General features: G+C 35.0%; 5 protein-coding genes, 4 non-coding genes and 1 pseudogene across 19 annotated transcripts in view; 8 read left to right on the top strand and 2 right to left on the bottom strand.

Annotated features, from left to right (window-relative positions):
* The window catches only part of LOC109093804 (tumor suppressor candidate 3-like), a 73679-nt gene extending 59970 nt beyond the window's left edge, over positions 1-13709 (top strand). Inside the window, exons 8-10 of the mRNA XM_042720015.1 lie at positions 757-831; positions 12609-12699; positions 13568-13709. Of these exons, the coding sequence (XP_042575949.1) occupies positions 757-831; positions 12609-12699; positions 13568-13583 (182 nt within the window). The 3' untranslated portion in view covers positions 13584-13709. The remainder of the gene's footprint in view (positions 1-756; positions 832-12608; positions 12700-13567) is intronic.
* Positions 13710-87457: 73748 nt separating this feature from the next.
* On the bottom strand, positions 87458-90228 carry LOC109093850 (fibroblast growth factor 20-like). The gene is made up of 3 exons (XM_019107516.2): positions 89348-90228; positions 88763-88866; positions 87458-88545 (listed from the first exon to the last, which is right to left on the bottom strand). The coding sequence occupies exons 1-3, from the start codon at positions 89622-89624 to the stop codon at positions 88300-88302; spliced, it is 627 nt and encodes a 208-aa protein (XP_018963061.2). The 5' UTR covers positions 89625-90228; the 3' UTR covers positions 87458-88299.
* A 1779-nt stretch (positions 90229-92007) lies between these two features.
* LOC109094291 (calcium uptake protein 3, mitochondrial-like) lies at positions 92008-115452 on the top strand. Of its 10 annotated transcripts, none has more exons than XM_042719375.1 (17): positions 92008-92305; positions 93805-93952; positions 95211-95242; positions 95399-95477; positions 96167-96214; positions 99705-99752; positions 101647-101729; positions 101822-101893; positions 104616-104657; positions 105943-106038; positions 107660-107674; positions 108631-108725; positions 109566-109737; positions 112846-112954; positions 113398-113555; positions 113972-114036; positions 114588-115452. In XM_042719375.1, exons 1-17 carry the CDS (start codon positions 92039-92041, stop codon positions 114592-114594), a joined length of 1536 nt encoding a protein of 511 aa, XP_042575309.1. In that variant the 5' UTR covers positions 92008-92038; the 3' UTR covers positions 114595-115452. The 10 variants fall into 10 exon arrangements, 8 of the variants coding, with proteins under 8 accessions (XP_042575309.1, XP_042575271.1, XP_042575438.1 ...); XM_042719337.1 differs by having other exon boundaries at positions 96164-96214; XM_042719504.1 differs by lacking the exon at positions 104616-104657 and having other exon boundaries at positions 96164-96214.
* Positions 115453-116710: 1258 nt separating this feature from the next.
* LOC122146730 lies at positions 116711-116926 on the top strand. Its single transcript, XR_006161257.1, has one exon. It is a non-coding gene; the product is annotated as a small nucleolar RNA U3 (small nucleolar RNA).
* Positions 116927-117547: 621 nt separating this feature from the next.
* LOC122146763 lies at positions 117548-117763 on the top strand. The gene has a single exon (XR_006161273.1). It is a non-coding gene; the product is annotated as a small nucleolar RNA U3 (small nucleolar RNA).
* A 613-nt stretch (positions 117764-118376) lies between these two features.
* LOC122146752 lies at positions 118377-118593 on the top strand. Its single transcript, XR_006161272.1, has one exon. It is a non-coding gene; the product is annotated as a small nucleolar RNA U3 (small nucleolar RNA).
* Positions 118594-119165: 572 nt separating this feature from the next.
* LOC122146741 lies at positions 119166-119381 on the top strand. Its single transcript, XR_006161268.1, has one exon. It is a non-coding gene; the product is annotated as a small nucleolar RNA U3 (small nucleolar RNA).
* Positions 119382-119648: 267 nt separating this feature from the next.
* LOC122146774 lies at positions 119649-119738 on the top strand (annotated as a pseudogene).
* A 2658-nt stretch (positions 119739-122396) lies between these two features.
* Positions 122397-130596, top strand: LOC109092888 (VPS37A subunit of ESCRT-I). The gene is made up of 12 exons (XM_019106604.2): positions 122397-122819; positions 123596-123670; positions 123754-123871; positions 125303-125400; positions 125506-125716; positions 127387-127457; positions 127585-127712; positions 127921-127979; positions 128161-128229; positions 128982-129125; positions 129917-130000; positions 130107-130596. Exons 1-11 carry the CDS (start codon positions 122710-122712, stop codon positions 129989-129991), a joined length of 1158 nt encoding a protein of 385 aa, XP_018962149.1. The 5' UTR covers positions 122397-122709; the 3' UTR covers positions 129992-130000; positions 130107-130596.
* A 2757-nt stretch (positions 130597-133353) lies between these two features.
* On the bottom strand, positions 133354-142843 carry LOC109092878 (myotubularin-related protein 7-like). Of its 2 annotated transcripts, none has more exons than XM_042719158.1 (14): positions 142569-142842; positions 142003-142122; positions 141160-141322; positions 140487-140644; positions 139741-139869; positions 139111-139245; positions 138404-138536; positions 138216-138325; positions 137937-138062; positions 137772-137821; positions 136921-137121; positions 135869-136003; positions 134916-135042; positions 133354-134340 (listed from the first exon to the last, which is right to left on the bottom strand). In XM_042719158.1, the coding sequence occupies exons 1-14, from the start codon at positions 142590-142592 to the stop codon at positions 134014-134016; spliced, it is 1938 nt and encodes a 645-aa protein (XP_042575092.1). In that variant the 5' UTR covers positions 142593-142842; the 3' UTR covers positions 133354-134013. The 2 variants fall into 2 exon arrangements, with proteins under 2 accessions (XP_042575092.1, XP_042575121.1); XM_042719187.1 differs by having other exon boundaries at positions 134130-134340; positions 134888-135042; positions 142569-142843.
* Between the last annotated feature and the right edge of the window lie 1336 nt (positions 142844-144179).

Raw genomic sequence — 144179 nt, 5'->3', positions numbered from 1 at the left:
TAATACATTAAATTTAAAATGTATTAAAATAGAAAACAGTTTAAATTTTAATAATGTGTCAGAATATTACTGTTTTACTATATTTTTTAAATAAATGCAGCCTTAGAATTTGACACACAGAATTTGTTTAATATATTTTTTTTGCGACAAATCAGATTTTTTTTTTGGGTTATGTCTACTCATCTATGGTTGTCAGAATCCATCAGGGTGCCCCTGTATGAAATGTTCTTACACATTTCTATGTTCATCCTTATAGAAACTCAAAAATTCTCTCTCAAAAATTCTGTACACACACTCTCTCTCCTGTCCGTGTTGGGAATGTCCTCCAGAGTCTCGTTCTCTGTGTGAACTTCCCCTGTAATTACACGGGTTTGTTGACTGTGCCTGACGGGTACAGACTGAGCAGACAGACAGGGACCCTCTGCTACCGTCTGGCTCGGCTACTGGAGGAGAGGGGAGCTTCTGGCTGCTGGCAGCAGAACACCTCGTGTTTGTCTCTCTTCCTCTCATCGACACCTAGCTTCCCCCCAGGCTAGAGGAGACCTCCCAGCTGGTTGAGTTTTGTTAGGGTTTGAAGAGTGTCTTGTTTCCATTGTGTTCACAGTAATTGAAATGTCCAGGTGTGCTACAACTATGTTTTGCCAGCCCGATCAGTAAATTTACAGGTACTCTGTAAGCATTGTATCAGGTCCTGGGTGTTTATTGTGCAAACCATCCACATCTATGGCCGTAGTCATTCCTTGACTCCCATCTCAGATGCTGCCATCACCATGGGAATGGTCCTTCTGAATGAAGCCGCCACTTCTAAGGGAGACGTGGGAAAACGAAGGAGTAAGTTTCTCTAAATGTTGTATTTCTTTCTCTCATATTATTTGTATTGTTCATACAGTATGTTACGGTTTTTACAAAAATCTTATAGAATGAAGCTCAGAATACATGTATATCTGAAGGATCGCCATAACTAGGTACTAGTGTTTTAGAGACTACTGTAATCTATTTGTACTTCACTTTTTGTCCCAAATGTAATTATTATTTATTTAACTTCAAGCACTCTTACACTACTGGTAAAAAGTTAGTTAATAAAGTTAAATAATAAAAATATTTTTTTATTTAGCAAGGATGCATATTACAAAAGATTGCTATTTTTTAAATAAATTCTATTCTTTAGAACTTTCTATTCATCATAGAATATTGAAATATATCAGTTTCCACAAAAAAAAAAAAAAAAAAAATATATATATATATATATATATAAATATGGCCAATATATAAGAATATATCTGCACAATATGCAAAAAAACAAAATATATATATAAATCCAGTTTAAATGTTATTAATGTGAAAAGAAAATCATTCATGCATGCATATCCCATATTATTATATATATATCTCCCACAAGCGTTTGACAGACAGTGCAGCATAAAAACTAGGGCTATTAGCTAAGTTTCCCCATGGATAATATCGAAAGTGATTTCGAACCCTTAACCTTATTAATAATTGAGCACCAATAAGAATAAGCATGATTGATCAAAAAAAGTCTTGGCGAAAACTGTTTCGATAGTGGATATTAAGATGTATTATTATTAATTGAGGGTAAATATTATTTTTTTTAAATCGATAAGAGAAAATGACATGAATATGACAGTTGGCAAATGCATAAAGCGCAGCATAATTTAAAATCACGAGTTTAAAGTTTAAAGCATTCAATTCACACGGACTGACCGTCACGCAGAGAACACGCAATCATGCAGGATACAAATACACACTTCACAAGATCTCACAGCTGGATTCGACTGAGTTTGCAAGGTTTGTGAAAATAAATGTTCATTAGTCATTCAAAGATTTGTTTAAATCATATAAGTGCATATTTGCTTCATGCTGATGGCAAGCAACTAATACTAATAATAAATACTAATAATATAAAAGCAATCGTTATAATACTTTTTGTATACATTAATTCCTTTGTTTAACCATTCTATCTGATTATTAGACAGACTTCTGTCCGTATTAGACAGAACAAGAGGGAGAATGTGAGCACTATGTGCTCAGGCACTGCCGTCAAAATAAAAGTCCCACCTCGAACACATCAGCCTTGGTGATATATCGGTCGACCACTACTTTTTAGAAAGAGTTGAAAAAAAGTCCATTAGAAGTACTCTTTTGTTTCAGTATTCCTTAAGCGGCATAAAAGTAGCAAAAGCAGCATGCTTTTCCTTTGCATATTGATATTGTTTGTGTTTTTTATTGTGTTGTGCTTAAGGCGAGACACTGCAGGTGAATAGGGTAAAAAATCGGTTGCCTGCTGATAACTGAGGATGAGTGTGCATCTTGCATACAGCATGTGTGTGTGGCCTGGTGTCACCTCCAGCTTGAGTCTCTGTCCCACTTACAAGTTTGCGTTACATGACCGTCTTTTTTTCCTCTGAGCTTTTCACATCAAACTCGTTTTCATCCCCATCTCGAAGTGCTTCTCACGGGTTCCCATAAAGACAAGCATCACGTCCAGTCTCTGATTGACGAATAGCTTTCCATGTATTATCACTGCATTAGCTGTGGAGACCACTTAATGTGATGGCCTCCAACCCACCTCCAAAGAGTCATCCCCAGCTTTGATATGCTAATGGAATGAGTTATGGGTAATATGGAAATGCTGAGTTATGTAAATGATGAGTTATTTTTGGCTTGGTTTCAAACATATCTCCATGACAAATAAGGGAAGAGCTTTTTGTTTCTGATTTTAGACAGCTCAGAAAAAGACGCAAGCTCTTTATGCAGTACGCTGGGAGACAAATACTTGTAATTACTGTATATGTGTGTCAGCATAAGTGTATAATTGTGGTCATTGCGATTTGTGTTTGTGTGGGTGATTGTGTGTAAGGCAGGAATTTCAGCATTCATGAATATAGCTCCATTTAAATGTGGTGCACATGTCGTTTTTAACCCTACTTGTGCTATAAACTCCTGCTAAATACCACTCAAATACATAAACCAGTTTTAATTGAGGTGAACATAGGTGTAATGCTGATTTTTAATTATTGTGTTTGGTGAAAAGAATTACCTATTTGAACCTATGCAAATAGTAAAATTAATTAAATCTTTGTGTGTATTCTTCTTATGAAACAATACTAATCACATGGGTTTTAGCTTGCCACCATACAAATGTAATTTACTGAAGGTTTGTATATTTGAAAAACAGTGTAGGATCGCTGGTAAATTTCACAAATTATTGCAACAAAACCAAAAGAAACATTGACTTAAAGAAAATGTAATTTAAATTTTAAAGTAGAAAGACTAAAATAGTATTTTCTTGTAAAACATACTCCAATAGTCTTTTTTATTTCCAAAAAATTTATATATTTTATTTATTTGTATTTATTTTTAATTTTATTAACCATTCGTTAATTTAATATTTGATATTTTGTTATTTCATAATTTAATATTTTGATGTTTATATTTATGCTGTATTGCGATTAGTCTTTTTTGGCATTTATCTGAATTTTATTAATTGTGACCTTTTATTTTGAATATAAATCCTGCTGATTCATATGTGTCAACTTTGAAATATGTTGAATTATATTTTGATTGAGTTACTTATACTGAAACAAATAGTTCTGAATCAAATCATTCTGAATAGGGAAAAAAATAAAAACTTTTTAATCATATCCAAACCCGGCGAATTGTTACATTTTATTTTAATTTATTATTTAATTTCATTTTAATTTCATTTTAGAACCACCTGACCACAGCTCTTAGTATTAAAAAAACTGTATTACATGTGCTATTTAATTTTAATATACTGATTTTATGCTTTTTGAAAGAGCATAAATTTGAAAATCTTTTTTGAAAGAGCATACACTTGAAAACAGTGTTCATGCCATTGTAATATTTGAATATCAAAGTAATATTTTAATATGATTAGCCTTTTTATTGCATTTAATTGCATAATGAATTGTGATTTGGTCTTTGCTTTCAATTATAAATCTTGTTGATCCTTATCTGTCAATCTTGAAATATAATGTTTAAATCATTATGTTGACATAAATTAAAATAAATCTAACTAATTGCAGTTTGATACATTAGTGTGTAATATTTAAAACATATACATATGAATCGTGAATCAATTTGATTGGCAACCCAAAAATTTGCAACCCTAATAATCTATAGCCATCTTTATACCTCAAAGATGGTGTCGCATTATGTGTTTCTCATGCATTAGCAGTGCTTAAAGCAGATCTGATGCGGCATTCCATTTACACAAAACCAAAGCCTATATCCTGCAGTAAGCTCTGGTATTTCCTCCATGAAATGCAAATCTAGGGTTTCACAGTGAAATATTTTTATATAAGATTAGACTTAATCTAGACAGGTGAATGTTTTAAAATGATTCATATCCTTCATAAAGCTCACATTAGCAGGTGGTTTAGCGACACGTACCTTCTTGACTTCCTCTCTTCGGAGGTTCTGTCTCACATTTCCCCCTATGCATTATTTTTTTGGCTTACTTTATTAGGTGGTTTTGTGTCACGTTTCTTCTTGTGCCACCCAAATTTACCGCAGAAATATGGATGGCACTCTCACTAGGAACTGGGGTTTTCCACAAACCTGTCACTGTTAATTGGCCATATGCAGAAATCAATATTTTCTATACCAATAAATTTATTGAACTATCACTCAGGTCAGTTCCTCAGTAAAATGTTTTGGTGGGCCAAGAGGTCATTTATGGAGTAAGGGACTGAACTTGGTGTCATGAATACATGATTATCGTAGAGAACGAGCAGGGGGACAAAGAGGGAGAGGGTTGCACGATGCCCATCTCGAAGTCATGTCACTTTCCCTGAGATTGTGAGGTGAAGGCAGAGGGACAGACCTGCACGCTGAGGACAGAGGTTTGCTCTTTAAGCATCTTGGTGGGTGGCCTCTGTCAGCTTTGCCTGGAGGTACATGCGATGCTGGTAGTCACAAAGAGGAATTTATTTCTTTAAAGATATAAGTCGTCGGAAATTCACCTGTATTTGTGCTTCTGTAATTTGTTTTGTGTGCTTGTATGTTGGTGTGAGTTTTTTATTTATGCGCAGATAACTATGGCCGCCACATCTTATTCAAATAAGTGCAGAAAAAAAAAATGACAAATTTGTAATTTTTTTTTTAAATGTAATGGAGTTGGCCTTACCTTTTGTGCTCTATTTTTTAAACAAGTCAATTAACTGCTAGGCCATTAGTATTTTTTGACAGCGCAAAAAAAATATAAATACAAAAATATGTTTTTTAAGCTATTTAAATCTCTTTACTTAGGCCCATTACCATGGTTATTGACCATTATGGTGATACACAATGTTGAGTCAATTAGATTTATTGTATAATGCATTAAGGAGTCTGATGCAACACCTGGTGATCCACACTGAGATCTGATCTCACCATCATCCAGTCTGTCTGGAATGACACCAAACTGAGACTAAATCTAGAAGAACTGCGGCAATGTCTCCAAGATTCTTGAATAAACCTACTTGCAAAGCTATACTTGTGAAAAGTTTTAGGCACTTGTGTAAAAAGTGAGGATGCTTTGAAAAATTAATGTCAATAATAGATTATGTATACAATTAACATGACTGTACTATGTAGAACTAAATCAAACCAACATTTGGTGTGAACACCCCTTGTGTTTCAAACAACTTTTGTTGTAGGTACACTTGTGCATAGTTTTTCTGGTTGCATTGCTATTATAGATTATTGTAGAGACCGAACTGAAGTTATTTGGTCACAGGCTTCACTCTGAAGGGTTCAACTTCTGAGCCATCCAGACAAAAACCCTGAAGCCTAAGGCAATTAACCAGAAATTTTATAAGCAACAGTTACATAATTCCATGCGGTAGTAATACAATACTAGTGACAATGAGCCAGTGTAGGATGATGATTATCTCGGTGAAACAAGCAAGTAATCGATCACGTGCCTGCTTTAGGAGGAGTTGGGGATGGATGATGGGTGAGCGCATGTCTCTGTGATAGATGTCTAGTGACGGACAAGAAGGCTGTCTATAAAGTGAGTGTCTGTGCAATAGACTAGTCCCTGAAAAGCTGTCTTAGCATGCATCTTTGCGACAGACTTAGGCAAGAGAGTGTACCATAGATGAGCTTTTATGTCTTGCTTAAATGGTAATAAGAGGAGTTACAGATCAGCTGAGCTTCAGATAATGGCTGGCTGTCACACCATGGTCTGCCAGAACTACACTTAAGCTTGATTCAGTCACTCGTGTTATATTTATGGCATTAAATTGACTTTTTTTGTAACTTTTCTAAAGAAACATCAAAGTTGGCTTTGGTATAACAACCTCATATAAGACTGCATTTATTTGATCAAAAGTAATGTAAAAACAGAACTACTGTGAAATATTATCACAATTACAATTACTGTTTTCTATTTGAATATATTTTAAAGTGAAATGTATTCCTGTGATGCAAAGCTGATTTCCAGTATCATTACTCCAGTCTTCAGTGTCACATGATTCCTTCAGAAATCATTTCGAATATGATGATGTGTTGCCGCAAGAAAGATTCTTCTATCAACTGGAAAACGAAAAAAAAAAGTTGTGCTGCTTAATATTTTGTACAAATCATGATACACATATCTTTCAGGATTCTTTGATAAAAGAAAGTTCAAAAGAGCAGCATTTCTTTGAAATGGAAAGCTTTTGTAATGTTATAAATGTCTTTACTGGCACTTTTGATCAGTGTAATGTGCTAAAGAAAAGTAATGATTTCTTTAAAAAAAAAAAGAAAGAAAACTACCCAAACCTTTGTAGAGTAAAGTATATATATATGGAATTTGGTTTGCTGCAAAGCTCATTTGCATGTGAAAATATGAACACACTGTGTGTTCACTAGAAGTTTTCCACAGGGGTTTGCCTGAACTTTTTTTTTTTTTTCAGTTCAATTTTAGAAAGTCAATATTTATACCAATAAATTTCCATTGAAAATAAAGCTAGATAAAGAATCTCCCATTTCTGAAGTCAACTCAAGCTTAAAGCTAACTGTTTAACTGCTAAAACTGGGTTTCATGCGTTACTCACTTTGAATCAAATAAAGCTAGATAAAGAATCTCCCATTTATTAGTTTAGTTAAAGTTTTATGGTAACTTCATCGGTCTCTTTCAGAACAGACTCTGTGTCAGGCTCATCCAGAAGATATTATGTGACAGTATATGTTTTAATGCAGAAGAGTAGATGTTTTAATAATCTTACTGTTTATGCCTCTACAAAAGCATTTGCTGATGATAAATGATGAGGCTGGAGATAATTTTAATTTAAAAATTTAATTTAATTTAATTAAAGATAATTTTGGAGAAAATTCATAGAACTATGTATTTTCACTTATAAGCAGAAAACATTCCAGCATGTTGCTTGATCACATCAAGGCAGTCAGCTTGTACGCAGGTCCTTAACTAACAGAAAAAGAAAGAAAGAAAAAAAAACTTGCTGTTTGTGTGCACCAGTCATAACAATATACTGTAAAATTTTTAAATAATGCAACACTGTGTGAGACTATAATAGATATTGACTTTTTCCAAAAGGGTTAGAGAGGTCGACTTACGTGCAAAAAAAAATCTATCCACAGCCCTCCAACAACTAAATTGAGTGTCTGTTTTTTGTTGTTTTGCTCAGTACATACAATATGCTCAATAATCATTGAAAGGGCTCCTATAATTAAACTAATATTCTGGGTTAAATACAAGTTAAATTGTGTAATTGCAGAAATAATGATTGTTTCCAAACAACTCCCCTTATCTATCATTGCTCAGATAAACAAATAGCTCCAGAAGTCCTATAATGTTTGCTTCTTTTAAGCACATTTCTGTCAACAACTTACTGTTTACAGCAGGGTTCCTCAAACCTTGCCCTGGAGGGCTAATGCACTGCAGAGTTTAGCCACAACCCTAAACAAACTCGCCTACCTGTGATTTTCTAATGATCCTGAAGACATTGACTAGCATGCTCAGGTGGGTTTGATTAGGATAAGAGCTAAACTTTGCAGGAAAGTGGATTTCGTGGGCCAGATTTGAGCATCCCTGGTTTACATTTTAAGGGGCCAATATTATTGAGCCAAATTTATTTTCTTTCATGCTACTCTTTCACAATATAATTTAACTCTGAATATTCCCTAACATACTGAGAATACTTATAAAGCATATAAATTAGGGATGCACCGATACTGATACTGGTATGCATTTCGGGCCCGATACTGCGCTCCTGCGCTCGTACAGAGAGTAGAATGGAATTACATGTAACACAGTCGTGTTTATTGTCTTCATGTTTCATCAGTTTAAACGTTTCTGTTTTTTATTCGGCTTAGCTACAACCATAGCTGAATGTTTTATTAAAAGTGGGGTGGACATCTCCCCCGCATATTCTACGCCCATGGGTTAAACGTGTTTCTCTCTCATCCTGCACCAATACAAATGTGTGCACGCATTGCACTTGTTTTGCTCACGTTAATTGCATTAGACCTACAGTCAAACCAATAATTATTCAGACACCTTCAACATTTCACACATTATCACAGTTTATTTGCTATAGTTTGGAAAATGGTAATAAAATGTGACAAGAACTCAGTTAAACTGTGTCAGAACAAATTCCTCTTGATGTCAGATAATACTTAAGCAAAACATGGTCAGGTCAAAGTGTCTGAATAATTTTTGGTCCCAAATGTTTATAAATTTTACTAGTAGTCCACTGTATGAAGAATTTTTGGGTATAATATGTCACAGTTTACTTTATTTTGCTATCCTCACTTACATAAAAAACGAAAGAAAATGCAACATATTTCACAAAATATGTTCATCGCTGTTACAGTATTTATGTATTTATGTTCCCTGAATTATCACGGAAAATGTCTTGCAGTGAAGCAGCTCTAATGTGCCATTTAAATTAAAGATGAAATACCATACAGAAATAAAATGAACAGTGAAAGGAACAAAAGCTTTTCTTTTTCTTTTCCTTTTTTTTTTTTTTTTTTTTCTGTACCCAATATTTAAAACAATTACAAATACTATGTAAATCTATGTGTATCATTATTGGAAAGTTGGTATTGGTGGATTCCTATTGTTTTTGGTTTTTTCTGGTAAAAGTTGTATTGGTGAGTATCTGATTTTTTCTGGATGTACATTAATATGTATTTCCTATACAGTATATATATATATATATATATATATATATATATATATATATATATATATATATATATATATATATATATATATATATATATATATATATATTCCATCCTGGCAATTATTGTTTGTTTGTTTGTTTTTTTTTTTTTTTTTTTTTTTTTTTTTTTTATGATTTTTTTTTTTTTTTTTTTTTTTAATATTCATTCATTAGTAGATCGAAACTATCACTTGGCCAAGTAGGCTATTTGGCGATTGCTAACTGCAAGTCTATTTTGAAACATGCCGTGCTTGTGTTTAATTAATAAAATCGTAACATAAAGACAGCTCTCATGCTAGGCTTCTTTACTAGCGCATTGTGCATTCCGCTCACAGTATATCGGTTGAACATACCAACTATGCCCATTATACAGCATTAACACATTTGTAAAGAAAGCAGATGGAGTATCGTATTAGGCTCATCATCATAAAAATTATATTTAATGCATAGCCAAAGGCAAACTATTGTATGCTGCACCATTAGAAAGAAAATAAAACACTCACTAGTAAAAAACTAGTGCAAACGCTAGCGAAGAGTAACAGTCTCAATGTTCTGCAACACAAATGCTCTGAATGATTAGTCCAGGAAGCAGTGTGTACTTAGAGTGTAAAAAACAAGGTAATTGGATGTGCTTTAAAACTGTTCACTACAGGAGGCTAGTGGATTGCAGCAGATAGGTGGTCCAGATGTTTGGTATGTAAACCAAAAAGCAGATATTTTGGGGTCTAAAGCAATGTTGGATCCCTTTGACTTTCACTGTATGACAAAAAAAAAATTGGGGGGTGAACAATTCCTTTAATATCATTTTGGATAGTTTTTACTTTAAGTACACTTGCACAGGCAGCAAAACAAACCTCTGGTGACTTAAAATGTTAATTACTACTATGCAGAAGAAGAATACTTGCACAGCGAGTGGTTGATCAAACCCAGCGGTTGTCATGGAAACACCGACTCAGAGCATTTAAAATAGGAAGATGCTAAATGAAGATTGTCAGAGTAGCGACACTTTAGTTTCAAACACCACTCCCCCCGCGGAAACATTTACGGCAAGCTGCTCCATCCAGCCAAATGTGATTGCACCAGTGCGCCGTTATTCCGCAACAATGCATTAGTTACCCTGTGACACAGACGACCCTGAAAGTAAATGTTTAGCAGCTTTTAAATGTCACATCTCAGTTAGTCATGTTCGTCATTTTTGTATAATGCAGAGTCCTTATGCAGCTTCTGCCGCATGTCTTCTGGGAAGGCTTCTGTAACGTGTCAGGGAAATGATAATAGGCTCAAGAACATCAAGGTCTCAGAGTAAACGTTGTCGCATGAAGCCTTGAAAACAAGTCTTCGGGGAAGTTTATTAGATACTGAAACTTTAAATTAAAAGCTCAGTGTGTGTGTATTCTGAGGGTGTGATCCCAGGATAAGAGGGTGTTTCTGGATGACTAATCTGGAGAGGAACAGTGCTGGCGGTGTGGTGTAATTGGAGGTGCCCCTCTTTTGAAGAGGTTAACACATTTTGATTAAGCTTTGATTAGCTTCTCATTCAGCTAAACAGCAGCTGCCACTGCCTCACTCTTTAATATGTTTACTACTTACACACTGACTCTCTCGCGCACACACACAGGCTTTTAGAAACCATATTGTGCTTTCCAAGAACTCAGGATTTTCTTCTCTGTACCCAGAACAAAAGATCTACAAGGGCTGGACAAAATAATGTAAACATCTGGGAAATAATTGTAATATTTTATTTCTTTATTAAGGTGTTTTATCACCGTTTGCCTCTAATACAGTTTCCAACTTTCTTAGAATAGATTACACAACTTCTAAATGGTCTCCAGTTGAATGTTGTCTGCCAGAACATCTGCCAGTTGCTTTAGAGAATTTGAAGGAGGGAATCTGGGAATTTTTGGAGGAGGAGAAGACTGTTGATCTTAAAACGCCCAAAAAAAAAATTGTGACTCTGAAAGTTTTCCAGGTTCCAAGTTAACATAAAAGATATTACATGCTTCCTGTAGGTAGAATCATCTCCAATCAAAAAGAATTTAACTCTTCTCCAGTTCATTTCTTCTGTTCAGTCTATTGAGGTCAGATGTGAGTAAAACATGAACACACTGGAGAACTGCTTTTATAGTAGAAATTGAAGTAGTAATTGTAATTGAAAGCAACACTGACACTGTTCATTCATGTTTAATATTGTAAAGCTGCTTGCTTTAAAGCCATCTGTTGTATAAGGTGCTAAATAAATAAACATGACTTGACTTGACTTGACTTGACTTGACTTGACTTGACTTGACTTGACTGGAGAACAGAATTGTAGAGCTTGTGCAATATCCACATCACTATGATCAGATGCTTTCTTAACTGCTGTTTTCTCAATGCTGCCATATTTCTTTTATGTTTATTTTGTTATTGACAGTAAAGTGTGCAGCACTTATTCATTTAAATGTTGCTTCCAGTATCGTGGGAAGTGGCGGAACTTTCGCTAACCAAAGAATAAAAAAGAATTTTACTATGAGTATATCGGGGCCTTAAGCGTGAAGGATCAATACGTTTTCCACTTGCAGTGTTATTTGACACTATTTGAAATCTTGTAAATACATGCTTTAAAATTTTCTTCTCACGAGCAGCTCACGAAATTCTAGATTTGATTTTTGAAAATAGATTTGTTGAGATTCCGTGGAATAAGAAAAAAATATATATACAACTGTCAATCCAATTCCATAGACTTTTTAAATGTTAAGCATAGGTTATCATTTTACAACCAGATGTTAGTTTAAGAATGTGACTTAGCCTTCAATAAGTAATGGTTGCATCGTCCAATCAGAGTTCTTCACCACAATCTAAAGGCGGCTGAAATTTAATTTCCTGACTCTCTTGGATGCAATAGAGATTGCATTTGTCAGCAGTGCATAAGTGGGTGTGATTTTACATATGCATGCTAAATTCAGCAAATTCTCTGGGAGTACTGGGTAAAGGATATTGACGAGCTGCAGTATTTATGCAGATGGCTTATTTTATTTCCCTTCATAAAATCAGCTGTTTTTTTCCCCCAGTAGCACAATATTTATGGCTTCATTGATTAATCTTTAAAATAACCTTATAACGTGATTCAGCAGGTTATCAAATTTTGTGTACTGTGTTATCTAAGGGACAAAGCTGCTGATTCAGCATGTTTTAGAAGCATTTAAGTAGCGATTATTATTTCATTCATTAGTAATGGCTTAATTTAATATGGCTGTTTGGGATTAGCTCTTAGATCAGAGTTCATGAAAAGCGATTTTTCACCAATGGCTTAATCCCATTATAGAATACCTTTGCAGCATACTAATTAAGTTTAATCAATGTAAACATTATTCAGCTCATTAAGAGAGTGTCACTCACTGTGCTTTTTGTTTTGTTTTGTTTTGTTTACAGTTATCTGTCTTGTTGGACTTGGTTTAGTGGTGTTCTTCTTTAGCTTCCTTCTGTCCATCTTCAGATCAAAATATCATGGATATCCTTACAGGTGAGATCTATCACTGTTAAAACTCACTCTCATTGCACTTAAGTATTTGTCCTTGTAATATAACTTTAGCTTAGATTTCAATGTATCACTCTGCTGCTTTGACTTTTACATATATATTCTAAGTTCAATTGAAGTTCCGCTCAGTGAACAGCATCTGTTGATTATACCTTTGTTGTCCTATAAAAAAAAAAAAAAATTAAAAATGGGTTTACACTTATGGTAATGTTTTGAGCACTGAATTAAACATTTTGATTAAACGATTTGCATCATTTGATTCCATTGGCAAAAAAAATTAATTCACTCACTGAGTCATTCATTGACTGCTCATCGATTCATTTAGTGACTCAAATTTCGATCATAAAAACAACCTATTTCTTTAAAAAAAAAAAAAAAGCTCACTTTTCTTTAGCAGTCAACTTTTGGGGGTTACTTTGCTTGTTACTGTAAGTAAGTTGAACTAAGGATATGCTGCTATATAGTCAGTGTTTGGAGAAAAGAAAAGCCATCAAAGTCTTCACAAGCTTCACTGAATGGAAAATGAGTCAGTGAATGGAAGTTAACAAGATTGTTTTGTTTACATAACAGATTCTTTTAAAAGCACTGAAATGTATTCTGACTGGAACATTCCTTTTACTTGCTGTAGTGTTCTTGTACATCAGCCTAGGCAGAAAAGCTAGCTAATGAATCAAATAAAATGCATTAAATTTACAGTAACTGTGGTTGTTGTTGGTAATTGTAGAGACTCCGGCGAATGACCTTTTTCAGTCTTTAGAGGTCTACTCATAATTATTAGATGGTGACGTCACTTCCAGTCAGCGACCATTTCATCATTCACATTTTTCTCTTTTTCCTTCTCACTCTTTTTCAGCTTCCTGATTAAATAAGATCATGCCGTGGAAGACAAAGCTGTTGTTCCACTGGGGTTTCAAGGATGAATTCAACTACAGTTTGACTGTAAAGCACTGCATGTGTGACCTAAAATAAATAAACTAAACTATTAACCACTGCCATGCACTGCGTGCTCTGTCCATTGAAGTCAAATGAATCGTTTCCTTGCTTATATGACTAGTTTTCATTTTTAATTGCAAATTGAGTATTGTATCCTGAAGGTTTTGTGGGGAGTATGTGAGTGTGTCCGTGCATCCTTCTGTGTGTGTGTGTGTGTGTGTGTGTGTGTGTGTGTGTGTGTGTGTGTGAGAGGCTGTTATTTGTTATTGCCATTTATGATACCTCTCTTGAGGCCATCGTGCACGCCTCAGCAGATTGTGTCCTTTTTTTGTCCCCTTCAGTCACTTTTTTTCCTCCTTATCACTCGCTTTCTCCCCCTCTCTCTCTCTCTCTCTCTTGAAATCTGTGAAGGAATATTCAAATATTAGATTTTTCCCCCTTTTATTTAAGCTGGGTTGTGAAAGAGGTTTGTAATCTTCTTTATTAAAACCCCCTACACTAATACTGATCCAATTAAATTTGTTCCAATATCAGAACTAACATATTTATTGAACTTCAAACAAGAGAACTGGGTGATCACGTCCATGACATTTTTCCTGGAAGCCACATATTTCCTTAAAGGATGTAATCTAAATTAGCTGTCATCATAGACAATAATGTCAATCCATGCCTGCAAGCTTCTAATACACATTTATTGGCACATCTACTTCATTAAAACGTTTTTTTTTTTTTTCTTCTTTTTTTAATGGTTGTCAAAGAGCATTTAATTAGTGATTGTAAGCTCGAATAACTCATCTCGCCATTCGAGATCTGTAACGCAGCCTAATTTAGGCACCTATTTAGTGTTAAGAGCAAAAATCTGTTTACTTCAAATGTGCTAATGCTAGACTTAAATCTCAATGAATAAAATAAATTTGTTGAGTGTAGCCATCAAAACATTAAAAATGTTAGCTAATGCACATGGTGTGTGGTTTATATTTTTGGAAAAACGATTTAATAGAGAAATTATTATTTGCATATTTTTATAATGATTTATAATCCGCACTAAATCCATTTTTCATGTGCCACACAAACGTAAGCACGTGGTGCTGCACAGCTAGACATTATAGTGATGATACAGTAGCAGTGCTGTTGTTGTTGACGCTCAGTTGAATTAGTAGCTTCGAGCAAATATGAAAAGAGGGTATTTGGCATCAAATCAGAAACCACGGCAACATTACAACTGAGAAAATTCAGGCTGGCAGTAATTCCTCTTTAGCTGTCGAAGGACATTAGCAGCCACCACTTCATCCTTTGTTTGTGCAGAGAAGAGATGGCAATTCAATTTGTACTTTTCTCCCCCTTTTCTTTTTCTTCGCCGTTCAGAAATGGTCTATAAGCAACTCCCGCTCCTCGTTCCCTCAGTGTCTCTATTTGTTGGCCCAGCATACTGTACTTCAAAGGATGGATTTTGCAGGTTGTTAAACAGACAGAAGACAAAGGTATTTAAGACAGAGCTTGTCTACAGAGTCATAGCAACACATGAAGATCAAGCTGATGTTTCCACTGATGATGATAAGCTTTAACGAGACTTATAAAGTTTACAAGTGTACAATTTCCAGTAAAAATATCTAACATTTGAGAAACAACACTGTGTAAGATATTAAGAATGTTTCTTTTAAAAAAAAATGTTTTGTCATTTATTTCCTGTCATGTCATTCTAAAGCCAGAGACACACCGCACAATTTTCAGCTGTCCCAGACAAAAGATTGGCATCGTGAATCGGTGGTCCTTTGTCGTACAGTGAGAGAGGTTCAAAGATAGCCTATGATAATTTTCTGGCAGTGTCAGAGTTTCACAAAGTCTGGAGTTTTACATCAATCCATGACAATTTCTGTGATAGTGAGCTGCGTTCACACACAATTAAAATGGTGGCTAGCAAACTCTAGCGTTAATTTTGATCATGGCTTACGTATTGAAAAGAAAAAAATGAAGATGATGGGTGTGGAGAAAGTGTTAGTTTGCTGTCGCACTAGTTATGTCATAAAGTTCTGTGCTCCTAATGGTTCGTGATTTGTCATAGGGGAAGCCACACTGCACTGCAGGTTACTTCTAATCACAATGGTTATTATTCTGCTGTTCAGAAACACATTAAACTAGCGATCAAAGACTACAGATTTTGGCCTAGGATCAGAGGAATTTTCTGAATCACATTTGCAAAATGTCTCAGATGGCCAAATCATGGCCAAAATCATGTACCTGATGAGCAGCAATTCTTTGTGGTGCCTACCAATGGAAGCAGAGGGTGGAGCTCATGTGATACCACAGTCGAACAGCTGAACCCAGAACAGTGACTGTCAGTGTGAACGGCCCCTAAAGTAAAGAGGTTTCAAGAGGATTTATCTCTAAATCAAGTTGCAGATGTGGATGTTGCATCACATGAGCATTACAATGCAACTCATAACCTCAATAAAAGCCAAGAGGATATTAACTCACCAGGTTTAATTCTGTCACAGTAGGTGGTGTCACATAGCAGATAAAACTCTAATAGCTGCCAGCACACTGTCATCTTATTTTCAGTTTTAAGGGGATAACTGGATTTAAAATATATATATATATATACTGTATATATATACAATTGAGGGATATATACAATTGAGGGACTCATAAACACAATTTGCATTTTCCCTCTCATGTCCTCCAAAAATAACCTGAGGAAGTAACATTTAATTGTTGTTATTTTTTTTTATTTTTATATTTAAATAACAGGATGTATAACATTTTGAGTTTCAAAGAGTGTAATTACATAGGTGCACACGCCCGCACACACTCCCCCAAATCAAAGGGGACTTTAGACGCTGAGACCCTTGGCTAACTGATGTTTTGCTGGACTTCCAAGTTATAATAAACCTGGCTCTGAGCAACACTGCATGTGTTCAGTTTGTAGTACTAAAACCAACATGAAATTGGCAGTTTTGAGCCATGGTTTCCCTCGGGAACTTCCTAATGATGTTTCTGGTAAAAAAATGTTTGTTGTTAACATTACTTGAACAGACTTTCACATTTTTGTTTCATGCATTTCATACTTCAAACATGAATTCAGCTAAATAAGGACTAAAACTACTGCAAGTTAACAAATTGGAAAACTGTTGTAGCCTAGTTCGTATTTGCCAACCTGTTAGCAAATTAGCAAAGTGCACAGCAAATTAGAAACCCCACTGTGTAATTTATGTTGCAAGACAAAATATGTGTTAACGTTCCAGGATGGTCTACAAATTGGCATGACTGAACAGCTCAATATTGCATTTTGAATGTAATATTGTTAAGCTGTTATATTAAAGCTGAAGCGTGTAGATTGTTGTTTTGTTGTTATGTTATATTAAAGCTGAAAGATATGAATGGCTTACTTACAGTAGTTTTCACTGGAAGTTTAGTCAAAAATTACTATTTAAAAAAAAAAAAAATCCTCTAGTTTAAATTAAGCATTTATCAACTGTGTGGTCATTTTAGACCAAAATTTTTGTTCGAACATTATTTTGTTTGGGTTCAAATCTTATTTTTTCACTTCACTGGAATGGTATGAAACGGTGAATTGTGTGGCACTTTTTTTGTGAACACACACACAATATGTGGAATGGATTTGAAAAGGCAAAATGTACACTAATTGATCCAAAATGCAGAAATGACATAAAACATTCAAAATACAAAACCTAATAAAACAAGTAAATATGTATGGAAACACTATTCTCCTGCATAGTGGAAATACACAGCTCTGTTGATATAGGCATCTAGTGGTTACACCATAGCATTACCCATTATGTATTTATATTCCACCAGATGGATATATGTATGAAAAAAATTGAAATATAGTACATTTCATAAAAAATAAAATGATTATGAGTTTATGGTCTGTTTTGACCACAAGCAATACAAGTGTGGCCCCTAAATGAATGCTAGGTTTAGTATATATATGTTACACCATAGCATTACCCATTATGTATTTATATTCCACCAGATGGATATATGTTTGAAAAAAATCATAAACTGATTATCGGCATTATATTTATCAACTATATTGTGTTAAATGACACAATATTGGGAGTTTTAACAAACCAAATAAACGCTTCTGTTTTGTCTCTCTCCCTCACTGACACACATACTGACAGCCAAGAGTTATAAAAATCAATGAGAGGGCCTCACTTCCAAATCTGGATTCAATTTAGTGTTAAATCAACACTAATTAATCATTAATTAATTAAAGTGCTTAGCTGGAACAAACTACTTTCATCATCCATGAAGTCTCTGGGGAGAATATTTTTCCTCTGCTTCACTTAAAATGTGTCACATTAAAGCACTCCATTGGTCTACTCAATGTTTTCCCTGCCGAAAGCCCCAGATATGTGTAAAAAATGACATTTTAAATAGCTTGGTTTGATACCAAAAATGGCCCAAGTCAATATGAGTTAGCCGTGTTTGATTGATTCAATCCACCCACGCTATTTCAGTACACAACATGAGATAGATAGATTGCTAATTGTTTAAAATTAGTATTTGTTCTTTGTAAAAGTCTTCGGCAGCCCAACTCATTGAAGACTAATGCTAACAGCAGCTGAATGTGAGGGTGAAGCTGAGGGACCCCATCACACAGTCTTAGCGTGGATATGCTTCAGTAATAACCAAAGAGACAGGATGCTTTGGTGCTGATATTGTGATGACATGTTTAATCGGCAGTCCTAATGACACACACACATCATGGGAGCTGTTGGGAAGGCAAGAAGTCACCACAGTGACAGAATGCATGAAAAACTTCAATGATTCAGGACTGTTATTTGCATCTTTTCCCCGTAGCTGTCGCATCTGAGCCTAGTTTTCGACCTGATCGAATGGAATTGCATACAGAAGAGAAACAATAGGAGATTACTTTCTCAGATCTAAGAAAACAACATGACCTCACTGGGAGGAACCCAAGCCTTGAGTGCCAGGATAAATTGTACCCGTGAGAATGAGCCACCCACCTGCATGCCAAGAAACAAACACAGACCTCCTCCGAGCCAGTCATTATAATAAATGGTGGTATGAAGAGAAATGGAGTTAGACTGGTGCAAGCAAGCAGAAGAGAAAGTAGTGGCGTTTCAGTCGTGACCTCCTTTACACTTGGTATTACTCTAGCTTCTGCTGTTTTCACTCTGTGATTCATAAACCTTTAATCATATGTATGAAAGCGTGTCTTTGTGAACAATAATAAAAGAAATGGAAATGTAATAATAGACACACTGGATCACTCGTTCATTGTTTCCATCTTTATGTAAAAGCAACAATATTTTAAATGCATCCGCTTAATTCTGCTTGTGAAAATTGCTGGTCCTCAATAAAATGTGTGTACATTTAAGAAAGATTTTTGCCTTTTCAAAAGAGCCTAAAGAGAATGTTCATCATGCAAATAAAACTATTTAAAAAATACTTACTGAAACAAAGTTGAAATGAAAGCAAATTTTAGATGAAAATCCTGAACTTAAAAAAAAATAATTAAAATTAAAGATTAAAAATTAGAAATGTTTAAATCTGTGAAAAAGCAACAGTATTTCATATGCAATGGCAAACAAATAATGTTTACTTAATGTTTCCTTTTACTAAAGTAACAACTTAAAAAAAAATTTTGGTAACTGAAACAAAACTGAAATAAAATACATATTTTAGATGAAAAAAGCTTAAAGGAACATTAGTTGCCCTGATAACTATTTAAATTAGTTTAATTTAGTAAGTTCTAAAATTTCTAAAATTGAAATGAAAATAAAGCTTAATAGAAATATTTGGAGGGGGATTAAAACTGATAAATATTACAATAGTATAATATGAATAATATTAATATAACACTGATTATGATGTAACATTTACAAACATTTACTGAATGAATCAGTGAATGAATCTGAAGTTGTCAGTGATAGAAAAGAATTATGAAATAACTTTCTATTAGCTCCCTAATGAAAACACTTGGAGGTTGGTTATGTGACCACAATCCCATTTTATATTAAGTGGCCTTAACTACTATGTAATTACATTTAAATGAATCATTTGGTACAATGCACTTATTGTGTATATACTGTACTGTACATGTTTTTGCATTGTGGTCAAGAGGCATTTATTTGTCATTTGCATAGTTAACACTGGGAGAAAACTGGGCATTGAAATGCTTGTGACGAGGCTCAGACATACAGTGACAATAACAAGACATAAAAGACATAGACATACATGTAGGGCACTGAGATTTTTGAGTGACTTCAGTGCCCATAGGCAGAAAAGACATGGATAGAGCATTATATACAAATAAGTGGCAGTAACAGATACAAAAAAGGTAGACGGTGTTAAGAGTTATAAGTAGTCCTGAGGTACTAATATGATTATTTGGGTAGAGCGGTGTCTAAAATGTCATTGTAGAGTGTCACAGAGCTACATGAAGGAATATTAAAAAGTGGAAGTGCAGGTACAATAAAAGTAAACATAAGAGCAGCTTGTATTCCGGTTTTAGATGAAGGATAGCTGGTTGTTAAGCAGTCTGATGGCTTGAAGATAGAAGCTGTTCTTCAGTCTGGTTGTTCGTGATCGGATGGATCGTAAGCGTCTACCTGATGGCAGTGTGGCAAACAGGTGATGAGCAGGGTGAGTGCAGTCCTTGATGATGCTGCGAGCCTTCCTCAAGCAGCGAGTCTGATAGATGTCCTGTAAGGCTGGGAGTTTATGTCCAATGATGAGCTCTGCAGTTCTCACCACTCGCTGAAGAGCTTTGCGGTCAGAAGAAGAGCAGTTGCCGTACCATACAGTGATGCAGCCAGTCAGGATGCTTTCTATAGTGCAGCGGTAGAAAGTCTCCGCAGGAAGTAGCTGACAGGCTGTTCTCACTATGGTCTCTGAGTGTAGGCTCCAGGAAAGATCCTCAGAGATTTAAATGCCAAGGAACTTGTAGCTCTTAACTGTCTCTACTATCTCTCAATTGATGTGAATTGGAACGTGACCCTCTCTTTTACTTATATTATAAAAAATATACCAGCATGTAACATTTATAATTACACTGTTGACCCCTTCACTTACACCTTAACCCACCCTTAAACCTACCCATACCACCAAACCTGTCCCTAACCTTACCCATATCCCACCACAAAAGTGTTTTGCAATACAATATGAACAAAATATGTACATTGTACTTATTTTTTGATGTAAGTACATAGTATTTAATGCCACTTAATATAAAGTGGGACTGGTAGTGGTCTATCAAGTATGAAGTGATTCATATCATAATATAGAAAAAGAGCCTTTTCAGTTGCTTAAATGATGTGTATTGTGAAAAGCGGGATACCATTAAACCTAAACCTGACTGAGTTGAGTGTACAGCATTCACTCTGTCAGACAGTGACATTTAGATCTACCAGGTCATGTTATAAAGGCCAGATATCACTGAAGGCTTCCATGATGGTACCATTTTGTGCACCCAGAAAATAAGTCTTTACCCTCTGCTGTCAGAAATGCCTACATTGATGCTGGTTCAGATCTGGTCTGCATTATATCCCAAACTCATACTCCTTTGCTTGCAAATCAATTTTACTGTCTCTTCACTATCCGATAAAGGCAAAAAACTCATAAATAATGTAAAAAAATATATTTTATGAGTTTCCCCGGAGGGCTTGAAAGCTGAATAGAAGCGTAGCCTTATACGCTATTCACTACTGTATTAAATCCACTGTAAATCCACAAGGCAGACGTTAGCATCTAACAGCTTGTGAAAAGTAGAGTTGTTTGTCATTCATGCATGAAATGAATTTCCCACAGGTTCAAACCTTGCTAAATTTGCAGATGTGCATAATTGAGAATTTAACGTGCTAATTGACACCTACTATAATTCATGAGTTCATTTCAGAGAGACTTCTCCTAGCAGATGGGAAAGTTTGTTAGCTGTACTGACTCAGACTGATTGATCTCCACTGCCACTGCCTTCATCCGCTGTGTCTGATTCAATAGGAAGGTACGAGAAGTTCTGCGAGAACATTGATTCTGACCCCATCTCAAAGAAACAAAGGAAAAGGCTCATGTCTTGGGTTGTTTTCCCATGATGGATGCCACATGAGCTGCCCGAAACCACTGTAACATTAATTTGCTGTAACTGTAATAACTGTAAGCTGTAATAAAAACATTATTTGTGCATGCAGTGCATGCAGCACGGTTGGATTTTGTAGGATTTTACATGAGCTGCCCGAAACCACTGTAACAAACATGTATTTATAGGAATGATTTTTTATGTAATTTGCATTTTTTAATGTTGCACCGACTACCTGCAAATCTTTTTTTTATTTTAATTTTACTTTTTTTATTTATTTTTTAATGACTTTCCAACTACATACCGGTTTGATACTGCAGCCAAACTTGGAATTTAAAAAAAAAAGAATATTTGTGAAATAGCATCTTCTTTTTTTTCTTTCTTTGCATGACTTTCCAACTACAGAACCAAGTTTGAGATCTGAAACAATGGCAAACAATTTGTCTTTACATTCCAATTGTGTGGTAAAATTGCTGTCAAAGACAAAAAAAAAAAATACTTAAGAGTAATTAGCTGGTGAAGTGGATTTACTTATTGTAGAGATAAACAAATGTCAGTAGACCTGGAAGAATTTAAAACCAGCGGTTCATTCATAAATTCATAAGATCTTACCTTCATGCTGTAGGAAATACAAAACCGGAAGACAGAAGACAACGAGTGCAGTGCTGAAAGGGGGCGGAGCTCCATAATGCCTATAATTAAGTTTTAGTCTTAAAACTTGTTGTATATGTCCTTTGACTTTCCCAATTCTTTTAACTATTTACAATAATTGAAATCTTTCTGGGGGCTTTTCTGTTCTCATTCAAGCATTATTAATAGCCTGCATATTATTTTCTCTTTCTTGGTTCACTCTTTGTCTCTGTACATTTACTCACATACTTTCCTACTATATAGTAGGCAAAAAAAACAGTATGTGAAAAATCTTTCACAGTTTTCATAAAACAGTAGTCAAAATGTACCCAGATGACCTACTTACTTGTGCAGAGATTCTTTTATCCCATTTTATGGGATAACTGATGCTGGTATAAGTAACATGACATTTACAATGCACATACATATGTTCTGATTTCATTCATGCTACACACATTCATACTATATAGAATGTACTTTTTTAATGGTTATGAAGTAATTGCATATTCTCTCAGCCATGTATAATTTATTGTCCATGCCGAGATAAAGAAAGAAGTATTTGTAGTAACAAGATTTTAAAATAGCAGCTTCAATGAGCTTCAATCTTCCATTCATTCATTCATTCATTCATTCATTCATTCATTCATTCATTCATTCATTCATTCATTCATTCATGCATTTATTTATTTTTATTTTTACCTAAGAGTGCCATTAGTTTATTTGTGTTTCAAACTTTTTAATATGGGGGAAAATTTTTAGTTAATTTCTTAAGCTTAATAAATACACAATCATTGAATTTATCTTTGCATATAAGCAATGCATTACACACAAATTCAAACATTTATCTTTTCTTTCACTTTTGTGGTAATTGAAAGGTTTTTTAGTTGTTTTGTGTGTTTTTCTACCTTGAATAAACCAAATATGTCTAATCTGAGTGTCGTGTTTCCTATGCAACAACAACGAATACAGCTTGCATATTTTCATTAACTTCTTTCACATACCAGCAGGATGAAAAATGTGCCAATGACAGCTGCTCTGGAATGCAGACTTTTTATTTTTAAGGAAGTAAGGAAAACAGTAAACCAATGGACAGTTCCGGCAGAAATTAGAACTCCACTTAGAATCAGGCTAAAATAAATCAAACACCAGAGAGGTTTTGCCAGTTGTGATTATTTCGGGTAATTCTAGCTTTAATTGAATTTGAATAGGCAGGCTGCAAGGAGCTTCACTGCAGAATGAGTTAATTAGTTTTGAGTTGCCAGTAAAACGGAGGAAATGCACATCCAAAACACACCTTGTTTATTGTCTTGGCTCATCGTCTGTGAAACATTAGCATAAATGTTATTTTCTATTCCTTTCTTAAACCAATGTGTGCCTAACAGCCTGTCTTATTGTGTTTTAGGTTCTCAAAAGGGAACCCACTTTGATTTGAATCATGTATAAATAAATTACAAATCTTCAGATAGAGTATAACTTATTGACTTATTGTTTATGTTTAATGTTTTGATTTGTTATTATTTGGGGATTTTGATTTAATCATAATTTTAAGTTTAAAGTTTAGCACATATCATAAATTGTGCAGTTGCACAAACAAATACTATTCCAATAAACACTACAACAATGTTCATGAGAATGTGTGCTATTACTTTTTTAAAAGGGTTGGAAGGGAAATGTACATGTAAGGAGGGACCCAAGCCCTATAGAGACTTAAAATTAACTGGATTGCAATTTTTTAGACCTGTTGCTCAAACTGTTTTAAGTTAAATATGGCGGGATCCGATGTTTCCTGTTCAGCCTACAGTATACGGGAACATCAGACACTTGCCTTGCAAGGCAGTGGTTGTCATAGAAATACACAAATTGATTTTTTTTTCTGCTAAGACTACATAAAACTAAATGGATTTGAGTCAAACAGGCAAAAATCATAATAATGTGTAGCATGTCTGAACAAGGATTTGAAGGGCTCTTTTGACTTGGACTAGCAAGAAATCACATAGCAACATGTTCAAATGCTGTGAACACTGCCTTTGTAGCAGTGAGTAAAAATATACAAATAAAATTAAAAACACTTAAAAACCACTTAACTTAAACCATAGATCCACTCTGACCTCTGCCATCCTGTCATCCTTGACAGAAAGACTTGTGTTTTGGAAAAGATCACTTTGTTTCTTTTATCTCCGGTTTTCAGTCTTATTGAATCCATCAGGCAGGAAGGAGTATTAATAATGCATTTAGCTTTGAGGAGCCTACGGGCCTGTCACTCTATGACAAATGAGGACTGTTCACCCATGACACGTGAAGATGCGGATAATATAATGCAAGTTACTGCTAAAAGCATGTTGATCTCCTTTTACTATTCATCTCCTGTCATCAGGCTCATTCTGTGGAAAGAAAATCACGTCATAGCCGAAGGAATCCAATTGATGTGGAATTTGTAAAAAAAGAAAAATAATAATAATAAAAAAAATGTAATAATGTGACTGATGTACCCATAATAACCATAAAAGAGGAATATAATATGAAAGTATGATACTCTGTGACTTTTCATGCATAAATGCTTACTTGAGTGTGACCAATGGCTTCATAAACATCCTCCTCCGAGGAAGATTTGAGGCACTTTTTTATAAATTTCTTGTGGGTTTGACATCAAGTGACCAAAGCAAAATGAAGATCACTTCCACACAGTGAAAGCGCTTGCTTTGCACTGTCATCTTTCATGAAAATTGATGAAACAGCGCTAAATTAAGTTTTTTTTTTAAAGCATAGATCGGTTCTTTCAATAGCTAAAGTCTATTGCTCTTTTGCCCTGAGACTGAATGGGGTATTTTAAAATGGGGAACTGAGGGGAGGGCGCTTTTAAGATCACAGACCTCTTGCTCGCTCTCATGGGCAGCACGCTGTACGTTGGTTGTATTTAAAGATGGCTCATAAAGTGTTGAAACTGTTATCATGGAAACTGCCTCTGGGTGGCATTTTGAAGAAATGGTTTTATCAATGTGTTTACCACGTACAGTCCTCAGCCTCATAACTGCACATTGAGGTGACTCAAGTGCTAAATGTGTTTGCTTTCTTCTCCTCCTCTCTCCTTATTTTTCTTCTTACAGACTGGATATGAAAGGGTCATCCTCGACCATTTCAAATAAAAAATAAAAAAAATACTTTTTCAGCCTCTATTCTTAGATAACAGGCTCTTATTTTGAACTTCGGAGGAAAACGTTTCTAGTCCATTGGACCATGATTAACAGGCAGGACTCGGAATACCCTCATGTATAAAGCTCTTTTTATTTTTTTTTTATTTTTTTTTTAAGGAACAGTTCACTCAGAAATGAAAATTCTGTCATTACTCACCATTCCAGACCCATAAGACTGTTTTCCATGCTCTTGTCAAAGTATTTATAATGACCCAAATCTTTGAAGCAAAAAAAAAAAAAATGCAAAAGCAGCATAAATAAAAGTAGTAGGCCTATTACATTTCTTCTGAAACCATGCTGTAGCTTTAAATACGAAACACTCTAGTGATGGGAAGATCAGGGCCCGGTTCCCCAAAACGTTCTTATCGCTAAGTAGTTCTTAACCTATTCCTAAACCTCTCTCTTAATGTTATGGCACGATTCCCGACACGTTCTTACTCTAAGTATATCTTCTGTAAGTCACACTTTCGTAAGGTTGGTCTGGACCATTCGTAAGCTCTCTCTTAGTGTTGTTTGAGCTCAAAACACTAGTCGCCGCCACTGTGCAGCAGTCTTTAGAAATCAGCGCAGCGCAGTACAAGTCAAACTATGGTATGTTGACAATGTTGTGGCTCAACAATGATTTTATGTTATGGACATTTTAAGACTTATAATAAAATATGTTCGCAATGGATACAGGCCTATTTATGAAGTTGACTTTATTTGATATCAGAACTAATGTGGTGGTAATTAGCCTAGGCTATTTCGTAATGTCATTAAAGCGTTTAAATTGGCAATCACTTTTGATAATTAAAATCTGGTAAACAATTTGGCTCTACATGGCTAAGATGTATAAATGGATAAGCATGGTGGTGTCCAGTAAGTGACCAACTATGGCAGCGATCCAACGTGTCCTTGTATTGAATCAAAGACGGCGCCGGCTGCGGAGCCGTTTAGTCCATGTCAATTTTTTTATTCGGCAAAACTTAAGCCCTTTTGACATTTTGCCTGACATGTATATATTAAAAAAAGTTCGCCTCCCAAGACAACTCATTATGGAGCTGCTGGACCTTCTCAGACCTGCCCTTGCCAGGCTAACGTGGCGGAATTTTGCTTTAAGCCCTGAAGTCCAGCTGCTGCAGCGCTATGGTTTTTTGCTACAGGGAGCTTCATCGAGGTCATGGGAGTGGGCTACGGCCTAAGCAAGACCTATGTGTGGAGGAGCGTCCACACTGTCACTAATGCCCTTCTGCGCCATGCCGTGGATTACATCCGGGGAATTCTGATTGTAAAGTACCTTACCATTAATATAAAAGTGTATTGCATAATTTTTAGAAGTCGTTAAACCCATGTCAAGAAGCGGCACAAGTGGCACAACGGGATAAGGAGGGTGGATGATTAGCGAGGGATACCCGGTTCGTCTACCCGTCACAACATATCGTGTGAACATATTACAGATAATTTGATAATTTAATTAATAGTCTATATTTTACGGATAACGTAAACTATGTTAAAATGTTACTGGAATAATTTGAGGAATGTTTTATTTGCATAGAACGTGTTGTCTTTCTTAACGCCGTAATGCACCTTCGCGTGAAGTGGAAAATCGATTCCTGAGCAATCGATGCCAACTTATTCAGCACCTTCACTTGGGACAGCGCCATTGTAACGTTGAACGTAAGAGGCAGCATGTTAAGAAGCTTCCTAAGGGACACTTCGGGGAACACACTTAGGAACATAAACAACTTTGGTAATATATAACCTAAGAGTGAGTGTTATCGGGAAACCGGGCCCAGATCATTTTACTGACTCGGATCTCATTCAGCAAAATGAATGTAGCCTATCCTTTTTCAAGTCATTTCATTTCGTTCATTTCAGCAGAATATAATTAAAATGTTTACCTGTTAATATCCGAGTGAAATTAGACAAACTTTCTGTTTCCTGTACAGAACCTATTTGATGCTGCACATGCGCGATATTAAAGTGCCCCTATTATGCCATTCTATAGGTTGCTAATATTGTTTTATGAGTCTCCTAAAACAGGTTTACATGCATGCAAGGTCAAAAAACATGTTAGTTTTCTCAGAAAATAGATTACATTTTTACCTCATATCTAAATGATTCATAAACGACTCGTAAAGAGATCTCATACGGCTCTGGATTGGTCTACCATGTACAGCGCATGTCGGAAACGCCAATTGCATTGACAGAATGACAGCCCTGGAGACTTGTCAATACATAGAAAAGATTGTATGGATTGTAGCTTACCAGCTTGAGCTGGATTCTGATGATGAAACGGTTGAAGTGGTTGATTGACAAAAGACTGATTCGCAAGCACGACTGGAGCAGGACATTTCTCAGTGGTAAGTGTTAAGTCTTAACAAGTTTGTGGTAATTATGAGATGTGATCAAACAAATTTACTCTCACAGCGTAGGATACAGCTTCTTCTCGAAATGATGTTAACCACATAGAAATTTTACTTTGTTTGTGGGCAGGCAAGTTGGTGACCTAAAACATGGGTGGACGTTATGCAAATGTGTTACTCGTTTCGGAAATAGGGGGTCGACTCTTTTTTTTTTTTGACAGATAATAACTTTATCTATCGTGCACTGTCGGCTTCACAACTTTGCAGATAGTTTATGTTCACATACAGCTACATGACACACTGCATGAAAGGTAATAGTCAAAATGGCATAATGGGCACTTTAAAGATTCGTTCGAAATGAACGAATCGTTCAAGAATGACCCATCACTAAAACAGTCAAGTTCGCTTAAAATATTTCTCTCCAGTGAGCTGCGACTGGATCTTTCAACCAGTGAGCTGAACCAGATCACTTCTATTCATGAATGAATTGCCCAGGCTGGTTATTGTACTATCAGACCAACAACTGATTCACTAAAAAAGACTTAAACGAATGATTTGTTCAAAAATATGTAATAGTGGAGTGACTAAAGTCTCGAGACTGTATATCTGGTTGAGTGATTCAATGAATCATTTACTGAGCAGATTTGTGCAAAAACACATCGATGACATCAGGAGTGAGTTGTTCCGACTACTTTTGTCAAGGAGAGCAGCTGGGTATCACGAATTTTTGTTTTATTTCAGTCTGTACAAAAACTACAATTTAAAATATTGAAAGCTTCAGTTTCTTTATAATTGGGCAGAAAAGATCAAGGAAACCAATCTTCACATTTCTACATTTGCGTTTTGCAGGAGACTTAAAGTCATTAAAACAACATGAGGTGAGTACAAGATGACAAAATTATCCTTTGTGAACTCGAGAACCAGATCTATCCAATTTGTGAACAAATATCTGAGTGATTGAATGAATCATTTACTAAATAGATTTTTTTTTCAAGAACGGGTGTTGATCACCTCATGACGCCAGTTGTTTATCTCTGCTTTTGTTAAGGAGAGCTTAACTATTTTATGTTTTATTTCTCTGTTTCTCACACAATGACTTCAGAAGACTTGGAATGTATATACCCTATATTATTATTTTTTTTAACCTTGAAAACTTAAGTTAATTGTAATTGGGCAGAAAACAGCATGCAAAATATCTTATATCATTTCGCCTTTTGTGTTCTACAAAAAGCTAAAAGTCATACAGGTTTGAAACGACATAAATGTGAGTAAATCATGACGGAATTGTATAATTGTATACAGTACATGAATATAGTTATTTGCGTGTTGCCCATTTTCATTGCTTGTTTTTGTTTGGTTTATTTATATAGCATTACTAAAAGAACCACAAGGGTTACCCACAGTGCTTTACATAACAGCAAACAACCAAAACACCATCACACACATACTGACCAAACTAACAATCACAAATAAACTCCTATATACTTTAACACACATAAGCTGCCACCTCAAAGTAAGCTTTCAGCAGTTTCTTAAACACTGACAGAGATTTACCAGATCTGATATGTAACGGTAACTCATTCCACAATCTCGGCTGCATTACTGCAAAGGCCCTATCGCCTTTTTGATGACGAGTTGTCCTAGGCACTACCAGAAGTTTAAAGTTTTCTGAGCACAAGGCTCTAGGGGGGTTATAAGGTATCAAGAGGTTTGTGAGGTAGAAGGGTGCCTGGTTGTTTAATGAATTATATACAAAAATTAAAATCTAAGCAAACAGAGAGCCAGCACAAGTTTGCAATTTGCAAAACATGGCTTTGCTGCAATGTGAGGCCTGATCATTAGCTGTTTTGATATGACAGGAAGGCTCTGTTGAGATTTGTGCATTCGGGTCTCTGATGGCTTCCTTGCTACCAGTGTGTCTTGTCAGTGCAGTGAGTGACAGTTTGTTTTGACATGTCTCCTGTGAAAGGGCCATGGCATATCGATATGTCGCATTTCAGCCTTGACCTGATGGAATGACACCCTTGCTATTTCAGTGCATGTGTGTGTGAGAAAGATGGTTCTGATGTGGATGGGGTGATGGTTGCTCAGTCAATAGTGACTGACAGATTCACTGCCCCCAAGGAGAAGAGTGATCTCACGGTGTTTGACCTTACCTGCTGCTAGTTAGTCCAAAAAATAGACTGTCCTTTTTCAGCAGAGGTTAAGAACCAGTGGTTAAAAGCACAGGGCAGAGCTGATACCCAGTATGCATTACAATGGGTCTTGTTCACTATGTGTGTGGGTGTGTGTGTGTTTGCAAACAATTTACATGTACATCGCATATGTACATGCATTTGACGGAAACAAACTCATGACCTTGGTGTTGGTATCCTCTACAGTTTGATTTACCAGAGCATTTTAATACAAAATTCATGATATAATTGCAAACATAAATTGTATTTATATCTTGGAATATGTTTCACAGCTGCATGCCATCTTAAGAGTGATATAGGCATTGGAACGAAGTTATACAAATATATTTTGTGCATGTATTATGATAAATAATGGCACACTTCCTTATTTAGAATTGCTGAAAGTGTACTCGCACTCAAACCATTCAAGATGTAGATGAGTTTGTTTGTTCATCGGAAGAGATTTGGAGAAATATAGCATTGCTTATTCTCTAATGGGTTCTCTGCAGTGAATGGGTGCCATCAGAATGAGAGTTCAAACAGCTGATAAAAACATCAAAATAATCCACAAGACTCCGTCAGTTAACGTCTTGTGAAGCAAAAAACTGTGTGTTTGCTTTCTCAAGTAAAAAAAAATAAATAAATAAAAATAAAAATAAATAGTCTCTTCTGAATCAGGAGAGAAATATGCACAGATTAAGCACTGTTTACAAGTAAAAACAGTTCAAAACATTTTAATGATGTTGATATGAGAGTGCAAAGTATTAAAGATCTAAATGTGTAAATAAATCTTAAAAAAAAAAACTTTACTTAGAATATTACAACACTATGTTGCAAGTGTGTCCCGTCAGGTCTTCACACCCATGTGAACACTCAGTGAACAATATAGGAAATACATTATGTGAAAAATGACTTCAGATACTGCAACTAAGATACTGTATGATGTCACGCTCTCTGGCGCCTCTTTTAAAAACATAAATTTCACTTTCATTCCATGCTGCAAACCTGCAGCTTTAAAGTTTGTGCTCTTATAATTCAGCTAAGAGTCCACTGCACATTGTGTCATGTCATTGTTGGTCTGACTTCTTCAAACCCTACACAGCAGTTAGGAATCCAGTTAAAAGTAAGAACCTCTTCTGTGCAAACAAGTGTGCAATTTATAAAAATAAGGCAACTGCAATATTTTGCATGATGAAATCAGCCCTGATGCAAGAGAACCATTCCAAAATGTTTATTAGATGATAAGAAACAAAATTTAGTCTAAAAGACAAAAGCCATTCCAGGTGAAATTCAACCCATCTATATAAGTCCATACACTTCATTTATCACCTGACAGGTTGTAATAAACCAATAAAAAATGCCAGCCTCTTCTTCGCTTCCAGTCATCCCACTCTATTGCCCCATTTGTTGTAGCTTTAAAGAAAAACACAAACCCCATTATCTGATTACAGTATTACATCAGCCTCATGCATGCTAATGAGAGAGAGAATTAGTGGAGCTGTGAAGTCTATTACAGTGGAGTGACACTGTTCTCTGTTCCAGTTAGCTCGTTAGCACAAATTCAGAGAGTTTCGATGTACAAAATAATGACTAAATCTATAGCAGATGAAACTTGTTTTAAAGCCCACATACGTACACACTTGTGTTGCTGCTTTAAAGGATGAAGTGACTGTTGAAAATCCACCCTCGTGTGTGTGTGTGTGTGTGTGTGTGTGTGTGTGTGTGTGTGTGTGTGTGTGTGTGTGTGTGTGTGTGTGTGTGTGTGTGTGTGTGTGTGTGTGTGTGTGTGTGTGTGTGTGTGTGTGTGTGTGTGTGTGTGTTTGAGGTGAGAGACTATGGGATGGTGATACATCTCTGTCAATGATTTCAAACTATGGGAAGCAGAGGTGAACACCCTGTGACTGGATGTGGCCTTTACTCCTCCAACAGACTGAACATAGCGTGACAACATTTTTTTTTTCATCAACATTACAGCTGTGTAAGATTGAATTGCCTGAAGCTTTGTTTATTTTTGAAGCAGACTACAACTTTTGCAATTAGATATTTCTAATGACCCCCTCACCCACATGAGCAAAATAATTATGCAACCAAATTTTCTTTAAATAGTACTGCATTTGCCTGTGTGTGTTCTCAAGATCCATCTTTTCCTCCAGCTTTGTTCAGAATGGAATATGGAATAGACTGTAAGTGGTTATTTTTAAGTATGTGAAACTGTACAAATTATGCTAATGATTTCAGATAGCAGTATGATGTGGTTATATTATATAATTACAGTCTGTATACTGCCTTGTAGTTTAAAAAAATATTATGTAAAAGATAATGAATTATGCAATGCTAATCATTACAAACTACAATTTAGGCACACTACCTCACTGCATTATTTAAGAGGAGGTTTTTAACAAATAAAATGTTAATGCTTGTAATAAGTAAGGAAAAACTAAACATGCTATATGCTAAAATATGCTATGCTAATAAATCTAAATAATGCTTGTAAATTATGTTGGCTGTTATTTTGAATGTTTTTGAAAGTTAAGAAGTTTTTTTTTTTTTTTAATCTGAAGTCATTTTGCTCATAAAGTTAAAAAACAACATTTATGCCTGCATTACCTTCCTGTAATTCAATGAGTGGTATCCAGTTATTATTATTATTTTATTATTAGTAGTATTATAATTTTATTTATTATTCTTTATTTTTTACAAAAGATATTTTTATATAATTTTAAATATGTCTTAAACCATGGCAGACTGATTAAAAAATTAAATAAATTAAAATAAAATAAAAAACTTAAAAAAAAAAACGGCTCAGCTGACATCACTGGATATGGAAGTCAGGTGTATTGCACTTCGGGTGCTTATTATACAGAATATATATATATGTATACATATATTTTTTTCCAAAAAACGATAACTCAGAAGGTCTTTTAAAGGGTTAAGGAGACACATTACATATACTGTACATTTGAAATGTGGGATATATCTTGTAGTATTGGGAAAGAAAGACTTCATAAAACTCTATTCGTATAGTGCAAGTCATCATCCACATACACAAAACATCAGTAAGAGAAGATCATAATGAACTCTTAGTCAAACCTTTTAAACCTACTAAAGCCTGATTTATAAAGTGTTTACCACAGGTCTTTAGTATGCTGCCTAATATCAGAGAGAACATAAAAAACAAGGTGCACTGATGAAAGTAGGATCTATTTCAGAATCATGCTTCTCATTAGCTGCTCTGGGACGTTATTACCGTCCTGATCTTTCCATAATTCTTCAATTAGCATAATTGTACAATACATCAGTGAATATGTGGCAGTGTGAATTGATTTCCTCCTAATTGCATATTGTGTGAGGAAGTTGTTTGGTTTTCATTGCTCTTCATTTGAAGGAAGCAGCAGCTACTACGAGGAAGCAGGGATGAATTATAGATTATAGCTCTTTTCATATGGTGTGCATGCTGGTTATTATATGGCTGTTGAAGATGCAAGGGAGTTGCCAGTCATGTCTAGTGATGCTGTGAATCTCTCTAATGGCAAAAGACTAGCTTCTCTAAAACCACTCAGCAACACAATGTATCAGCATTTAATGTCAAAGACTGAATTTTCTGCTGACAGAGTGTGAAAAAGGCCTGCCATCCAACGAAATCTCACAGGAGGTGTCACATGCTCAAATTTAATGCACCTTTAGTTTGCATTTCTCAAACGTTCTGTTTGCAAATATGCTGTCACAACAGAAAGTGTCCCACTGAAAACATTTGTCCCCACATTATCCGCTTTTTCCATTTCCAATAATTCTGTTGCCTCGGCTGGAATCAGTTTAGCTCTGCTCTTATGAAATTTCCAAACCTCTGAGGTGAGGAGGTTTTCTCAGATCTAGAGCCATTTCCTCAGATCTGGAGGCATTCTCTAATGTCAGATGGCATGCCAGTGATGGCTGCAAGAAAACAGATTTGTCACATAGGAAGGAGCCACTACATGGCATCACACATGTACATTCACTTTAACTCACGATTTGAATTGATTCGATTCATGATTTTGATTTCACGATTCAATTTTCTCACAATTTTTTTTTAACAAAATAAGATTGGAGACATTACACAGTTAATTAAAAGGTGTTGTTTTATTAGGCTATTGCTGCAAGTTTCTTTGTGAAATTAAAATATAACTAAATTGACATTTTAAAACAAACCCCAAATCAAACAAGTTACATTTTTTCTAAATTTGAAGCAAAAACAGAATGTTCTGACTTTAGTTTTGTCAAACTATACTACATAAAATATATCTGAACGAAACAGCAGACGAGCTGAATGAGATGCAGATTCACTTTCCGACACCCGGTGGTGCTTATGAACAGCAATGAGACAGTGTTTCCTGGGTTACCACTGTAAACAAAGTAGCACATTAATATGCATTATACAGAGACAAGATGAAAAGAAAATATGATGTAAACTTTTCTAAATGAAAGTTAGTTCCCGTCAGAGATACATTCATATGAACTCCTACTCCAATTGTATCATGATTCATTTGGCATCTCAACCAATTTGAATCGTCACATATTTGAATCGATTTTCGACTGGCTCGCGATTAATGTACATCCCTAACAGAAACATAAAGAATTGGTTTTGAAGGTCGAGAGCTACTTTTTATTTTATGTTGTACTAAAACAAAGGATGCCATTCCTACTATTAACAGAAAGAGAAATAGGCTGACACAAAAGAATATGGACAATGCAGTAGCCTTGTATCAAATGCTGTATCAAACATACATGATCTATATCAGACATCCATAGGAACTAGAAATCAATACTTTTAAAGAGTTTGTTTTTGATTGGCCAGAGTTTCATGAAAGTTGTAGCCAGTAATGTAGAATGACAATGATGAATTCTATTATTTTTATTAACATTAACATTAATAGTAATAATAATAATAATAATAATTTTATTATTATTATTATTATTATTATTATTATTATTATTATAAATAATTATTTTTGTTATTGTTATTATTATTATTTTTTTTATTATTTTGGGTAATTACTCTTAATAGTAAAAATAAAAATAATTATTGTTATAATTTTCGATTTTTCTTTTATGCCAAAAAATCATTAGGATATTAAGTAAAGATCATGTTCCATGAAAACATTTTGTAAATTTCCTACTGTAAATTTATCAAAACTTAATTTTTGATTACTAATATGCATTGCTAAGAATTCATTTGTACAACTTTAAAGGCGATTTTCTCAGTATTTTGATTTTTTTGCACCCTCAGATTCCAGATTTTCAAATAGTTGTATCTCGGCCAAATATTATCCTATCATAACAAACCATACACCAGTGGAAAGCTTATTTATTCAGTGTAAATCTCAATTTCGAAAAATTGACACTTAAGACTGGTTTTGTGGTCCAGTGTCACATATTATCAGCTATAATACCGTATTACAATTATTATTATCTTAAATGATATTATCATTACAAAAATAATTAATTTTATTTATATTTATTATCAGCACCAAAATTCTGTTTAATCTCTGCAGTGTAATTTGCCAGAAATTATTTGAAGAAATATTCGAAGAAAGGAAGAGGAACCATTCCTGTAATGTCAAGTAATTTCTTTATCTAGGATGGAGGGAACCTTTTCTGTGTTAGTGTCTGTCCATTTTTCCTCCCACAATGCAAATTCATGATTTTGGTCTCCCACATCAAAGGTGTTCAACTAAATTTAGAATAATTGTATTAACCTTATGGCTTTGGTAAACACACAGCATCAATACATGAACTTTTCTGGCAATGTCCAGCAAATTACCACTTTGAGCAGGTGTATGAAAGTGACTTTGTGACCTTATTTGTGCTGAGAAATTTTGCCTACATTTTGCCTGATCATGGTTTTGATCTTTTATTTGTTTCTTTACCAACACAGTATCTTAAGTCTGCCTAAGGTCCATTAAATCTCCATTTATTCCAGTGTTTTTTTTTTTTTTTTAAGCTTTGAAGCCACTTCAGAGAGTTCTTATCTAATATCGTCCTAGTGTAGACTCCTCTAGCCACCCTCCCGGTCTGAAACAGCAGTTCTTTCTCATGTTTCGGCAGACTGCGATTTGTCTTTTCATGTTTCTTTTTTCTAGTTTCCACCTAAAGCTGCACCTTTCACTTGCTATATCTTTCCAGGTCAGGAGGCATTCAAACTTAAAGTGTGCAAATGCTTTCTTTTTTTATCAATGGTTATTAGTCACCAACTGTTAGCCTACATCCTCTTCTGCCAAATGATTCAAGCAGGCAATAGTTTCCTTAACTCTGGGAAAACAGTAGCATGGCTCATGAAGATGGAACCCTCTAAGAGTAATTGAAACAAACCAGGAAAGGTAAACACAGAAGTTAAAGTGATTAATGATACTGCCGGAGTGGAGCATTCTCCATTTTTCTCACCAGCTTGGGAGACCTTCGCCCCAGGAGAGAGCCATTGCAACGTTAAGGTATGGCTGAACACTGTTAGAGAGTTTTAGCTCATTGCTCAGTTTCATTCACACTGATATCACCTCAAGAGTGTCCACAGTAGGTTAAACTCTAGGTGTTTTTCTACTTTTACTGATATGACCTCTGAACTTAGCAGGCCAAATAAACATATTTTTATATTGACAAACAATATGGTGTCGCTAATGCTATCTGTAGTCTGTGAAAAATAATATAAGATATTGAAGCCCTGAAGCAATGCTAGTGTAGTGCTGCACTTACAGACTTTATTTACTAATAGTATATGTTTTTGAAAAACGTCTTGAATTTGAGCAAACCTTTATTTGACTGTACCTTGTGCAGAAAATTCATACTGTGTTTTCATTTGTGATGAGGACAGGCATCTATTATCTTTAACTGTGAGGTTACCTCTGGCTCTAAAACTTATTGAGATATTTTGAATACAACAGTCAAAGAATAATAAATGAAAATGTAAGTAAAGGTAATAACTTTTCTTACTTCTTCAATATTTTTGTAAACGATTTGTACCTATTGTGAAGAATATGAATGTGTGTTCAGTCGATACTAAAAAAAAAGTAATATTCCATTCTAGCATTATAATAGCTGCCAGATTACACTAATATTATATTATCGATTGAGATCATCAGAAGAGGGTTCATCTTCCAGAAATTTAATAAAGCAATCTCTCAAAGCTTGTCTTAGAGAGAAATGAAGATGTCTTGATTAAAGAGAGCTTTCAGTGTGGTTCTGAGTTACTTTTCTTACACCAAGGCACGTAATACACTTACTGGGAAGGAAGTAATACCTTCATTTTCAGGGTCCCATGCACACATTTTCTTGAGGAAATGATATACGCTTGAGAAAGGTTTGTTCCAGATCCTGGAGGCTGATGTATCTACCAAGCATATCACCAAGCTGATTTAATCTCTGCCAAGAGCTAGCATTTCATTTATATCTCAATGAGAATCTCTTGAGAACAATGGCAATGCTAAACCAATAAGGTGCATTCTGTGGGGTCCAATGTTGTATTTCTTCGAAAATTTCTTCTTTTTTGTTCTACAGAAGATTTATTCAGGTTTTAAATGATTTGAGAGTAATTGATGATAGAATTTTCAATGGTTGAATTATCTTTTTATATATTGATCTCTGCATATCATGGGTATAATGTTTGAAATAAGTGATTACACACAATGTTCCCTTTATTTATTTTTTTCCTTGCTGAGCAAAACTTTTTTTCTCTATTGGGCACACATTTCGGCCACCTGAGCAAAAATATTCTTTAAACAAGTACAGTGCACACACAAAAAAAGTGTGTAACTTTTAACTTTAATGTGCTATTTACATTGATTTGACCCTAGATGTAAGCAAAAGTTTAGCAAAACTTTGAAATAAAACCTTGGAGATTTGTGTCCTTGCGTTGAAAAATCAGACATGTTTTATCATGCACTTCATTAGATTAGTCACTTGTACAAAGTGAAAGTGCTAAATGCTCTTATATTGATTTAAGCCTAGAATAAGCTTTAAAAATTGTTTTTGATTACTCTTTTGATTACTCTCATCAGGCTGGAAAAGGTTACAAAACCATACATGTATCCAAAGAGCTTGGACTCCAGAGATCCACAGTCAGATGGACTGTGTACAAATGGAGGAAATTCAAGACCACTGATACCCTCCCCAGGAGTGGTCGACCAACAAAGAGAAGAAACAAAGAAAGCGTGTAATAGTCTGCGAAGTTGCAAAGAAATCCAGGGTAACTTCTAAGCAACTAAAAGTCTTTCTCACACTGGATAATGTTAATGTTCATGAGTCCGTCAGCACTGATCAACCATGGTGTGCATGATGAAGTTACAAGACGAAAGCCACTGCTCTCCAAAAAGAACATTGCCCATCTGCAGTTTGCTTAATATCATGTGGACAAGCCAGGCTATTAGAGAAATGTTTTGTGGACAAATGAGGCCAAAATAGATCTTTTTGGTTTAAATGAAAAGCATTTTGTTTGGAGAAAGAAAAACACTGCATGCCGGCTTAAGAACCTTATCCCATATGTGAAACATGGTGGTGGTAGTATCATGGTTTGGGCATGTTTTGCTGCATCTGAGACAGGACAGATTGCCATCATTGTTATGGAGCAATGAATTATTTTATTTTACCTTTAGAATTATAAATATACACAGTACACACACATATACTATGTAAAAAAAACCTTTTATATACAATTAATCTTGTTTAATCATTGCCCAGCACTAGTATCAAATGGCTGCATATTTCTACTACTTGTGGGAAAACCTATGTATGCTATGTTATTTGCAATTAATCTTGATGTCTCAGGTTTTGATTGCATATTAAACAACTTTGTGTGTGTTTGTGTTTCATGCCAACGAAAGAAACATGGCAAGAATGTGTTAGGCAAGTCTTTTGTATGCAGGCTTTTTCCATGACCGACCTTCTGGCTGACCTGAAAACAGCTTCGCTGTGTCTGTTGTAATGTTGAAGGTTATGACTTGTGGGACCCGGTCGATGATCGGTGCCAACAAGCAATATCTACTCAGGGGATCTGTTGTTAGAGAGATGCCCATATGCTGAGCCATATGGGAGCTGGAAGAGAGCTCTGTAATTCAGAGTAAACACGTCTAGGCTCTCCCCTATGAAAACATCTATTTTTAAACCACATGTCTAACTGATTCTAATTCCGACTGCCAGAAACAAAAGAGAGGTTTGCTATTAGCCAATAAACTGAGGAGTTTAAGCTTGGTTTTCCTGGTTATGAGCAGGCTGGTCTACGTCTGGGGAATGTGAGATATTATTCATGAAGGTCAAAATGGGGTTTTTGGGAATGTATGTCATGTATGCGAAGGAAGGCCAGAGCATATATACTATATATAGTCAAAGGATCATTTAAGAAATAATAATTCATGATAAATGCAACTAGAATTGCCTGTGACAGACTTTTACAGTGTCTTTTGTAACTGGTAGTGAGTTAAATCCTATAATAGGACAGTCATTAACAAAAAGCCACATTTGTGTCGCGGTGTCTTTTTTTTATGGTTGATTTATTAATGAAGAGTAGTGATGTGTTGTAGTGGTGGGTATTTTCTTTATTCAACTGGTGGTGTTATGTTATATCGTGTGCTGTTAACATTTAAGCTTGCTGGTGAGAGAAAATGGCACTATCAAAGAGTCTAAAGAGGAAAGTTGACAGCGAAAATAGGTCATACAAAGAAGAATGGAAAGACAAGTCTGCGTTCATCCTACCTAGTTTTGTGAATGCAAAGCTGGTGTGTCTTATATGCAATGAAGTTGTCTTCTTCTTTTAATTTAAATTTTACAATGAAGTTGTCGCTGTTTTCAAAGAATATAATAGACTCTTTTGAACTTTTCAAAATAAAACATTACTGCAAAAACATTGTCATACTTTTATTTTGAAGGCAAATCACTAAAGACGAAGTGACTGTGAGTAACTGTCGCTGTCTTGACAGATCTATTTCAGAACCAGCCACTATCAAAATAATCTGACCGAGGGCCAGATAGTATTGCTGGCATGCCTGTTACCGACCACTGCTCCAGTGGAATCTCATGTGCACATCCATTAAGCTTCCACTCAGCAAAGAGCTTTAGGAAGGTATGCTCTCTCTACCCAAAGGATCCTTCTGGAAAGAGCAAACATTTGTGACACTTTAAAAAGCCAGCAAACCCTTCCTTTAGGATTGCATGACAGCTTTGCTCAGAGGCGCCAGTTTGGATATAACATGTGTGAGGGAGATAAGTAGCCCACAGAGCTGGAATATATGAAAGACATTCTCTAACATATCACTACTTACCAGATTACTTTTTAAAAATAGTTTTCAGAATACCCTTCAGTGCCTTGAAATGCATCCAAGGTTTTTTGGCAAAAGATATGCCACCCACATTAGGTTTCAAAGCGCTCTCAGTCTCTGTAAACTGTGAATTCCAATTTTGACCATGCTTGATCATTACTAGCCTAAACAGTTATGCTCTTTCTCTCTTTGATTAGAACCATACAGTCATCAGATATAGCCGCACTACTTGTGTGGATTCTGTGGAATCCAGAATTGGAACCCTCTACAGTAGATTGGACATCTGTGAGTCTTCCCAGTGACCATCTGTTCTGAAAGACTGCCACCGCACACACTTGAGCACATAGTCCAGCATGGTTTTGTATTTCCTGATGATCCAACACAATCTTATGGCTTTTCGTAACTATTTTATGTTTCAGCACACTAGTGGCTAATCAGCATGAATTTATACAATCCCATTCATACGATCTGATTGCACCCCATTGATTGTTATGTTTATGGGTGGACCTTCATTCTTCAAGAAATCCTAAGTTTTCATATGATTCACATCATAAGAATTCATACGAAATCAGCAACTTGTAAAATATTCCCATTTCCCCATTAGATCAGGTTGGATACTGAACTTAAAACTGCTTCATGCTTTAAAGTTGTGTGTCTCTGCTCATTTTACCCTTGAAAGAGAGAAAAATGCTCAGTTTATAGTCATCGAATCGCTGTATAACTAACATCATAAAATGTATAAAAAATAACATTTTGAGGACACATTATTACTTTTAGCAGCAAGACCCATAGGGTCATCATTTCTCATTATATTACCGCAGTACATTTTCAGATTCCCATTATAAATACTTAGGAATTTTAAATGATGTTAGTTCATTTTATAACAATATTACATGATGTGATTATGGAGTTCGCTTTTATTTTTGCTAAATTATGTTAATAATGTTGCCATTTTTGACTTGTTTACAAAAAAATACAGAAATAATTTTAAATAATCAAGTTAAATAATTAATAGAGTTTAAGTGTCTGTGCTTGACCGGATCATCATTCTGATGGTCTTCTATACCCTTTATAGAAAAACTTCCTTCAAGCACAACACATGCATATTCATTTTTTTAAATTAGAGAGTTCAAAAGGTACTGCGTAACAGGAGTAACCCTGTTCATGCATGATTTATTAGCCTGTTATTCTTCAAACATATCTTGAAATGCTTAAAAAAAAAGTGTGGAATATAATGGCAATATTTCATTCACAGTTACATTCACAGGGACTGAGCTCATTACTGTTAATCATTTTCTGGTAAGGGGGCTGTCAGAGAAACTCTGGAATAATGAAAGTCTGAAAATTAATTCACTCAGTACCCCATGTCAGGGTCAACAACCACTAGACATCCACAGTGTAGCAATTCTACATACACCAATTACATGAAATTTCGGTTTTAAAACGAATTCCCAGCCGTGGAATAAATTATTATGGTCAAAGCCCTGAGAAGACTAAGAATGAACTCCTTGCTGTGGTGAAAGGTAGATAGATTATCTATGTAATTTCGCTTGGGTGAAAACCATTAGCACAGGCTCTCAGTGGAGTGAAAGGAAGGCATTCAGGCTCTCCGATACGATACATTTACTTCCCCATAACAAATCAATTACTTCTGGCATCAGCAACGTTTTAGTAAATGTTCTTTAGGAAAAACAATCGTCAGATTAAGCAGGTTTCACTTCACAAAACACCCCGAAATGAATGAGAGGTAACTTTTTAAATCCCACAGTTTTTGAAAAGATTGTGGCTTAGTGGACCTAAATGAATAAAAATATAAATTGGTAAAATGAGAAAAACTGGACAGATTGATACCAACTGTTAGCTTGTCCTAGATTCACCTTTTACTTAAATAGCCATCTTTTTTTTTCTTTCACTTATAATTTTAATGTTTTCATCAAAAACAGTTTTGTTTTTCATGACAATTTTCACAACAATTAACCCTTTTATATGTAAGTTTAAAATATTCTAGCTGGGCCCCCCACGAACATATCCCTTATGTCCATGGCAATGTATTACTGATGTTTCGGTTTTAATAATTTTTTCATTTCTTATTTAAAATATCCACAAAATTTGTAACTCTATCATGAAATATCTGATCTGTAAAATACATGCATTTTATCTATAAAGACCTTTAAAATTATCATGTTAGTTCTATAGATCTATAGCAGGCGATGGGTGCCCCTTGAGCTTCAGTAAATAGTTGTGAAATATGACAAGCGCAAAATGTCAAGGGGTTCAAGTTAAATGGCCATTTCTTTGTTGCTGTACTTTAATGATTTCTATGTAAACACTCTTTGCATCTCTCAGAAGGAAATGCGGAGCTGTAGGTGCTACATACAGCCAAGAGCAGCCTATTGTTCTGTTTCCTTTTAATAAACGTCCTTACTTTTCACCCTTTTATGTTAGTCCTGGTATTTAGAAATTAAAGTATCTGCCATACTTCCTTTTTCTTAAGTGTGATAAGGTGAGCCAGTTTCAATAATGTGCACATTTGTGGGATCATGTGTTCATGTATTTATCTAACTGATGTCAGAAGGTTACAGATGTTCAGAATGAATCATTTTTGCAGCTTAGTTTCACTAAATGGTCTTTTATGACAAGGAAGTGCTTTATTCTAAAAGATTAGGTCAAAATGTTATTCTACATGATGTGATCCTAAATTCACAAATTGATTCGTTGTGGTTTTTATATAAAACTTGTACTGTTATCATCAACACCATAAGCTGCTATCTAGGATGATGTAAATGTGGCGAGGTCTGAAAACAGTCATGTTATTCATCTGGGTATTCGATATCTAAAGTGATTGTATCAGGCTTATGACTGCTCGTAGTTGTGCAGTTATGCTCAATTAAAAGATAAACATGGATTTGCTTTTATAATTAATGATACAGTTAGCACATTTTGTTCAGTTTCCTTTGATGTTTTCAGTGTATTATATGTTCAATGGCCTCATCAGTATTTTTATTTATATATTCATTTATTTGCAGTTAAATGTTTATCAACCTCCTCTCTATGGCTAATGGAGTTTAGTATGAATTTAGTATGAATTGGTGGAACAGAAGGCAATGCTGTTTATTTCTGTTTGTCTTCAGTGTTGAATTATGACAATTCGTATAGACACTGACACTGATGAACTCATGACATAGGTTGTGTTTCATGTCGTCTAATTATAATATCCAGCCAACAGCTTGTGTGAGTGATGGCAGGGTGGGAGTACTATGATATATTAGGGTTTGACTACATAAATCACGTGTGTGCACATTTATTCAAAGTCATACAACATCACATACAACATCTGGAGAAGGAGTGAGTTTTTGCCTGCACTAGACACATAGCATCACTCTTTCATTTGCTTGTAATCACCCATTCTTTCCTTCGCCTATCTCTCTCTGTCTTGCATTCCAGTATTACATTAAGCTGATCTCTTCCTATTTCTGTCTTGTTTAAATCTGTTGCTGGTCATTCTCAGGGAATTGTGACATTGATGCTAATGCTGTGCTAGTATTGATGTTTTAAATCATCTTTCCATTTGGTTACTGATAAAAATTCAAGACATATTATTTTCCCACCAAAGTGGTTGGGCTATAACAGCCAGTCAAGATCTTAATTTTTGAATTTTAATTTTCACAGATTTCACTACAGTGTTCTTGTACATGTGGTTACTTTTATTTCCAGACAACTTGAGGGACTGTGACATTTGCATGGTTATAGAATGGTGTTTGATAGATGTCAGTTTAATGGTTTGGAGCAGACTAGAAAAAAATGGTGGGGAAATTGAGAATTCTTGTTTTTTTTTATTAAAATGTTTATTATTATTATTTAAATGGTTTATTTATTTTTATGTTATTATTTTGATGTCAGGTGATGTAATTTTAATATTTATTGGTGGTCTGTTTATTTATTTATTTATTTATTTATTTATTTATTTATTTACCAATTCTCAAAATATTACCTACACTTATGTTTTCTACTAATTACTAGTATGCTACTTTTCCTAGTAAGCCTTAGCTTTTTTTGTAAGAAAATTGTAAGAATTATTATTTTTTTTTATTATTATTATTATTAATTTATTTAATTTATATTTTAAATGGCCAGCTTTTGTTATGTTCAGATGACAATAAACATTATATATATATATATATATTTTTTTTTTTTTTTTTTAATGAATGAATGAATGAATGGCCATGGGAGGATTGATGTTTTGTTTGTTTGTTTGTTCATTTGTTCATGCTTTAACTATTACCTAAACAACTGCCTTGCCAGTGCGAATAGTTATGGAACTACCTGCTTTTAATCCGTTATTTTTGTAATCTAGTTTGTTTCCCTTAGTGGCACATAAATTACATACTGCAGCTTCCTTCCCTCACACAACTAACCTATTCAGGTAACGCACACATTTGTAGAAAGCACAGACTGACGCACAGTCAAGAGGTCATGGTTTAAGTGCGAAACCTTTTAAGTGCTAGATTGCAATCTTCATTAATCCCTGAGTGCTGGAGAGTCTACTAAGAGTCCGCGGCTTTTCCTTGAGGAAAGATTGGGCCAGAGCGTATCTGGCTTTTTCAGTTAATGAGGGCCTCTCTCTCTCTTTCGCTCTCTCTCTTTTGCTTTAGGAGGTATCTTTCATGTGGAACAAGATGGAGTGAATTTTACTTGGCTTTCCATTGTGTTCTGTTTCTGACAGCCTCTGGGCTCTATGGCTTGTTTGCATCCTGCTCTCTTCTCTCATCAGCCTGCAGCTAAAGCACATAGCTGCTGGTGCCAATTGATTTTCTATGTCATTTGTATTGAGAGTCTTCTACATAATTTATTTTGTAGCATTGTGATATGTCATCGCAGTGGATAAAATGTGTTTGAGTCTGTATTTCTTTCCAATGCATGTCCTAGGAAATGAATTCCTCTGATTGTTTGCAGTGTTTTGTGCTTTATTTTGAAGATGAATGTGTTTAAGACTATTTATTTTGCCGGATCTGATCAGGGAGTGTAAGTGTGTGTGCCTACTAATGTGTGTTTATATTTTAATTGCTTTTTTTCCCCAACCAATCTCCATCTTGTCTCACTGGTGCCATTAGAGAATCATTCTGCAGTTAAACATCCTCAGACACCAGATTCTCATCTTCCATCTATCCAGTTTTTAGCCTCCAAATCTCGCCTCTATAAGCCCCTGAAATCATCAGCAGAGCCCCCCTGCAGTATAATACTCTTTCATTCACACCTCTCATGTGTCAATGAGTTTGTGGTCTATCCATAATCTCTTGCATGATGTCTCATATGAAGCATGGAAGAGATTCTGAGTTAAATTCATGTAGCATGACATGCTACATCTGTTTCAAAATTGTTCTATCAATTTCTGCGCATTCATTAAAGCATCCGTACATTATTTGTTTCTTTTGCTATTTTAGATGAGCGTTAACAGTGTTCCCTTTTTTTTTTCTTTTTTTTTTTTGTAGGATATCAATGGCACTATACCTTACTTTTTATAAGTGGGTTACTTTTCTACTTTTTACTAAGCTTTGAAAACAATTCACATAACTTTAAAGTTCGATTTTGATGTGACTGAATTGAAATGGTTACTTTATCTGAATGGGAAAATAGGGAATGGTAAAGGTTTTATGCTTGTTTCTTTACATTTGTTTATTTATTTACAGTGGGCTTTAGTGGACTGACATTCTTTTTACTATTAAGAAAGAATATTTAAGAAGAATTTCTGTATTACTGGACAGAAATATGCATGAACATGCAGTGAGTATTAAGGAATAGTTGTTTTGCATGCCTAAACAAAGCTGTCATGGCACTTTGCTAAACCAGCTAAACCTTGACCCCCCACCGGAAAGGGAGTTTGTTATCAGTTTCCACACATCGTCTCAGTCTCTCTGTGCGAATGAGTTAGCAGGCAATGAGGTTTACTCTCATTAAGTTAGTGAGCGTGTGTATGAATCTCTGCAGGAGACAGGTGAAGCAGATGGCGGTGGCTGTTGGTGATGGTGATTGGTGGATGAGGGAATCAGAACCCTCCTCCCTGAGCCTGCCTCTGAAACCAGCTGGAGCACCAAATAACAGGAGACAACCAGGGAGAGGACAACTGTATACCATCATAGTTATAGTACAGGTCATACAAACTTCAGACTGTGCTTATTATATACAACTCAGTCACACTTTAACATCCAACAACTTTGTTGCTGTTGTCCGTACTTTATGTATAGGCAGGTCTTTATTAAGCTAGATTTTTATTTATCTGTGACCAGGGAAGGTGGAATTTGTTTCCACAAATTTCATGTGGTGCCACCATGCTAAGTTACAGGATGGTCCTTCTGCTACCTGAGGTTAAGTGTCTTTCTCAAGGGCACAACTGTGATAGTTCAGGAATCACAGCTTGCAGTGTTTAAACTTGTAATCTAGAACATTGGGATTTCCAGGGAGAATAAACACATTTGCAGAGTGCTTTGTGATGATTGACATTATATATTTTAAAGATTTTTTTTTTTTTACCATTGCACCTCAGATTTACTATTTATGAGATCAGAACAGCCCCATCCTGTAAACAGACCCTTTAAAAGGCAAGCTTTTTAAAATGTTCCTCGAGACATATACAAAGTTCTGTCATGAAACTCGTTCTGATATGATGACATCATTATTCATGTGACGCAGCTGATTGGTTCTTTTTGTATCAGCAGCCAATAAGCTTGCTGCTCAAACATTCAAATACTCAGCTAGTGCTTGCTGTAGGAGTTGCAGCGTGCTTCAGGAACCCTCCACCTCCCCCAGCTCCACCTGTATAGATCTGCTACGGGGTGATTCCTGTATGTTTTATATGGGGTCATCTCATATATGTGACCCTGGACCACAAAACCAGTCATAAGGGTAAATTTTAGGTTTAAATGTTTAAATGACAGTTAAATATAAATGTTTAAATGAATAAATAAGCTTTCCATTGATGTATGGTTTGTTATGATAGGACAATATTTGGCCGAGATACAACTATTTGAAAATCTGGAATCTGAGGGTGCAAAAAAAAACTAAATATTGAGAAAATCGGCTTTAAAGTTGTCCAAATGAAGTTCTTAGAAATGCATATTACTAATCAAAAATAGTTTTTATATATTTACTATAGGAAATTTATAGTAAATATCCTATTACTTAATATCCTTTACTTAATATTCTAATGATTTTTGGCATAAAAGAAAAATCAATCATTTTGACCCATACAATGTATTTTTGGCTATTGCTACAAATATAACCAAACGACTTAAGACTGGTTTTGTGGTCCAGGGTCACATATGTTATATGTGCAGCAGCAGTATTTCTTACATGCTCACAGCAGCATGTCTGTGGATTTACTGGCAGTAGCAAGTCTCGGTACTTGTTCTGCAGCAGCGGCGTAGCAGATCTATTCCCCCAAGACCAAACACATTGACATTACTATGTATATTATCATGCTAAACTCTCAGAGAGTTGTCTTGGCAGAATTGCCTTTAGTTCCAGCTGTTGGAGAACACAAGAATGCATCCTGTGTAAACAGCCCCTTTACAAGGTTCTAGTTCAAGTGCAGTACTGTTGTACAGTGTTTAGCCCATAATGAATCTTCCCTGTGAGACTGCACTCCATTAGATCCAGATCGGTCTCTTACAAAAGAGCTCGCCACTCTCTTGAGAAAACTAATCTAATTTTCAGATCAAAATATTTAATCTATGAGTGAGTCTGCTATGATGGAAGTCATTAGTATTATTCAAACGCATATCCGATGTACAAAATCTAATGCATTTCAAATAGATATTCCTAATCGATGCTGGAAGCTTAAGATGTAATCAGGATCAGTTTTCTACAGTAATTTACTGGCACTCAAGCCTTTTATCATTTCGAAGTATCTTCATCACATAAGAATGTCATCCTCACAGACTATCCTGGCAACTGACAGCACCTGAAACCTCCTTTTCATAGCACTTTTTAGTATGAGATTTATTTGAGCAAATTAAAGCAATCACCATTTGATTCTCACTTCACATGCCATATTTTCCCCAATGTCCTCAAACGTCACCCCTCCCACTTTTAAACCCTCGAAACACTGTAAAGTTAATTCAGTTTGTATAATCAGGGTGATAAAAATGTATGAGGAATAGACTGAACTCTTGAACTTGTTCTCTTTGCAGTGCATAGACGGAGACACATTCAGTCCCACAGAAACTTTGCCACCTCAGCAAAACACTTCACTGTAACTCCTTCAGTGTCTGTCTGCTCATCATGTTTGGAGAAAAAGGCAGGAGAGAAGAATATGTGTCCACACTAAAAGCTAAAAGTATTGATGCTCACTTAACTACATTTTTCAGTAGCATAATGGTAGCTCAGCTGTTTTGATTATAGTGTATTTCTAGTTTTTATAACGCTGTTGCAAGTTTTACAGCCAATCAAGGCACAAATGTACTCTTCTAATAAAAGTCTGATTCATTTTAATAGACCCTAATCAGGTTAGATGCCATATTGAATTTAACTCGGCTGAAAACCAGGCTATGAGGGATATGGTTTTTACAATGGCACATATAAAGGTACTGTATAAAGGTACTAGATCCAATAATTTTACTTTTAAAAGTTTTATGGAGTTTTTGAATATTGATTTATTTATTTATTTTCAGAAAGACATTTTGATAGCTAAACAGTGTGTATATTTAGTTAAACAACAATACGCCATTGAACACACACTGCAAGCTTCATTTTCATTCCTGCCAAAAATGTAATATTGCACTACCCTGAGGTCAACTGGTTCATTTGGATGATTCAGTGATTTATTTCAATGAGGTTTTCTAACTGCAGATTACATCGCTACGCCACTTACAATCGACTCTACTATGTGTGAGTCATTAAAATGTTCAGCTCTTTTCAGAAACAGGATTCATTAGTGAACCAAAAACTCTGCTCTTTGCTTGGAGATGCTCTGCAAAGTAACTGCAAATATTGCATATAACATGTAAGTTACTCAGTATAAATCTTGTTCATTGAACTGTTCACACTCAAAATGCTTTTTTTGTGAATGTCTGGGCTGATTCGGAACAACAGCTCTCTTAATAGTGTGATACTGTTTCATAAACAGAAAGTTATATGGTTTTAAAGATGTTGTACATTTAAATACTTTCGATGTTGCATGCTGCCTTTTGTTAGCAGCTTGTAGTGAAGCCAACTATACTTTTTCAGAAGACCTTGCTTAATTTCAAATTATGAGTAGCTTGTTTCTACACTCTCAGAAAAAAAGGTACAAAAGCTGTCACTGGGGCAGTACCTTTTAAAAAGGTACACTTTTGTACCTTTTATGTACTAATATGTACACTTTAGGTACTAATATGTACCTTTAAGGTACCAATATGGACTCTTTAGGTACAAAGCTGTGCCTTTTGAAAAGGTACTGCCCCAATAACAACTTTTGTTCCTTTTTTTCTGAAAGTGTAGACAAGTTAGCTTCCAAAGCACAAACACAAAATGTTAATTCATCATGAATTACCAGTATAAACAAGAATATAATTTAAATGATATTGTGTATACGCACTGTCACTAGACTGGACAAGGCTCAGCTCAAACACACATCTTTGTTTTGAGGGTAACAGGCAGTTTGACTGAGTGTATTCTAGTGGTTTATTGAGCCAAACCTCCTACCCAGCTTGAGAGCGATGGAAAGCAATCTCACCTCTCTCATTCTCATTCTGAGGTGATGCATTTGTTGTGGAGTGATTATGTTCACTCTAAGGTGGTGTCCATTTTCCCAGCAAACTGTAATCAATAGAGATGACTGGTTTCTCGTAGTCAGGGTTGCTTCGGTCTTCTGGCTCTCATTTGGGTTTTACACATGCATTTTATGAATGACATGCATTGCAGTTGTGCGGAAATCTGCAGAGCTTTCTCTGGAATTCTCCAGGTGCAAAATCCACGTGGGCCTGGTGATGAGCAAATGAGACGAGGAAATGAGAATGCATTGGAAATACAATTAGGAATGTTTGTGTGTCTGTGTGTGTTTGGTAAATTCTTAACATTGCAACATAAAATAATCATGTTAGCAGAATTTTTAATAAACAGAACAGATTAAAGGTAGAAAGAACAGAAAAGCAGAGCTGTTGTGTTGTGTTGTAGAAATAGCGTGCATTTTTTTTTTTTCTTGGCCACAATTTAGAGAGCAGCAGTTTTCTCCAGCTTTAGATTAGCTAAAATAGCAATGGCTTTAAAGTCAGCGTGAAACAGAAATTGTGATCATCTTTTCTCCTCTTTAGTGGTGTATATCTGAATGAAATGGCTTTTTGAACAAGAAAAAATGTATGGCAGGAAATTATTTTATTCACTGGGAATCAATCGGATCGTTGTTTGCTAATTGCTGCAATCTCAGTTGAGTGACAGGTGAATTATCGCGATGTTTTTTAATGTGTATAATTTGGACATTTGACTGCATATTTGTTTCTTAAGTGTGCTTTTGTTTAAAAGAAAGTTAGAGAGAGCAGCTGATTGCAAATGAGGTGAGAGAGTTAGGAGGCAATACAGGTTGTTGGAAGACAGGAAGGATGCGAGCGAAGATGGCATGAAGAGAGAGATGGAATGAGTTCATTAGTAACGGAGCAAAGATTCTGCAGTTTGAGCGGAAATTCAATAAGGAGGAAATAAGATGGGGAAAATAATACACAGAATGACTATCTTTGTCCAATTACAGTCTGGAACAAACATACACACATTTGCATTTAAATAATTCATCAGTTTGTTTTGATTCTGATGAATTTGTCTGCTAATGACTTTAAAAATCATACCTGCATGTAATCAAATCTTGATCATGTTAATTTTATAGAATTAATTTATTATCTCTCACTACAATTGCTTTCAATAACTAAACAGACAATTCCTCTCTCTGGATGAACATGTGTGTTTGTGTGTCTGTATTCAGAGTATCAAGTATCACGGTTACAAGGTCGATAGTATGGATTTGTTATGGCTGAAGCACCCTGACACATACATAGCATGCGTTGAGAGTGGTCTTTCTTTGAAGAGCTAGCGTGTGTGCGTGCGTGCGTGCGTGCATGTGCCCTCTGGGCTGACATTCTTTGCCCCTTGGCCATTACTCAGTATATGAGTATGTGAGAACGCTACCATTAACGCGCCCACATAAACACATGTACGTACACACACACACTCATCCTGCACTTATCCTGATCAATGATTTTGGGCCATAGAGTGGGCTTAAGAGAAACAGAAAGATCAAGAGTGAGAAAAGGGAGAGAATGGTTTTTCGAAAATGGCTTTAATGCCTTTGAATGATGATTTTAATCTCTAGCTCTAAGGTTACAAGACTATTACAACTCATCAAATACTTCACGGAGAAGCCTGTTAGTGTGAATACTGATTGATACTGTATACCGTAGATTACATTCTGCAGCATATAGCATCTAAATCATGCTTATATAGATAGATGTGTTTTGGGGCATATTACATTAGGATTTAGTGGCTTTAACAAAAGCAATGAATAGAAGGTGACCAATTACCAGTACTGACCAACAGGTACCATTACAGTTTCCATTAAAACCAATACAATTTTCATTACAACCAGTAAAACAATTATAAATTATGTTATGGTTTCTATTTTTTTATTTTTTATTTATTTATTTTTTCAACAGAGGATTGAAATAAATTATAGAAATAATTATAGAAATTGAAATAAATTAGAAAATGACCATTTCACTAGATAAGACCCTTATTTCTTGGCTAGGATTGTGTAGAGCCCTTTGAAACTGCACTGAAACTGCAATTTGGACCTTCAGCCCATTGGCCACCATTGAAGTCTATTATATGGAGTAAAATCCTGGAATGTTTTCCTCAAAAAATCTTAATTTCTTTGCGACTTACATGACATGGTGGTGAGTAAATTATCAGGAATTTTTTATTCTGAAAGTGAACTAATCCTTTAATATCAGAATATTCTTGTTATTGACGTAAAAGCATCCAGTGTGTGATTGACATGCTGAAGAACAAGATCTAAAAATTGTTTTGCAGAAATGTAGACAATCACGTATCTCCAATAAAGGTTCGGTTGTCTTAAACATATGTTAGTTACAAAGTATGACAGTCTGTTTAGCAGAAAAGTGTATTGTAAGTTGTTTCAGTAAAACTTATATATATATTTACAACATGTCAGCCACTAACAACTCCTCTAAGTGCATCATCTCAGCATTTGTGTGGAGTATTTGTCATTTCACCTTCTCTAGCCTTTGATTGTGTCCATTCCTCTCTAACCTGCAGCGCTTGGAATTCACCACAGCAAAATTACCCAAACATCTTGCCTCTTCATGCCCTCAGGACAGTTTGTTCTTGCCTAGCACTGACTGCTTTGATGGGTGTTTCAAAGGCCAGTGGGAAAGAGCCAGATGTCCACAATGCTGGAATCTCTCAGTGGTCTCCTTGCCGATCCACTTTCCTGCGGTACTGCTCACTGCACGAACACCTATCTCTCTCCGCCTGTCAGCTGTGGCGTGGTCACACTCGGCCTTCTCTCCTCATTAGATTTCATGCCAGCTCACTGCTCTCGCATTATAACGTTAGCTAATTTATGTTGACCTGGGGGTTATTGACTTTCAGACTCCTTAGTTTGCCTCCGGGTCATTTGATTACACGCTACTTGTTGTTTCCAGGTCATTAGATTAAGGTATGTCAACACATCAGAGCAGCGCTATATCTTGCCGGGCTAATACAAATCTACACAACTCCATCAGCTGCTGCTCAGCACACTATTGCTTACTCCTGGAATTCTGCCACTTCCCATCATCATTTCCTGGTTGTTCACGTTGTTCATTTAGGCTATTCAATTTGGTTGAGAGATATTGTTACTTGATATCTGACTTCTGACCATGTAAGCACTTTCTTGTCAGATGCCGGGAAGATGATGACGTATAAAGAAACAAAATAACAATGCTTGAATAATGTTTTAGAGTTATCAACAGAAAATATAATATAGTGTGTTTTGCACATCTGGCACTAAACATTTGTGAAACAAGTTTTAGCTTTTCTGTATTATATACAGACTGAGGCTGGTTTCTAATTTCTGTATTCTTACCTTCCGCTTGTATTTTCTTTGCCCCACTAAAAGACAAATAATCAAAAGATCTGAGCCTTGGGAGTGACTTTAGCATCAAGCTGGATTTGTGGATAAGACCAATGCATTTCAGTATTGCTTATCTGGATAAGTAAAAAGCCGTGTTATGCAGCAGTCCATTTAAGATTCAAGATTCAAGATTTTTATTTGTCACATACACAGTTATATGGAGCATATATTACCAGCAGTGAAATGTGAGCCAGGTCCGTTCCATGGACAGTGCAATTATTAAAGAATACAAAGTCAGATGTTTTTTATTTTATTTTATTTAAAGTCAGATGTGGCATTTTCCCAGCTTCTGACCTAATTTTCAGCTGGCCGATGCTCTGGAGATGATATGTAATGAAACAAAATGGTTAGCTTTACAGGAGTGTGACTTTTTGATGCATTGCTTAAAAGTGAATGGTTATACTGGTTTCTGTAATTAGTTGTGTATGTAATGTTCACGTGACCACCATGTGAGCGTCTTTCACGTTGATCCTTTGCTGTGTTTTTCTGGTCGCTGAGAGCTGAAAAATTTTCAACTTTGGGTAAAACACAGCGGTCCTTACTTACCGCTTTTCCATTTGGGAAAAAAGTCCTGTGCTCGTGCCCAGATCCTGGTTCCGAACTGGCCCTGAAATCTTGCTGGTCTCAAACAAGGTAAACTATAATGTCAGTAGGCTGAGTTTTCAATGCAGACCCACAATTTAAATGGCCCCATTTTTAAAAGCCATTAGAGTTCAGGTAAATTAACAACATTACCAACAACAATTAAATTGGTCAGTTCAGCAGTGGTCAGCAGAAGAGACCATTGCTCTCCTTCTGTATGACATAACAAGCGAATCCGCTCACAGGTTAGTGACGTAAAGGGTTCTGCTCAATGCCAGGAAACCTGAGCCCAGCTCCAGCACCAGCCCCAGTGGAAACTTTTTACCTTGCTGTCCAATCACAGTAGAGGAGGGGCAGGACAAATAAAACCAAACGTCACATTCTACTTGTATAATGAATGAACAACAATGGAGATTAAGTAAATATTGCTTGTCTCTGAGTATCCATGTATGTACCAAATGTCATCTACAGACTACAATAATATTAATATAAAAAATTTCATTCACCAATGGGTCTAGCTAAACACTATATACCTTCAAAGTGCTCTTAAGCAGGGTGATTTCAAAAAGAGTGCATGGTTTTTTTCAACTGGCTGAACACTTTTGTGGACACACAGCCGAATTGTGAATTTCTGTTGCAGTCGAAAGTCTTTGTTTTGGGACATGGTAGCTGGTAAACACTGGTTCTTTCCCAAACATACATAAATAAAAATGAATAATAAATAAATAAGCATACCTTTGCTTTCTTACGTTGCCCTCTGAATCAGTAGGGTCTGCTGTTGTTGTAAACAGAATGGCATCAGCAGAATCCAAAAAAGTTTGGAATGTTTAGAAGGGCCACCAAGCTCCAATACTAAAAATAAGCTTCTAAAATTCAGGAGTAAATAGTGCATAGTTTAAGTACATATTGTTTAGTAGATTATTTGGGATACACCTTCTGTCATTCTGAGTTGGATGGAACTCATTTAGCATGATTTGGTATTTACATATTCAGGATTAACAAAAAAAAGTAAAGAATACAATTCATTATTCACCGTCAAAAGACATAAAGAAGCATACAGCACCTGTGTTTGGTAAATAAACTTAACTCACATTTGATTTTTAAAGTCTACTAATACACATTTTTTACTCAATTCAGGAATATTCTATAATACAGAGGTGTAAAAACAGCTTTTGTGTGGCACCGCACTAGTCAGTATTATTGACAGGAACAGCCTTGGCATCTCTTTGGGTCTGAATCATTTAAATGATAAAAAGAACAGCTAATGCAATGATAAAATATCTGCATCTTCTCTCTTTTTTTCAAGGCCATCCAGCAAACTATTATAACATAGAAGTAAAAAAGGAATTCAAAATGCAATTCATACAGTATGAACAGAGCTGTCAACAAGATCATGAGCTCATATTACATAACTGAATAAACTTGACCTTTTCTTACATTATCTATACTTTATATCTTAGTCTTGAGTGAAGTCATTTGCATAGCATGATGTTACTGCCAGCTAGTTTTCCTCAGAACTCTATATAAATGAGCGGAAGAAAGAGTCATGCCCTCGGAGCGGTCAGGAACAGTCACCTTACATTATGCAACAAATTACACTGATTGTGTGTGAAATCTGTCACCTGTAATGAAGCCAATTAAAATACACCAGCTCTTTGTGTTGTAGCTGCATACATAGTGGCTGTATTTATTTATTTTAATATTTATTTATTTATTTATTTTGATGGTGGCAGGATGAGACATTTTATTAACTGTTTACACGTTGAAGAAGAACTTTTTGTGATTTTTTTTTTTTTTTTTTTTTTTGATAACATAAAATTTTTTGAAAGCAACATCAAAAATTTTGAAAAGCCAAAAGAGCGATATTTATTCAGCAATCAAATGATATAGGTCTTTTTTTTTTTTTTTTTTTTTTTTTTTTTTTTTGACAAAGTAGGCATGAAGAAAGCTTTTAGAGTGCAAAGGTGTCTCTCTTCAGTAACTTTTAATTCAACTACTTTCTAAAACTTAATAGAAACATGTATACTTTCCTCTCCGTAGCCATAAAACTGTCAAAAGTAATTTCCAAATCAAGAACAACCACCATGTGGCGTGAAATATCGTTCCTCGGAGTCCTGCATAATGTGCTTGTGCAATTTCAAACTTTGAGAAACTTGTGATCAAATTTTACTTCCAAATCATAATCCCACGCTGAAGAACTACGCTAGGGTTGTTTTGAGTTTTGGAGCATCGCAGTGTGACCGCCGCAACTATATCACATATACAGCTTTCATGTTGTAACATGAAAATCTCTTGGCTCCCGCAGATGCATATGCAAAAGCAATGCCACATCCTCCTACCCAACAACATAAGAGAAGGGCATAAAGGCATTATTTCAGAAAGGGGGAGGATTTTTTTTCTTCAAATAAACGCAAATTTTGTTTGATGAAGCCAGCCCAGGAGATATTTAGAGGTAAAGCTTCCTGGCTTCTCCATTATAATGTCTAGGGATTGGGAGGGTATTATTTTACAGTTTAAAGCTAGAATGGAAGTGAAGCACGTCCCGGACTGTTTTATATGTATGATTCTTCACAGTCACCTGTATTTAAGATATTTGAGCGAGAGGACACTGCCCCAGTGCATACTGCTGATGTCTGTTGTCATTCTTTCAGTCATCTTCCCATCTCTGACTCGTTTACCTCTTCTTTTTCCATCTCTCTGTGTTCCCTCTTCTACCTCAGTTTTTCTAATTATTTTCCATATTTTTAGGTTCACTGGGCTTTTAGATGAATGAATCAATGTGGAAGTAGCTCTTCCAGACATGCCAGTGGTTTTCACTCACACAAAACACTATCTTTCAAAAATACTATGGCAAGTTTGGTGCACGATTCATGATTCAGTTCCTCCTTTTGTACTCATGGTGTGTTGGCAGGGTATTCACCCACTTGACATCTGCCCTGTGTGTTCATCAAAACGTTTCATTTTCAGTATAATGGTGCCACCTACCTCTAAATCGGAAAACTGAACGCCACTTTCCATGAATAGGGTGCTGAATATTTGAAATGATCTGAGAAATGAGGTTTTCAACCTTCAAAGAAATTTTGATTATAAACCCCTAATTATGTAAACTGTTTTATTTTCTATTCATTTTAAATTAGATTAAATGTATTTTTTATTATTTTTGGTGTTGTCTATCAATAACAGTTAAATAAACATGAATATTTCTGGAATAAAAAAAAAGAAAAGAAAAGAAAAATTGCATTTTGCAAGTCAAAGGTTATAAATTAAACCTAAATTTGGTTTTCTTTTCATGTTATGATTGTATTAACACTCTTAATATTGAGCAGTCCAAAAAAATGTTATCCAACCGCAGCAGAAATGTTTTCTTTTCTATCAGTACATTGCTAAATTTTTTGGGTTTGTTTAGCACAGGGGTGTCCAAACTTTTTAAGATTAGGTTTTATTCTGTTTATTTAATATATATATATATATATATATATATATATATATATAAACAGCATGATTGGACATATATAACACTGATACTAAAATACAAAAAAAATTGTATTTGTTTGTTAAAATCTGGAAGCCATGGAAAGAATACCTTTTTATATTTTTAAATATTATTATTATTGTCAATATTATTTATCTTTATTCATTAAAAAGCGTTATATCATCATCATATGCAGCAGTCACAAGTCATTACATTTCAAATCAATTTACTGAAACATGGAAGCAATAGAAATAACATATTTTATTTTCATTAAACAACATACAATATGATACAAATTATGTTGTTTATTCTTGAAAAGGCCTTATTTCAACATAATAGTCATTGCAATTCAATTCTAATTTGAAAATGAAAGAAAGAAAACATAAATATTTTAGACAATATTACATATCTTTTATTAAATAGTAATGCGATACATATTTGCTGGTAATAATTCCATAAATTAACCCTACCAGTTGCGACATTCCCTACTCTGACGTCTCTTAAATAATAAAATCTGCATATAGTTCCCAATGAAAGTAGTGTAAAGCATGTTGAAGATTTGCAAACAGGTTGTCAATTCATTAAATGATAAGCTGGTTCCTCACAAATACTGTTTATTCAGCATAGTCAAGCCTTTCCTCCACTGACATCCATTCAACAAAAGCAGCCTCTGGTCTTCTTTCCTGCCTTCTTGTACACATGGATTTGACTACAATCTACTGTTCCGGAGATGAGGTGAAGACTACCATTGAGAAGATAGAGAGGAAAAGATTGAGAGTAGCAGGCTATTTTCACAGCACCATCTGTCTGTTGTCAGAAACCCTTCGATCGTCTACTGTGCTCACATACAACCTTCACCACAGGCAGGGAAAGAGAGAAAGACTCTGCTGCCATGCAAGATAAATGTTTTTTTTCCTGAGCTTCTGTGACCCACTTGAAAGTAATCACTTCCCCCACCATCTCTGCCTGTTTCTTGTTTGGTGTGAAACATTTAATCATATCACAATTGTAGTAAACAATAGTGTTGTTTGTCGTCTTTGAATACAGTCTACCAGCACTGAACTGTACAGGGAACCTCACAAAAGCATTTCATGTGCTTTGTGTAAAGGTTTTTTATTTATATTTATTTATTTATTTATTTGTTTTAAACACAAAAAAGCAGAGTGGCAATTAAAGTTTTGGAAACTAGGAACGTGTTCATATTAATATCAAGCTGCCACTGTTACAGTACTATTCTTGTTTTTGTTTTTTGTTTTTTAGCTTTGCTATTAATATTTATTATTGTTTAGTGTTTAACAACCAATTCAAAGTGAACTGAATTTAGAAAGAGAGAAGGACAGATATTTTTGAGAGGCAGGTTTTCTGCTGTAGGTCAAGGCTGAGATGGTGCAAAGTAAGCCATAATTGATGCACTATACTAAAAAAAAAGAATAATCGGTACTACAAAATTAATCTGTTTTTTTTTTCATCTTTTCTGCTGAAAAAAAATCTAAATTTCCCTTTTATAAAGGGTCCATGGTCCATGTACTTTGTGTACTTTTCCATTCATTTTTCTTTTTTAACCATGACGAAAAAAATTAAAAAAGAATGATTGTTGTATTTTTAAATGCTATGTTGAAAACCAAATTTAAAGAAGAAACTGCATTTTCCGTATTTAATTTCTGGGTTACAAAACAAAAAAATTAATGGACGCAAAAGTACACGGACCATAAAGGACCTGGAAAAGCAATATTGCATAAGGAATTCAGACTTTTTTTTTTCTTTAACAGAATATATTTAAATATTTAGTTTTTTATTATTATTATTATTTAGATTTTTGTTTGTTTGTTTGTTTGTTTTTTTCAAAATTTTCGTTTTTAAAGTATATTTAAACACATGTTTAAAGCATAAGTCTATAGCTATTTTTTCCATTTATAGCTAATGCTTAAAATAAAAAGAGACAAACATACACTTACATAATTAAATGATAAAAGGGACAAGACTAATTTTGATTAGAAAACGTATACCGATAATTATCAATAATAATAAATGTAATAATGTAGAGTCTTTTTGTGATATTTGCTGTATACCATAGTCTCTTTTTGCTCAATTTAAGGCTTATTAAACATCATTTTGGATTTCAAGTATACTTTTATATTATATTGTATTTATTATTTTTTATTATGTATGTTTTATTTTTATTTAAGGATTACTAGATATTTGTTCTGGAAAACAAGGTAAAAAAAACAACAACTTGTAATTAGAATCCGCTCAACTTTAATTGTATTTGAAAAATAATAGCTGGTATGTAAATAATATAAAAATAATAGCTGGTATGAAATTATCATTTCAATTATTTGTTTGTTTATTTAGTCCAAATATGTGCATGCAGAAAGATTGTGGAGAAGTGTGTGATAGGGAAATGCAGAAGGTGGAGGGGCAGAATTGCTGTTAGCACTTCCTCCCTGTCCCATCCTCAAATCTTTCAGTTTTTGCATTATCAATAATGATGGTTTCAGGGCAGGTTAAATATTTAGTAATCTCTGTTCTTCCCTGTGTCTCTGGATCTCTTTTTGTGCTGTATGTATTGTGTAACTCCAGTCACTAACAGATAGCCCCTTTACATGTGACTCATTTGAGAGATAAAACTTCCCAAAGTCATGATTCTTGACAGCAAGACAGAGAGACAGAGCCACTGGATCAATATTACCTGTGAAACTGTAATATTGGTTTTCACCCCCCATCAGTGGCTCTATAACACTAGTCTGGCTTCAGCTTCCCAGTAGGATGTGTAACAAGTCCCCAGCTGTGTGTCCTATCCTGTCCCAGACAGACATTGATTGACAGACATTGTTACTGTGTTAGCACTCTGTGTCTGATCTTAGTGGCAGTATTCTTACAGACTCCTGTACATCTTTAATATTTTATGCTTTCTTCTCTCCCTTTCTCTGCTGCCATGAACACATTTCGTATTCACTCACATTTATCATTTATACCTGCCCATTGTTTGATGTAAGGTGACTTCTTCCACTTCCGTAGTTGCAACCTATGCACTAATGCATGCTATGTGTTCAATATGGAATGAACAACATGTCAAGTTGCAATTCCACCTTCACGAGAGTACAGTAAAAGACCAGGACAGTTTGTAAGTGTGTGTGTGTGTGTGTGTGTGTGTGTGTGTGTGTGTGTGTGTGTGTGTGTGTGTGTGTGTGTGTGTGTGTGTGTGTGTGTGTGTGTGAGAGAGAGAGAGAGAGAGAGAGAGAGAGAGATCCATGAGAATCTATGAACTAGATGGACTGTTTAGTTCATAACTATTTCACATATAATACTTTCCTACTAAAACAATAAATACAAATTATTTATTTAAACAATTCATTTTAAAATAATTTTTAAATATTTTATATTTTATCATATTACTTTCACTGAATTACATCCGTATGTAATGCACTCGTTGTTTTGCCTTTGGATGTATATTTACGACATTTTTCAGTATGAAAGTTTTTCCATAGCAGCTCGAATTTATTTCCATTGCAGCTATAATTTGTAAAATTGTGTAGTCCATAACCAAATCACAGAAAATCCTTCCTACTAAAACAATAAAAGATCAAATAAAAAATAAACAAATAATAATAATTATTATTTATATTATATTATATTATATTATATTATATTATATATTATATATTATATTATATTATATTATATTATATTATATTATATTAGTTTTTAATTTGATATTTCATCATGTTAACTTCACTGTATCTATGTACTACTTTTTTTTTTTCTTTTTCCTTGTTTTTTTTTTTGTTGTTGTTGTTGTTGTTGTTTAAATAAATTTTACAATTATTAATTATTATTATCATTATTATTATTATTATTATTATTATTATTATTATTATTATTATTATTATTAGTTTTTTAAATATATGATCATGTAATACACTTTTTGTTTTGTTTGTTGTTGTTTTTGTTTTGTTTTTCACTAGGAACTTTTCCATCGCAGTTATAATTTGTTGGATTGTTTAGTCCATAACCAATTCACACAAATTACTTACAAAAATAAATAAAAATATATAAATAAATAAATAAATATAAAAATTGGATTATTATTATTAGTTTTTAATATTTTTTGAATACTTGATATTTACCTTTACTGTATCTCCTTATGTAATGCACTCATTTGGATGTTTTTCACTATTTTTGATTTGGAGAATTTTACATAGCAGCTGTTATATATTTTACATACCAGCTATTATTTTTTCAAATACTATTAAAGTTGAGCTGATTCTAATGTCACAAAGGCTGCAGTTTGGTTTCATCCACAGACGGGATCTCGCTCAGGGTAGAATTGTTTACCCTGACAGCAACACCTTTAATTACAGGAAAGCCAGGTTCACATAGAGAGGTATTAAAAAGCCCTGTCACCCTGGAAGACGGCGTGACCCCTTAAGGGTGCAAGACAACCTTCATCACGTCAGATTATGAAACTGCTGCATAAAAGTGCAGAGTCAGGGTAACATTGATGCATTATGAGTGTGTTGGCAGGCGGCACACGTATAGAGCAGGCATTAATATTGTATTGGGGTTGAAAGTGCCCCCTACCCTTTAAAATGTGTTTGCCCATGCAGTATAAAAGTCATTGACACTATGTGAAGAAGCATTTAAAACTTTATTGTCATCTGAGATCTGCCTCACTGACTTTGAACTACTAAAAAAGAATTCACAGATTAACCCTTTCATTACTTACTGAATTCAGATGATTGTAAACATTTCATGTGTTGTTTTTCACCTTTTTTCTATTTAAATTTATTTAATTCATAAACATGAGACCTGATGCTTTGACATCTGTAATATATTTTATGGATCTTCATATCTTGAAGACCAGGTATTTATGAATGTTGTTACGTTTATATTGAAACAGAATATTACGTTTTAAATGTTGTTGTTTTAAATTTTGTGCATTTATTTATTAGAATATCTTTAGAACAAAACAGTGGTTTAATAACTGTATTATTTAAATTTCTACAATTTCATGATTTTTTTAATGAAAATTATTTTACCTTTAGCCTGTAATAAACAATTTAATTATATTTAATTTCCAATTGAGATTATTTATCCCATGTAGTGTGACAACATGCCCCATCAGCAGCTTGTCAATGGTCAAATGTAGAAGCAGTGGGAAAATGCAGTAGCTTGTTTATAGCTTTAAAGAATGGACGTACGGAGAAATTATCTGTCAAAAATAAACCTATTATTCAGTAAAGTAAAACTAGCACCATATATCAATATATATTTATAATATATGCCTACTACTAACCATAATATTACTTTTTAATATTTTTTTTAAATATTTGATATTTTATCATGTTCACTGTATCTCCTTATGTAACACAATAGCTGTTTTTGTTTTGGTTGTTTGTTTTGTTTTTTTTTTGTTTTTTTTGTTGCAGTTATAATTTGTTGGATTGTTTAATCCATAACCTTTTCACAGAAAATACTTTCCTACTAAAACAATAATAAATAAAATAAAAATAATAAAATAAATCAATGCAATGCCGCTTTCTGTTGATTCAATGGCATAACTACCTTAACTGTAGCTTCAGTCCTGATATTTCCATTTGCAAAGATCCAGTGGCAGATGTGTTTCCTGCTTCACAAGCCATTCATTAGCAGCTGATTTATTTTCCTTCACACTACTCTTCATGCATAACTAGGGCTGCTATTTATTTTTTGTCAGACCACCAGATGGCAACAAAGCCCTTCCGAACTCTTACTTTACATCAGTATATATGCAAACTTGTTTGAGCAATGAAAAAAAAAAAAGCATTTTGAGAGGAATGAGGAATTTTTGGTCTGATAAAATATTTAAAATTAATTATTTGCAAAAACTACTCCCTTACACATGTTGCCTCTGAAAATGGGAATTGTGGGATTGTTTGTAGCATTTATAACAATTAGTGATAAAAGCTTGACTCATATGTGTCCCAATTTGCTTGCTTATACTATGTTAATATTGCTAATATTATCACATCTGTATAATTAGCATTAAGCTAAATCTTAAAATTCTTAACTAAGTTCATACATTTAGAAAGTGGCCTCGGTTTGGCATTCCTTGTCACTGAAAAAGAACAATCAGAAACTATTCTTCTATTACACACGTGTTGTGGAAATTATTTTACAAAATGCATTTTTTAGGTGTGCCTTTCTGTTTTCATTGTGTAATCATTAAACTAAACTTGCATACTATTTAGGATGGAAAGTAAGCCTGTGCTGCCACCTGCTGGTTTGGAAGATTACAAATTATTCAATGTGTTAGTAAAATTTAGAGGCACTCTTAGGAATCTTTTTACATATCTTACTTCACAGTGTTGACACTATTATTATGATAAAAAATGTAGAACAATTTAAAATGAATCAATAGTTTATTTTTTGTGTCTTGTAAAAGAAATATGCTAACAGTACAACTATATCTCCTCCAACAGGAACAAATCAGTTCAACATATCTCATTATCTCTAAACCCGTCACAGACATATCAAGTAGTTCGGCAGGAAACCATGTTACAGAGATGTAATGAAGCAGCAGGGTCACAGAAAGGAGTGGATGAAGTGTGAAACAGGAGGAGCGCGAGAGAGAGAGGACATGGGTAGTTAGGTAGGTCTTCCCCCTCATTTACTGTTCAGTAATTGACAGGAAGAGCAGAACAATGGCCTGTTTTAGAAAGGTGGCTGACCTGTTCTCAACTTACATGCAATATACAAACACTGTCTAATATGAACACACACAAAAACCCAAAGCAAAGTGTTTTCTCTCTCTCTCTCTCTCTCTCTCTCTCTCTCTCTCTCTCTCTCTCTCTCTCTCTCTCTCTCTCTCTCTCTCTTTCTCTCTCTCTATGAGAGACCAAACTGGTTCAGAGCTGGAAAAAGCAAAGGCATTCATCTTCATAATGGAGTAAGACAGGCAAGGGCAATACAGACAAAAAGATTAATCTCTGACAGGCAGTGTGGTCATCATTATCTGCCTTTCCATGTTATACCTCTGTATTTCTGTATATGGGCTTTTTCTCTTTTCTTTCCTTTTCTTTTCTTTTTTTTCTTTTTTTTTTTAAAGCATGTGAATAAAACTTTTTTTTTTTTTTTAATTATGCATGCTCGTTTTCTTTATTTTTACATTTGGATGACTTTTGTTATCATCTAATGCTCACTTAAAGTTAATTAATTGTTAACTGTAATCTGTAGCAAATATCATAATGATTATCCATTTTTCATTCACTAAAATGTTGTGTACCCTAAATTCACTTTGGGGTATTTAAAATTATTCTTATTTTTTATTTTTTTATTTCAATAAATTTACGTTTCCAGTTTTCAGTTGGTAATTGTGATGAATGAAGCAATATCTTGGTGGCATTTTAGTCAGTAGGATGAGATTGAACCAGCATTTTAAAATAGTCTTTTAAATGTAACAATTTAAGAATTGTTTAAAAAGGAAAAGGTTTAGTCCTAGTGCCTAGTTTTTGTCATAACCTAGAGTTAAAGGGATAGTTCACCCAAAAATAAAAATTCTGTCATCATTTACTCACCCTTATGTCATTCCAAACATATGTGTGTGTTCTGTATTATATGTTCTGTAGATATTTTGAGAAATTTCAATGTCCCCAATGCTGTTCTCAAAGTTCTTCAAAATATATATTTTTTTTATTATTCCATAGAAAGTCATACAAGTTTGGAATGACATAAGGGTGAGTAAGTGATTTTTCATTTTTGTGTGACTGTCCCTTTTAAGAAGATTAATTTCAGTTTAAAACACTTGTATGGTCTTTTTCCTCTCTTATTCTTCCTCTGTCTCCCTCAGCCCTTTATCTAAAGTCCCTAATCATCATAACTGTTATCTAATGCTTCTGTTATCTCATTCTGTCATACTCTCACCCAGTCCTTCCCTGCCTGAATGATTTCTATCGCTTGACGTCAAGACAATAAAACAAATCCAATATACGGGCACCTCCTCAGACAGCCATATGCCACCCATTGGAGGTCAGAGGGGTTCTTGTGAGCTAGCACACGTTCTGTCAGTGTTCCCAGACTCAGTGAAGGGCCTCACATGCAACCTAGTGCTCAGGCTAGGACAATAACTGCTCCTGAGGGACATATCAAGGGCGGGAGTCTCCTGGCCCACCCAGTAAATCAGACCTTACTGTACAATATGGCGGGGAGGAACAGGAAATGTCTGCAAGGGTTTGCGGAGGTATGTGTTCACAGGAGGTAAATGAGGAGTCAAGGTCTTTTGAAGAGGAAAGGAATGGCTGGGTCAAATAATTAGTTCATCAGAAACTTAAATTCTGTCAGAATTCTCTAAACCCATATGACTTACTTTATTCCAAATATATTTTGAAAAATATATTTGATATATAAAAATATTTTGGAAATCAGTAGGAACTGAAACTGACAGATTTTTAATTAAACTATCCCTTTAAGCTGAAGCACTAAAATGACTAAAAAAAAAAATTAAAAAAAACTTGTATTCTCAAAAAAGTGCAATAAATAAATAAAACAATAAATAAATAAAGGTGACAAAAGCATATAACAAAATAACTAAAACTTAAAATTTAAATAAAATCTGGACATTTAAATAACTAATACTTTTTTTTTTACTGTAATAGTAAATAAATACTTAAATAACACTGCCACTGATGATCCTTCATAAGAAGCCAATTTTTGCCAGCAGCATAACAGAAAGAATGTGAACGTGCAACTAAGTGCAAGTGTTTTAGGCTGGTTTCACACTGTGAAATACTGCAGGGAATCAGCAGATGTCTTTCTTCAGATTTGTCCCTGAAGAGGTTCCAGGCTCCCATCTTCTGTCTCACATGTACACACTCTCAAGCACACACTTACAAACGCTCACAGTGCTCCTCATTGGAAATCATTTACATTGATCCAGCCTGATCAATAGAGACAGAGAGCTACTGCTGCTCAAAAGGTTTTACTAATACACTCCATGCCAGCCATGACCTACACACACACACACACACACACACTGTTCATAAGTTTATACCAGGAGTTTGCTTGTCCCAGGAGACTTGAAGTGACTAGTTTTTAATATGCTAATATAAAATATAAGTATTGGATGATAATTGATTTGATAGCATAACCTTTTCCAGGCCAAAAACTTCTGGATAGAGAGACAGATCGGGTACCGACTGTTACATATTGTAGAAAAATGAGTGGCATTTTATACTATTATATAAACTACCTTTCAAAGGTTTTTTTTTTTTTTTATTATTATTATTTATTTATTTATTTTCAGAAAGGGTGCATTAAATTAATCTAAAGTGACAGTAAAACCATTTATAATGTTACAAAATAATTGCTGCTCTTTTGAAGTTTCTACTCATCAAAGAACACTGAAAAAATGTATCAGCATTTCCTCAAAAATATTAAGCAAGACAATGTTTTCAGCATTGATAATAATAAATTGTAAAGAATGTTTTTTTTAAACACCAAATCAGAATATTAAAATGATTTCTGAAGGATCATGTGACACTTTAAGACTAGAGTAATGATGCTGAAAATTCAGCTTTGTCATCACAGGAATAAATTACTTTTTAAAATATACTAAAATGGACAATATAAACTGTTATAATATTACACACTATTACAGTTTTTACTGTATTTTTGATCATATAAATGCAGCTTGGGTTAGCATAAGAAACTTTTGTGTTGTTGTTGTTTCAAAAACATGTTTAAAAAAATATTAACGCTCCAATACTTTTAAATGGTTCTGTATATTATGCAAAAACCGTTATAATAATCATTATTGATTTACAGAATCATACACTTATGTTAGGGTGAATTACATATGAAAGAGAACTGGAATATGTATTTATATTGAGCTAAAATATGACAAGATGTATATGTTGCTTGCAAACAGCTTCATTTCTATATTATTATCAAATGTAGTATACAGTATGTTTTCTCTAGGTATTATGGACTCCTCGATTTATAACCACAATCTATTCCTACTTGAACCCACAGCGTGGCAGCACTGAGTGTTTGAGATCAGCTCCAGTTCAGTTCAGTTCTGTGTGTGTGTGTGTGTGTGTGTGTGTGTGTGTGTGTGTGTGTGTGTGTGTGTGTGTGTGTGTGTGTGTGTGTGTGTGTGTGTGTGTGTGTGTGTGTGTGTGTGTGTGTGTGTGTGTGTGTGTGTGTGTGTGATCCTCTGACAGAGATTTACATCTCTACTTCATCTGTTTGTATCTCCCATCAAAGAGCCTCATCATGTTGGCCTGCGGGAGAGGGAGATTACCAGCATGCGAGTGTTTAAAATCACGAGAGAGAGAAAATCACTAGCCTGTGGCTAAAAGCAAACCTCTTCGGTAATGACAATCCACAACTTCCATTTCTATTCTGAGTCATAATGTGTGTAAGTGAGCGTCTGTGTCCCTGTACATCTGTATGTCTGTGATATGGGTGTGGGTGTGCGTGTGCTTGTGCGATGACGGCTGTAGCCAGGTGGGTGGGCAGTCGAGGCTCTCTGAGAACACACTCAGCCCAGCTGTTGATGTGATCCTGGCTCTCTTTGAAGTGCGGCTATCATCTGCCCCTGCGCACACCCTCATCCACACACACACACATACACACACTCACCAGAGAAACTTCCAGACCTCGTCATGCCAGTCAAAGCACTAATAGCTGTTTTGACGTTATGTGCAGGTTTGCATGTGTATGCATGTGTTTCGGTGTGTTTCTGTGAATTAGTGAGTCATGTGTCTGTTACCACCGGGGTTTTTTTATTTTTTATTTTTTTAAATATGTGGTCTGGGGGCTATATTAATATTGGCTAAAATAACAAAGTTTGCAGTCAAGTGAAATATTGTGGTATCTTTGAGATAAAATTGCAAACTTAATTTTCAAAGTTTCTGCAACAGTTTTATAGCTCTATACTCTTACTGTGCAATTACAGTGTAAATGGGTCTTTATGCATGAAAATATATGCAGATTTTGAAATGGGTAACAAAAGAATCAAGTTGAAGAAAGGACCCAAGCAATACAGTGTCTAGGGACTAGTAAAAACACTAATAAAATAGTACAGGACTGTTCATAAATATCAATATATCTAAATCAGCATTACAGAAAATAGTGGCATCTAGAAAGTGTCAGTGGAGAGAAAAAATCATTTAAAAGAAGCTACCATTCAAAAGTTTGGGGTCAGTGTATATATCTATTTTTTTCTTCTTTTTTTTTAGGAAATGAATACTGATGATACTTGACAGTAAATATATTTATAATGTTAAAAAAATTATTACAATCATGACAACTCTTGGAACATTTAAGCATGGTGATGGATATGACAATGTTAATGTATTTGGTCTTGGCGGAACAGATCTGCTACGCTGCTGCTGAATTGATGCTGCTGTTGGTTATTGCTGTAGTTGTAGATATATGTACTGCCAATGCATATGGCAATACGGTTCCGTGAGTATTTAAGACAAACTGCTGCTACACAAATAGCATATAAAATAACCCCGTAGCAGATCTATACAGGTGGAGCTGGGGAAGGTGGAGGGTTTCAGAGAACTCTGAAAGTGTGCTGCAGGAATCTCAAGTCAATGCTAGCCAGACATTTAAATGTAAGGCAGTAAGCTCATTGGCTGCATATGCAGCATGAACCAATCAGCTTGTGCCAAGTCGTTTAACTCTCTGAATATCATCAGTTATGTTAACACCCCGTCAGCCAGCACCATCTAGAGTTTCATGACTGAACTATATATTTCATATAATTTCTGTTCTTTTGAACTTTCTATTTCTATTTCTATTTCTGCTTCAACACTGATAAAAAGAAGAAATATTTCTTGAGCACCAAATCAGCATATTAGAATGATTTCTGGAGGATCATGTGACACTGAAAGCTGGTGTAATGACTTGCCATCAAATTAATAAACCATACTTTAAAATATATTCTATTAAAAAAAAAGGTGTTAAATGTTCAATGAACATTTAGACAGATATTTTTGTGAAAACTATATGCATTTAGTTTAATGACCCTTGGTCTAATTGTGACTCCTATCCATGAGTGGGTTAGATATGTTCAGGTCAGCAGTGTGTGTGTAGTCTGTCCATTCATGTTGCTTTATGCATGCATGTTTTTGTGCACATAATTGCGCTCTTATTGTGTCCTTATTCCCATTTCCATCAACTGTATCTGTTGCTGAAATCTCTCCATACCTTCCAAGCATTAGGGTCTTATCATGTTACCATGCACTTCCCAAAACTCTCTTATCTCCCCCTCAAATTCGGCACTAGCAGTGCATGCTAATGTAGCTTTAAAAAGCTCTTCTCTGTGCCGACATGATACCTGGCCTTACCTGGGCCCCCTGACTCCCATCTGCCAGTGTTTCCCAGCCTTCGTAACCCCAGTGAAGAGGCCTTTTGTTGGGTCGATAAACCCGTCATTGTCTCCCATCCCTCTTATTTGTAAACCACCAGGGGTATCAGCATTCAGTCGCCCCCCATCATCCACAACAAGCAGGATTCCCTTGTTGCTTCTGCTTCTTTTTCACATTCACTCGTTCCCTCAAGAGCTCTTAGTCTAACAGAAAGTGATGATGGGATGGAAGGGTAAGGAGGGAATGAGAGAAACATGTCTGTCACAGGACTTACTATAAGTACCAGTGGTTTACCATGGTACTCCAAAATACTCCATTACCATGCTTACTCCTTCACATATAAATCCAATGGATTTTTAAATCACGCACTCTTCTCCTCAACAAACTGAACAATTATGTCAGTGTTGAGTACTTAGGGTTACTGATTTCAACCAACCTATAAACGTAAGTATGAGCAATATTTAAGTGGACAATACTGCCTCTTTTTCTTGGACACGTCCTGGCCACAAATCTAAATTGCCTAACATGTGTGGGTTTTCGCTTTGTTTTCCTATTGTTTTCATACCTGATCAAGGTATATAGAAATCCCAGGGCAGGACGTATTTTAGAAAAGAGAAGATATTATAGTGTCCATATTTTATGCATTATAGCCAAAATACAGTAGGTTGTTGCTGATTGGTTGATTGCTGTGAAATGTAGGCCTATGATTATGATTATGTTGAGGATGAAGTTAGAGCCAAAGTTCTAGCTTGCTCTTAGTTTGCTTTAGCTGGCCATTGGCTAGCTTTTACAATGCAGAGGAATTGTGGGAAGTCGTTGATATAATTAGCTCTTTATAGCATGCAGATGGCAGCAGGAACACTTCAAAAAGAATACCTTCTCCTCTCTAGACTTTGAATTACACATCGCAACACCTTGGGAAATGAGTTGTAAGGTTTTGCAACCTTGTATTTCTGGCTTTCGCTCGCTATTGACTAACTTGAAATTACACACTTGAACAAATAACAGAACCTTTACTAAATTCCCTTTTATGACCTTTATGGGCTTTAATTTGCTGGTTCTCAATTGGTGGGTCGTGACACAGAAATTGGGTCAAAGTATGTTCCTGGCTTGTGGAATGCAACTAATGTATCATTGTTGAACAAACTTATATTGGTGCAGTTATTTAGGAATATAGTTTTTTTTTTCTCCCCACATTTTGTGTACTTTTGTACGATAAACTGCGTAGTACAATTCTATTTCCATATAATTTAGAAATAATATGAAAAATTCTTAACATGACATTGGCTGTTGTTTTCCAGTTTAGTTAGTGTCATGTTAAACATTTTATACTGAATAAACCTAATAATAATTTAATGCAAATACAGTTCTTGAAAAATGTGAATATTAATACATTTCCATGTTTGTTTATTTTTGTATCATTAACTACTTTGTTGTGTTGGGTTACCACTTGATTAAAATAATAATAATAATCAGCAGGTTTAATTTAATAGCTTATTCTTTTCAGTCATTTAAGAATTTGGTAATTCATTCTTAAAATCAATCTAACTTGCTTTTAATTTACACCTCCGTTTGACCTCAAAAGCCCCCGTTGAAGTCATTACAAGGTCAAAATTCACAACGCATCACAGCCCCATCGAACTTTGCAATCCCAATACTTCAAAGCGAATAAATCCATACGCGTAACCAAGACTGATCGCTTTTGGCATATCACCCATATGCCTACTCCTGGAGGAGCCCCACTGGGCATACACTGTCAGTAAGACAGATGTGTTTAACAGTCTTTTCCTTTTGTGAGTGACTAGTACACTAATGTTTGGAGGACATTTTACACTGTCTGAGTCTTGCTCACTCAGCGTAATTGTTAGGGCTGAACAAGTTCTGCTCAAAGGCATGAAGCATGCTGGACGTCTCACAAGAGTGCGACAGATTGGCATTTATGCCCTAGGGTGACTGTTATTGATAGATGCCTTGTCCAAAGAAATTAAATATTAATGATTTCAAATTGGAACTGCATGCATGTGTGTTTTCAGCCAATGAATTTCTTGTTGCCTACACAAAGCCGTCCCCACCCTCCAGAAGCATCTACAAATTTCCATCAGCGTGGCATGTGCTTTTGTATATTTCCATTAGAGCAGCTCTGTATGTTGTACAAGATATACATATTCCCTTGTTCTGCTCATCCTCAGGCTTTGATTTATGTGTGTGTTTAAATTGAGATCTTTAAAAGCACTGAGTGAGTGTGCGTGTGTGTGTGTGTGTGTGTGTGTGTGTGTGTGTGTGTGTGTGTGTGTGTGTGTGTGTGTGTGTGTGTGTGTGTGTGTGTGTCATTACGGTTTGTTTTAAGATCTGCAGCTCTCCAGGGCACCAGGAATTTCCCTTTAGACACTAATGTACCTCCTTCTCCCTCCCTACGATCCTTTCTATCTCTCTCTCTTTCTCACTTCCTGTGAGTATTTGCATTGGTGGTTTGGCAGGCTGCTGTCTTCTTGTATCTGTTTTGCAGTGTGATTTGTTTGTGTCTGTGTGCGCTAGGGCGCATGCATGTGTATAATATTCTCACAACATGCCGAGACCCTGCTGAGGAATGTTATGCGTTCCAGACAATAACACGTAGCCATACACATAGAAAGCTGACATCATTGCTCCTGTGAGACGAAAAGTGTGATTTGCCGTGTTGTTTGAGTGCTTGAACTTCTTGAGTGGTTCACTTAGTTTGACCTGCAGCAAAAAAGTCTGGTCTTCATTGCAGATTTTTTTTTTTTAAATCAAGAACTGCCCACTTAGGAAAAGAGCACTTGATTGACATGGAAAGTGGCCAATCATGGTTTCTTCTGTTTTTATGTGCCGTTTAGGGGTGGTTGTTGTCTAAAATAGATGATGGCACAAATAGACAGGCACAAAAAATTATAGATGCACAGATGTTTACATTTTATCCATATTATTTAAGTAACACTACTTTAAAACTTTGGGGATGCAAGTTATTTATTTATTCTTTTTGTAGCAAGGACACATGTTACAGAAAATTTATGTTTCAAATAAATGTTGTTCTTTAAAATGTTCTATTCATCCAAGCACAGTGAAAAAAAAATGTGTCCCAGTTTACACAAAAATATTAAGCAGCAAAGAAAAAGTAGAAAATAAGTAAGTTAATTTATGGTGATAACCGATAAATGGCAGATACTTAAATAAATAAATAAATAAATAAATAAATAAATAAATAAATAAATCCTACACTATATTGACTATATTATTATTTTTTAAAAATACTACAAAATAAATTCTGTAGTTTTAAATGAAGTTTGACATCATTTATATAAAAATGGATAATAACATTGATATTTCCTGTAAGATTACATATAACTAGCTGATGTTATTGAAAATACATTTTAAGCAATAAATTCTGAGTTTTAGTGTAAATATAGACTGACCATGAAAAATTAAATAGCCGTTATTGACCAATACCAATAAATATACAACAACAACAACAACAACAACAACAACAAAATCTAATAATGGCCGATAAACAATATTTTATTCACCAAGACTGTGTTACCAATATATCGTGCACCCCTTAAAAATCCAAATAACCATTTCAAATACTGTTAACAATTGAGGAAAATTAATCTATGCTTCATGAATCCAATGATTAGTTGTCCTGAAAAGAAATTACCATTGCAATCTGACTGATAAATATGTGCACTCTTACTCCCTGAAGTTGCGTAAAGCCAGCCAATCAAAACAGAACTGGTGATTTCAGCCAGCGCTCGCCATTTTTGTGTGCGTTTTGCGTCAAAAGGGCAGTGAACTGACTGTGGGTGTGCCGTGTGAGGCTGAGACCTCGGCGTACTTCACTTCAAAAACTGTCTGCGTATCTCTGTGGTCTCTCAAAATCGCTGTCCTTTTTTCTCATCTCTATTTTGATCTTTCTTTTCTTAACCCCATCTTTTGGTCTTTGTCTCCCTAGAGTTCTGTATCTCTCTCTCACCCGCATCCTGTCACCTCTTCACTGCTTGTCTGTCTCGGCAGACGCATCTCTCTTTGATATCCGAGACCAGTGAGTCTCCTGCACAAACAAAGGCCTTCTTTGTGTGTTTGTATGTGTGTATTCGCAACTCTGTCCTTCTGTCTATTTGTCTGCAAGTGCGGTCCAAACCCATGCTGTAACACAGCGGTCCAGAATCAAGGTGTAATCTCTAAGCTGCATGGGAGAGCTGCTACCGAGCGAGATTGGGATCTGGAAGCACACAGTCTGAGCATAGAGGAGTGTGAAGGAGGTCAGACCACACCACTGTGTGTGTGGGTTTGTGTGTGGTATAATATAGAAAAAAAAAAATATATAGATATATATATATATATTATTTTGCAAGTCTTTTGATTATGATACACTCACTGGCATTGGCATATTGGCATTCATAATTCATAACATTTGATACATTTAATGAAAGTGAAAGTCGTGACATTTGCCAAGTATGGTAACCAATACTCAGAATTGGTGTTCTGTATTTAACCCATTCAAGTGTACACACATAGCAGTGAGAAGTGAACACACCATGAACACACACCCGGAGCAGTGGGCATCTGTATATTCAGCGCCTGGTATGCATCCTAAGTATGCAAACAAAGAAACAAATGCTTGGCAAGTTCTTGCATTACAGTAAATCACTATGAGATAGAGTTGTGATAGAATTACTGTCAAATGTCTGTGTGATTAAACCATATGTGTCTTTATTCAGATAGATATAGTTAAAACATGCTTAAAGTTAATTCTCTTCAAACCAAGACATCCCTGGTTGATTGACCAAGACCATTAACATCCACGATAACATCCCTTACCACAACACATACTTTTTGGATCATAATTTGGATCACAATTGAATCACACATAAAAAATAAAAAATAATTTAGAAATAGTTATATAATGAGCTTAAGTAGTAGTTAGAAGCATTTGTCTTCACAAAACTGTGTTTGTTCCAGATAGTTATTATAAAAATTATAGCTACTATTTGACAGCAGTTTGATTAAATGAAGAAATTGAATGTTTTCTGATATCTTTATTTCGTTGCTAGAATTAATTTCTTAAAAAAATAACCATATTGTCTCCAAACATGAACAGTACCCTGAAAATATTTATGTAGAAACAGTTTTCACTCAGAAAGTTCTAGTAAAACATCTTGAGCAGCAAGTCAGAATATTAGAATGATTTCTGAAGGATCATGTGACACTGAAAACTGGAGTAATGATGCTGGAAATTCAGCTATGGCAGGGATAAATGATGCATATTCAGATATTTTTTAATATTTAAAATTGTTTTATTTCTCAATATTCTTGTTTTGCTGTATTTTAATAAATTCAGATACTTCTATCCCCAATCCAGTCCAAATGAGTTCATGGAATAAATGATGTTAAATAATTGTGTTGTTTAGAAAATTTATCCATATATAGTGTTAATACCTCAATGAAACATATCTGATAATGTCATTAAGTATGAAAAACCTATGTTTGAGCCATTTAATTTTCCTTTAAGTTCATGCTATGCAAAACATTTGAATAATCAATAGGTCTTCACCCTCTCCTGTGTGTGAATGATGCAGAGAGAGAGGAGGAGGAAAAGCACATTGCTTTGATTGTCTTGTTTGATCAGGGTTCATACAAGCACTCTCTCTCTCACACACACACACACACAAGCTCTCTTCCCCAAGGCTAAAGGTTGTGCAGAGTGGAGGTGGAGTAGTGATGCTGAGCTGTTTGCTTCCTCTCAGATAGACATGTTTGTTTTCACACGGCAGGGCTCAGTATGAAAAGACCTGTACTTGTCAGAGCAAATATAACGTTTATCCAGTCTGTCCTCGCGCACACACACAAGTAATCACGCATGCCAGCACACAAGCATGCACTCACACTTCGTTTTCTCGCAGTAGTGATTCGTTCCCAGGAATGTGAAGCGGGGTCCAAAGGTCCGAGTGTGCATTGAAAATCTGGGATTCAATATTTTATGCTATATCTAGTTTAGATCTGGACATTTCAAACTATTTATAGGTCACTAATTGAAGTCAATTAAAGGGGTCATTGGATGCAAAATTCCCTTGTGTTGTTCAAACATAAATGTGTGTTGGAAGTGTGTGTAAACATCCATCCTATAATGATAAAAATCCTCCCAGTGTTTTTTTTTAAATCCCTATTTTAAAATCCCCTTTCTCAAATCAGGCTGTTCTGAGATTCCTGTCAGAATGACGTAGTACTGCACAGGCCCCTCCCACGTAGGTTGATTGACAAGACCGTCTTACCTTAGAACTGTCCAGAGTGAGCTGTGAGCTGTCCATCATTGTGTCGACTCAAGTGCAGGGGAAACCAAGAACATCTCCGATTAAGCGATTGAGGTTTTTTGTTGTTGGATGTAATAAAGAACATAGCAGTCGTCATTTACTCCCAATGTCTAAGCCACTGAAGATGCAGAGGATTAACATTACTTTTGTTTTGAAGGGAATGCGCCGATCCCCAATCTGCCTAAAAGTATCTATGTTCGCACAAAACATTTGTGATCGAGCTTCATCTACAGAAGAAGTGAGTATAAGGGTTTTTTATGAATCTTTGCAAATCTCCTTTTCTTATAATGTGCTAGTAAGCAAGTTTTGCGGCTAAAGTAAATAGTACTACTCGTCACCCAGCGGAAGAGACGGGCAGGGTCAGCAGAGGTCATTTGCATTTAAACCAGCATGGACTAGAATGGCTTGCTAAAAACAAAGCTGGTTTTGACAGGGCAAAAAAAGAAGTGTTTTTCACACTATCATTGAAAAATTTTAACCAAAATATGTTATAGACTTTTCATTAAGACCCTAAAAAAATAGTATCAACTTATACCAAATGGGCATCCAACGACCCCTTTAATTTACTTATTAATTTAATTTACAATTAATTTAAAATAATGCTCTTTGAAACATTCTCAGATCATTCTGGATAACATGATCATCAGGTTTACTCAAACTTTGAGTTCGTGCAACTCAAGTGCTACTTTTATTACAGCAAAATAAAGACAAAGCAAATACTAATCCTGAAATTCATGATAATATTTCAGTGAGACAATTCACTAATTTTATGCTGATGCATATTTTATGCTATATACATTTTTCTTTTAACACATTCTGTATAATGTATTTTTAAGATGTATTATTACAGATATTTATTACATATAGATTTAAACACATTTTTGGTTTGTGAAATATATTTATAAATTATATAAATATTTATTTGCAAAATATATTAATATTCTCATTTTAATATGCTAATAATATATTTTGTATGCTATATATATATATATATATATATATATATATATATATATATATATATATATATATATATATTTTTTTTTTTTTTTTTTTTTTTTTTTTTAATATGTTGAATATATACACAATATATTAAAACATATTAGACAAAATATGTTAATAATGAAAATATTAAATGTCTAAAAATATGAATAATAAAAAATGCAAATGTAAAATATATCAATAACAGATTAAACGTGTATGAGTGTATGTGTGTATTTGTGGTATTATTTTATATGATTTTTTTTATTATTATTTTGCAATTTAGTTTATATTTTGTATAATAATAAAAAAATTACATTTGCTAAAATTGCATAAAATTGCATATTAGGAAAAACTAAATACCTAAACATTTTCAGTGGTCTTGGGCACTCCGATATTTATGCGAAACTGTTCATCTACACTTGTGTGTGTTTTGAAGAACTATCCTGTATGTTTGCAAAAAAAACAGTGCCACGTGCATTGGAGGATTGGAGTGTGTGAGAGACATTTTCTCCACCTGGCTCTTTGCAATGCCTTTGGAATGAGATGACAACATCAAATAGGGATGGCCACTGCATAGCTGTCAGGGCAAGAGAATGGAAAGTGTGGTGCTTGCTCGGGTTTATGTGTGTTTGTGCAGGAAATACACTGGATGAGCTAATGTTGGTGTATGTCAGAACAAATGCATACAAAGGGTTTGTGATTCAGGACATTTGCACACTTTTCTATCACACTCATCATCACTCATGGGTTTGAGATATGTGACATGCAGAAACACAAGCGTGCACTTGCACACAGTACGCTTACACACACACAATCAGTGATACCTTTGTTGCTTATCACAAGATCTAATTGTGAGTGATCCTTGGTTTTCCCAACCAGGGAATTTCCTCTTCTTGCTGCGGCTTCTTTGAGCAAGTGTGTATGTGTCTGTGTGTAAGTAGAAGCGGCTGCACGCTGCACCACCAGGTGCTTTTGAAGTGCACACACACTCACACACACACAAACCGCATACAAATCTGAACCAGATAATGTTTGCTCTCTGACAGGTTACAGCAGCCCCTTATGGTAGATGTTGTTTCCCTTTGCACTCGCTGACACACACACCTTTTTAAAGAAGTGATGACACACCATGGCAGGAGAGGAAAAAAAGAGAAGCTAGAGCTTTTTCATTATTCCTCAGAATTAGTTGTTCTCCAATGTCACAACACTTATTGTGAACAGTGCCTGTCCTCTCAAAACCTTCCGTTAATATTATATTTTAGCCAAATTTTGCCCATCCCAATAATGTTAGATAATAAAGATTCTGTAGTTACCAGATGTGCCACAATTATTGTGACTTATACAGTGAGGAAGAAAGCCACGAACAGGAAGAGTTACCTGCGTCAGTTGTGTTTCAGCAGGCTTGCTGAGACTCGCCCTCCACCCCTTCCCCTCCTCTCGCTCGCTCACTTGCACTCTGATTGTCTGATTGATCTCAGCACTGTCTGCACGAGCTTTCATTGCTGACTTTGAGGCCTTCCACATAGGACATATTCTTCAAAAACAGCTAGACGCAGCACAGCAGAATAGAATAGTGCAGGTGTCTCAAGACATTTTTTGAGCTCCCTACTAAAGGTACCAAGAAAGCTGTTCCTTGTGGTTAAATTTAACAACACTAGAATAAATTATTTTCACAGTTGTTGTTTTTTGTATAGGTCAATCAAAGACAATGCCAAAATGCCGTCATGATCAAACAAAATGCATGCATATAATAAATACACTACAATTCAAAAGTTTGAGGTCAGTAAGTTTCTATTTCAAATAAAATGCTATTCTTTTGAACTTTCTATTCATCAAAGAATCCTAATAAAAATGTATCACGATTTCTGCAAAAATATTAAGCAGCACAAGAAGTAAGAAATATTTCTTGAGCAGCAAATGATTTCTGAAGGACCATGTGACACTGAAGACTGGAGTAATGGCTGCTTTCGATCAAATAAATGCAGCCTTGGTAAGCATAAGTTCCTTCTTTTATAAACGTTTTAAAAATCTTACACACTTTTGAATGGTAGTGTATAAAAACATATTATTGAACATTTGCATAGGGTTCTGGAGGGGGCTTCCTAAAACCTTTTTCGAAGTTGAACTACTTTCAGTTTGACACACAATCTTAAAAACACAACCCCTGCACACTAAAACTACGTGCTTGCGGTGTCATTTCAGCAACACCAATATTCCGTACCTTTTTGCATGTTTCGCAGCAGTTTCAAAGTGAAACTGCATGCTGATGCAACGGTGTTTAACTTCTTTCTACGCAGGTTTGAGCTGTTTAGTCAAACCGTGGTTTCACAGGATTCATACTGGAGCGCTTCACCTCACAAGTGCGACGCTGGCCCTGTAAATCATAACTTGTGTATAAAAGGAAAATAAGTTGTCTGAGTTTTACTGCCTCTAGTGTTCATTTCAACTGGAAACTGCAGCGATTCGCATGCAAAGATACTTTTTTTTTTTTAGTTTTGCAGAAATGTAGGTAGAGGCACGTATTTCCAATGAGCATGGGTAGTAAAAACATGGCACTCATTGGTCGAGATGCTTAAAAAACAGCAATATGCAATGCAATGAGCACAGACCTCCATCTATATTATGTCAACAGGCCCTTGCAGCTTTCGTCACATGCGAATGCGTGTGCATGCGCGTGCGGGTTGTTGTCACCTTTTTAGATTTGCTTCTTGATCTCACTGCGCTGATAAACTGCAGGCCAGCAGAAGTAGAATGCTAAAGTCTAAATAGAGGGAATAAAGACAAATCAGAAAGAATTTGATTTGATTTGAACATTTGAGTTATTATCCCTAACTTCTTATTGCAGACTTATTGGGTATATTGGCCCATTTTATTTATTTATTTAATAATGAATATTAAATTTGTTTTAAAAAATTGTAATTATTTTTTATTTTTTATTGTGACATACAGTTGAGCCAGGACTGGTGCCCCGCATTTCATGACATTACATTACAGTTAACTTTTCTGAAACTGTCGAGTAGACAAAGACGAGTCCTTTTCAAGTGAAAAATCTGAGAAGGAGATTAAAGCGAAATCTCCATGTTCTCTCCATTTAATCCCATTTGTGTTTAGAAGAAACCACTGAGATGATAAAGCAATCCCATTTGTGATTTTTTTCTTTCTTGTGGGTAAATGTATGTGTGTATGTGTGTGCAGATGCAAAAACTCCTGAGTAGCATTGATCCGATAATTGTAAGGAGAGAAGACGGGTTCCTCATTTAGTTAAAATCGTTGCACAGAATCAGAGGCAGATCGGTCATTTGAAGAATCGGTCATTTGAGGGACGTACACATTATATACATATACTTATGAAAATTCAGAAAAACACTATGTAAAGAAAATGAAAAAAAGAAATACTATAAATAAACAGCTATATGTTTAAAAACATTATGCATAGACTTACTTAATTGAACCCCAAGGGGAAACATATGCTCAACTCATACAATGTCATACACAGACACACATCCACATGTAGAGACACACTGCAGCAGCAGCTCTGAGAAAGTGCAGCAGTGAAAGGGTACTGTCTGCAATCAATATATCCTTACAAGCCATCACTCAGTGGGGAGCGTGTGTTTGTATGTTTGTGTGTGGGAGAAAGACACAGCGAGAGAGAGAGATGAGTTCAATATTCTTCAGTCCCCCTTTCACTCTAACTAATTACTTTGTGTGTGTGTGTGTGTGTGTGTGTGTGTGTGTGTGTGTGTGTGTGTGTGTGTGTGTGTGTGTGTGTGTGTGTGTGTGTGTGTGTGTGTGTGTGTGTGTGTGTGTGTTTGCGCGCGCACTCATCAGAAGCTTAGACAGGTGCCTCAGGACACTTCTTATGAGACTGTTTATTCTGCTTTGTGAGAGCTTCAATATTTCAGGTTGTTTACTGTGATCAGAGGGGAGGGGGACACAACACAATATAAAAACAGAACAGTGGTTGTGTAAAACCTCTTGTGTCCTCTACACATCCTCAGTTCATTCCTAAATGACACAACTTCCGTTCTTCCATGAAACACAAAAGGAGAAGTTTAGCAAAATGTTTAAGCTGCTCTTTTCCATTGGTCTCAAAACTGACAAACTGTATGGATAAATGACTACACAAGAAGTGAAAAATTCACATTATTTATAAACTATTCTAGTATTTATTGTGTTTTTACAATTTTTCTATTTATAGCTTTAATTAATTTATGTTTCAGTTAAGTTTAATAGTTATATTTCAGTTAATGTTCAGTTGTGTTTAAGGTTTTTTTAAGTTTTAGTTAATCTAATGTTTATATTTATATTTTATTTCAACGTTTTAATCATTTTAATTAACAATAACATTTTTAATATGGAATCATGGTACATTTTTCTGATCTTTTTTGCACACTCTTTATATCTACTAATGATTAAACCCTTTCATAATTTACAGTGTTCAAACCACTTATATTAAAAATGTTTTGAACATAAGATAATAGCAAGATTTTATGTGAATAATTAATAATTTGCAAAACAAAAAAGTAATCATAAGTTAATACTTTTGCTTTGAAAATAAAGACATTTATCTAGAGAGAATGTCATTTTAGTTTTTGTGTACATTTTAATTGTAGTTTGAAACAATAATAACACTGCATGAAAGTGGTCCATATGAGTTATGCACTATATTCCAAATTTTCTGAAACCATCAATAACTTTTTTATGTAATGAAGAGACTGAAGTCTTTCTCCCTTCTGTAGCTCTTGCACCATATTTAGTGTACAATTTTGTGTACACAATGTTGTTGACATCAAAACTGGTGCAACGCATGTTGCAATGCATATTTGAATATATTACATTTGTTTCATGGAAGAAAAATCTATGGGTTTTAAATTAAATGAAGATGAGTAAATGATGACTAAATTTTCATTTTTGTAAAGACATTAAGATGTACGCATCAAAATAAATTTACAAAAGTGATTTTATGTCCATAGAAAGCACATTAAATGTAAATAAAGTGTCTACAATTAAGGTTTCAAATAAGTTTTTGGAGAATAAAATGTCAAAATTTGGTTTAAATAATGTTACATTGTCATTTAGTGTAATACAATATTTTTGTAAAAATTCAAACAACATGCTTATTCTGACGTGTACATATTAAATTATATAAAAGAATAAGGGAGCATATTAAATTTGATTGTGTTTTAAATGATTATAAAATTCTTACTGACAAATGGGCAAAATCTAGGATAGTGGCAAATTTTTAAAATCTAAAATTATAACTAATTAGTAAAGTAATTAGTCTTTTAATATGTCATAAATTGATTTTTGTTGAAAATAAGCCTGACAAGATTGTTACACTAAATGACATTTTAGTGGGTCTCTTCTGTAAATCAGGGAAAAATGTATAATATTATTTTTTTTTTCTCAGAAAAAAAAATGCAATTAAATTAAACAGAAAATGTTTTATTTTTTTGGTGGAGGGGCAACAACAATTTAAAGCAGTATTACACTTATTGTGTTTATGCTTAAACCCTTTTTCGTCTTTGACCCATGAACTATTTCGTTAAATAGACAGCAGTAGAATGGTATGCTTTACATTCTCCTTGGCAATTTTTTTCCTCCTCCTCCTCCTCAGCTGATGTGTTTTATCCCATTAAGAATATAAGAGTGAACTGTCGGCCAAATCTGCTGCATTGACACAAGGCATGTCCTCAATAAGTCATGCAAATTAGAGGATCGTCTTTTGGGAGCGTGGTGTCAATTAAACTGATCCTCGAGGCAATACTCAATCTCTCTCTCCTCCCAGAGCTTAAAGAGGAGTTCAGGACGGGGAGCACAGACTTAGTCTTCCTCATCCATCATGCTAAAACTGCCACTGTCACACCCAACTTCCTCTCTTTAGATAAATGAAACTTCTTTATCACTGTACGTCTACATATTTTGGATTAAATTTATCTTCAAGGCAAAAAAAATTAAGCTGTGATTTCTTGATAGTTTTTATTGGATGGTAGAAATTGACTAATCATTCAAATAAAATCTAGCTGAATCAAAGCATTTTAAATAAATGCAGGTTGATTTAAACAGATGTAAAGTATGTGCAGAAAAGAACAGCAAAAAGTAACATGCATACTACGATTATTTTTGGACATCCATGGTAAAGCCATGTTTCTTGGGACAATATGTCATGGAAGTTTGTGTGTGTGTGTGTGTGTGTGTGTGTGTGTGTGTGTGTGTGTGTGTGTGTGTGTGTGTGTGTGTGTGTGTGTGTGTGTGTGTGTGTGTGTGTGTGTGTGTGTGTGTGTGTGTGTGTGTGTGTGTGTGTGTGAACTTGTGCACTATATAAATAGCTTATTATTGTTTTTTTGTTTTGTTTTTTGGACATAAATCAGGGTAGTATCTTTTTAGTACAATGGTAACACCAATTTACATTACATTAAGTAGAAATCTACAAAAAACAAAACAAAATGAATGTGTATCTTGTGTATCTCTTGGGCCTTTGCTTTGGGGTGTGTGTGTGGGCACTAGATGAATTAGTGGTTCAGCTAATACCATAGAACATATGAAGGCACAAACAGTGATTATGTTAACACTGAACATAACTGCACTTATAATGAGCTTATCGACCTCAAACATCTCCAAACATTGTGGCAGAAAGAGGAACTCACTCATTTGTTTAATTTTTTCACTTTCTCTCCGTACCTTCTCAGAAGACATTATTATAGCATCAGCCTTCTCCTGAACATTAGTAAGACATGTAAGACTGACTACAGACCTGGTGTCTTTTTTTAGAGCTCTTTTAGTGCATATACGTTTTTTGTTTTTGTTCTATGGAGAAGAATCTGAGAAGCTCAAGATTTAAGCAGAAGTCTCTATCTTATCTCCATTGAATTGTTTTGCTGTCTTGGAGATACAGCTGAAAGATTAAAGATCCCATTTTTGTGTGTGTTTGTCTGTGTTTTAAATTAATTAATTTATTTTTGTTTTATTTTTATTTATGTATTTTATTTACAACTTTTAGTCATTTGAGATGCCTTCATTATCCTGTTTATATTTTTAACACAATCTAAAGGAAGCAAACATTTAACATTTTTAAAAGTTAAGTATATATTTTTAAAAAGTTAAGAAACTTCTGAACATTTTTATTATTTTTTTACTTTATTTTACTTAGTCATTTAAGATGCCTTTATTTTATTATTTATATTTTTTAACACAAAATACATGGTACTGGTTTGTTTAAACTGATAAACAAAAACACAACCTAAAGAACTGAATTTTTGCTTAAGGACTTCAAGTTCCCTCAAGTATCCGAAATCGTACACTTCTCTCATTCTCATTATCAGTGGAGTGTGTTTATATGCGTGTGTACCTTTGACGTGCCTCATGAACACCTGTGCAGATTTTACCTGAGCCACAAAGTCATGCAGGTGAAAGATCACTCACTTCAACACCTGTCTTAGAACAACACATGTGTTGTAACTGTCCAAACACACACACACACACACATTCTCACAAACATAGATATGTGACTGCAGTGTCTCTCTTTCTCTCTCCCTCTATCTCTCTCTGAGGTGAAAATAATGAAAAGTAGATCTGTCGATCTGGCCACATCAGCCTCACCACATCTTTTAGCTGTAGCAGGGTTTTCCCCTGTGTGTGTGTGTGTGTGTGTTGTAGGCTGGGGTGTGTGCAGGCAGACTGACTCTCATTTAGGAGAACCCCTGGCTCATCATCACAGAGATTTAGAGATCACACAACATACAGAGCTTGCTGATATGCCTGCGCACACAAACAGAAGTATCATCCCACCCTCCAACGCCCTAAAAAGGGGAAAAGGCACACAGTTCAGACACTCCTACCCAACATAATGTCAGTTATGTAAGCTGTAAAGTTCTGCTGTCAACTTTTTTTATTTCTCTATCTGTCACGCTGCTACTTAACATTTAAAAAACAATGCTGAGATACCCTCAACAACTCAGTAAAACATGGTAACCTGTAATTGCTACCTTAAGGGATAGTTCTGTCATGAAAATGTTGCATTTGATTTACTTTATTTTATTTGAGACATAATAGACGTTAAGTGACTGAATTGGTATTTTAATTTGTTATATAACAAACAAACAGGCTTGTGATCTATGCTATACAAAGCAGAAATATCATGGCTAAACAGATAGGATGGGTTGAAGTGTTACTTTATATTGTATTTAGGATTACAAAGATTTTAGGCTATACATCTGTCACAGCTGTGAGAGTTAACACTGTTGTGTTTTAGAGTTAGTCTGTTTTATGTACAGTAGTGGCCAAAAGTGATGTCCAGCCAAGGAAAATGGACATCTTCATTCTTTATTCAAACATTTTATTATTAAGGATTTTGTAAGCATACTGCATAGTTGTGTTTGGAGTGTAGAACTTATGTGCACACTGAATTGTTTCATTTTTAATAATGCAATAAAATATGGCAATTTTTTTTTTTTTTTTTTTTTTTTGCATAGTAAAATAAAACCGATATTCCATGATTAGTTGTTGTTGTTTTTTTCCCAATATTTTTTCCTCTTTGCAATAAAGTTTGATCTTGTAGGATCATTAAAAGCAAATATTGAGAAATATCCTCTCCAGACATCACTTTTGGCCATTACTGTATTTTATACACTACCATTCATATATATGTGTGTGTGTGTGTGTGTGTGTGTGTGTGTGTGTGTGTGTGTGTGTGTGTGTGTGTGTGTGTGTGTGTGTATTATTATTATTATTATTATTATTATCATCATTATTATTATTATTATTTTAAAAGAAGTCTATAATGCTCCCCAAGGCTGCATTTATTTAAACTTAAAAACTGTAAAATAGTAATATGGTTAAATATTATTACAACTAAAATAGAAATTCGTTTTTTTATATATATATATTATATTTAATTTTTTTTCCTCTGTTGGCAAACCTGAATTTTCAGCATCATTACTCCAGTCATTATGAACCTTCAGAAATCATTCTATTATGTGGATTTGCTGCTGAAGAAACATTTCTTATTTTTATCAGTGTTGAAAAAAGTTGATTAATATATTTGTGGAAGCCCAGATACATTTTTTAAACCAGGAGTCTTTGATGATTAGAATTTAAAGGAACAACATTTATTTGAAATACAAATATTTTGTAACATTATGAATGTCTTACTGTCACTTTCGATCAATTTAATACATCCTTGATGAATAAAAGTATTTCTTATACTGACCCTTTTTAACAGTATAGTGTTTTTTTTTCTTTGTTTTCAACCATTTTATCTGCTGTTTTGAATTAAAATGTTCATAAATGGCATAAATTTAGTAACTGATAGTAATGCACTTGTACTTGCACGTATGTGCACTATTTAGAGATATAGTATATTTCTAAACTATTTCAATTTGTAGCATTTAAAAGTCGAAATATTATATATATAAAGTTGGAGAGAGTGCAAAAAAAAAAAAAAAGTGTCACAGTGCTCCCCATCGCCCCTATTTCTCTGTGATCAAGAGCCCTCATACCAGTGTTATTTTGGAAACGCATGTGTGCCCCAGAGCAACCTCTCCCATTACACTACTTAAAAAGTAACATTTCCTTCCTTAAACATACATACAGTCACCTCACTCTCACAGACAGCCAGATTGACAGGCAGCCAGCTCATCAAGTGTCATCAAAGCCAATGAATCACAACCGTAAGGGGGGAAAGGAAGTGAAAAGCATCAAACAAAAAAGAAATAAGAGATGGGGAAAACACAAAGCACTTGCCAGTCAGTGTAATTGTGGTGTTTCAGACCACACGTGACTCTGCCTGTCTTGAAATGACCTCATGCTTCCGAAGAAAACTTCCACCTGCACTGGCTCAGCAAACGTATATCCCACAATCCTGCATTCTACAACAGATTTGAAAGCTCCTAGTGCATGGCATTCAAAAGACACTTTGCAAAAGAAAAGGCCACTTTGTGCAGGGCTTCCTGCAGGCCAGAGGTGTCACTTGAGAAGGTTGCCGTAAGAAGAAAACGGGAGGGGAAATTGTTTTTAGGTCATTGTGTTTTAATGTTAGCATTGTGCTCCCTTTTTAACGGCAGGGTATTGAGAGAGAGAGAGAGAAATGGAAAGATCCTGAAGCATGAACATTTTTAGCAAATTGTATTATTGCGCACTGTTTAGCATAACAGTTTAGGCTTTTAAGTGATTAAAAGCTATTTTGATTTCATTTCAAGGCAACGGGATCAATGAGAATCGGACAGCTGTAGACACCTGCTGTCCCTGCTTATGTTTCCCTAAAAGTCAACCTTTTTCTCCAAATAGAAATTCAATAACCATTCACCTCTGACAGGTGACCTTATGTTTCTACTGAAAGGACAGACACAACGAAATGCAGTCATTTGAACTGTTTAATTCCCCAGTGAATTCTGGAACATTCTCAGGCTCTTAAGGATCTGGTTTAATGACATGAGAGATAAACAAAAATGGGGGGACACCAAGGTGGATCACATACAACCTAAAAATGAACAACTCATAAGACAATACTTTCTTCAGTAGTTCTATCTCTAGAAGTCATGTCTCTATAGTGGTAGAAAATAAAGCTCTCATGACGTCCTGTTACATCTTGCTTATATTCTTGTAAAAATATACTTTCAAAATAAATAAATATATAAAATAAATATCTTTCAAAAACATAAATTAAAGGACCTAAAGAGAAATGTTTGGAGGAGTTTGTCTCCTGTTTGTCCATGCCAGTGTTTGGAAGAGTAGGAAATCTCAAAAGCATTTCACAGAATTCCTTCAGAAGCCTTCTAGAATTTTCAGTAGTAGTAGATATCCATCATTCTCTGGCAAGAAGTCCACCAGTGCTCTCTTTTAATCCAAAATCCCTTGTGTCCTACATACAGCAGGTGTGAATGGATCTGTTCTTCAGGAACTATCCAGACATTTGGTTCCTGCCACTCCAATCAAGGGCTTTCCATCTCCTGCTAATGGTCCAACTTCGGCCCGCAAAAGAGGGCCTCTTTTCCCCCTCGTCTGAGCTGCTTTCTCCTGAGACAGATTTGTCCGAGGGGGATAAAGAGCATGCAGGTGCTTTTTGGGGGGGGTTGAATTTGAGGTTCAGTGGCTTCAGCTGTGACCTAGTATCTCCTTGTAAAGCTCAGGAACGCGCTCTGGATCCACAGGCCGAGGCAAGAAATGCGTGAAGCGCTGGTGCCTCCGAGAGCGAGCTCCATCTCGAGACGTTCCATCTTTGTTGAGGGCTACGTAATAATGGGATCCTCGCTCGCCATGTCGATACAGGTTAGAAGAGTAAGTGTTGTACCAGTTCTCCTCAAACTGCTCCCTGAACACACACTCTGCTGTCAGCTTTTCCTAAGAGAACAAGAGGGAGGGCAAGGGTTAATCACACTGCAAATGCAAGAATAAACTGTGTCCAAAGGCTATTTGAAATTACACCATAAATCACTCTCTCAATTCAACACGGCCACGATATGAATGAAATGAATTGTTGCATTACTCAAAATAATATACCAGTAAGAGGAAGAACTGGAAACTGGAAGAAAATATATTGGAGCATTGCTATACTTACAGATCCGTACAGTTCGCCCTTGATGTTCATTCCCAGATACAGTCCGCTGTCCACACCACGGATGCTTACCATCCCCACAGCGAGGCTAATGAATTCCAATATACCTGTGAGAAAAGCACAGCTGTTAGTTCCCATTGTTGAGACAGTAGCACAAGCACCTGCAATAGTGGCATCAAACTGCCGTATACTTAATTCATGACGTCTTTCACACTTAATCACTGTGTTTTGCTATGTTATACTGTTATTGGAACACAGGTTTATGAAAATAATAATAATAATCACTGTCGTCATAATAATATCATCTGATTTTACATTGCATTGCAATTACATAAGTACCAATAGTCAGCAATTTCATTATTAAAATATTCATAATGCATTTTATATGTTTTTAAATGGCTTCTTTTTTTTTTTTAAATGGCTTAATATCAGAGTTTTAACCATTAAAATAATCCTCAGTCCTTGTCAATCTCTGCATGTGCAGTTGCGTTATGGATATGCTTGTGAATGCACAGTGTTGTAGGGTTATTACTATAGTATATTAGCAGCACTAGCTGTAGTAATGAAACAACGATAAATAACACTTACCAAATCTGCTGTGGTCTTTTCTCGTGCCTTGCACCAAGCCGCCCGGTAATATCTCGAGGTGGTAACCGGTCCTGCAGTAGAGCTGCCGGCGGCGGAGGATCCCTTTCAGATGCGTCAAGTCCGGTGAAGTGCTGCGTGACAGGCGCTCGGCGGAGACGATATGCTCGTTCATCAGAGCACCGGAGTCCCCGGGGGGCGTGAGGACGAAATGAGACCCGTGCGCAAAGCTTTCCAAGCCGTGAGAGAAGCTGCCCACCAGCTCGCCGACTGCACCCATCACCGACACTCGAAGAAAAGTTGCCGTGAGGAGAACCCCTGTGGTTTCTCTTTCCCTATAGTGTTTTGCGCAGTCACTGCTTGCGGCTTTGACAGTCAGTGCGTGTTTACATCCGATTCTCTCTCTTTCTCTCTCTTCTGGTTTTAGCAGATGCTCTCTCGACCTTCCAGGCTACTCCCCTTTGCTCCGGTCCCCTGTGTATCCAATACTCTCTCTTACGCACTCCAGCACACAAGCTTATGCGCCTTCTCTCCTCTTGTGCTCTCTGGATGTGACTGGCTCTGCTCTGAGACACCAGCTTAAATATGGCCCTCTTGGCATATGCTAATTGAGTCCTTTATAGATGACTGTTTGAAACAACTCCTTGATCGTTTGATCCTCTTCTTGTGTCTTCTTTGATGATCGGTTTCATCTGCATCCACGCTTTTAATCCATTGATGGATTATGATAAAAGTGCAGAAAGCAGCATTGTGGAGATCACTGTACAAATCTTTGCATCGAGGAAAAGAAAAGTGCAGTTGGATGGAGAAAAGGGATGCTCACTGTGTACCGATCCGTTCCGATCCCCGGGGTTTACGCGCTCTGGCGAATCTCTAGTGTGAAGCAGGTGGAAGCCAAGGAGGAAAAAAAGGAAAAGAAAGGGGGCGGTGCTCGATGGAGAACGAGAGAGAGAGAGAGAGAGAGAGAGAGAGAGAGAGAGGCAAGACTTCAAGGTGTGTAGTAGTAATATGTGCGTAGGCTATGCGTTATTATTAGCTGTTCATTCCAAAAAAGTGTCTTCTTGATTTGCGATATGGTTTACACGATGAAAAGAAAAAATGTGTAGAATATTTATTTTTTTCATTTAGAAATTGCTAGTATTACATTGAATTAAACGTGAAATTCTTAAGTTGAAAAACTAAAATTGTATTTTTCTTCTAAAACGTAGCCTTTACTTACAACTTCGAAAGATTATTTTTAAAGTATATCGTCATTCTTGGGTTTGAACTTTGCTTGGCTGCCTCAGCCAGGTGTAAATTTATACGACCTATAAAGCGTGCATGTAACTGGCTTTAAAAGAAAAAAAGAAGCAAAAGTCAAAACAACCTGCACATCTGTGCAAACGCCATCACTGCACTGTCAGCCCTGACTGATGTCGAAGTGCCTTTGAACAGTTCCAGCATAACAAGAGATGAGATGAAGTATCAAAGATATCAGAGATCAAAGATTCATTACGCACAAGAGAAGGGTCATTAACACAAAGGAAACGAACTGTTTGATGACAAATCGTTGATACTATGAGTGATTGATATAGAAAATTTCCAACCCAACAGCTAAGAGCATGCCTCAAAGTAGATATTACATGAAAGATTACTTAGGGTATGGATCTGATGTTGCCTTATGAATTTAAAAAAATAAAGATGCGCAATTGACTGCTCTTAAATGTAGCCAATGCATTTTTGTTCACATTATGATATTTATTCATTTATTTATTATGATTTATTAACAAATATATATATATATATAGATATATATATATATATATATATATATATATATATAGATAGATATAACAAACTGTATATCATCTAAACATTTAAGTGTCAAACCCCTTGCTATCTCTCAGGATAGATCACTTTCACGAAGGTGATTTATCAACGGTTCTCTCAAGGGATACGTTCTCCCACGTCGTCCCCCTTAGCTCATTAGTATTTATGATCTCCAAAAATACCTTAAACCAAAATCAATGTGGTCAGCTAGAGCAGGATCAATCCACAGGCGCAGTGGATCGATCACTTAATAGAGATGTCAGTTATGTGGCAGATTTCGTGGTGACATTGACAGTTTGCTTAACTGTCAACTTAAAACAAGTCATAGGAGTTTGGCGTTTTTCATAAAAGATAGGCTCTAATCAGACTTTGGAGTCGAACTCCAGATGTGCAAAGCAGATGTGCGCATTTGACTTCAATGAGTATGGAGTGCAAGAGGCGAAACTGTTTGCGTAATAACACTGCAATAGGGGTTGTTGAACTATGTGTGAATAGATGTTAAAAATTGTCTTAACATGAAAAGGTTTAGTTGTTTACTTAGTACAGACTTCTTAAATAAATTTCTGTCACTAAGCTACATTTTTTAAGTTACATTCGCTGAGGTTCGTCTCGCGCAACCGAAATCGTCTTTTGCCGCCCTATATATATATATATATATATATATATATATATATATATATATATATATATATATAAAACTTTCATTTATTCAGAGTGCGTAACCATGTACATTTTTTTATATAAGTTTAAAAATGAGCACATATGGCATACTTAGTGGACTTTCTGCTGCTCTGGTCTGGGTGATCCCGGTGAGGGAGCAGCACATCTCGCGATGAATGAATGAGAATTCGGGAATCTTGCACAAATTCTGTCATACCAACAATAATGGCCGCTGTGCGCAGACTGGGAGTCATATTTAGGAGTTTGTCGCTGTCGTCGGCTCCGCGGAATGCGCTTTATCGTTCTCCAGTGAAGGATAACCGATGCAGACGCCGAGGGATTGCGGTTGCTGTGTGCGTTGCGGCCGGAGGAGCGGTGTTGTATTATTATTATTCAGAAACGTGCGGATTCAAAAGGAGGAAAGTCCCGATTAATGGAATAGGCTGTCGGGCTCTGTTGCCTTCACTACCCGCTGTAGCCGCAAAGGATAAGGTATGACTGTTCCTACTGTCCTCAGTGCCTTGTAACACTGCTTCCTATTAGTTTTTCTATTTCCTTTTACTTTCCCTTTCTCCTGGCAAGGATTTTTATTTTATTTTTTATTGTTTTTACTGTCATATTTATGCAACTGCTAGTGGGGCAGGGATTGTGAACTGTTGTTAAGCTTTCACGCTGTAGAGTTTGGTGAATTGTTTTGCTTGCGCACTCAAACAGTCGTAAAGCTCGGATGACAATGCGCATTTGTGTGATGCTGCAGCAGGAAGAAGGGCGCTTTCCTCTGTCATGGTGCTGAAATGACTGCGCTCACGAGTGACTGTTTCAGATCACATATCTAAGCGTTAGGGTTATATAAAATAGCTATGCACCTGTCTGTGCTGTATCACAGAGGCCTGTCAAACAGTAATCTGTACCCTGTCAGCGTAGAGCTGTCATATCTAAGTACAGAATTCTTTGGCACGTGCATATAAACATATTTTTTGGATTTTTGTTCCTTTGGCAGACAGTCAGGTTTGGTTTCCATGGGCTGCCAGATGTTTTGGTCTTACTGTTACACTTAGTAACTAAATATTTTCCTGATTGGAGTGGATAAGATGCAGTTCAAGTGCTTTCATCCCTTGTGTGTAACACTTTTCTTTGACTTAATCTAGTTCATAGAGATAAAAGATTATGTTTTTCTATGTGTTTTTCAAGTGTTGTTTGATCCATTAAAAGGTCATTTTACATCATAATGATACATTATCCTACATGACAGCATAATGCTGTGTGTTCATGATTTGATGCATTAATGTTTTTAACAGGGCAGAACACATTAACACCTTTGTTTTTAATTTTTGTATTTATTTATTTATTTATTTTTTGGTATTTTTAATTTTTAATTTATATTTACATATAAAATTATAATGAAAACAAAAGTGTTTTTACTTATGACATGACTCCATAGAGATTTTCTTATTCAAAAACATTTTAAATGTTATTACAAAAAAATTTTTTTTTAAAAAATTTATAAAAAATTATAAAGGTTATTTTATAAGCGATTCATGTATTAAAATGTTATTTGCTTTTATAAATACAATCTAAATCTGTGTATATTTTATACTTGTATGTGTATAAAAAGTTATTTTAAAATGTATATTTTATTTTATAACTACAATCTAAATCTATGTATTTTAGTATGTATTTTAATATATATAATTTTAGTTATCAGTCTATGCCTCATGGTAATAATGCACAAGTGTACCAGTGAGAAAAAAAAATACACAAAAAGGTTTCATGACACAAAAAGTCTTTTATGATGACCTTTTGATGTCTTTGAGATATGACATCTGTTCATCCTGACTGAACAAAGACAGCGACACTACAAATAATACTTAGCCATTTAACTCTAACAACTTTTTACTTTAAGATTCATGACTTTACAGAGATGATAAAAATGACGTCTTTGAAAAATATAATGTCTAACCAGTTGTATTGCTTGTTGTTGGATCTTGCAGGCTCCACCTTTTGATTTTGATGAAAGTGACGTGTACATGTCATCTCATGAGCATCATTTCCGCCTCTTCAGCTCAGTGGAGTATGAGGGACAGCTGTACATGACTCCTCAGAACTTCATTGAGTCAGTCACCATGAGCGAACCCCGCAGTGAGTAACATGTTCTGATGTGTACATGTGCTTCATCTAAGCTCTAGAATTATATTTCATTCAAACTAGGAAAAGCAGCGAACTTCAAGGCTCTTTACTGTAAAATCAGATTAGATGTCATTAATTTAAAAATGCAAAATGATTGATTTAAAAAATGAACTAAACATTTATTTGGACCAACAATTGCATATATTTCTTTAAAAAAATGACAATCGTACTGTAGGACATGGTATAAAAAGGGAAAATATGACTGTCTTCTTTCTCCCCAGTACTTCATAGTGCACTGTAGCATTTTTGTTAAATATTAAATTTTTTATGGAGATGTGATGTTTAATTAAGACAACATTGTGAATTAAATGGTTTGTTGTTGGGCCTTAATCTAATAAATGGTTTGTTAGTAGGCTAATAATACATATTAGAAACAAAAGTCATTAATGGGTCTTAATGGATCAGATCAAAGCTGTGCAAGAAAGCTACAGAAGGGCTTAATTATTACTAAGCTGGATTCAATATCTACTGTGCTTTGAAGTGCAGGTCTCAATACAATAAATGTCTAAATATTCCACGGGAAACACAACAGACATTTAATCTTATATTTATGTGTAAATGTTTCAATGGAATCATTTCATAAATTTTTTTTTTTAATTAAAATAGATTGAATTTTTTTGGAAAGGTTTTAAATAAAGTATATTTTTTAATAACTTAGGACATTAAAGAGACCTACTAACTCTGACACCCAGGGACTCTGATCACCTATGTGAACATACCTTAGTCCTGCTACGGGGTGATATGAGGACTGCAGATGTGGCCTGAGCAGTAAACTGCAGTGTCTAGAATGTAAGATGCCTAAGACAATGCTACAAGGAGACAGGAAGGATGGCTCATCGTGCTTGAAATTAAAATCCCCATATAACCATGTGTCCCAACAGACATGTTCTAGAACTAGAAGTCTTGGTGGAAGAGCGGAGTAACATCTCACAGCAAGACTGCGTTATGTCTGAAGCAAAGCTTGTAGGACAAACTGAGCCTCTCAATAAAGCTTTATGGGGCTGGTTGCCATGAGAGAGCATGAGACTGTTTAGCCCAGCTCTCCCTCTGTACTCTGACAATGAACTGCATCTGCTCAAAAAAGGAAAAAATGCTACTCCAAAAATCTTGTTGTTTTGTCTGATTTATAAATATTATGGTATGAGACCCCCATCCTGATCTTATCTCACTGGCCACCCTCTTTCTGTTTCTTTCTGTCTGTTATTCTTAGTGAAGAAACCTTGGAGGTCCCTCACCAAACAGGTATGTTGTAAATTTATTTGTAATGCATGCTATGTAGATATGATAGCAAATTTAAATTATTATTAATAGGTGATATTTAGATTTGCATGTCATACTATGTACAGTCCTGAGAGTGAATAATTTTTCCCTTACAGCATGTTTTGTCATGTTTTACAGGAGTTGGAGAAGATCTTGTCCGACACTCCACCGGTGTGGAAAGGAACATCCAAGCTGTTCCGGAACCTTCAGGAACGAGGTGAGTTTTGCATATGCAAAAAAAAAAAAAGGCTATAAATCAGCAATGACTATGCTGTCTTTCAATACATACTGTTTGTGGATCAGTACGCTTTTGAGGCTGCATTTATTTCATCAAAAAATCTGTAAAATGGTTTGGGAGTCGGACTTGTAACCCAAAGATCCTGGATTAGAGTCTCGGTACCGGCAGGGATTGTAGTCCTCAGTGTAACATGATCCTTTATTAGTCATTCTTATATGCTGATTTGAACAGTAGTGGAAAATGATATTATGTAAAAATTCCAAAAATAAAATAATAATAAGAAGAAGATTTTGTAAGTATGCTGTTCTTAAAAGTACCATGGAATTCGCATTTTTGTTTTGTTTGTTAGTTTGTTTTTTTCACCAGGAATTATCTATTCATATACCAAGTAAACACCATGGAATATGAATATAGAATTCATTTAACCTTCAGTATCAATGTACCATGGTATTACCACCTGATCAGTGTACCATAGTATCATCATTTTATTTATTTTTGTAAAAGCATGAGAAGAGAAAAATAGGGCTAAAAATTATTTCTCAGTTTTGTGGTGGCTGTACAGAATCATATGAAATCAAACCCAGTCCTTCAGAGTTTGAATTGTCCATTCTTGTCTCTTTCTCTTTCTTGCTTGCTCTCTCTCTCTCTCTCTCTCTCTCTCTCAGTAGGTACCAGTCAAGCACCAGTTAAGCACAAGCCTGAGGCTTTCACTTCCTGTGAGCAGTCCTAAAAATAGCTCAGTTCACTCTCTATGTCTCCCTCTCTCTCTCACTCTTTCCATTTCCTCTCTCTCATTCTCTCGCTAAGTCCAGTGCAACATACATTCTCCAGGCAAAATACATGCTTGCTAACCAAAACGAAGATTGAAACCTAAAAACAGAGTGCAGAATTGCATTAATACTTAAATATTGTTGAAATAACTGCAGAAGCAAGCAGTTCTTCAGCAGCACAGCCACAATTAAAGTATTTGCTTGTGGCGTGTGTAACAGCACTTGCTCACACCACCAGCTAATTCCCAGCGGTGATAATTATACACACACAGACTCCACCCTCTTACACTACAGCACGACTCTAAAAATAAACCCTCTGAATTCTGTTCTTCCTTGCAGTAATTATCATTTTTGAAATCATCACCTTAAATTGGCATCAGTACATTTATCTTGTTAGTTTCACTGATGTGGAGCCATGCATCCAGAAGATGCCCGTGCACAAGAAGCTTTAGCTTGACACGGCGTCTGATCTCAAGCTGTGGTAATGATAGCATGCAAATGTTAACGGAGGAAGCTATGCTAACAAGATCCGTGAATGTGCTCAGGTCTCTAAGGAGCAGTTTCTAAGAGGATGCAAACTCAAGGGAAATCTTGGTGAAGAACTAGGAGGAGGCATGGGAAGTTAAAAATGTTGCAGCACAATCTTCAGTATGACTTTGAGAAAGCCATAGGAAATTAATACCAAGTAATGATTGTTCTGCTCCCACAAGCAAATACATGTTCTGTTTCCATATTTGTAAAATATTTATTTGTTTTATTTTATTTATTTTGTTTATTTTTGATTCAGTGATTTATCTGATTATTTATTTTATATCATTGTTTCTTTAATAATGTATTATTGTTGTTGTTTATTTGTTTATTTAGATTTTCTTTAAAAAAATGGAAACATTCAAATGTCCTGCATAGTTTAACTGCAAATAATATAGTAATAAATGTATTAATATAAAATAAAAAATACAAATAAATGCAGTTATGCATTGCTATGATAACAACTGAACAGGCTTTTTTAAGAAACAATCAGAAAACATTTCCCATATTTTTTCATGGTTTCATGTCAAAAGTCATTCATCCAATTAAATGGCATGTTTGGAAAAATTCTATCAGTTGGTAGAAACCAGCCAACCAGTCTTAAAATGCAGGTCCACAAATTAAGGCCCTAAAAAGGTCTTAAATCAGAGCAGAAAGTCTTAAATTCATCAGATGTTATTATAAGGTCACAACATTAAATGTTGTGTGCACTGCAAAAAAAAAAAAAATTGTTTTCCAATCCAAATATCTAAACATCCTTAAATCAAGATACATTTTCATGAGATGCAAAATAAAGAGGTGAATTCTTATTTCCTAAGAAATTGAACAAATTTGATTTATGCTTAAAACAAGAATATAGTATATGGTATGAAAACTTGTTTACTCTTGGAATTAAGTGTATTTTGTAACCCCACTGGCAGATATTTATTCTTGCTTTAATCATAAACTCACTTCGTTTTAATCAGTTTCTCAGAAAACAAGGCTTTTTATATCATTTTGCTTCTTGATTTGAAAATCACTGGAAAACATGACCAAAATACCAAGGAAGAACATTAATTTTTGCAGTGTAATCAGAAGGTATAGATTTTTTTTTATTATTATAATTTGTAAAATGAAGTTAAAAGTAATGGAGCTCTGTTGGAAGTTATTATTACTGCTCCATAGACATTTACTTTTACACAACATATTGACATATTATGTTCCCTTTAATTTATTCCTTCTTTTTCTTTAAGTGCAGTTCTGGTTAATATTTGATATTTTAATATTTGTAGATTTAAAAAAAAAAAAAGTCCTTAAAATCAAATATTGCTGAAGCAGTTAAGAACCACTAATACAGACTGTATAAAAGAATACCATACAGAGCTCATTTGTGGTGTTTGTTTATTTATTACAAAAATTCTGCAAATATTTTCCATTGATGTTGTTATCCATCCAGTTCGGGAACCAGACCTTTCTTCTCATGCCAGTGTTTTTGCATTGTAAATTGAGAACCATTAAAAGTATGAATCATCTCATACAAACACATCAGATTTAGCATTTAAACTTAATGCATCTCTAGGAGACAGGCTTAGTATTGAGACTGTGTTGAACAGGAATGAATGGAATGTAAAACAGCGCCTCTTCATTTAAGGGGCCCTGCTCAAAACAAAGATTTACTATATATGTAAGCACCTTGTAAAAATTAACAAAATGTCTGCAGCTAAAAAGCAGTGTTTGACCAGTTTAAAGCAGCTTTAGACATATATTAATGTCTTTAAATTTGTTTTAGATCCCCAGTGATAACCTTTGCCCCCAAATCTTCAGCTCTAATGTCAGCCACAGAATTCGCAGTTCGAGTACTGTAAAGGAATAGTTGCCTAAAAATGAAAATGTGTGCATCATTTATGTCATTATGAACCCTGTATTATTCCATGAAACACAATAGGAGATGTCAGTTTCAGTTGAACATCTATTCTGGCAAAAGGAATAACTTCTTCTAAGGAAACTAGTAAATTATGCCCAAATTTTCCAATCTGATTGTCTCTTCTGGCTCGAGTTGTCTTGCTCAGTGGACTTTGAATGGCTCTGTATTGCTTGAGTGAGTGTGTGAGACTGTGGGTGTTGGGTTGAATTTTCAGTGTCAGGTTTTCCTCCCGAAGGCACCCAGGCAGTGTCCCGTAACACTCAGTCCACTCACCCTGAACTATCTCTATGCCTGCTACTGTCTCCATGTCCCCCTTCACACAGAAGCTGTGGAGAGGAACACTTTCAATGGAGGTGCAGGAAAACGTATCCCTTCTCTCTGCCCTCCCCCAGTGCCTTTACATAACAGAACTTCCATCTTTCCATCAGCCCACCTCGCTTTGTCTCTTTTTGGCTTTTCTTTTGACTATCACTCTCTCTTTCCTTCGTACTCCACTTTGCCGCTTTTCTCACGAGTCAAACAAAAGCAAGGACAGTTCCCTGTCTAAATGGGGCACATCTCCCCATTTATGCCTCTAGAACACCCTTATCCAAACAGAAGGCTTTGAACGCAGCCTCCGTCTCCATGGTGGTCACTCACAGTGTCAAAGTCTTCAGCTTCGGTGTGTGGGCCAAACGCAGGGCAAATGTTGCCTAAATGTAGACGGACACTTTAGCTGAGAGGTACCTTTTTAGATGTTATCATCATGAAAGAGGGTATTACTTGTCCAGGAGAAGAAGGGAAAAGGGTATGTGACTCCATCTATCTCTGGAGGCCCCTAGCTTTGAAAATCAGTAAACATTTTAATCCAAGCTTCAGATGAGCCGCCTCCCGAGTTTTCAGTTTAGACAAAGAGTAAAAGAAAAAGGAGAGATTATAAAATGGGAAGGCGAGGCCATTTGTAGGTTGTTAGTGTGTTACTGTACATTAGCAGAATGGATGTGACCCTTTGATATCCTTTTTCAGGCATCATCGCTTACACTGAATATCTCTTTCTGCTCTGCATTCTGACAAGTGAGTATATGACCTCTATCTCTCCCTTTCATTATTATTTCATTTTTTATTTTTTTCTTTGTTTTTTTTTTTTGAATTTTTTTGAATTTGCATGCATCCTATTTTAAACATGAATCAAAGCTCATCTAGTCCATGAAGGTTTTACGTCTAGTGTGGCTCGCAAGGCCCACCCAGACTCTCACCCTCACCAGAAGCCACATTTTACTCACTGCATAATTAAAGTTTCAGACTTCACTTTAAGCAAAAGGAAGATTTTGCTGCTAATTGTCCGTTTTTTGTGTCTAACTTAATCTATTTTAGTGGTCATATGACGTTGCTAAAAAGAACATAATTTTGTGTATTTGGTGTAATGAAATGTGTTTATGTGGTTTAAGGTTCAAAAAACTATTTTCTACATAATGTACATTACTTTTGCTCCTCTATGCCCCGCCTTTCTGGAATGTTTTGATTTTTACAAAGCTTATTGTTCTGAAAAGCGAGGTGTGCTCTGGGCTATCCGGTGTGTTGTGATTGGCCAAATACCTCAAGGGTGTGGTGGAAATGTTACGCCCCTTACCATACTGTGATGCCGTGTCCCACCGCGACGAGACAAAAACATAAAACCCATTACAAACAAAGCATTTGTTGCATCTAGTGGGGACATAATTACTGATTATAATGACATATACTGTTTTGGAAGGCCAAACAAAGTAGTTTCACTTTCACAACGAAACATCCAGCGTCTCCACCACATGGCGGCAGTGGTAACAATACAATACTACAGCGAGAATAAAAGTTACACTCTCTTTCTTTGTGTAAACATTTGGGCGGTGTTATGCAAATCTTCCCACACAGTGACATAGACATGTGGGGGCGTGTTTATACGAGGCGTTTCAGGGGGGCGTGGACAAGTCTTAACTTTTATAAAGAATATCTCTTTGGGTTTGAGACTTTAGTCTTTGCAACTTTAGGGATCTTATCTATGCACGAACAGCTTCTCCAAAGAGAAAGGAAAACTTGAAATTGCATCATATGACCCCTTTAAATTTTAATTTTCACACCACAAAAATTAACTAGTGGGGGATACAACGTAAATTAAATGTTGCATTTGTAAAGTATGCATTTTCCCTTATGCACATATAAAGTTCCATGCACATTTGTTGTCAAGACACAAATGACACAAATGTTGGGTTATACTAACTGAGATATGAATATGGATAGCATAGCCCAGATAACTTAGTGATGGAATAATTTCATGTTCATATTGAAATCTCAAACTTTGCTGGCATGGCAATTACGAGCACAGTTTGTTACATTGTTGAGATCTCAACTGAAACTTTTTTTTTTTCAAAGATTCAAATTCTGTGAAGCAGGAGACATGATTAAAAGTCTTCATTTGTTCTCCATTCAGTGTTTAGGAATAAAAACTGAAATTTTAAGTAAATCTAGTCTATGGTTTTACATTCGTGCAGAGTTGTCTGTGGCCATCTGATTAAGCTAGTGTTAAGTAGCTGTAACAGAAACACGCAGCATATGTTCTCATTTCTGCTGTTGCTTGGGCAACATAACAAAGTGAAGACATGTTGCTCTTGATGTGTTCAAAAACATCTGAAGAGAGTGATGAAAGGAAAGTGGTGAAAGCAAAAGTGTATTGCAAGCTCTTGGAGTGATAACAGGTTCTTAGAAATGTGGGCCTGACCTCTGATTAAGCCACCTAGTGGTTGAATGTTTAATAGTGGTTAACAGATTGACTGCAACATTTGCAGTGCTTAATAAGACATATATATATATATTATATATATATATATATATATATATATACATATATATATACACATACATCCTATTGTTTCGTTAAAATCATGCCGCAGCTTATTATAATAATATGACAATTTTTTTCACAACTGTTCTTCAGAGCCTCATGCAGGCTTTAAGATTGCCTTTAACATGTTTGATGCTGATGGTAACCAGATGGTGGATAAAGGGGAATTTCTTGTGGTGAGTTGATGGAGTGTTGATACTGTCCAAAGATGTTTGTTTTTAAAAACAATTTTTCAACTCACCATTATTCCTTCTTTTTCTTTTTTTAGTTGCAAGAAATCTTCCGAACGAAAAATGAGAAGAAAGGAAGAAAAGGAGATGCTGAAAAATCTGCGCAACTGGTAAGCTGATATCAGGAACTTTGTTTATGATAATATTGTAATCTGTTTTTCAGTCCTAATTCTTCCAAATTGTAAATTAAAAATCATAATCCTGTATAAAAATAGTAACGTTACACATTTGCACATTTAGTAAAAAAAATAAATAAATGAAATCACAAATCAAAAATTATTTAGTTGTTTTAAAAATTGCTTAACTTAACATAAATAGAAACTTTAGTTTGACCTCCTGAGCATGATGATCAACATTTTCTGAACATTTTTCCTCCTGTCACTGAACCATTTTTTGGGGGGAAATAAAAATCTTTGTTTACAATAGAAAGTGCCAAAAACAGTATTTTAATATAAACAGTATTTAAATGTTAATAATTATTGAGGTGTTGGCATTATCTCATTGGAGCATATTTATTTAGTCAGAAAGGGGTTATTAGAGGTACATTTATTGTATATGGCTTTATAAAGCGTGTAGTTTGTTGTGCCAGATCAGTAATGGTCAATATTGTCTAAATGGCCTGCCTTGTTTGTAGCTGATAAGTGGTACGTACTGGAAAATAGTTTTATCCAAAATCCAAAACGAGTTTTAGGGATTGCTACTATCTCCCATAAACTGTTTCTGAAAACCAGAGGATTTCATGAGATAAACCGGGTTCAAAGAGTTTATGGCATTAACTTGGAATACAGTCTCTGTGTTTCTCTATTTACAACTTTCTTTTTTCCTTATGTGATTGAGGATTCTTGTTTAAAATGATGTCTGTTTTGTTATTCTTCTGTATAAAAGAAAATGGATATTTTGCCATGACATGAAAAGCTTTAAAAAGCTTTTTATGTTTTGTCCCATGGCTACCAGTATCAGGGCAAACATGACATGGGGCAGAATATTTCTAGTGTTAGTTTAAATGCTGCTAATGTACAATGAGCCAATGATTAATGTCATATTAATCAAACCTAACAGTGGGATTAAGATGCTTGTTTGTCAAATGACCATGGGATAAAAATGTTGCTGTGTTGTGAAAACTTAATCAGAGATATTATAAAGAGATCCGATATTTTGTGTAAAAATCTTTCAACACATCATTACTAAATTATAGAGTGTTCTGCATAATATATATATAAGGAGTGACATCCATTCACACTCTCTGAATTCAGCGACCCTTGGAAAGAACTTGTGAGATAGTTGTAGTGGTACTGTAACATGTAATTAGTGGTGTCTGCATAAGTATTTGTTTTGCTTATACTTGGGGTAAAGTAATATAACCTAAGTATTAAACTTTCGCACATAAAACATCCTACAGATATATATGATACCTCAGATCATGCAGGTTTTCAAAGAGGAGTTGTGTTATAACTAGGGATGCACTTATATCAAAATTTTAAGTTTAGGGTCAGTAAGATTATTGTAATTATTTTATTTATTAATTTTTTTAAGAAATTTGATCTTATTCCACAGGGATATGCATTATTTGATCAAAAGTGACAGGAAAGTCATTTATAATGTTACAAAATATTTCTTTCTTTCTTTCTTTTTAAAGGGTTTCCACAAAAATCTTAATATAATATAATATATAATAATAATATATAATATAATATATAATATAATATAATATAATATAATATAATATAATATAATATAATATAATATAATATAAGTTGCACAACTGTTTTCCACATTCATAATTTATATATTAGTGCTGTCAAATCGTTTAATCAAGATTAATTGTATTCAAATTAAAAGTTTGTATGTACATAATAAATGTGTGTGTACTGTATATATTTATATGTATAAATAAATACACATATGTATAAATTTAAGAAATAAGTGTTATATATATTTATATTCTGTATTAATCGATTTGAAAGCACACACACACACACACATATATATATGATTTATATTATATATATATAAATTATTATTATATAAAATTTTTTTTTTTTATATTTTATTCGTATATGTGTGTATTTATATATACATATGAATACAGTATACACAGTACACACACATTTATTATGTAAATACAAACTTTTATTTTGAATACGAATAATCGTCATTAATCGATTTGACAGCAATAATATATATCTAATATCTATATTCTGCTAAATATTCTTATATGGTACCATGTTGTGCATCCCTATTTATTACTTTTGATCAGAATTGGAATTTTCCGCTTTAACTTCCGGATGACAAACTTGCTTAAAAATCCCATTGATGTGCACTGAACAGGGGACCTGAGTAATATTTCAAGGTGGGCTCTTTTGACTTGGCTCAGAAAGCCACCTCTTAACAACACCCTAGCAACCATAAAACAACACCTTGACAACCAGCCACATCAGCCTAGCATCATGGTGGCGAGTTTTGCACAGACAAGCATCACTCACATTTTTTTCAAGTTTAGTTAAATGTGCGATACTCAAAATCCCATATATATCCTGAAAACATCAATGGGCCACCCACTGTAGACTTCCTCTACACTTATATCTGTATCTGTTTTGCCTGTCCCGGATGCATAACACGTTTTATCTCATTCAAATGTCCAGTTTATCAAGGGCTGTCTGAGAGGGAGCCAGTTGCGTCATCCCCTCTTGAGAAAGTGTGCCAGCTGTCCTGTGGTTAAACCACTTTCTACTCTTTGCATGTTTAACCTGTCTTTGTCCATCTCTTTTTACGTTATTCTCTCCTTCCTCTCCTCTTCCGCATGCTGTGACCTCTCCTCTCGTCTCCGTGTAGAGTATGCAGCTCTATGGATATCAGATTGTCCCGGTAAACAACGTATGTATCTCCCCCAGCTCTCTGACCTGTGAACTATAACCTCTGTGTGAATCTTGGATGATGGGTGAATGAGAGAGATCTGCAGATGACTGAATGAAAACGTGAAGGGAGGTGGAGTGGACCTCAGAGGTCAGAGAACATGTGGGTGTTTTGCCACAATCAGTCTAATTTGATTCTTATTGATTTTAGTTTCTTTAACCACAGCGTGTCAGTTACAAACTTCATCAGTGGGCTATAAAGAATAGGTTTGGGTAAGAGTGGGTGGAGTTGTTGGTGTAAAATGTGTTTTCTATTGAGTTAGCTCTGGAGTCTTTCACATTCACTTACGTTAAATCACTTACATTACATCTCCCTCACTCACTGAGTAATGTTTCTAATTACGAACATCCCTGTTGGAACTTTTGACAAATTTAGCTCACTTTAGTGGACAACTCATGCACAAATGCTTTTGTATATCTGTGAATCTGGTACAGAAAGAGAGACAGAGTGAAAGACTCCTTACAGCACAAGACTGATGAGAGAAATATATTTCCTGTTTTCCTTATCCTGATGTGTCAGTATTAGTCTCTCAGCTTCTGTATTCAATAAATCAGTACAGAATAAATGACAACAAATCGTTGAATTATTGAATGCATGTGCTGCTGTGTTGTTAAGCGCATATGAAGTCATTTTCAATTTTTCAACAGTTCAGAAGCAATTATTCTGCTGATATCATGGTTACTGTGTATCACAAGAAAAAAAAAGCTTTTTTGTGCCGGTATTTAAAAACAGTCTGAGCAGCTATTAGTTCAGAAGTGTCTAGAAAGAACATGGTAACATGAACCCTGAAATACTCACAGCTGTGCAGTTACAGAAAATTGACTCAACCAGTCATAATCAAGATTTCATGTCATAATATGAACATTTTGTGTCATGGCAAAAACTAAATTTTGTGAGTGAATGATGACGCATATATGAGCCATTTCACAGAAGGTTCTGTATCTGGTATATTAATATACACTGATAAAACCTTTCAGTCTTGGATAATTTCCCTGATTTTGTTTAATGATTAATCACTCATTAATCATATAACCAAATACAATTAGCATTTGGCCAACATCAAGTTCCCCCTCCTAGACTTCATATTAATCCTTAGTATATTTGATTGGTTTGGGTTGCTGAATTTGCGATATGTTTTTCATGGTTGAGAAAATGACTGAGAGACCACCCGACACATTCTCTTATTAACCATGTCAATAGAAACTAACATGATAACAGCTTTCCATCTCATGCTAACCCTCTGCAGGTGCTAAAAAAAGAGAGTCAGGAGTTTGTGCCCAGGAGCTACTGGGACATGCTGAGACGTGGTGCGAGCCAAGCCCTGTTTTCTGACCTGGCAGAGGTACAGCCATTACGGCCCTCTGTCCTCCTGTCTCATCCCATGTTTTTATGCGTCCCTAGCCATCCCTAACACAGTGTTCTCACCTGGAAAAGGTACATCATAAATGTCATTCCTCCTTTTACCCTATATAACATCATTGTCATTTAATGACCCAAGAATATACTTTTATTCATTTATTTCAGTTTCATCCCTCTTATTGTGTATTTTATCAACTGATGATCTGCTAGAAAATATGTTTTTGATGCTTCATTCAAAATAAATAAAAACACGGTAACAAGAAATGTTTATTACTATAAATTAATCTGATAAGAGAAACATGTCTTGCTTTCAGTGAATGTCTTATTTATTAGATTATAAGAATGGAAGTGTATTTTCTAACATCTTGTTTCTGCCTTTAATAATAAAAAAATTATTTGGGAGGTAAAAAGCTGCAAATTATAGTTACAAATGTGAAATATTAGATTTCATGATAACATTACAAATACGTGTGTGTGTGTGTGTGTGTGTGTGTCTGCAGTGTTAATTTAGTATTAGTTTTACATAATAATGCTATATATATATGATTCCCAGGGAACACGTTAGTTAAAAAATATATATATATATATTAGCCTGAATTGCATGTGAAGTTTTTGCATTTAATAGACTGTGAATAATAACAATTTCATATCGTAAGCACTCAGCAGTGAGGCACATTAAAGGCATTTGTTTATGCACCGTTTCAGAATATGTCTGCTCATCCTGATGGTGTGTTTGTGTTCTAATGGCTAATAGAGGGCGTCTGTAGGAAGCAGTAGTTTAATGATTGTGGAGAGCTGTGTGCAGATGCCCTGTATTTACTTAGTCTGTTATTCACAATGAAAGGGTCATTTCAGCTTGGCTTCCTCAGATGACACAGCAGTTAGACAGGTCTGTTTGTCTGAGTTGACAACTGCAGGGTACCAGACATTGTGTATTTGTGAGCTAAAGGGCGCATGCTAGCATGTGTGGAAGTGTGATTGGGGTTACTCATCTTAAAAGTCGACAGCAGTAATGACTGTTTTTATCGCTGTTTTTAGATCAAAGAGTAAAATGCTTCAGGCTATGTCTAAGTCACACTGTGGGCCCGGCTGTGGTGCTACATGGAATGATGACCTCACATTAATGGTTTCCTGTAACCACAGTGTTGTGATGGCACACTTCCAGCAGATTGATGATGTAATTGTAAACAAAAAAACAGCTATAAATGTTTTAGATAAAAGAAAGATTCATTTATCAATCCATCTGTTTCAGTCACATGACTTTTATGCTCAGCCACCATAATTATGACCATCAGTGAACAAAGTGATAGGGGGAATACAAAATGCATGAACAAAATACCAAGAAATAAATGTTGCTGTTTGGACTTGATCCATTCCTGTCCATTATATATGCATCACGCTAATAATGCTCTTCACCATCAACTCATCTACAGTTGTTTCAAACAGAGTTGAAATGTTGCAATATGGTGTTTTTTATTATTATTATAACACTATGTTGATAAAACACTAAACATCGGTAATGTGTATCTGAGTTGATCTGGCTAGTGAAATGGAATCATTCCTTCTCTCTTTATAACTTTCCACTGATTGTATCTCCATGATAGGACTTAAAGCTAAAGGTACAGCAGTGGCATGGACTTGCATTCTGGCTCGCTTCATTGCACAGAGGCCCATAACCAGGGAAAAAGAGCTGTTTAGTGTTTATGCCTGGTTTTACCTGGTTTCAGCATGATAGGTTCTTCTTGCAGATGAGGGTGAAGCATGGGTAGAAACCCCTTCTTGCACCTTTCAGCCTCCTTCCTCCAGGTTTTTTATTATTATTGTTCTGTTGCACTGGCAAAAGTTTTCTTTTTTTTTTTTTGTTTTTTTTTTTTTACTAGCAAATGTACACCATGAACAGCTTTTCACAAGCTATGCTTGAAAAATGAATCATGATACTTGAACGATTGCTCACATTGATCTTGAAGATTATAAACAGTTTAAACAATCTGAAGATTCTTTCCAGAGAAGGAAAGGTGGAATTTGCTTACATGTGTGCATTTCTTTCACAAATCTCTTGAACGTTTGCTGTGGAATTGCATGCGATATGGATGCTTTGTGTGTCTTTTGTTGTCATGTCTTGGTCTATGTCCTCTACATTTCCCTTGGCTTGACTGTGTACACCTGGTATTCATGTCCAGTCCTTACAAATGATTTTAATGAATGGCTCTCTTAATCCACAATCAGATGAAATTAAATATACCAGATGTACACAGGGGTCTATATATGTGTACACAACTGGCATGTTTGTGTACATTTCTGTGTATGATTGCTCTTTGTTGTGTTACTTTTTCAGTCGAATATACAATCTTTATGCCATTCTAATGGTATAAAGATCTGCACGTCTTCTCAGAACATGTCCTCTGTAGGCTCAGAAAAGATAAATGGATGCACACTTTCAGGCGCTGGATGGCTAGAACTCTGAATGGCTCTGCAAGCTTATGATGGACTGATTTCTTATTCAGACAGAAGGATTTTGTCATAGTTTCTTCTTTCTTGTTTTGCTCTCTTTACTGCCTCTCCTCACCAATCGCAGCATGCCAATGAGAACATGATGATTGACAGCACTCTGCTTGTGCACTTCTTTGGCAAGAAGGGGAAGGCGGAGCTAACATTTGAGGACTTCTACAGGTATGACAACTATAAAAAAGCTCTAAAAACATGCCACTTATTCATCTCCATTTGGCAAGAATGGATGCATGAGAACTAATGTCCATCAAGCAGGTGGAAGGAAATGCTGATGTCAGTTGACAGCTTGTTCTAACAGGATGTGGCCTGATAAAATGAAAAAGTCTTTAAAGACATCTCTTATGCTCACTACAGCTGCAAAATACAACAGAAACAGTATTGATGTAAAATATTATTACAATTTAAAATAACTGTTATTTTAACTACAGTCTTCAGTTTCACATGATCCTTCAGGAATCATTCTAATATGCTGATTTGGTGCTCAAGAAACCATTCAACATTCATTATGTTGAAAACATATAACATGTAACATTGTCAATATTTTACTATTTTGTTAATATGTCCTTACTGAATAAAAATGTTAATTTCTTAAAAAAAAAAAAAAAAAAAAAAAAAAAAAGACCCCAAACTTTTCAACAGTATTGTAAATGTAGAATGTAAATTTATCATAGCCAGTCACTACAAATGACAGAAAGTTTTGTTCATAACTTTGTTTCTTCTACTGCGGTATAGCAATGAGTAGCCCCGCCTATAGTGCAATTTCATTGGTCCACATAAATGCATGTTAAACATCAAACATTTTTGCCGTGTTGTGCAACATTTTTGTCTTTTTCTTGTAGATAATGAAGCAGGTGAAAAAGTAAAATATAAAATATAAGGCCAGAAACCACCTGAAATAAACCGAACAGTAGCAACAACATTTTTGCATGAACAAACACCACTGACATTTTAAATTTTTAATTCTTTCCACTCAGACTTTTATTGCGGTTATTGGTCTTTCAGATTCATGGATAATCTGCAAACTGAGATGTTAGAGATTGAGTTCCTGACCTATTCCAAAGGCATGACCACCATCAGCGAGGAGGACTTTGCACGAATCTTGCTGCGCTACACTAACGTAGAGGATATTCGCAGCTATCTGGAGAATGTGCGCCAGTGCATACCTGATGAGAAGGTAATGAGTAACATCACCTAGCCATTAACTTCATCTGAAAGCAAGGTGTAGGACAACTGGGACGACCACCTCCCCCACGCTCACACTTTCACCCCTTCAAACGACTCATGTTACCCCTCTTCCTGTACAAGAAGGTTACTGGTTCAACACTTCTGTGCCCTATACAAGGAAATTCAATTATATTATTAAAAACACACCTACAAATAAAATTTTAACCATTTACACATATTTGTTCTATCCATGTATAAAAATTCTCTTATCCAACCGAAAAATACACATTCCCACAACATGAGTGGTCATGCACCCTTGAATGCTCAAATGCCCCATAGTGAGTGTGTGACATTTACGTGTGAACTGCAGTTTAGTCTCTCTATTCTCACCCCTCCACAACTAATGTAACTCTTTCATCCTGCGGATGGTCATTTTTCTTAATATTACCATGTTTATTTAAGGAGCAAGTGTCAAATTCACACTTTGTAGTAAAGTGGAACTGGACTTTTCCCAGGCCCAGATGTTTTAAAGGAACAGTTCACCCAAACATGAAAATGGATCCTCTTGCAATGAATTGGTGCCGTCAGAATGAGAGTTCAAACATCTGATAAAAACATCACAGTAATCCACAAATAATCCACATGACTCAATTACAATCTTGTGAAGTGAAAGAGCAATGTGTTTTCATGAAGATATCTATCATTAAGATGTTTGTAACTTCTTAACTTAAAGTCCTCTATCTAATATGGGTTTAACCAGTAAAAAAGTAATCTCATCCTAACCAGGAGAGAAATATGCACAGATCAAACACTGTTTAGACAAAAACTGTTCTAAACAAGTATTTTGTTTTGATGTGAAAAAAGACAGGAAGTGTTAATATATAACTCCTATTTTGACCAGAAGTGACAGTTTAACATTAAAATGCCTTGATGGATTTGTTTCTTTCAAATATGCAACTTTTCACTTCACAAAACGTTAATTGATGGACTGGAGTCATGTGGATTACTTGTGGATTATTGTGATGTTTTTATCATCTGTTTGGACTCTCATTCTGACGGCACCCATTCACTGTAGAGGATCCATTGGTGAACAAGTGATGTAATGCTAAATTTCTCTCTGTTCTGATGAAACAAATTAATCTTGGATGGTATGAAAGTAAGTATATTGTCATCAAATTGTTATTTATGGGTGAACTATTCTTGATGCAAATGTTATATTGCTATGTGTCTATTAGTTATGTGGTGCTATTTTTTATTTGTTTAGCTGGTTTACTGTGCCCCAATTTATCGATCTCTCTCTAACTTTCTACTTATCTACTTGTCTACTTGCATTAGGGGCAAGTGCGTTAAGTGTGTCAATAATTTTAACATGTTTTCACCGTAATTAATTAATCGAATTAATAATTAATCAAGTTTATGTATATATAATGAAATTCCTTTATTTTTAAGTGAAGCATTCAAACCCCTTTTTGGTCCACTGTAGTTGTGTAGGTGTGGTGTGTATGTGCTTGGGGCAAAGTTTGTGTTTGAATACAGATTGTCATGCTGTCCATCTAGAGGGTCACCTGATGTCGGTTTCTCCATGCCTGACTGCTCTCTTTTAGCTCTTTCCCAGTCCCATCTGAGGGATCTGTTTGTGTTGAGGGTATCAGGTTTTGGGGCCCCTTTGAGCAGTTTGTACATTTGGCTAGAATGACTTCACCCTCCTCTGGAATTCCCACGGAATAGACCCTAAACTCTCTTTTATGGCATTTTATGGTTTTCCACCATGAGTGCCAAGTCCTGAACCCAATCCAACAAAATCCAGCTTTAAACATCAAACCTACCCAACAGTTGTGTAACTAGAACTATACTCACCAGAGAGGTTTATGTGGATTACCATAGCTGTGACAAGAGTTTCCCGTGTTTAAGGTATTATCTACCTAATTACCATTTATCTTTTTTTACAACCAAAAAGCAGGTCTATGAAAGATTTAATCCTAGATTTTGTTTAGACAGGCAGGACAATATGTTGCAGGTTTCTGTGCATTCAATTCCAAGATGTAAAAAAAAAAAAAAGTCTGTCATCATTTACTCACCCTCATAACATACTTGTATACTTTTCTTTCTTCTGGAAGACAAAAGACGATATTTTGGAAAATGTCTTGTATGTTTTTGGTCATACAGTGGAGGTTATACGGGTCAAATGTCATTTGGATATAAAGTTCTTCAAATTGTTTCACAGTACAAAGACATGCAGGGTGAGCAAATTTAACACAAATTACATTTTTGGGTGTACACTACTGTACAATACTTAGCAAAAGTTTGGGGTCAGGATTTTTTCAGTAAGGTCAAGTTTATTTAATCAAAACTGATTAAAGACTTTTGCATTATTACAAAAAAATATTAAATAGCACAACTGCTTTCAACATTGATGATAGCGGGAAATGTTTCCTGAACATCAAATCAGCAAATTAGAATGATTTCTGAAGGTTCATGTGACACTGAAGACTGGAGTAATGATGCTGAAAATGCTGAAAATTGCATCACAGGAATAAAATACATTTTAAAAATATATTCAAATAAAAACATAAATATGTATTTTAAGTTGTAGTAGTAATACACAATATTGCTATTTTTGTTCAAATAAATGCAGCCTTGGTAAGAATAAGACACTTCTTTTAAAAATCATACTGAGCAGTTTTTAAGACTTTCTTGGTATTCTGTTGTCAGTCAAATTGTAAGTTATCTCCATTTTTACTGTGCCGTAAAATGACTCATGCCTTTCATCGTAGCATGTGTCATTGTGTGCAGTGTTGGCACACACGCGTCATCAAACAAGCATGAGCGGCACAGCGTCTGATTTCTTTTGCATATATCAAAATGTTGATTTCTTTTTGTCCTTCATTGCATTTGTCTGTTCGGTACAGATTCACTTGGATATGAAATGAGACCTCTGCTTGTGTATTCTGTGTGATGTCATGTCACTCACAGATCATCTTTGAAATGGAATGGAGTGTAAAGTCAGTTTATGGCAGCTCTGTCTGTTTGATTGAATGTCTCAGATTAAAAGATTTATTTATTTATTTTTATTTATTTATTTATTTATTTTTGCACTTTTCTTTTGTTTCATGATCAGGGCATCACCTTTGATGAGTTCAGGTCTTTCTTCCAGTTCCTCAATAACCTTGAAGACTTTGCCATTGCCATGCAGATGTACAACTTTGCCTGTCGTTCCATTGGACAAGGTGAAATACTTACTTAAAGGGATAGATCACCCAAAAATGAAAATTCTGTCATTGATTACTCACCCTCATTTCGTTCCACACCCTTCATTCATCTTTGAAACACAAATTTGAATTCACAAATGTTTAATGCAAATGTAAAATGCACAGTGAGATTTAAAATAAAATTTTAAAACAAAGAAATGCGCACCAGTTTTTGAAATCAGTGTTTTACTTAAATATACTATTTTTAATGCACAATTCTTTTTTTTTTTTTTTAAATAGAAAAATGCTAATTATTTCTTTTATATTTTTTCCCACTTTAAAAGAAATTGTTTGGACCTGCCACTGTATCCTCAAAATGTAATACAAATGAAGAAAACCAAAATTGAGGTGATTATGTTAAGTGAAATTTGTGGCGCAGATTCACTGTCCTCTGAATGTGTGTGTCTCTTTCTGTCTTCCAGATGAGTTTGGTCGGGCGGTATATGTCGCAACAGGCCTCAAGCTGACCCATCACCTGGTTAACACCATCTTCAGGATATTTGACGTGGATCATGATGATCAGCTCAGTTACAAAGAGTTCATTGGTATCATGAAGGACCGGCTGCACCGTGGAGGCAGGGTAAGAAAGAGGTGTAGAGGAAAGAACGGTGCATCATCCTCTTGAGCTTTTAAATGTAATTGTAAGATAAGGACAGTATCACTGCAGCTATAGCGCCACCTAGTGTTTATAAGCTGTATCTGTACAATGAAATCTATAGCTCCCTGTAGGTTTTTCATTATTATTATTAGGACTAGTTCTAAATCTGCTGTCAAGTAAACATAACATTTTCTTCTGATATTCTACTATGCATAGCAGCTTTAATTTTGTTGTTTTTTTATGATTTTTTTTTTATGAAATAAAAAGAAAAAACATTTTCATTTAATATAGCTAGTTATTGTTTGTTGATAATTAATAACAAAAATTAAGATTTTTTTTTAATAGTATTTTTGTCAACTACTGAAGTAATGAATAATTCTCTCTTTTTGTTCCTGCAGGGTTATAAAGCTGTAGAGCATTTCACTTCATTTAAATCATGTCTGAAGAAGGAACTGGCAGGCAGATAAGTAGCCCTACACATTGAAAAGTCTGGAGTTTTTAAAATAAATTTTTCAAAAAAGGTCTCTTATGACTGTATTTGATCAAAAATAGTAAATCTGTAATATTGTAAAATATTTTTACATTTTAACATTTTTTTCAAATATACATTATTCTTGTGACTCTTGAATTTACTCCAGTCTTCAGTGTCACATGATCCTTCAGAAATCATTCTAATATGCTGATTTGCTGGTAAATAAATATTTCTTATTATCAGTGTTGAAAACCGTTATGCTGCTTAATATTATTAAAGAACAGCATTTATTTGAAATAACTTTTTTTTTTAACGATGTAAAAGTCTTTACTGTCACGTTTGATCAGTTTAATGCATCCTTGCTACATAAAAGTACTGATTTCTTTAAATCTTTCTGACCCCAAACTTTTTAACAGTAATGTATTCTCACCACCAATCTCACCATCTATGTTATATATATTGTACAGGAAAATCTTGATTTAATGAGTGAATATTTGTAAGGTAAAGGTTTTAATCAGCTTTTTTCCCGTTTTCTTTTGCACCAGGTGATAGGCATTCAGGATGTGTCTCTTCTTTCTCAGGAAGAAACTGATTTGTCTGCTCTGGAAATGTTTGAGAGAGGTCCCGTCATGAAATCTACCTCTTCTTCTTCTGATTTTGAAACCTTGGGATTGGGATGGTGTCCCTGCAATCAGCGCTCTGCACTGCATGTTCTAGTATCCGCACAGCTCTGCATGATCAAACTTTATTCTGTATTCTGCTCCAAATCTTCTTTGTTTATAACCTGGGAAATGGCATTTCAGCTACACGTCCAATGTTTTGTATGTTTTAAAGTTGCACATGGGTGTCCTGGAAGGGTAAAGAGATTTTTAAATGCATTTGTAATGGAAATGTTTTAAGCAGGTTGAGTTATTCATTTTGGCCTTTTATTCATTATATTTATATTCTATTATATTGCATTGTACCTTGCATTTTATTATGCCAGTTACAAAGAAAGCTATTATTATTATTTTGTCATTGTCAGGATTGTTTAAATGTACAGAATCATACTGTGTGAAAAGGGTAATACTTGATTATCATAATCATAAACTGGGTTTGTAAGAGATTATGTAGCTCATGTAGCATTAAGCCCAATAATAAGCATTGCCTTAATCTAAAACTGTTGTTATTTTTCTCACACAATTGATTTATTGTTTGTTTGTTTTTTTAACAAGGTGTTGCTGTAAAAAGATGTGCAAGATTGGTTTGCCATCAAAGGCAATTAACTATTAAGTCTAAGCATGCTTTTTAAGACTGTACTGTAATTCAAACTCTAAAACAAATACAGACTTGAAATTCCATGAAAATGGTATGCAAGTCAATAAAGTGGTTTCGGTGTGCCTATGATGCAGATTTCTCAGTGTTTAAGATTGTTGTCTCCAATGATTCTGCATGACATATAATCCCCATATAGTCTGTCCTTCCATTAGAATATTATTTATCCATATATGTATTCTGTGCTTAAATAGAATTTATAGAAAAAATAATTTCATATTTATAGTAAAAAAAAAAAAAAAAAAAAAAAAATCTTTGAATAAATGGATAATCTGGTCAGAAATATATTTTAAGACAAAGATAAAAAAAAAAATTAATGATTTACATTTATTATGATTACAATTATTAACTGAATAAAATAATTAATAAAACATGATGCCAACACCCTGACCTGAAACTTCCAGATACACGAGAATTCGACACAAAATAAGAAACAGAACATATAGGCATAAAATATTTTTCATTAGTGTTACAAGTTTTGAGCCCCGTCCGTGATTTTGAAACGTGCTACTGGGTGTATTTGGTTATAATATTTATATTAAATAATGTCTTCAGAATAACGCAAGTGCTGTTTTCTGGGTTATAACAAATACTTAAAAAAAAATAAATACCTGGCTGAATACAAATCGATACAAATCTGAACAGCTTTCACTCCTGTCGGAACCTTTATAAAGAGTGGGCGGTTTCGCTCCGGACATTTGTTATTGCTGTACCAGCACTGTACCAGAAGACGCATATTGAAATAAATAAAACGTTTTTATACTGTTTTTATATTTATTTATTGGTATTTTTAAAATGTATAGGTACATTACTCTTGTGTTAGAAAGTTTAGAGATGTTTATGTGACGTTCTATTGATATTTATTGAGAAACACATATGCTCTCTCTTGATTGGTTGCTTTTGTCAGGCGCTGTTTCTCGAGCTTGACGTGCATTATGGGTAACTGTGTGGTTGTTAATAATATACGTTTATTTATATTGTTACTACATTAAAAACAAAGTATTTGATATTATTTATATTATATATATATAACCGGAACGATAAGAATAATGTTACTAATTCCAGTCGAGTGTGGCTGCGATTGTTGTTTTTCTCATCGATGATAACGGTGCGAACATCTTGTATGTGGAAATGTCTTATTTTAACAGAGAAGCCGTGTTAACTGTGTGTGGACCGACATAAGTCAATATTTGTGTCATTAACAAATGTTTTATGCATTCACGATTATGAAAATACTAGTGTTTTAGATGTTACTTTCCTACTCGCTGTTTCGTGTGCAGTAAGGTTGAGCACCGCCTGCGAGACTGAGAGTGTCAGCACTGACCCGAGCTGGGCTTGAGGAGATAACTTTAAGACTATACTTTCAGGGATCATTTCTATAGTTCTTAACTAGGAAATGTGTTTCGAAAGTGTTGCGTCTCCCAAACCACGATGAAGAGTATTGATACTCTCTTCTGAGCGTGAATCGGGTGTAGAGTAATGATTTAGTTCATACGCTTTACATCATTGATGAACGTTCCTTGCTGTTGTTGTGCAGTTTGGAGGAAGAGGGTATGATCAGAGTGGTTTTTAAATTTAAATTTTGTGAAATATAAGAAAATTTATCATGAATGAAAGGTATTGTTAATGTTTCATGTATAATATTGTTGAATTAGTTAAAATTTGGTTACACAGCACGTGGAAAATACACGAAGCGTTATAGAATTAGGATTGGAAGTAGTTGAAGTGGTTTTGAGTATTTTATAGGTCACGCAACGTGGATGCAAAAACTGCTTTTAGCAATGCCAATTTTAAACCAGAATTAGTTAATGAAATACATAAAACATCATATTAATTGATATAAAAAAATTAATTGAGCAATACCATATTTATACCAAAAATTGATTAAATTGGTTTTACATTAATTACAAAACATACCAAATTGGTATAATAAAGATGCATTAAACACGACCAAATAAATGCCAAAGTTAATGTGAGGTTAAAGTATTGGTTGAATTATATGTGTGAATTAATTTACCATTTTATCAAAGAAACTTGCACCAGGCATTATTCAATCTGCAGATTTTTTTTTTTATATATTCAAATCCTGTTGTTTAACTTTTTTCTCCTCACTTTTGTTAGGTTGTGTCACCATCTGTGTAACTCAGAGTGTCAGAACTGACGTGAGCTGGTTTTGTAAATGCTGATTAAGACTATACTTTTAGGGATTATTTCTATAGTTTTTAACTAGGAAATGTGTTTCCAAAGTGTTGTGTCTCCTAAACTGTGATGAAGAGTATTGATACTCTTTTCTGAGAGTGAATTGGGTGTAGAGTAATGATTTAGATCATATACTGTACATTATTGATGAATGTTTTTTACTGTTGTTTTGCAGTTATGAGAAAGAGAGTGTGATTAGAGTGGTTTTAAACTTGAAAATTAGTGAAATGTTACAAAATTTATTTTGAATGTAAGATATGTTTCAGATTAGTTGTACCATAGAATTGAATTATTTGTAATTTAGTTACACAACATATAGGAATTATACAAAACATTATTGAATTAGTATTGAAAGTGACTACTAAAAATAGTTTTGGGTATTTTGTAGATCATACAGTGTGGATGCGAAAAAAGTGGTTTTAGCAATACCAATTTTATACCAGAATTAGTTAACTAAATACATAATAAAACATACGTTTAATTAATATAAAAATTGCATACCAAATATTAAATTTGTTTTACGTTTATTATAAAACATACCAAATTGGTATAATAAAGATGCATTAAACACCATCTAATTTATACTGAAGTTAATGTGAGAACTAGAATGTGTATTGGTTGAATTATATGTGTGAATTAATTTACCATTTTATCAAGGAAACTTGCACCAGGCATTATTCAATCTGCAGATTTTTTTTTTTAAATATATAAAAATCCTGTTGTTTAACTTTTTTCTCCTCACTTTTGTTAGGTTGTGTCACCATCTGTGTAACTCATAGTGTCAGAACTCATGCGAGCTGGTTTTGAAAGTGCTGATTAAGACTATACTTTCAGGGATCGTTTCTATAGTTTTTTAACTAGGAAATGTGTTTCCATAGTGTTTTGTTTCCTAAACCACGATGAAGAGTATTGATACTTTTTTCTGAGCGTGAATCGGGTGTAGAGTAATGATTTACTTCATATGCTTTACATTATTGATGAATGTTCCTTACTGTTGTTTTGCAGTTTGGAGGAAGAGAGTATGATTAGAGTGGTTTTAAGCTTGAAAATTGATGAAATATAATAAAATGTACTTTTGATTGTAGGGTGTTTCAGATTAGTTGTACAATAGAATTGAATTGTTTGTAATTTGATTACACAACAAATAAGAAATATACAAAATATTATTAAATTAGTATTGAAAGTGGTTACTAAAAATAGTTTTGGATATTTTGTAGATCATAAAGTGTGGATGCGAAAAAGTGCTTTTAGTAATACCAATTTTATACCAGAATTAGTTAACTAAATACATAATAAAACATAAGTTTAATTAATATAAAAATTACATACCAAAAATTAATGAAATTGGTTTTACGTTTATTATAAAATATACCAAATTGGTATAATAAAGATGCATTAAACACCATCTAATTTATACAGAAGTTAATGTGAGAACTAGAATGTGTATTGGTTGAATTGTATGTGTGGAAAAATTTACCATTTTATCAAGGAAACTTGCAGCAGGCATTATTCAATCTGCAGATTTCCTCACTTTTGTTAGGTTGTGTCACCATCTGTGAAACTCAGAGTGTCAGAATCGACCTGAGCTGGATTTGAAAGTGCTGATTAAGACTATACTTTCAGGGATCATTTCTATAGTTTTTAACTAGGAAATGTGTTTCTAAAGTGTTGTGTCTCTTAAACCACAATGAAGAGTGTTGATGCTTTTTTCTGAGCGTGAATCGGGTGTGGAGTAATGATTTAGTTCATATGTTTTACATCATTGATGAACGTTCCTTGCTGTTGTTTTGCAGTTTGGAGGAAAAGAGCATGATCAGAGTGGTTTTGGAACTTAAAAATCTGTGAAAAAGAAGTAAACAGATATTGGATTTAAAAGATATGGTTTAGTAGCTATGAATATTTTATAGATCGTACAGTGTGGATACAAAAAAATACTTTTAGCAATAATAAGTTTATACCAGAAGTAGTTAATTAAATACAAAATAAAACATCACAATTGATATAATTGATATAAAAATTGCATGGAGCAATATCTAAAATGAATTAAATTGGTTTTACATTTATTATAGAACATACCAAAATGATATATATGAGCGTGAATCGGGTGTAGAGTAATGATTTGTTTCATATGCTTTACATTTTTGATGAACGTTCATTATTGCTAATAAGCAGTATGGAGGAAGAGAGTGATGAGAGTGGTTAATAAAGTATTTTCGTCATTTAATTTTTTAAGTTTTCACAATTTTATTAAAGTGGAAAGAATATATTTCATTTAGCAGATGCTTTTATCTAAAGCGACTTACAAATGAAGATAAAAAAAACAGTCAAAACTATTGAAGAAATTATATGCTAATGCTATAATAAGTCTCAGTTAACTTGATGCAGTACACATAACAAGGGTTTCTTACATAATATAATATTTAAAAAGGAAACAGATAGAATGGAAAAAGAATAGAGCAATCTAGTGTTAAAGATCGTTTTTGCTTTTGTTAATTGTATAATAAATGAAAAGAAAACAGAATACATAAAGATTAGAAAGCTAATTCGTTTTTTTAAAAGAAAACAAGCAGCAAATGCAAGTGTTTTAGATTTAATACTATAATGACGTCACATAATTTATTTCATGAAAAATACCACTAGGAGTGAGTACTACAGTGCACAGTTTATATATATATATTGATATACATATATATATATATATTTTTTTTTTTATATATATATATATATATATATAATATAGATATATATATATATATATTTATATATATAAAGGTTTAAAAGGTTTATAAAGCTACACATTCGTTAAAATTATTACCTTAGAATAATAATTAATTGGCCATTCGGGTCACACTCTTTTCTTCTTTATTGTAAACAATGAGGATCGTACATCAATGACAAAGAGTTTATGGATAAATTCATTATTTCCCATATTGTAAACAATGAGTTTAACTTCGTGAAATGCCGTCTTAGAACTTGAGAAAATAGATAAAAGAACAGAAAATACAGGAAAAAGCACGAAAAGACAAAGTGATGCAGGCGCAATAAAATAATTTCTTCGTTTTTTCTTATGGTTTCAAGGACTCTTAAATCCTCTAAAGGACTCATTTTCTAAACAAACTCACATAAAGGCCAAAAATAATGTAACTGCTATTACTTTATTGCAAATACTTGGTTTTAACCTGGGTTCACACACCTCCCAACTCTTCATTGTGGTAGGCCGTATATCTTTAGAAAACAATACTTAGAACCCACAAATATAGTTCATCAACAATTCACCTGTGTGTTTTTTTTTGTTTTATAATTAGCTGCTAACAACTTGATAAATATAGACGGACACAACTGTTCTTCAACTTGAAATTATTATAGTTTACTCGGCGAAATGGCTGACTGAAAGCATGAGCAACCAAAATTATTTTTTTTCCCATTCTTTTTAGACTTAAGTTACGTTTTGAACATTTAATATTAAACTAACGAAAAAGGGATTCATCATGGGCCACGCCAAAACCAGCTCGACACGCCAATCGAATGCCTCGACTCAGAAAGAAACAGCATCGAACTCTCTGTGGTTCTCGACTCAGAAAGAGTCTCAAAGATGGTAGATGGTCTCATAGCGATGAGAAAGGTGACATCTGAAACAATTGCATTCGGTTCACTCTAATGCTTCAGAGGCAACTAATACGTGTGTAGTGAACACAGTTTCTCAGATCCAATTAGTTATTTCCCAAAAACATTCGATGTAGCATGGTAACTCTGAAGCATGTTTTCCAGACTGTTTGGGGTATTTCATTCTACTACCGCTCTCCTATACTGTGTAGAATCAATAGAAATATATATATATATACACATATATATACAGTACAGACCAAAAGTTTGGAAACATTACTTTTCAAAGTTTCTTCTGCTCATCAAGCCTGCATTTATTTGATCAAAAATACAGAAAAAATTTAATATTGTGATATATTATTACAATTTAAAATAATTGTTTTTACATTTATTATACTTTAAATTATCATTTATTTCTGTGATGCAAAGCTGAATTTTTAGGATCATCATCACAATGATCCTTTAGAAATCATTCTAATATGATGATTCATTATCAAAGTTGGAAACAGTTCTGCTGCTTAATATATTTTTTCAGAACATGTGATACTTTTTTAGGATACTTTGATGAATAAAAAGTAAAAAAAAAAAATAATAAAAAAAGAAGCTATGTTTTTAAAATATAAATATTTTGTAATAACAATATACACTACTGGTCAGTAATTTGGGGTCAGTAATTTTTTTTCTTTCTTTTTTTTATATAAAATCAATATTTTTATTCAGCAAGGATGTGTTAAATTGATAAAAAGTGATAGTAAAGAAAATATATTATTAGAATATATTATTAGAATTTTTTTTTTTTAGAATAAATGCAGTTCTTTTTAACCTTTTATTCATCAAATATATTAGACAGCAGAACTGTTTCCAACACTCATAATAAATCAGAATATTAGAATGATTTCTAAATGATCATCATGTGATAGACTGGATGTTACATGTGACACTGAAGGCTGGAGTAATGATGCTGAAAATTCAGCTTTGCATCACAGGAATAAATTATTTTTTTTAAAAAGTATATTCAAATAGAATACTATTATTTTAAGTTGTAATAATATTTCACAATATTACTGTTTTTTTCTGTATTTTTGATCAAATAAATGCAGGCTTGATGAGCAGAAGAAACTTCTTTCAAAAACATAAAAAATAGTAATGTTTCCAAACTTTTGGTTTGTACTATATATATATATCAAGCAGCCTTCTATGTTCTTAGGCCCGCGTCTCTTTAAACTCCTCCCTGCTGTGAGTGATGACGCGAGCAGCTGACGTCACGCTCACACGGGTTGTTTTCGTGCGAGCCCGTGTACTTCAGACTACACAGTGTTACTAAAACGCAACGTATCTTATTCAGCAGTCATAAGCGTTTCTTTTAGATTTACTGTTCACTCATTTAAACGGCTGTTAGGTAGCTAATATTAGTACAAGTCTAGATAGTGTCGTAGCTAATGCTAATGGTGGCGTTGGGTATTTCTTGAATTTTCTGTTTCATTCCGTCAGGCCTCTTCAAACTGACACCACCGAGAGATTCAAGCGTTTTCGTTTCGGCCGGCGAGAATGAACTGGATTTTCCCCCAGTCCAAGGGCTCTGGATCGATCCCTCCTCTGAACAGTTTACAGAAACAAAGACAGAGACAGATCGAGTCTCTCAAAGCTGCTCACTCCAAGTAAGTCTCACTGAATGGCTGTGTCCCAAACCTAGAGAGCCGAATACCTGGACAGCGTTTAGGTGTTCAGTGTAGCAAAAGAGAGCACGCTAAGATTTGAGACAGCCAAAATGAACTAACGTTATACATTACGATTTTAGGCTTGATAACATGTGCCCAATGGTCTGATCAGTGAAATGAATCATCTGGAAACCCCGATTTGTGTTGTTGTTGTTCTTGTTGTTCTTTGCGTGTTCTGGATGTGCTGTCCACGATTCAGATTAAAGTATTAGCTCTTCATAGTTTACTCCAGATCCCTTCTTACTCAACAAGACAGATCTTAAATCAGTGGCATGTTACACCTTGTTTCATATTTAACACAACGACAGAGCCATTGTCTTCTTGAGCAGGTTTAACTTCCCTAATTCTGATTAAGTTACATTTACCAGTCATTAAAAGCACACGATTTTTGACCCATAAACGCAATGGAGAGTATATCAAAATATTCTATCTTTCAGTTTCTAATACGAAACTGCCAGTGTAGTTAACCATATACAGTGATTTCTGCGCCAATATACCAAAATATGATGTAATAGCAAATATAATGATGGTTTTCTAACATGTTTCCCCAAACACTGCTGTGTCCTTCATTGGTCTGCCAAACAAGTAGTCCCGCCCCCAAACACCATAATTGGCCGAGATTTACTAACAAGTGGATGTAGCACTCATTTGTTGTTATAGTAAATGAAATTCTTCATTATTTGTCTTGACTTAATTCTGTGCATGATGTCTCCAAGTCTTGCAGAAATTCAGAAGGATGTAGAGTACAGACTTCCTTTTACTGTCAACAATTCAACTATTACTGTCAATATGTAAGTATAAAACAAATTTGTATGGTGTATAGTGGTTTTGATAGTGGGGGTTCATATAATTTGACATTTGCTGTCATCCACAGCTTGCTCCCTCCACAGTTTCCTCAGGAGAAACCAGTGGTCAGTGTTTTCCCACCAGTAGGTCATCATTTAATAGACAGTAACAATGGAACAATGGTTACCAGTCCACTCATAACTAATGTAAGTTTTTCATCATTTTATATGACTTAGTTGGAATCTGAAAGTGGTTTTTAAAGTCAACACTGATCTTACATCAATGAAAAAAGAAAAAAAAAAGTTTGTCCCCATAATCTTTCATCAAAGTGCAATAATTTGCTCTACTTCTGAAACTACTTTTAATTTTCTGTGATGTCACCTTTGTGTTCAAACTTTGAGTTATGGATGCAAAAAAACTTTTTATTTGTAATTTTTAAAGGGGTATTTGCACAACAGTTTTCAACTAAAAAGGAAAACCTTTTTTTTTTTTTTTTTTTTTAATTAATCACGATTAATCACATCCAAAATAAAAGTTTTGTTTACATAATATATGTATGTGTACAGGGTATATTTATTATGTATATATAAATACACACACATAAATTATATATTTAGAAAATATTTACATGTATATACATTTATATATTTATATTCTTATATTTTATATTATATATAAATATATTTAATATATAAACATAACATATTCTTCTTAAATATACATGCATGTGTGTGTATTTATATATACATAATAAATATACACAGTATACACACATATATTATGTAAACAAAACTTTTATTTTGGATGTGATTAATCGTGATTAATCATTTGACAGCCCTACTTTTTATACGTTTTGGCTGTTCATTTACACGAAATGGCATTTTCAAACTAGCTTTTGAAAACGAGTTTCAAAGGCAGGTTTTTAAAAACCATACTGTTATTGTATGGTACTGTTTCGTATACACTACAAAAACATGAATTTGTGAAATCAGAGACATCGTGTGCATGTGTATTACGTGTTCAGTCAATAGGAATGTGTATGTGCATAAGTTCATAGTGTTTCTTTACAAAGTGACATCGCCAACTACTGGCCTGGCATGCATACTGCAGTGTTTTTAGTTGCTTTCGTGGATCCATCTGAATGGGGATCATGTTGACAACTTTGTCATCTGTACATGAAACTTTTCAACAACGGAAACAAAATTCGTTGTCATGTAAATGTACCCTACTGCTCCAAATCATCTTCCACTGATCAAAACATGCTGATAATTACTTCTTTTGATTTGATGCATGGTGTCTCAGCTTGCTGATCACACACAAACTGATCACATTTTTATGATTTGAAATGAAACACTGTGAATGTCCTACAAATTCAAAAGACAGAACATTTTATTTATGAAAATAATTCAGTATAAAATGTCGGTATTAGTTTTAATTCAGTAACACCTTGGTTCTTGCCAAGTAATTTAAAGCCACTTTTCATGATCTAATTAATTCCTGATGGATAAAACCAAGTCACATGCTGTTTTTTGTTGACTTTGAACTACAAAGCTGTTTAACTTGTATTACAGAACATTCAGAAAAAAGTTCCATAAGCTCAACTGTTATACATTTATTTCTTTTTCCCTTTCTAATCGTTTGGAATGCATTCAGATTTAGGCAAAGTAATTCAGAGTTTGCTAGATGAGTTTTGGAAAAGTCCTCCTGCCTTGATGTCGGGTTCCACCTTTCCTTAGTGAGTATTTTTCACCATTTTACTAGAAGTTAAATCTTAGTTAAATTAGGTCTAATAAGGAAGTTGTCTAATTTGTGCTTTTGTTATCTTTGTCTTTTGGCTCAGTATGTACAAACCATCGGGGATGCCTCCTTACCCAACTCAGGGCTTCCATTTTGTTCCTGCCTTCCCACCACAGGATGGTCAGCGGCCTATCGGCCCTGCCCCTGTGCCACATGCAGGGGTGGAGCCTCAACAAGCCCCTCCCCGACCAGCAGCACCAGCTTTTGGACTCATCACCGACCTTCCTCTTCCGGTACCAACTGCTGACTCACAGGTACCTACCAGGCATTCAGTCCAAAATCAGCCAATCGGTCTATTAAGATTACAATTTCTGTATTTTTACACAGTTATATCTAGAGACACTTGCACACACTGTATGTGTTGCTGAGAACTTGTGTTCTGAACGGTGAAAAAAGACTACTTGAGTTCTTATCTGACAGTTCAGACTGCAACAGGCTTTTATACAATAAAAAAAACTGTCTTGGGTTGACTTGGTAGAAATCATATTTTTTGTTCATTTTTCATATTCAGACTACAAAAGTAGGATTCAGGGTGTTGTGCACAAAGTAAAACAGGAACTAGATGTGATATATTTGAATGTGGCATTATGTTTAGTTTAAATTTCCTCCACTGTCCCTGCCACCTGCTACATATCCAAGTTCAGTTAAAAACAAGGCCACAGTACTTGTTTTACTGTATTTTTTATATCTGTTTTACACCACACACACAATATTAAGCACCTTTCTCTTATTTAGAGGTAACTGGATTCACACTGTTTGGTTAAGCAGCGTAGAGCTGTGTAGCAGAAATGTGGGTGCAAGTTTCTGAGAGTGTTTATGCATTGTCACATTTCCATCACATAAGAAAAAAAAATCATGCTTTTATAAATCATGACATGAAAAATCATAGTTGAAATTATGTGTAAAAAGTAATTATGACTTTTTAATCTCATGATTTAAATTTTTATCTCATAATTTTGATGTAGTATGTAGTAATTTAGACTTCTCTCATATTTATGACTTGGTATGTCATAATTTTGACTTTAATCTCATGATTATGACCCATATTAAGAGGTCACAGTATTCACACTGTTAGCTAAAGCAGAATTTTGTTAATAAATAGGACACAGTGCATTTTCAATACTAAGTTCAGTTTGCTATGCCTTATGAAAGGCCAATTCTGCTACATGTGGGGAAAAAACATGCTTTGGTAAATTATAATTGATAAGTAGAAACTACAAGATAAAAATTCGTAATTAAAACAAAAAATAAATATTTTATTATTTCAACTTTCTCATAATTCTAATGTTTTATTTGGCATACTTTTGTCTCATCTCATAATTCTGATTTAGTATGTCATACCTTTTTAACTCATTATGATTTAAAAAGTCTAAATTATTTCATACTAAGTCATACTTATAAGTCAAAATTATGACTGAAAAAACAACTATTTATGTCTCATTATTTCAACTTTTTATCTCATAATTATGACTTATTCTTAGAATTTCAACATTTTTATGATTGACCAAAGCATGTTTGTGTGTGTGTGTGTGTGTGTGTGTGTGTGTGTGTGTGTGTGTGTGTGTGTGTGTGTGTGTGTGTGTGTGTGTGTGTGTGTGTGTGTGTGTGTGTGTGTGACGGAATGGAAATGGGCTTCCTTAAAGCACGTACCGCTGAATTTAGCACTGAAAATGCACTATATCCCATTAAACAACAAAGACTTTTGCAATATGAAGCAACATTCAATAATGGAGCGTATTACTCACCCATTGTTTGATTAAAAAAGATGTCTATCAAGTCTGATGCCATTCAGCATGCAGTAACAGGCACACAAACACTTTCTGTTCAGTAAATCTGAAGCACTGAGAGGTGTGGAAACAGGAACACACGTAATTCAAGCCACAATAACCTGTGAAAGCTCACTTTTGATGTTCTTCCTCTGTAGTACGGTCTGAATGGACACATATACAAGATGCCTGAAATCCCAGATACCTTTCCAGAACTGTCTGAGATGAGGTACACTATGTCAGGGTTTTTAAAAAATATACTAAAATATGTATATATATTTTTTATTACATATGAATTTGACATTCATCACATTCTCTCTTCTTTCTGCTGGGTTTGTCTGTTTGTAATCTCCTAGTGTTTCTCAACTGAAGGACATGAGCGATCAAGATGACGTGCTCTTGGAGTTCTTCATGTGTCTGCCTCAGCTCAAACAAGTAACCTCTGACAAAGAGGAGCTGGTCAACAACATCGTAGAGATAGCCAGTGAGTTTTCTGCAGACTGAGCTAGTTACTTAATTCTAGATCAGTTTTGGACTAAAGTGGGATCATTGGAAATTTTCTTGTAAACAAATATTACACACATCATTTGAATCAAGTTAGTCTTTAAAACAACAAGCTCACACCTCTCACACAATTCACCATAGATCAGATCAGGTTTGTGAATAACAGAGGGAATATGTCTTGCTTGCAGAGAAGAACCTACAGCTCGAGCCTCAACTGGAGGGCAAGAGACAAGAGATGTTGTGTAAAGTACGTACTTTCCCAAATACTGTACTTGGTCCAAAAGTCTGTGATTTAATTGTTCAATTCAACTTCCCTGTGTTGCATAATTCAAAATAGTAGCATTTTCACAAATTATCTCAGACTTTTGGATCCCACATTACAGTCTTGTCAATATGCTAACGGTTATCTGGTGTTTCATTTTCTGTAGTATGAACAGTTAACCCAGATGAAGTCGGTATTTGAAACCAAAATGCAAAGACAACATGAGCTCAGTGAGGTAAAACACACATGCACATGATTGTGACAAGAAGTCTGTTGGACAAGGAAACGGAAAATAGTATTCTAGTTTTCATCTAGTCTAATATTGAACATTTCAAAGCTTTTTTACATTCCTGTGTTGTGTTTGTGTTTTTTATGCTTCCGTATTGCATCTTTTACCGTTTTTTTGGCCTTTCAGTTTTTGTTAATCCAGTTACATTTGGATCTGGTTGTTGAATGGACTTGACAAAATATGAATTATTTATATACTTATTTAATCAAAAATACAGTAAAACAGTACTATTTTGAAATATTACTACTTATTTTATATTTTAATATATTTTAGGATATAATTTTATTCTTGTGATTGAAAAGTACAATTTTCAGCAGCCATTACTCCAGAAGTCTTCAGAATTGGTGCTTAATTATTATCAATTATTGCTCATTATTAATAGTCAGGTTTTTTGCTGCTTATAGAGTTTTTGTGTGAAAACCGTTAAACCGATAAAAATATTGTCTTTGCTGTCACTTTTGATCAATTTAATGTGTCCTTAACGAATAGAAGTATTAATTTTTTCCTCTTTTTTTCTGCACAACTGATTTCAACAATTTTAATCATAAGAGATGTTTCCTGAGCACCAAATGAGCAGATTAGTATAATTTCTTGTATAGTATAAAAGGATCATGTGACACCGAAGACTGGAGTAATAGCTGCGGGAAATTCAGATGTATTTTTTTTGTAATGTTATTTTTTTGATTTTCCTCTGCCAGAGCTGCAGTCTGAGTGCGCTGCAGGCCAGATTAAAGGTGGCGGCCCATCAGGCTGAAGAGGAGTCTGAGGAGACAGCGGAGAACTTCCTGGAAGGAAAGACAGAAATTGATGAATTCTTAACCAGCTTCATGGAAAAGAGAACGGTATTAAAGCAATATCATGTATGAAACAACGAACAAATATTTATAAGCACGTCCAGTAGAACACTATAGGCAATTCATCACACTATTTTGAAATTATACGCATAACTTTATCCATGCTAGGAATATTGGATGCAGTCTCTTTGCCAGACATCCGTTTATAGCAAGTCTTGTTTGATACTAAAAATCAGTTAGCAAAACTGTATTAACTAAAAGCCTCCTATGAGCCTGAAAGGTTGACAGAGGAAGCCAAGGAAGAACAGAAAGTAGGAGACAAAGTGATGATTATAAAAAATGAGTTTATTGAATAAAAATTGAATGTCAGAACTTCAAACCAGTACAATGACCATTACAAATCAACAAGTGTTATTGTGCCAAACCAAAAGCTTAATGCTTCACAGTATCATCCTGAGAGGATAAAAACCTTGAATTGGAGACTTTCTCTTATTTCTTACTTGTGAAGACAGATATCTCTCGAAACCACACAATCATAACATAACCAGTTATTATTATTAAATGGAATAATCAATTGATTAAATGAATAAAAACAAAAAATAAATAAATAAAAACAGATGTATGTTTGCTGTCTTGAAGCAATACACAGGTTTTTATTGAGAAACATTTCGTAAGACTGCCGTGATGCTCATGAGTCTCATGTTCTGCCACGACTTCCTGTTACAATAGAAAGTTAACACAGTTAACTTGTCATTTAATTGGATCTTCTCATAAGGTCTGATATGAAAGACTTGTGCACTTCCTGAAAATTAACACAGTGATCTAACCTTCTTTTTCAGCTTTGCCATTGCAGAAGAGCCAAAGAGGAAAAGCTCCAGCAATGCATGACGGTTCCCTACCACACATTAGATTGAATGCCCCGGGTAGGTCTTTTATATTTTCTTCCAACTCAACAGACTGATTTACTAATATTAAAAAAGTGTTTTTAACTCTTGTGTTAGTAAATAAACATAATATTCTTTATTACAGGTTTGGGATCAATCTACCAGCAGACCGGTGAGCTTAAGACAAGCAGCACATCTTGTGGCCTACAGCCTTGAGTGGGCAAACCTAGATACATATGAAAAAGAGATTTCGGCATCATTTCATGAAATCAAAGTGATTTTTGCACAGAATTTCCTAAAGCGACACGCTCCCCTGGTTGAGTAGGCCAGATGTGAGTACGTCTGGATGTGCCCAGTCTGGCTGTGACCCAAAGGCTGTAATCAGAGGAGAGCAATCTGTTCTTAATAGTGTTCAGAAACAGGATGAGTTCTAAGCTTATTAGTTCAGTTTGAGTTTATATGACAAATGGGATTGGGCCTTGTATGCACTTGAAGATGATTTTGAAAAATGTTAATGCTGCCGACAAAAACATACTGTATTTAATAATGTTGATAAAAGCCTTTATTATAATTAGACATTGTATTATATGTTTATTTAATTTGATAGGTTAATAAAACATTTAGAATAATCCGTGCTATGGCTTAAGTGTGGCTTTGCATCTTCAGTAACGTTAATGCCATTAGACACCAGAGGTACAGATGCACCTATGGTATGTAGGTACCATATCAGTTGTAAGTCATTATTAGAGATTTTTTAATTTATTCATTTGGTATTGTAAGTATTGGACATTTAATTGTGCTAATTTCCTCTATTTTTACATGAAGATTATGTTTCCTATAGTTTAACCTAACAGTGTAAGGGGCCGTTCACATGTCGCGCCTAAAACGCGTGGAAAACGCTAGGTGCGCTGCTTTCTGCTTTTGGAGGCGTCTGCTGTTGCTAAGCAACCATGACCTGCGCTCTCCATGAAGACGTGAAAATTTCAGCAAAGAATAAATGGATTTGCAGCACTAAAAATCGCTTGCAGTAGCTCTGCTACTAAATTTATTTAAAAATGGCTATCCATATACAGCTATGATCAGCTGTTCCTTCATCTTGGCTGAGCTGTCAATGTTGTTACAGGAAAGGATAAAGCTGATTGGTTGGTTCTTGTCACATGACCTGCGGTGCACTTGTAGCATTCTGAAAAGTTGCGATGCGACGCGGATGCACCTGGAAAAAATGAGCGCTTCATACCGAGTCACTTCCATTATGAGCACGCCTGCCACGCGTCTTCATTTGAAATAACAAACTTGAGCGCGCAAAGGACATGATATGTGAACAGCCCCTAAAGCATCACTTAAAGGGGACATCGGATGTAAAATTCACTTTTACATGTTGCTTGCATGTAAATGTCTTAGCAGTGTGTGGACACAAACCAGCCTACAATGATAAAAGTCCGTTCGCTCTTATTTTTTAAACACCAAAAACTTGAACATTCTCAATTATCAAGCCGTTTTGATTTTCTGAGCAGTATGACATCATATTGCTCAAGCCCCGCCCATGGCCACTGACGGACTGTCCTGCATTAGCATATTTCCGCCCTCAGCCAGTTGTATGCTTGTACAGTTTTGCTGGAACCAGTTTTCTCCGCGTTCAGCTGTAGCGACAACAAAGTCTCGTAAGCAGTGCCGGTGTTTTGTAGTTGGATGTTAAAGTGAACATAAGAGTCTTCATTTTCTCCCGACATCAGAGCCACTGAGGACGCAGTGGATTAGTTCTGTTTTTGATGGTAATGTGCCACCGAATAAACAAAAAACAGAAGAGAGGGGAGGGGTGAGCAGAGCTCATTATCATTTAAAGAGACATGCACCGAAACAGGTGACTGGGCAGAGCTGTTTTTTACAAGGTAAAAATAGTGTTGTTTTACACGACCATTGAGGAATTTGAACCAAAGTATACTATGTTGCAATCATATCTACTTGTGGAAGAGTGGCATCTAATGTGTCCCCTTTAAAGTGGGGAACACAGGTGGGAGAAAAAAAATTTAAATATCAATCTTTTTTTGGGAAGCTTTTATACCCCGTGTGAGCGAAGTCAGTAAGTTTTAGTCCTAACTAATGCATTTTCATGGAAAAGAAAATCATTTTCCTGTCAAAAAAATGACTAGAGCACAACTAAGGTTTAAAAGGAAAGGTTTCATTTTTAATATATTTTGCCAAAATAGCATTCTATTTTAAATTTGGGCATTTATGAGTTATCAGCCAGAATTCTATGAGTGCATCCACAAGAGTTCAGTTTCTGCTAAAAAGGTGAAATGTGCCATTTTTCATTGTTAAATTGCCAAAGATAACTATATGTAAGCCATTCGTAGGTGACTTCATGAAGTGTGTAAACACTTTGTAAATGCTCCTTTCAAAGCACTGCAGGGCTGTGTTTGACTTATTTGTCCAACAGTCGAAGATGAGGTGGAGGTGTTTAGGAAACCTGTTTGGAAACAATCATATTGCAGTTTCATTTAAAGCAGTTTCACATTTAAAAATGATGTCGATAAAAAAAAAACAGTTCCAGATATCCTGTTATTTTGTTTGCTGTTTGGCAAACATTTTATTGAGAGCATTTGCCTTAGAAATGTAGATATTCATATGTTCTAGTCAAATTGTTTAAAATCTACTGTTGTTGCTGTAAAAGTAATGACAGCGATGTGTGAGGGATTGATTGTCTATATGCCAGAGTATGCCTACAGTTACAGAAGTGTGAAGTAAATGTAGTGTGGGTGCCATACTGCTCTTGATTCCATATAGTTCTTGTTTTCACATGTACAGCAAATTCTCATAATTTCTGTTTAAGATTTTCTAAACACACAGGTGGGAATCTGATGGTCTTAAAGGCACAGTCCAATTTCCATGACGATCTGAGCTAGGATTGGAATGGAATACTAGCATACTCTATTTTGCCTACTGTTTTTACAAATAACATGAAATTAGAATTAGCATAATGCCTTGCTATATGGTCAAATAAAATGGTTGCATTGTATTTTCAAACCCAATAATAATAATAATAAAAAAAAAGAAATTAATACTGCTTTGAAGGACCCAGTATTTTCAAATGTTGTATGAATTCTGTATAGAAGCTTTAATCCTGTAAAGTTTCCTTCATGGGATAAAAGAATAAAAAAAATTCATCTCACAATTCAAAGTTTATATCTTTTATTTATTCTCAGTTAAAAAAAAAAAAAAAAAAAATCAAAATTGTGAGAACATTTTTTGTGGCAGATAAAAACTGAGATGTAAAAAAAAAATTGTTTCTCAAAACTGCAAGGAAAAAAAGTGTGAGATATAAATTCAGAATTGCGAGACAAAAAGTCTGAATTATGAGGATAAAGTTGCAATTTTTATTTTTTATTCTGTGGTGTAAAAAAAAAAAATTGTGAAATGTCAATTCAGAATTCTGAGAAAAAAGTCATAACTCCAAGAACAAAATTATGAAATATAAACTAATATAAATAAATATATTTTTATATTAAATATAAATTGCTTTGTATGTTTTGAGTCTTTTGTGCAGCACATTGGAAACTTTGTGTTTGTAAAATGTGCTATAGAAATAAAGTGGATTGGATTGGATATTAAAAAAAAAAGAATTGTGAGATAAAAAGGTAGCAATTACCTTTTTATTGTTTTTATCCCATGGCTGAAACAAGCTTCCATAATACTGGGTATCTGATGTATGTTCTGTGTATTAGCGTGAGTAGTATGATAATATGCTGCTCCGAACATACAGAAGCTATGGAGAATATCAAGACTAAAATGACCAAGAGCTTGAAGGATCAGACAGTGAAATATACAGTCAAACCAAAACTTAAAATACTATACAAGAAAAAAGATTTTACTCTAATGGAATATGGTCTTATTGCCAGACCATCTTGGATATATGTACTTGTTCACATACTTAAATATAAATTCGGACACAGTTTAAAAAAATTAAAATAACATAAAAAAAACTAACTAACGGGTTCCTAGTTTGGTACCCGTTACTGTGCTTTTATCCCTATTGCCACCAGTTCTGTTTTAGTTCAGACGTTTGTTTTGACCGCTTCATCTGAGTCGGGGTCCTTAGCATCGTCTCCAGCACTAGAGGAGCGGCTGCTGAGGTCAGCCACGCCTGACTCGAAATCACTGCAGGTTGAAAGGTCATCAGGGTCACCGTTCTTGGGTGGGGCTGCTAACTCTAGTGGCAGTGTGAAGGAAGGAGTATGTTTCTCGCTTCTTGTGGTGGTGAAGTAGTCTAGAGGGCTGCTGAGTTTGCTCTCGATTGGAATTGGACGGCGGACACGTTCAGACAGCTTGTTGGTCTTCTTCCTCCCCCCTGAAGTTTTCTTCTCCTTCAGTTGGGCAAGTCTCTGTAGAGGTAAGTTTGAAGAGGACAAGGTTGGTGAGTTTTACATTAGTGCAGCAAATAGAAGGAACAAATTAGATTCTCTTGGGCTCATGTTTGAAATTAGGGTGACCATACATCCTTGTTTTCCTGGGCATGTCCCTAAAGTGCCAAAAATGTCTGAGTTTTGGCTTTGTTTTCCTATTAACAGTCCCCATGCATTTTATGACCATTCTGTGTAGATCCCACCTTATCGCACATGATGATTGGTCGATTATGCACAATCCCTGCAAGCTATTAGTCAAACTACTTTTCATTCATTACCTTTAGCAAGTATGAAAGCAATAGAAAATCAAAGCCAAAACCTGGACATTTATGCGCCTTAAAAATCCCTGCCAGGACATGTCCAGGAAAAAGAGGACGTATGGTCACCCTATTGAAATGGAACACAAGCATTCTGCATAGTATACTTGTAACGTGTGGGAATGAATTATGTGCCCATCCTCTACTAGTGGATGCATTTTAAAATGCTTGATGATACATATGTGATATTTATGCATGCGTGTGTATGCCTTGTCCCGCGTCCGTCTCCCGTGGTACCTCCTGGTGGGCGCTAAGCTCCTCCTCCAATTGTTGTGACTCCTCCCTCACCGCATTCAGGCAATCGGCTGGAGACTGGTGTGAAGCTACACTTTTCTCTGCACGGCCGTACATCCCCTTCCAAAACCTAAAACGTCATTTCCAGTTGGTTACTCCTCTATTGCACAATGTTAAATAAACCCATTTTGTTAATTTTGCAAAAACATAATGTATTTAGGATGGCTATAAAATGTTTTTGCTATAATTCTGTTTATATTTTGCATGTTCTACCATGTTGGTGTGTTCTTTAAGCATTATTTACTATTATAGTGTTATCACTATTAGTACTAGTATACTATTATAGGTCACACTTTAGTTTGAAGACCAATTCTTATTATTAACTAACTATTAACTATGACTTTTGCCTCAATAAACCTAATGTGCTGCTTATTAATTAGTAAGGTAGTTGATAAGTTTAGGTATAGGGTAGGATTAAGGGATCTAAAATATGGTCATGCAGAATAAGGTGTTAATATGTACTAATTAACAGCTAATATTGTATATTATATTGTACATATATTTCTGTTAAGCATTATTTCAGTTCAGGATTAGCCAAAATTAAATAATTAAAGGTGAGAAAACACCCTAGTGGTCAAGTCAAACGGCAGCTCTTATATGGTAACAGTCTTTCACAAGTCCACTAATGTGCCTTGGTGGAAAGTACTAAATTAACAAGTGTGTTTATTCCCATTTAAAGAAATTGCTACATTAGTTGAAAAAAAGAAATAAAGAAAAATGAAAGTGTCACTGCAAGCTATTTTGTGACCAATATACTTTCACTTCCCTTTCTCATTCTTACAGTATGGACCTTTGTCATCTCTGAGCCAGTTCAGAAGGAAGCATGACTATCATGCAAAGGGACGTGAGAAGAAGTCTAATGATTGTATAGAGGCCATTCTGATCGCTTGACTTACTTGAAGCAGTAGGCAGTGGTGAGAGGTTTCAGAACCCCCTGTGTCTGGCTGTGGTCTGTCCTGTACAGAGGGTTTGTGTATTCAGCCCTGTTCTCCCATAGGTGCGGCCACAAAGAGTGTGTTCGCTCCTGTAACCTGCATAGTTCACAAAAAGGGAGGCCGAATGAGTAAACTAGTGCATATAGGTAATGAAACCAAGCCGGTCCAACAGTTATAATGAGAAGGTACATTACCTTTTTTTTGCTAACAAGATTCTGTAACAAGGGCTTACCACAACCATAAAAACAAAAAACAAATCTGAACCTCAGCTCTTGATTGCTGTAGATGGTTATTTTCCATGCTACTGGCACTAACCAGACCTTCATTAGTGGCTTTTCGGCCAACTGAGCATGTTGAATTGGTGGCGGAGCCCACCAATGTGAGCAATCGCTCTGATTGGCTACCAGTGTAAGAGAAGAAAATGGAAGTGATGAAAGCAAGACTTTCCTTGCAACCAAATATGCCAACTTCCCTACTATATAACAGGCAAGAACAGTATGCGAGGCAAGTAGTATGTCTCAATTCATAGTTTTCATAAAACACAGGGCGAAAGTACTTGGATGACCTACTAAGTGTATATCTGATAAACTCTTTACAATCCCATGAGGCCACAGAAGAGGAGTTGTGAATGGCAGTGAAGCGACATGACGGATGCTGGTAGATCATATGAAAGTGACAACATGGCGGACATAGTAAGTCCCAAGTCGGTTTGGTGTATCTGGGGATTCAGGACCTCTCGTAATATCAACCTGGTACCCTTAAAACATGATTTGGTTTCCTGGCTAGATTTTGCCATTTTGTGGACAACATGCCAGTTAAAAGACTGTGGCCCATCTATACTAGTACATCTATAAGTTCAAAAAGTAGTTGATTTCTAGCCGTTTGCCTACATACATACACTGACATGTTGAGCTGCAGGTGCTCAAGCAGCTTGTGCGAGTAGAAGCTTGCTCCCCCCACCTCTGCTCTCTCAGCAATCCATATTCAGAAAAATGGCAAAATGTGTTTTTTACCTTAAATCTCTCCTTTCTTTCTGGCAATTGCCGATGAAGTTCCCGTACTGGCAGGAGTATATATGTGTGTGTAGCTGTATGAGGAATCGCTCATTGAACTCAAACGCACAGGGGAACTGCTGCATCAGCTGCCACACACATTCCAGAAACTGGTCCATGACTGGAGAAACCTCCTTGGGGTCACCGTCAAGGTGAGCGTACCTGTAGAATATGTTATTAATGAATGAAGATGTAAATAGTAATGATATAGTTAAACATCCAAATATCTATCATCATTTAACCTTCTTTAATTCCAAACCTTTCTTTTCTCAGATTTCATTTGCACTTTTGGATATTCCAACTTAGTGTGTCACATTACAAAACAAGCAAGAACCGGTGGTTTGGTGTCACTCGCATCACACCAAGACATGCCAAGTGTGAATATGTGCACAGGCAAATTACTTTTGATCAGTGAAAAACAATTTATACATGACATAAAATTAACGTATGGCTTTAGAAGACTTGCTATATGGAAAAAAGCAGCTTGAACGTTCTTGAAAATTTCTTCTTTTATGTTCCATGTAAGAAAATGTTCATATTTGTGCACAAATGTTCATTCTTGGAGCGTAGAGGCTCACCTAAAGCTTAGAGACGCAGAGTAACACTGTACACTGCATGACTGATGGTTTAGTCACAGTATTTGCTATGGATTCAGGAATGAGGCCTTTCTGGTCTCGCATGTTTTCCATACACAACATACAAAGTAGAGGATATTCACAGAAAGCTTCAATTCAAGGAACTAAATTTAAAGTTGTAGGTGGTGTCCAACATGTGAGGCCAGAAACATGCAAATTGAAATGAAAACCACAAACCTGTGGGAAAACTTGTGTCCAAATGATACCCAGTCCTTCTCGATCAGAACCTACAAGGAATGAGACTTGTGTTCAAATACTGGCAAAAACATATGTTACACATTTAGTCTTAGATGATGTTGGACCATAGCAAAATGGATCAGTCGTAATCAACATTATTATTACCATCAGTCCTTTGATAGTTCTGTAGTATGGATCTAGTAGTACACTAGCCACCGAACAGGCCTGAGCTGTTCTGTCCCAGCCGTCTGAACAGTGCACCAGAACACTCACTCCATCCTCTGCCACTGCCTGGTGACACAGACAGGAACAGAAGAATACGTGTGTGATTATATCAGTCATACTGTATTTGTACTAAGGTTTTCTACTTGTGTTTTTTTGGACATTCTGATAACAGAGCGTGGCTTTTTAAAAATCATCTTAAAACTTTCTGAAAAGTCTTGCCTTTGCAATAAAGACCCCAGCATCTAGTACAGCTTTGATGTGTTTTAGCCACCCAGAGTTCTCCAGACCCCACAGGAAATCACTCATTGAGGGAGCCGCGAGTTCGCCAACTGCAAGACAGAAAAAGTTTCATTTTCCATGTGGACAGCAAGTGAACACCAGACAAGAGCTGGTATAAAAGTAATCACCATCTATAAGCTTCTGTTGGCTGTTCCTCATGACATGGATGTTTTCTATGCCAATGAACTGCAGTTTTATGTTAGTGTAATGGTCTTCATTCTCATAGCCTTTCCCCGCAGCACGATTAGCCATGGCATTGAGCTGGAAATAGTTACAAACAGTGTACAAACTGGTATTCATAATTATCAACATTATATTACAGTACAGTTCATTACAATAATTGGAACGTCTTGAGGTTATATGCACCAAGCCAAAGCCAACAATCATTTCTGGATATGAAAATGAATATATAGGCTTCTACCATTTAAAAGTTTGTGGTCAATACGATTTTTTTTATTTTATTTATTTATTTTTATTTTTTTGTAAAAAAAAATAATACTTTTATTGAGCAAGTATCCATTAAAATACTAAGAACCATATTAGAATGATTTTTGAAGGATCATGTGAAAATATCAGTTTTGCCATCAAAGGAATAAATTTCAAAATACATTAAAATAGAAAGGAATCTTTTTTTTCTTTTTGTCACAATATTACACTTTCTACAGATTAAATGCTGAAATAAAAGCAGCCTTGCTGAGCAACAGATATTTCTTTAAAAAACATTTAAAAAAATAATGTTGACCCCAAACTTTTTCATGGTAGTTTATATCAGACAACTCCATCTCAAACAGTTTGTCCAACCTTTCCATCCACTTACTGTTTTGTGATCTCTCACCTTTGGCCTTGTGTCCACCACATACATGAACTCGCTGATGGGGTTTGACTTCATAATGGCTTGTAGCATCTGCTCATCATCTGAGGAACGCGCACTGAAACCAGAAAGAGGCTGACTGCTCCGACAGATTGACGCTGAGAACCAATGGTGTGTGAATTAAAAGAGAGAAAAGTGGGGAAGTGAAGACAATGAAAAGTTTTGGTTTAACATAGTAAGCTTAACGTGCGTGTGAACTGGAAGTTGCTGCACGCTGTTATTCAGTATAGTGATGTATTTCCAATTAAAATTTAATACTGAATAGAGGGCGGGGTTTTATTTTAGTGCTCCTCCTCTCATCTCTCATTCATAGGAAACTAACGGTTAGATATGCATTATTAAAGATACCCTGCCCAAGCAGTCAAACAGATTTCATCAGAGAAGGAATGCCATTCCAGAACGGAAGCAAGAGTTCAGATTTTGATTTTTTTTTTTTTCAGTGAATAGACTTCCATAGATTCACCTCAAGACTAGCAATATGCACTAACAAAGTAAATAGAGTACATTTTGATTTCATGAGGACTTTCATATAAAAAGTAAAAGCCTGCTTTGGGCTGATGTTGATTTCAAAAGTGTCATTATTTTTGCACTTACACTGGTGTCTCTGTGGAAGTAGGAGAGAACAGGAAGACGTCCTCGACTCCGGAACTTGGCACTGCCCACAATGACAGCAGGAAAGGCTGACTTTGGCACAAACAGCTCTGACGGGTAAGTGTCACACAACTGCCAATCAAAATATTCTGATTAGGACTACTGTTTTACATTCTTATGGTCAAAAGTGGCCCTGTTTATTTAGTAACACACATTCATGTGCTTTCTGTGGAAGGCTCATCGAAAATTCATTAAAATATAATCATTTGCTCTGCCTCTGAAACAACTTTTCTTTTCTGCTGACTTTACAAATCCAAATAACGTATATACCTCTGAAATTGGCATGCAATAATAATATTCTTTTGTAGAAGCCATATTTCCACGTGAATCCAATTAATTTTTTATTTTTTTAAACAAATCGCATTTAATAGCCAAACTTCCATTGAAGAACTGCTCTTCCCATAATCATCCACCAATCAGATGTGTCACTGTTACTCAATGTTTCATATAGAAGAAAGTAAGTCATATAGGTTCGTAACTACATGAGGTTAAAACCATCTCCTAAAGTACACAAGCACAGTCTTCTACCTAGTTTGTTTTTTTGGGGGAAAAAAATACATATCACGTTTAATATTGTTTTTCACTGTAATTTAAGACGTAAACTCAAAAACCGATCTCTGAAATTTTGTGGGTAAGGAAAACCTGGTTATTGACCCTGAGAATTAACAGACATTTGAGCATATACTTACTCTGTACTCATGGTTGGCTGCTGTGACATGCCAGAGGTTGCTAGGTATTCCCATTCGATTGAATTCTGCCTTCAGGTCGATGAAGCCCCAGGCCTTTTCCCTTAACTCTTTATCCAGGTTGGGGTTAAAAGAGAAACAAAACAGCTCTCCATAGGATTCTGCAGTATAAAGACAGACATTAGTTAAAGTTAATGAGCATGAGCGAAACTCACCGAGCTGCAGAGAATTGTGGTCTGACGTTGTCTTGTGTATTTTTATAATGAACTGTGATGCCACAGCTAAGACCTTGCATTGTCTAAGCAATGTGCAAAGCCACAATGTTCACTCTTCACAGAAGAAAATGCAAATATATGGATCATTATTCATGCTTCGCCAAATCGTATGTGAGTAAATTTGTCATGTGTGCCACTGCACACACATTTTTTTTTTTAACCATAAATTTAACAGGATATTTGTTAGTGTATATTTTACTTGATTATTCAAGAAACATACTCTGGCCATGAAAAAAAAAAAAAAACGTAAATTGCATTTCAATACTAAATTATAGTAAGATGAATAAAAGCAAGCATATATTCCACATAGCCTATGCATTTGACTTTTTAAAAACACTCTGAAAGCAACATGTGTATAACTCCTTTGATTTTTGCAAAGTATAATATGCATTTTACATCACCTGGGCGTGAAAGTCGAGTGAGGGAGGCCAGCACATCTAAACAGTCCCTCTCCTGTGGGATCAGCAGTCGATAAACATGGAAGTTCTTACAGCGGATAATGAGAGGACTTCCTGATGGGTTTGTTGGGAATCTCTCCACATTATATACCAAACTGTGCAGAACCTAGAAGAGCAAGAGAGATCCTTAGAGGCTGCAGAACTCTTCTTGTTTAAAATTTTACGATTAATTAATTAGCTGAAATTATGGTATAATGTCACCAGATAACAAATTAATAACTCAAATAATTTAACAAATAAACAATTAATAACTAATATAACTAATAACTAATTTTATATATATATATATATATATATATATATATATATATATATATATATATATATATATATATATATATATATATATATATCTCAATCCTGGAGGGACTGCTTGATTGCTTGTATTTTAACTATATTGTATGGAATGTTTGATTTGTTGTATTTGACTATAAAGCATGAAGATATTAATTTAATTTATTATAAATATTGACATCATGATTTTTTTGTAAAGCTGCTTTGACAGAATGTGTATGTAAAAAGTGTTATATAAATAATCTGAAGTAGATAGATCTCTAGACAGATAAATTGAATTAGTTTAGATTCAGCAAAAAAAAAAAAAAAAGCAATAATAATAAAATAAAATGTATATATACAGCAAATAAAGAGCAGAAAAAGGCAACAACAAATGCAGTTGATTGTAGTAATTATCCAGATAACAGTGACTTGTGACACTGTGGTTTTAACAGTTGGGGTCATTTTCAAGAGGAAGCTTGATTGTCTGCATGAACCGGTTTCAATTCCTACCCAGGTCTCTTTGCGGGCCTCCGAGTTCTCTACAAATATAGTGTGAGTTGAGGAGAGGTATAATGTGCCCACCGTAGATTTTCTGGGGGTCAGTCTATCAATCATATGCACATTTTCCACCTGGAAGAAAACAATATAGTATTTTTTTCTAAAAACCAACCTTGTGATGTACATTATGTGTTGTCAATTGTAAAACAACAGTTACCAATACATATATAAATCTGAAGGTCATGTTAATTAACAATTAGCTTGGCATTATTCTAAAACATTCATGTAGTAAAAATGAAATAAGATCTGATTATGTTTTTAAAATTTAATTGTAAGATCTGTTGTGTGTGTTGGTGTTTTTTTAGTTCTTGTTACAATGCTCTAGATGAAGGAAGATGGGGGATGCACTGTGGCCTATGATTTGGGCTTATTCTGTCAAACCATTTATTTTACATAAAATTAATTCGGTAAACAAATATTAATATGAAATATTAAGCATATGAAATCCAAAACGAAATAGATCTAGAGGAAGAACGCGGTTTTTTTTAATAGCCGAACATAAAGGACATCAGCAGTACCTTTGGTGTTCTGATGTGCTCCATCCTAGAGACGCCTGTCCAAATGATGCGCAGAAAATTAATCCGGACCGACTGGGGGAGCGGGTCTTTTTTAGGTCAGAAGAACAGCAAGTCGTCGCATGTTGGTTAAAAGACCATCATTAGATAACGGCAAGGCCCGCAGGTGCTGTAATTCAAGCCATGGCTCTGGTTTAAGCGCGGAGATCCGCTGTGCGCTCAGACTGATACACTGTGGACAACACAGAGCGCACACGCACATTACGAACCCCACTATGGCGAACTCTTGGCTCATGAATATTAACTAAGTTTTGTGACGTCAATTCAGTAGTCCTCACTGATTGGTTGAAAGACAGACAAAGATAGGCGGGCTCTAGTCAGAGGGCGAATACTCTACTCACTTTGAGCAAGGTTTGGTTTATTAATTTTAATGAAGGTACTGGTGACTGGCCGCTTTAGGAAGATAACCACGCAACGTCACAAAGAACTATGTAATATTTATGACACAATCCCTCGCCATAGTAGGATTCGTATTTCGTGGTATCTTGGATTATTTCACATCAGCGCATGCGCAAACTTCTCGTCTGTATCCCGTTATTGAAATGGCTTTCGTCCTTGAACAGAATAAAGGCTAAGGACAGGTGATAGATGAATGTTGTATTTTAAGTGACACGATATACACGAATATATATATATATATAGGTTATATATTATATATATATATATATATAGATATATATATATATATATATATATATATATATATATATATAATAACCTGTTTCCATGTTTTCAATGATTTCCAATGATTTAATTAACATTTAAAGTTGATTTGACCTTTTGAAGTGACGATTTAAAGAATCAATCACAGGGTTACTATGGCTGGTCACACAGTCTTGTCTTTTACCATGTGATTTTCAAGCACGCAGTATTTTGCTGTTTCATTTGTACATATTGCAATATGCATATTTCACAATTTGACTCTTAAGTCATTCTGTCATATGACGCATTTCTAACATTCATTGTTTCTTTAACATTATGATCATTCTTTCCGTAAAAAATCTAAATTTTCGTGATTTCAAATTATTGTGTCTGTAGATACAACATTTGTCCAGAAGGTGGCGATAAGTTACCACCGTGATACAGGTGCTGGTCATTTAATTAAAACATCAAAAAGTTGATTTCACTAATTCCATTCAAAAAGTGAAACTTGTATATTATATTCATTCGTTACACACAGACTGATATATTTCAAATGTTTATTTCTTTTAATTTTGGTGATTATAGCTGACAACTAAGGAAAATCCCAAATTCAGTATCACAGAAAATTAGAATATTGTGAAAAGGTTCAATATTGAAGACACCTGGTGCCACACTCTAATCAGTTAATTAACTCAAAACACCTGCAAAAGCCTTTAAATGGTCTCTCAGTCTAGTTCTTTAGGCTACACAATGGCTGCATGCGAAAACTTAGGCAGGAGACTTGCTGCCTCGCTGCCGTATCAGGCAATGACTTTGCAGGCAGCCTTTTTGCACGAAGGCACCTCATGAAACAGGCTTTTGAGGCAGAATAATGGTTTAATGATCTACAGCGAAATATAGAGAGTTTTGGTG

This window comes from Cyprinus carpio, chromosome A1 (assembly GCF_018340385.1).
Source record: "Cyprinus carpio isolate SPL01 chromosome A1, ASM1834038v1, whole genome shotgun sequence".
Taxonomy (NCBI): Eukaryota; Metazoa; Chordata; class Actinopteri; order Cypriniformes; family Cyprinidae; genus Cyprinus; species Cyprinus carpio.
The sequence above is the reverse complement of the archived record's forward strand: the minus strand, read 5'-3'. Positions and strand labels throughout refer to the sequence as shown.

What these genes read in the sequence shown, in the direction of transcription:
- LOC109093850 (XM_019107516.2), bottom strand. Translation starts at nt 89,624, where the DNA reads ATGGGTGCAGTCGGCGAGCTGGTGGGCAGCTTCTCTCACGGCTTGGAA. An exon ending in AAAAGACCACAGCAGATTTG is followed by an intron (nt 88,867 to 89,347) that starts GTAAGTGTTATT and finishes CTTTTCTCACAG; the next exon opens with GTATATTGGAATTCATTAGC. An exon ending in AGGGCGAACTGTACGGATCT is followed by an intron (nt 88,546 to 88,762) that starts GTAAGTATAGCA and finishes TTGTTCTCTTAG; the next exon opens with GAAAAGCTGACAGCAGAGTG.
- LOC109094291 (XM_042719337.1), top strand. Translation starts at nt 92,039, where the DNA reads ATGGCCGCTGTGCGCAGACTGGGAGTCATATTTAGGAGTTTGTCGCTG. An exon ending in GGAGGTCCCTCACCAAACAG is followed by an intron (nt 95,243 to 95,398) that starts GTATGTTGTAAA and finishes CATGTTTTACAG; the next exon opens with GAGTTGGAGAAGATCTTGTC. An exon ending in ATAAAGGGGAATTTCTTGTG is followed by an intron (nt 101,730 to 101,821) that starts GTGAGTTGATGG and finishes TTCTTTTTTTAG; the next exon opens with TTGCAAGAAATCTTCCGAAC.
- LOC109092878 (XM_042719158.1), bottom strand. Translation starts at nt 142,592, where the DNA reads ATGGAGCACATCAGAACACCAAAG. An exon ending in CCAACAGAAGCTTATAGATG is followed by an intron (nt 138,326 to 138,403) that starts GTGATTACTTTT and finishes TCTGTCTTGCAG; the next exon opens with TTGGCGAACTCGCGGCTCCC. An exon ending in CTGGGGTCTTTATTGCAAAG is followed by an intron (nt 138,063 to 138,215) that starts GCAAGACTTTTC and finishes CTGTGTCACCAG; the next exon opens with GCAGTGGCAGAGGATGGAGT.
- LOC109092888 (XM_019106604.2), top strand. Translation starts at nt 122,710, where the DNA reads ATGAACTGGATTTTCCCCCAGTCCAAGGGCTCTGGATCGATCCCTCCT. An exon ending in TCGGGTTCCACCTTTCCTTA is followed by an intron (nt 125,401 to 125,505) that starts GTGAGTATTTTT and finishes CTTTTGGCTCAG; the next exon opens with TATGTACAAACCATCGGGGA. An exon ending in GACAACATGAGCTCAGTGAG is followed by an intron (nt 128,230 to 128,981) that starts GTAAAACACACA and finishes TTCCTCTGCCAG; the next exon opens with AGCTGCAGTCTGAGTGCGCT.